Source organism: Nicotiana sylvestris, chromosome 7, assembly GCF_000393655.2.
Source record: "Nicotiana sylvestris chromosome 7, ASM39365v2, whole genome shotgun sequence".
Lineage (NCBI taxonomy): Eukaryota > Viridiplantae > Streptophyta > Magnoliopsida > Solanales > Solanaceae > Nicotiana > Nicotiana sylvestris.
Genome location: NC_091063.1, coordinates 172,391,844 through 172,534,635, shown reverse-complemented (window position 1 = coordinate 172,534,635; position 142,792 = coordinate 172,391,844). Strand labels below are relative to the sequence as shown.

Below are 142,792 nucleotides of genomic sequence, written 5' to 3'. Positions count from 1 at the left end.
ACTTGAAAAGGGTTTTCAATTCGAAAAGTGACAAAGTTGTGTGTTCAAAAGGATTAACTCAGAGTCGCCACCTGACATTTGATTTCGGTTTGTAGGTCACCATTTTTTCTAAAAATAATTCTTTTCCTTTCAAAACACTCTAGACTCTAAAACTAAGTTTATACCAGAGATTCAGATAAGGGGGTTCATTTGACTCGGAGAGAAGGTATTAGGCATACCTCAAGTCCCATGAAAATCACGATTGCATTCTCGATCTAGTTGGCTTTTAAAATATTCAAATTAAGGTAAAATCACAGAAAAACAAAGTAAACACACATGAGGCTCGAGGCCGTCCCCACTTAATAAAAGAAAAATAAAACAAAATGAAATAAGTCCTGCTAGCCTATACTACGCCTCCATTGATGTTGCCACGACCTCCAAAACTTGAATTGTATTCCCTCTTTATCTAGGTGGGCGCCTGATTACCAAAACTTGAATCGTATTCCCTCGTTATCCAGGTGGGTGCCTGATTACCAAAACTTGAATCGTATTCCCTCGTTATCCAGGTGGGCGCCTGATTACCAAAAACTTGAATCGTATTCTCTCGTTATCCAGGTGGGCGCCTGATTACCAAAACTTGAATGGTATTCCCTCGTTATCCAGGTGGGCGCCTGATTACCAAAACTTGAATTGTATTCCCTTGTTATCCAGGTGGGCGCCTGATTTCCAAAACTTGAATCGTATTCTCTCGTTATCCAAGTGGGCGCCTGATTACCAAAAACTTGAATTGTATTCCCTCGTTATCCAGATTGGCGCCTGATTACCAAAACTTGAATTGTATTCCCTTATTATCCAGGTGGGCGCCTGATTACCAAAACTTGAATTGTATTCCCTCGTTATCCAAGTGGGCGCCTGATTTCCAAAACTTGAATTGTATTCCCTCGTTATCCAGGTGGGTGCCTGATTACCAAAAACTTGAATTGTATTCCATCTTTATCCAGGTGGGTGCCTGATTACCAAAATTTGAAATGTATTCTCTCATTATCCAGGTGGGCGCCTGCCATCACAACAAAACAGACAAAACAAAAGAAATTTTCTGCCCCAGTTAGGAATCTGGGCACATCTATGAGTGTTAATCGAATCATGTTACCTAAAGAGCTCTAAGAATTTAAAAGCTAAATCTCATTATCCAGGAGGGCCCTGAAAACTTCAAATTAAATCTCGTCTTAAGAGTGACAACTTTAAATCTAAATTATATTTCCTAATGGTAAAACTTACGCTAAATCTTGTTATCTATAAAGGTCTTGAAATTTAACTAGATCCCATTATCCATGGGGGCCTTGAAAACTTAAAATTAAGTCCTATTATCCAGGAGGGTCCTGAAAACTTAAAACTAAATCCCATTATTTAGGTGGGTCCTAAAAATTTAAAATTAAATCTCATTATCCAGGAAGGTCCTGAAAATACGAGAATGAACTTACCTGAGTCATGCTCTTTTTTTTGGAGGATTCTTAACCGAATTTCTTGCCCTTGAGCCATGCCTTCTTCATGGGAGGGTCCCTGTGGATTAACAAATTTTCTTGCCCCTGTTTTAGACGAATAAAATTTTGTTAGTTTGAAAATGTGGTTGTTAGTTTGTGGCATCATTGCTGAGTGTCTGTCTCTGCCACTGCTAAGATAACTTTGATTTCAACCTAGACAACCTCGACTGTTATCGACTGCCCATTTTCTTTCAACCCTTATCACAGAAAACACCTCTGCTCCATTCGATCCCAATATCCTCTATCTGTTGCATTTTGTTCATGAATTGACATTTACCGAACCCTTGCATTTCACATGAATCCCAAAGCATGTTGATTATTACCAACTCAATGCGCATACCACTTTTGCCTGACTTATGCCACTTTGATGTGCTATCCAAATTTGTTTTGTGCGATTGGAAAGCTGATAGTAAATTTGAAGTCATTTCTCACTTGTTCTGATCAAACAGGCTCAAGAAGGGACTCAAACAAAACGAGAGGAACAAAATAAGGGACAAGGGAAAGAGATGATACCTAACAAGAAAATGACGAAGTAGAAACTTATCAGATATGGATACCAACTCTAATGACCATGACATGCACCTTTGGATTAAGTGGCATAATCTCTCGAGCAAGTCTAATGTTCAAATCTTGTTGTACCTCTGAGCCGTGAAACTGGGCTTCAGCGCTTCAATTGTCCCATCTGATCCACAATCCTCAGTCGACTTGTAGTGCCCTGAAGGGTTTTCACCATCAAGCCTTTCTCATTTTGCTCTTTTTCTCAACTCACGTTGCCTTACGATACCCATGAGGGTTTTCACCTATAAGACTCTCTCATTTATCATTTTCTCTCTTTTGCAATGAGAACAAGGTATTACCCATGATGCAGGAAGATCATACTTTCACCACACACTTGATTTGGCATCCTCAAATATTGGTCGAAAGGTCTTTCTTTGGACCGTAATGTAGGTTTTTGGACAGGGTTGGAAAGAAAGGGTGTCATGAAGGCTCAAGATAATTTAAGATGAAAGGGTTCAAAATTACAACTTTTGGAATCATATCTTTTGGCAAAATTAAAACTTCTGCCCTAGTTTCTGGAGTATGGGGATTTTCTTTCTTTCTTTCTTTCTTTGGATTTTTATTTTGAGGGGACTTCTAAGAAAATCTACCCCACTCTTGACTTCGGGGAATTATGACATATTTTATTTTGTGTGACCGAACCATAAGGCTACCTACGTATCTTGTGGTGACAAGAATCAGGTCGAATGTAGTTCAAAAGACAAAGTTGTTGTTTTTTTCTTCTTTTCCTTTTCTCTTTTTTTTCTTTTTCTTTTTTCTTCTTTTTCTCTTTTTCTTTTCTTTTTCTAGTTCTTAACTCTATTTCTGATTCCAAAAGAGGGGTATGAAACAAAATATTAGGGCTCAAAATGGGTAGCGAAGGATAAAAGTGTTTGTGTAGCAGAATAAAATGTCTTCGTCATACCAAACTTAAAAATGCAATTGAAGATAAGCAAACAAATCACACATAGTATCTATTGATGGCATCAACACAAATAAAAAGTGTCAATGGGCAATACCTTTGTCCCAATGAATGACCCTTTCCAGTTCGAAGCAGACTTGGCTCAACCTTATCTTGATGTGGAAGAATGCATTTCAGCACCAACTGATTTACCTCAAACTGCTTGAGAGACATTTCCTTATTGTATGCTCTTATCAACCTCTTGATTTCCCAAACTTACTGCCTCAGTCTCACTTAATTCAAAGTTCATGTCATCTTAGAATGCGTGAATCCTTAATTGTTTCCTCAAACGCATCCTTTCAGCATATTCAAAATTGTGCCATTGCTTCATTATTAGACTAACTTTCAAGATCAGGCTGAGAATTATGTGTGCATGTCACGTCACTAGGGTCGGCATGAAAAGAACTATAAGAGGAAAAGTAACCTAAAAAACTGACTAGAATTAACAGAAAACAGGAGATTGCATTAGACAGATGGTGAAAAGGGCTTGAACAAGATAAGCAAAATAGACATGGGTTACAACCTTGGAACAATCCTAAATAACACTAGACGAGTTACTAAAATAAAGCGAACTAGGAAAAAGAAGAAGAAGAGTTTGAGCCACAAGACAATGTCCGAATTACAACCCTAAAATAATCCGGACAAACAGAAATGACAACAAAATAAACCACCAAAACTCCTCCCTGGGTAGCCAAGAAAGGAGTGTCTTTTAATTACCAAGCTCGACATCTTAGCCACTGGGTTGCACATCAAGATTACTGGGACCTTCACCAACCTTAATATCATTAACTTCAGTCAGCAAGTTCCCAAGAGGATTCTCATACTCCCTGTCACCACGCATCTTCCCCACAAAGTGTGCATCATCACGTGCAGGTAAAGAATTCTGTGCAATGTTTTGGGTGTCACTGTCCTGGACCACAATTATCCCTAATTGAATCTTTCTTTCTATCTCCCTTTTCAAATCCTGACAACTTTCGACATTGTTCCCCTGGGCATTGGAATGGTATTCACACCTTTTAGAAGGGTCAAAGCTTCTTGCACGCAGGTCCACATGATTCGGAGGAATAGGTGCAATCAGGTCATAATGCTTTAATTTCTCAAACAAGCTTGCATAGGACTCTCCTTTCAGTGTAAAATTATCTTTCAACTTTTGTTTACCTCTATACCCCTATCTTGGATGTGGGTTGTTGGGTGCCCGAAAAAGTTATGAAGGTGAAAAAGTATTTTGGGATGCTGATGCTCGCCTTAGGGAGTGACCCAGTGGTTGGACAAATGGCCAAACATTGTTCAGATGATAATACTGGGGTGGATTTTATGGGGCTCGGGGATATTCACGAAGTCGGTATTGAGGCTGAAAGCATTTAGAAGGGTTTCCTATTGGATCGTGCTGTTAGCAGGGCCCAATAACATCTTTTCTATCAATCAGAGAACTGACCCGAGCAAGTTGTTCGTTCCATCTAAACCAAAATGCCCTAAAACTTTCCTTGGGTCTCTTTCCTTGGGCATCGGGGACTTTGAACACAGTCTCGCTAAAGGATCGAGGAAGAGTAGCTAGTGGAGGAGCTACAAAAATAGGAGAAGATGTCGGAGCAGGGTATGAGGTTGTTTTGGCTGGTGAAGCGTGGAAAATTTGGGACGAAGTGCTGGGGTAGGAGTTGTAAGGGGTGAAGCCGGGGGCGTGTTGAAGAGAAAGATCAATGGTATTGGGAATCTGGGCTTGGGACAGCAGTGGAATGGAGGCATGGTTTTCTGTATATTTGGTAGGGAATGAAGGGGGAGGATGTCCCTTAATCCAGGCCTGATACATTTTCGCCATCTGTTGTTTCAACCTTTGGACCTTCACTTTCAATTCAGACTCCGACTCCACAAACTCCCTTGGTGGGTCTACAACCCTAGTGTCTGTTTCTTTTCTAGCCATGGCCACTTGCTCTTTGACCTTGTGTTGTATGGACGAATCGCCAAAGTGCCACAAACTAACCACCCTCTGTTATGATATCAATGAAAGTAACAAAGAGGAGCAAAACAAAGCCAACATATTAGCATTAGAGCATTTATCAGATAGAAATATCACATTGCATGCAATGCCCCTAGTCACAGTTAACGGTTCTAGAATGGCTTCGAGGGTACGAAGGTCATATGGCATCATCCCAATTTTACTCTTTTTACCCCATTTCCTTCTTTATCTTCCTTTCTAACACCGCTTGGTTTTTCATTTCTTTCCCCCTCTTTTCTTTATGATTATCGCTCTTTTTTCTCATTTCTCATGTCCCGCAATTTCATTCTCGCTTTTTTTTGGTTTTTAAAAAAAAATTATTCGATCGAACCCTATGTAGGTTGCCTACGTATCATGTCCCTCATGAATCAGATCAAGCGTAGTTCTGAAAAAGTAATGAACAAAATAAACTAAGAAACAAAAATCTTTTTGGGATTTTTCATTTATAATTTTTTTGGATTTTCAAATACAAAATTGGAAGTACTATAACAAAACACTCGACAATATTAACTAGACTGACAGACTCGATACTACGTAACAAGACTAAAAATTAAAAGACAACCTAAGATAGACTAAAAAAAATAAAAAGTTTCCTCAAGCAGCTCGTGCATGCAATGGTTTTGACTAGAATGGTCCTGGAGTATTTTTCGTGCTCAAACTCTAGCAAATTGATCCATACCTGAATGAGAAAAATAAGACCAAATAGATCTCGAGACACTATGTGAGACCACCCTTCCTATTAGACACACACAAGACAAGGTTGGGCTATTTTTGAAAATTAACCTGCATGGCCAAGAGTGGCTATTAATGCAAACTCAACAAGATTGACCTCATGGAAAAGAAATATGCCTCACTAAGGCTTTTATGGATTCAAACTCTGAACATCATGGCCCAAAATTAATTTGCAGAAGTGACCCATTTTGCAAAAACAACCGATATGGCCAGAAGTGGCTAAAGATGCAAACTTGAAAAGGACGGACCTTAAAATAATATGACACCTAGTTGTGGACTCAAGATTCAAAGACACGGGTTATTGAACCACTTTTGCGAAAATGACCCCATTTTGCAAGAATGGCCGATATGGCCGAAAGTGGCTAAACATGCAAGATATGGATAAGACCCCGCAAAGCCAAGAACCTAATGTCACACCTCCTTTTTATTCGCGTAGCCGCAAAGGGGCACAGAGGGAGTTTTTCCAATTAAGGGACAATCGAAACGGAATTTTATTTAAAGATTCAGAGTCGCCACTTGGGAGATTTATGGTGTCCCAAGTCACCGGTTGAATCCCGAATCGAGGAAAATATTGACTCTGTATTACAGTCCGTGAACCAGAAATCTGAGTAAGGAATTCTGTTAACCCGGGAGAAGGTGTTAGGCATTCCCCAGTTCCGTGGTTCTAGCACGGTCGCTCAACTGTCATATTCGGCTCATTTATCTGATTTTTAATACATGTCGAATCTATGTGCAGATTTTAACTGTGTATCGCTTTTATTATTATTATTATTATTATTTTTTACCGAGAATTGCAACATCGTGAAAATACATCTCGAACCACGTCACATCATGCACCCGTGGTTATTGACACATTTCAACTCTGTTGAGATTTAGATTTGGGTCACATAAATGTGCACCCAAGTTTAAGAAGATAACATTATTAAATACGCGCCTAAAGAGACTAGCGTATCATTATTAAGGGTAGGGCCGCTAAATTTTGCTAAACGACCCATCCCGAAGTCTAAGTAATTTTACCAACACGCATAGAGGGTCCCGCAGGTTGTGTATTTTTGTTTGTCGGGGCTCGTCTCATTCATTATTTTTTAAAAAAAAATTGCAACGTCGTGGAAATACATCTCGAACCATGTCACAATCAATGTACCCATGATTAGCGACACATTTCGACTTCGTTGAGATTTGGATTTGTGTCACATAAATGTGCACCCAAGTTTATGAAAATAACTTTATTAAAATATCGCCCTTAAAAGCCACTACGCGTTTTTAACTTTGTGCAGCCATGGAAAATTCACTAAATGGTACACCTTGATTTCTAAAGGATTAAAGTTAATTAAGGGAGGGCCATAATTGTTGGTCTGGCTAATATGGCACATCTCAAACCAATTGAAAGAGTCTGATTAATTAAGGTGAGCTTAAATGAATTCTAATTATTTTTAGGCTAATGTTCAAACTAACTTAATAACTATTGGGTTTGTGTTAAATTGAAGCTAAGCGTTAAGCTAAAATGGCATTGGGCTGGCAGCTGGCCCAAATGAGTTGCAAGGCTATACATTCCTTATTTCATAATGGCCTTATGGCTTAAACAATTATCGAAACGGCTCATTAACAGAATAATTCAGAACCAATATCAGCACAACCAAACAAATATTATATGACATCATTCAAAATCTCAAGTTCGTTCGCCTCTGTTTTCGTTGCTTTAGACATAAGTTTTTTGGTAACAATAATCAACTAGTATTCAAGCATGAAGAAATGAGTTGTTATATTTCCTTTTAATGGATTTTGTTGCCTGGACTCCTGGAAAGAACATGGTATAGACATAAAAAATAATAGAGTGTACCCTTTGTCAATTAGCAGTAAACAATAAATCACAAACATACTTCAATCAGTCACCAAGATGGAGCCATAATAGGAATCAAACTTCCAACTAATCCAGAAGTCCAACAAAACCTTATAACAATTGAGTTCTACCTTAAGATCACTAACAAACAGATATGCTAACCAATGGATGAATACGTTCTAATGCCAACAATCACAAAATCATCCTTTAAGTTAGCTCACTCCTAAAATACTGGTGCAGCAGTTATAACCACAAACTCTAACTCAAATCATTTTTAGGTAAGGCACACTGACAACCTAGCAGCTCAAAGTTGTAAACTAATAGCATGTCAACATGAGCCTAGCAATTCAAATTTGTAAATTAAAAGCATGTCAACATGAACATAGCAGTTTAGTTAGCTCTTAATTACAATCTGTATGTATCCACTGTTCACATAATACAAAACACATAGCCAATATTGACTAGGTATAACTGACTAACAATTCATCCAATTATAAACAACAGACAGCCTACTAATGAACACAAATCTGTGAATATTTCCATTTTTTTGTGAACTTCAAGGAACTACATCAAAGGAGTTCGAAATATACACATGGTATTGACAATACAAGAAGAAGAAGAAGAAGAGAGTCAGCAACAGCAGTAGTAGCAAACAGAAGTGGCAACAGCAGTGCAACAACAAATAACCAGCAACTATAAACTTCCCCAAGTATAGAGCAGAAGTAAAAGGAAGAAGGTTCTAGCTATTTCAAATTCTAAACCAGGCAATAGCTATTCTTTTTCAACTTTTCAGCTTTCAGAATCCAATTTTCCTTTTTTCTACAGACCTCATTCTGTTGTCTTATACAGACCTGCCCTCCTTTCCACTTACTACCTTACCCCCTTTTTTCACTAAAAATCTGAATTATTCCACTTTAAATCCCACTAAGGAAAATTTTTCCTTATTTTCAGCCCCCCATTCCCTTTTGTTCCCCATTAGTGTATTAATTTAAAGACATTAATATCCCCCTAACAAAACACTAACATTAAAATATTATCCTAACTGTTTCATTTCCAAATCACCCCTGAAACCCCTTAATATTACTGCCCCTAATACAATTATTCATCTGTATTAAAACTTTTAATTCTGAAATCTGTTCAAGCTAACAAAGATTTAAAAACTAAATCTGACTAACAGCTATAACCAAATTTATTGACAGCTAAATGACTAAGGTCGAATCCCAATTGAAACAAAATGAACTGAATTTAAATTACCACACAGAACTCAAGAGAATCATTTAAACTGAAATTGAAAATTAAATCAATATGCACATGAATGTAGGTAACATGAATGCAGGTTCATTGTCAGCCTATTGACAATGCCCTGAAGCTAAGTGTCCATAGATCAAGCATACACAACAACCATTTGACGAGCTTATTGGTTTACAAACAAGAACGAACTAATCGACAAAACTATTTATAACCTATGTTATTAATCGACAGAATATAAACTGATGGAGAAGAGAGAAAATAACGGACAATAGATGAATTACAATGAACCTAATCTAGGTAAACCAAGAGTTGATTGAACTACTCAAACAACATTGGAATATTTAATTTAACCAAAATCAGAAAAGAAAAAAAAACAGAATATATATACTGGATTAACTTAAACTAAAAACCCTAAAGAAACGACTAATCACACAAACAAACAAACACATAGAAAAAGAAAAAGAAAAAGAAGTTAAGAAGGACTCACTGTTCTTTTCTCGGATTTCAACCATATGCCCTTTCGAACTTGATTTCCAGTTAGTATTACACGTCTATTTCATCAGAAATAGACTTATAATACTAACCAGAAACCGTTCGACCCTAACAGCTTCGAAACAATCTCGAACTGTCGAGCCCTAGATCCGCCATTCGATGCATTTTTACTCGGATTTGAACCAATCTGGTTAGGTATTAGCGACGAGGAGGTCAATGGGATTATTGGGTGTGATTTTGGGGTTAAGTGGACAAGGTAGGGTTTGGGACGGGGTCTTTGATCGAAGATTCGAGAAGCTGGGATATGATTCGAGGACAACAGAGTGGGGATTCAGGTTGAGGGTGGTTAGAAGGCTCAGGGGTGTTAATTTCATGGCCATCGGAGCCGGTGCCGCCGGGTTTACGGTGAAGAGATGGGGTGGCGGCTACTAGGGTTCCTCGTCTCTGAAAGAGACGAGGTTTGGGAGAGAATGAGAGGGGGGCTTGGTTTGGGGGCGGGGTTCGTTTGGTGGTCTTATATACGTATGTGGGGATTGGATCCAAGCCGTTCAATCTGATGAGATCAACGACCTGGATTGCTTCATTTAATAGGAACGGTGTCGCTTCGTCTACCCTTGAGACCGGATCGGTCTTGGATGGGAATGGCTCGGGTGACGGAAGGATTGATCTGGACCGTTGATCAGCTGAGATCAACGGCCCCAATTTTCCATTCCCAAACGGCGTCGTTCCATTCGTTCCCCAGGCTGGCTGGGTTGGACCGGACAAGAGGGTGTTTGGACTGGGCCTGGACTCTTTTTTACAATTGGCCCAGTCCGATTTTCTCTTGTTTTCCTCTTTTTCTTCTATTTGCTTAATTCAAAATTCCTAAATTAAATAGAAAAACCAAGATTATTTAAAAAGATATTAATTAACCTTTAATAACAATTAACACATAAGATCGAAAAAATAAAATCCCACAATTAAACAATAAAATGACAAACTACCGCAATTCATATTTTTTCGTTATTTTCATTCTTTAAAATAGGACGTGGTTTAATTAATTCTGAAATGCATAATTAAACCCTAAATGCACATGCAACACATATTTTTGTACTTTTCTCATTTAAAGTAGAAACAAACATGCGCAGATAAAATACAAATAAATCACAAACAACACAAAACCATTTTATTTTGAATTTTAGGGAGTAGTTCTCATAGAGCAAAAATCACGTGTTCACAACTGCCCCTCTTTGTCCAAAAACACAAAGGGTTTTCGTGCAAAGATGAAGTGAGCGGACACGAGTGATTTTTGCCCGTTGGAATACTCCGTGTGAAGCATTTTTTGAAAGTATTTAACCGAACCTTCGCTTCAAAGGTTTCCTACATATCCCTGGCTAGAAGGGAATCAGGTTAATGTAGTTCGGAAAATTTTGGTAGTTGGGGCTACCATGGGACTGCAATTTTGTTGTTACTATTGTTCCTGCTGATGTTACCGCTTACTAACCTCCTTATTACACCTTGATGAAAGATAAAGAAGTTATACCAAGCTATGATCTATGAATTACAAAGATTAATTCTCGAGCTTGGTCATGTGACTGTTGCTGCCTTGTTGCCTTGTGTTTCCTCTGGTATTTCTTTACTTCTAGTTTAACTTGTATTCTCCCTTGATCGCCGATCTTGAACTGTTTATTTCCTTCTGGCGAGCTTCGCATTATTTTCCCTTCGAATCTTGCACTGCCTTCCTCTGCTGGGGATTTTTGTTGTTTCCCATTGGGAATGTTTTGTTGTATTCCTCCGCTTTACTGACTTCAACACCAATTACTTCTTAAAATATAACACCTCCATTCTCCAGGCGGGCTCCTGACTTCAACAACTTTCTTAAAATGTAACACCTCCATTCTCCAGGCGGGCTCCTGACTTCAACAACTTTCTTAAAATGTAACACCTCCATTCTCCAGGCGGGCTCCTGACTTCAACAACTTCTTAAAATTTTAACACCTCCATTCTCCAGGCGGGCTCCTGACTTCAACAACTTCTTAAAATTTTAACACCTCCATTCTCCAGGCGGGCTCCTGACTTTAAGAAGTCGCTCTTGACTTCAACAACTTCTTAAAATTTTAACACCTCCATTCTCCAGGCGGGCTCCTGACTTCAATAACTTCTTAAACGTAACACCTCCATTCTCCAGGCGGGCTCCTGACTTCAACAACTTCTTAAAATTTTAACACCTCCATTCTCCAGGCGGGCTCCTGACTTCAACAACTTCTTAAAATTTTAACACCTCCATTCTCCAGGCGGGCTCCTGACTTCAATAACTTCTTAAACGTAACACCTCCATTCTCCAGGCGGGCTCTTGACTTCAACAACTTCTTAAAATTTTAACACCTCCATTCTCCAGGCGGGCTCCTGACTTTAAGAAGTCGCTCCTAACTTCAACAACTTCTTAAAATTTTAACACCTCCATTCTCCAGGCGGGCTCCTGACTTCAATAACTTCTTAAACGTAACACCTCCATTCTCCAAGCGGGCTCCTGACTTCAACAACTTCTTAAAATTTTAACACCTCCATTCTCCAGGCGGGCTCCTGACTTCAACAACTTCTTAAAATTTTAACACCTCCATTCTCCAGGCGGGCTCCTGACTTCAATAACTTCTTAAATGTAACACCTCCATTCTCCAGGCGGGCTCCTGACTTCAACAACTTCTTAAAATTTTAACACCTCCATTCTCCAGGCGGGCTCCTGACTTCAACAACTTCTTAAAATTTTAACACCTCCATTCTCCAGGCGGGCTCCTGACTTTAAGAAGTCACTCCTGACTTCAACAACTTCTTAAAATTTTAACACCTCCATTCTCCAGGCGGGCTCCTGACTTCAATAACTTCTTAAACGTAACACCTCCATTCTCCAGGCGGGCTCCTGACTTCAATAACTTCTTAAACTTTTAACACCTCCATTCTCCAGGCGGGCTCCTGACTTCAACAACTTCTTAAAATTTTAACACCTCTAATCTCTAGGCGGGCTCCTGACTTCAATAACTTCTTAAACGTAACACATCCATTCTCCAGGCGGGCTCCTGACTTCAACAACTTCTTAAAATTTTAACACCTCCATTCTCCAGGCGGGCTCCTGACTTCAACAACTTCTTAAAATTTTAACACCTCCATTCTCTAGGCGGGCTCCTGACTTCAACAACTTCTTAAAATTTTAACACATCCATTCTCCAGGCGAGCTCCTGACTTCAACAACTTCTTAAATGTAACACCTCCATTCTCCAAGCGGGCTTCTGACTTCAACAACTTTTTAAATGTAACACCTCCATTCTCCAGGCGGGCTCCTGACTTCAACAGCATAACACCTTCTTTCAACTGCTTCCCTCAAAACTGGTGTCTTATTTCTCCGAAAACTGCTGGGGACAACACCGGTGTTTTATTCACGACTATGTTATTTTCCTTCTTCAAAGATTACTTCCTTTAAAGCTGGCGCTTTCTTTCCACTGGAACTAACTTCCCTCAAACTGGTGTTTTCACTTCTCTGAAACCTGACGGGGATAACACTGCTGGAGAATTATCTTCCCTCTTTAAGACTAGTTACTTTACTCCTTTCTATAATGGTGGGGATGACACTGATTCATATACCACTACCCTTAAAACTCGGGTTATCTTGCTTCTTCCAAGATTGATTTCTTTAAACTTGTATTGCCTTCTCCCGTATACTGCTGGGGATTTCACTTCCTTCAAACTTGTGTTATCTTCCATCCTCCCCAAGTGGGTATCTGATTTCAAGAAAATTTTTGCAATGAGAGAAAATTTTCTGCCCTAGCTTGATAATCTTCTTTGTGGACATGTCTTCCCGCTGTCAATAACATTTCGTTTCCCTGCTTCAAATCAAAGTAAAATTTGTTAGTTTAAAACGTGGTGAGTGGTCGTGCCACTCCTGTCGGGGATGGTTTTTCCCTCTCCCTTCTGTGCCTTGTGTTTTATTACAAAACTTGCTGGGGATGATATTATTTGCTGAGGATGATTTTCCTGCTGGGGATGGTTTTTTCTTTTCTCTTCCTTCCCTGCTATGTGTTGTCCGACCATTGCGGAACTTGGTCGAGAATCTGTCGGAGTTGTTCCTGTATCTCACAAATCTGCTGGGGATCCTCATAACCTTTTAACTGTTGCTTCTCCGTTTTTCTCCAACTTCCCTTAGAAATTTGGTCCTCTTGGGATCTAGACCCATTCATCATTTGGTCTTACGGCAAACTTCTTTTCGCTTTTTGCCTTATTTTTGGCCTGTCCTATTTGCCTTTTTGCTTTACACCGTTTTGGCAACTGGTAGTAAGCTCTGAAAATCCTTTTCAAAAACAAACTGATGGGGAGGTAAAGTCTTTAAACCAAGAAATGAAAAGGTGATGATTTCAAAAATAGAAAAAGAAGAAGTCTTTCCGAACAAATGCCGGGGAGAAAGAGAGAAAAGAACTTATCTGAATGATACAACCGATTCCAACGATCATGTCATGTATTCCGGATTAATCAACCCAGTCTATTTGTATCAATCAATCTTTCGGACGACCTCATCTTGCTGGGGATAAACAAGCACTCAACTCTTTGCCAAATGTGGACCCTTTCCGCCAATCTTGCCTTGCCGCCTCATAGTGCCCTTCGAGGGGTTTTCACTAATAAGACTCTCTTATTTCTCTCAACTCCCGTCGCCTTATGGTGCCTGTGAAGGTTTTTACCGATAAGACTCTCTCGTTTTATTTTATTTTTCAGCTGGGGATTGGAGTGCTACCGATATGACTCTCTCTGCTGGGGATTCTTTCCGTCTATCAATTCATTTCCAGTCCATGATCCTCTTCTCTGCTGGGAATCGGGGTGCTATCCCCAACTTCCATTTGCATGACTTGTCACTTCTCGGATACTGATCGGGAGGTCTTTTTTGGATATCAATATGGGTATTCGCGTATGGCTAAAAGGAAAAAAAGTTCAAAATAATTTTGATGGGTAAAACAGTACAACTCTTGGAATCAAACTTTCTTTCCAAAATTACAAACACAAACTTCTGCCCCAGTTTTCTTGCTTGGGGATTTTTATTTTTTTATTACATTATGACCGAGCCGTGAGGCGCCTACGTATCCTTCTTTGAGGAATCAGGTCAAACGTAGTTCCCAATTCCTTTATTTTTCTTGTGACTTCCTTTTGTCTTTATTATCATTATTTTTCTCATCTCTTTTTCTTTCATTTTCATCACTGATTCCAAAAGAGGGGTATGAAAGAATAGATAAGGCTCAAAGGAGGAAGCAAAGGTTAAAGTGTTTGGATAGAAGAAAGAATTGCCTTCATCATTTCATTCTTTGATAAATGCCAAGTACAAACAAACAACAATTACAATTAAAATAAATCATACATAATATCTCTTAACTGCATCAGAATTGATAGCCATGTCGACGCATTTCCTTTCGATGTTTGTTAAACATAAAGCGCCATTGGACAACACTCTGGTTACAATGAATGGCCCTTGTCAATTCGGGGCGAACTTGCCCTTTGCCTCAGCCTGATGTGGAAGGATGCGCTTCAGCACTTGCTGGCCCACTTCAAACTTCCGGGGACGCACCTTCTTGTTGTATGTTCTTGCCATTCTCTTTTGATACAACTGGCCATGACACACAGCTGCCAACCTCTTTTCATCAATCTGGTTCAACTATTCCAACCGGGCTTTTACCCACTCGTCATCACCAATTTCAGCTTCAGCGATAATTCGAATGGATGGAATTTCAACCTCCACTGGTATTACTGCTTCAGTTCCGTATACCAATAAATAAGGAGTTGCACCTACTGAAGTACGAACAGTAGTGCGATAACCCAACAATGCAAATGGTAATTTCTCATGCCATTGCCTCGAACCTTCTACCATTTTCTGAAGTATCTTCTTTATGTTTTTGTTGGCTGCTTCAACTACTTCATTCGCCTTGGGACGATATGGGGTGGAATTTCTGTGTGTAATCTTGAACTGCTGACATACTTCATTCATCAATCCGCTATTAAGATTAGCACCATTGTCCGTGATGATCACTTTCGGGACCCCAAATCTACAAATGATATGGGAATGAACAAAATCTACCACTACCTTCTTGGTTACCGACTTGAAAGTTTTAGCTTCAACCCACTTAGTGAAATAGTCGATGGTCACCAGAATGAACCTATGACCGTTGATAGCTGCCGGCTCAATAGGTCCAATGACATCCATGCCCCATGCAACAAATGGCCATGGTTCTGATATTGTATGCAATTCTGTCGGCGGAGAATGAATCAAATCTCCGTGTATCTGACACTGATGGCATTTTCGCACGAAATTGATACAATCATGCTCCATAGTGAGCCAACAGTACCCTGCTCGAAGAATCTTCTTCGCCAACACATATCCGCTCATATGTGGCCCACAAACTCCAGCATGTACCTTTGTCATAACTGTCGTGGCTTGACTAGCATCTATACATCTCAGCAATCCCAAGTCTGGTGTTCTTTTGTATAACACTCCCCCACTGAGGAAAAATCCATTTTCCAATCGCCGAATTGCTCTCCTTTGATCTCCGGTGGCCTGCTCCGGGTATATCCTCATCCTGAGGTACTCCTTGACATCATAAAACCATGGCTCTCCATCCATTTCTTCCTCTATTATGTTGCAATAAGCATGCTGATCACGAACCTGGATATGCAATGGGTCGACATGAATTTTGTCTGGGTGGTGCAACATCGATGCTAAAGTGGCCAAAGCATCGGCAACCTTATTGTGAACTCTTGGGATGTGTCTGAACTACACTGATCGAAATCGCTTGCTCAGATCATGCAAACATTGTCGATATGGTATGAGCTTCAAATCCCTTATTTCCCATTCACCCTGAATCTGATGCACCAGGAGGTACGAGTCTCCCAAGACCAAGACGTCCTGGACATCCATGTCTGCAGCTAGTCGTAGACCCAAAATTCATGCCTCATACTCAACCATATTGTTGGTACAATAGAAACGCAGCTGAGCCGTAACAGGATAATGACGTCCTATTTCAGAAATAAGTACCGCTCCTATTCTAACTCCCTTCACATTTGCGGCTCCATCAAAGAAGAGCTTCCAACCTGGTTCCTTGGTCATTTCCAACTCATCTATATACATCACTTCTTCATCAGGAAAATACGTCGTCAATGGCTCGTATTCTTCATCAACAGGATTCTCAGCCAAGTGATCGGCCAGTGCTTGGGCTTTCATGGCCGTCATCGTCACATAGACGATGTAGAACTCCGTGAGTAATATTTTCCATTTCGCTAACCTCCCTGTGGGCATAGGCTTCTGGAAAATATACTTCAGTGGATCCAAGCGTGAAATGAGATAAGTAGTATATGATGACAGATAATGCTTCAATTTCTGGGCCACCCAAGTTAGGGCGCAACATGTCTTCTCGAGTTGAGTGTACTTAACCTCATATACTGTAAACTTCTTGCTGAGATAATAGATGGCTTGCTCCTTCCTTCCTGTAATGTCGTGTTGTCCTAATAAGCAGCCAAACGAATTCTCCAGGACCGAATTAACGGTCTCCCCGGCTCAGGGGGAACTAACACAGGTGGATTTGATAAATATCCTTTGATTTGGTCAAATGCCTCCTGACATTCTGCCGTCCATTCTATCGCAGCATCTTTCTTCAGTAGCCGAAAATGGGTTCACAAGTTGCTGTGAGTTGAGCAATAAACTTGCTGATGTAATTCAACCTTCCCAACAGACTCATTACTTCTGTCTTGTTCTTCGGCGGTGGCAAATCTTGGATGGATTTGATCTTTGATGGGTCCAGTTCAATACCTCGCCGACTGACGATGAATCCCAATAGCTTTCCAGATGGAACACCAAATGCACATTTGGCCGGGTTGAGCTTAATATCATACCTTCGAAGTCTTTGGAAAAACTTCCTTAGGTCTGCTACGTGGTCTTCCTGATGCTTGGACTTTATGATCACATCGTCCACGTACACCTCAATCTCTTTGTGGATCATGTCATGAAACACAGTAGTCATTGCTCTCATGTATGTTGCCCCAGCATTCTTCAAACCAAATGGCATTACCCGGTAGCAATAAGTCCCCCACGGCGTAATGAATGTCGTCTTTTCCGCATCTTCTTCATCCATCAGAATCTGATGATACCCAGCATAGCAATCCACAAAAGATCTGATCTCACGTTCGGCACAATTATCGATCAAGATATGGATGTTGGGTAATGGAAAGTTATCCTTTGGGCTTGCCCTGTTCAGGTTGCGGTAATCGACACACACCCTGATCTTCCCATCTTTCTTTGGCACTGGCACCACATTATCGGGATATCAAGTTACCCGAATAACCTTTGCTTGCAGCTGCTTGGTTACTTCTTCTTTAATATTCACACTTATATATGTCTTGAACTTCCTCAATTTCTGCTTGACGGGGGGGCATGCCGGGTCAATGGGCAATTTGTGAACCACTAAATTTGTGTTTAACCCCGGCATGTCATCATACGACCATGCAAAAAGATCTTTGAACTCAATAAGTGCTTTGATTAGTTCTTCCCTGATATTTGGTGCAATGTGGATGCTTACTTTAGTTTCTCGGATATCATCTGCATCCCCTAATTGATAGCTTCTGTGTCATTTAAGTTGGGCTTGGATTTCTCTTCAAACTGGCTTAACTCTCTGTTTATCTCTTCGAAAGCTTCATCCTCATCATATTCCGATTCATCATTATAATCGACCTCTTGTACAATTAGTTCGGAATTAGATTGATTTTTTAGACTGAGTTAAAGATCTGCTGTGCACGCCATGTCATTAGAACCAATATAAAGAGAATTTTTCAGAAAAAGAAAAGAAGAAAATAAAATAAAAATAAAAAGGAATCTGGATTACAACCCTGGAATAATCCAGAAAATAGGAAGGAAAATCAGGGCCAACTACCAGGAATCCCTCCGAGTAGGAAGAGGAGTAGCTGTCCAATTGTTGACATTGGCCCTAGGCTCCACAAACCGTATGTCTGCCTTGCTGGAACCTTCTCCAGCTTCTATCATGTTGACATCGGCGAACAGCCTTTCAAAGCCTTCATTCAAATCTCCATCTGGCCCGATTAGTGGTCCAAGAACCTTCGGGACTGACAACTCTCTGATACTTGCTCCGACAAATGATCTGGATAGGCGCGGGATTGGCTTAGGGAGGACCCAGACTCTTTTCTTCAACTTGCGGGCCCACTTTACATCTGCTTCCGTAGTCTTGAATCCCAGCCCAAAAGTATCCAGGTTCTTGGGCAAAGAAACTGGCTGGACAATTCCCTGCAGATCAATCCCCAAACCTTTTCCTGGTATAAACCCGCTGTTTAACATCTCCGAGGCTATCATGAAGGTCGCAGCTTCGATTCTGGGAAGTGGAAGGCCCCCGGCCTCAGGAATTTTGTCCACTAAGACTGCGTCAAAAACCTGATAAACCCATGGGCCCTTGTCATCGTCGGTTTCTATGAAGGGCACAATGTCATCACTAACGGCGTGTGTACCGTCATCCCAGTGTACCACAATCTCTTGTCTATCCCATTCAAATTTGACCATCTGATGCAGTGTAGAGGGCACTGCTTTGGCTGCGTGGATCTAGGGTCGTCCCAACAGAAGATTATACGACACCGCCATGTCTACCACTTGAAATTCCATGGTGAACTTGACTGGACCAATTGTCAATTCCAGTATGATATCACCCACTGTGTTAGTGCCGCCCCCATCAAAACCTCGGACGCAGACGCTGTTCTTGTGAATCCTATCATCATCAACCTTCAGTTTGTTCAGAGTGGCCAAAGGACAGATATTGGCACTAGACCCATTATCAATCAGTACTCGAGTGACCACCGAGTCTTCGCATTTCACAGTCAGGTAGAGTGCTATGTTGTGTTCTGTACCTTCTACTGGCCACTCATCGTCAGAAAATGTCACTCGGTTTACCTCGAAGATTTTGTGCACTATTTTCTTTAAATGGTTCACTGAGAGCTTGTCCGGAACATGGGCTTCGTTCAGAATCTTCATTAATGCCCGACAATGATCGCTTGAATGGATCAACAAGGATAGCAACGAAATTTGGGTCGGGGTCTTCCTCAACTGCTCCATAATGGAATAGTCCTGTGCCTTCATCTTCTTCAAAAACTCCTCTGCTTCTTCCTCCGTCACTGACTTTTTTATTGTTATAGTATTGGCCCTTCTCAATTCTGCGGGAACAAAACACCTTCCCGAATGAGTTAACCCCTGGGCCTCGCATACTTCTTCTACAACCTCCTTCCCCTTATGCATCACTGTCACTTGACTGTAGCTCCAGGACATAGCTTTCTCACTTGTTATCGGCAACTGCATTACTGGCATGATAACAACTGGTTCTACGCGGCCCCTTTCACAACTAACATTGGTGTGCTTGATACTCCCTGCAGCACTACCTTGACCGGCTCCGGCTTCTTCGCAACAACAAACGAACCTTTCCTCATTACCACAACTGGCTTGTCATCAACCCTTCCCAACTGTACCACTGCCTTTCCACTGGTCGGCTTCTCGCTTGGACTGGCATGAATCATCATTACCGTTTGTGAGGGTTTCTTGGGCTTCCCTCCTTCGTGTACTAGTTCGATCATGTGGGCCTCATGGTGCACCGGTAACGGGTTCTCATTGATGTTGGGTGCCTCTGGTGCGTGAACCTCGATCTTATTTGTGTCAATAAGATCTTGTACGGTAGTCTTCAACTTTCAACACTTCTTAGTATCATGTCCGGGAGCCCCCGAACAATATTCACAGCTTACTGAGTGGTCCAGATTTTTGGGAAGGGGATTTGGCAATTTGGGCTCAACAGGACTTAATAGGCCTAACTGCCTCAACTTGTGGAACAGAGTAGTATAGGTTTCTCCCAGTGGAGTGAATGTCCTCGGCCTTTACACCCTTTCATTCCTGAAAGCCTGATTTCCGTGGAAGCTTGGTCCCAAAGGATTCCTGTAGGCCCTCGGTGGTGGTTATGTGTTTTGTGGAGGTGGATATGTGTTTTGTGGAGGTGGATATGTATGTTGGGGAGCCAGCGTACGCCATTGCGGGCGAGTCGGAGGCTGGGTGTAAGTTTGAGCGTGATGGACGGAGAAATGTGGCTCTTGTGGTGGATAATAGGGTTGTGGAGGGTTGTATAGAGTGTGTGGATAATTTGGGTAATGGGGTCTGGGTTGGTAGAGAGGGGAAGGACCTCTGGATCTGGACCAAGTACCTGTTTTGACTGTTGCGACCTCATCTCTCTTCTTTTTCCCGAGCGCACCTCCCGTGCCGCTTTGGATAGCCTGAGTTGTGGCCTTGATTGCCGAATAACTCATTATCTTGTTGGACCTGAGTCCCTCTTCAACCATACCGCCCATTTTTACTACTTCATTGAAAGATTTACCAACTGACGTCACCAGGTGACCAAAGTAAGTCGGCTCCAAAGTTTGTAAGAAGTAGTCCACCATTTCACCTTCTCTCATTGGTGGATCGACTCTTGCTGCTTGTTCTCTCCAACGGAATCTGAATTCCCTGAAGCTCTCTCCAGGCTTTTTCTCAAGTTTCAACAGTGTGAGACGGTCAGGGACGATCTCAAGGTTATACTGGAAGTGACCTGCAAATGCTTGTGCTAGATCGTCCCAGGTATACCACCTACTAGGATCCTGCCTCGTGTACCATTCCAACGCAGACCCGCTTAAGCTTTGACCAAAATAAGCTATCAGCAGCTCATCCTTTCCACTTGCCTCTCTCATCTTACTACAGAAACCTCGTAGATGTGCCATGAGATCACCATGTTCCTCATATAGATCAAACTTTGGCATCTTAAAACCTTCCGGCAACTGAACATCGGGGAAGGGACACAGATCTTTATAGGCTACACTAACTTGGCTGCCCAATCCATGCATATTCCTGAAGGATTGCTCCAGGCTTTTCACTTTACGAAGTACTTCGTCCTGCTCTGTATTCTTAGCCGGCCTCTCAGTTTCTACCGGGAGCTGAAGGTGAGGGGTGTAAGTGTATGGCTCGGGTGCTTTAAAGGTGAGTTCGGGAGGATAGTATTGGTTGTCGTGAACCTGAAACACTGGTTCATCGGATGATTTTTGCAATGTGGCGGGTGGAGGTGCCACGAAAACAGGAACAGTTGGTGGAGGAGGGTTTTGTTTGGATGGTGGAGCTTGGGGAGTATAGGAAGTTTCCCCCTGATAGTATTGGGCAATGGGGAAGCTCGTTGATGGACCAGTGGGAGGGTGTTCCGGAGTCTGATCCGGTGAGAGGGTAGGAGTAGGGGGAGGTATTGGTGATGTTTGTCCCCTAGCCCAGGCTAGGTGCATCCCAGCTATCTCTTGTCTCAACCTGTCTACTTCCTCCTTCATCATTTGTATCTCCATTTTTTCCTCCTCAACACTTTTGTCTGAACCAGACATACTTTTCAGAATGGACCCTTTAGATCTTGTGTGGTAATGGTAATCTTCCAGAACGTTCTAACGAGCTAACTGTTTCAAAATCTCTGGATCAACAACAAACTTGTTAGCGTTAGAGTTTAACACATATTGCAATTTCACGTTGGGGATGCAATGTTCCTAAGCAGTATAACCATTTCTATCATGTCTTTGCTTTGACCGCATGCGTCATTCCGACTTCTTTTAAGTGCCTCCAAACTTTCCTTTTTTAGTAGTGGTCGAATCTTATGTGGATTGCCTACGTATCATGCCCCTGCATGAATCAGACAGGGCGTAGTTCTGCCACATAAATGTGAAAGCAAATTATGGGAATTTTCCATTTTCTTTACGGATCATTATAATACAAACTAAACATTTTTTGGAAAGGAGAACAAACCCGAAGTAAAACCAATTATGGACTAAAAAAAAACTACTGACACATTTTGATGCAAAAGAGAATATACAGACAGACAGCCGACTCTAAAAACAAAAACACTGACTCGAACTATGAATACATTAAAGCTCCAAGAGTTGGTGCCCGCGAGGCATCGTTCGGCCTTGCCGCGGGTTTAGGTGCGAGATCCCTTTCAAGTTGCTCCAGTTCGTACATTGTCCGCTTGACAAAAATCATTACTGCTGACATGAAGGTAGTGCGGGTCATATCTTCACACATTCGGCATCTTCTAATGATGGCATGGGCAATAGTCCCAATCTTGTTCCTGGTTCTACCTTTTTCTATGAGCAAGCGTCTTATCTGATCCCTACAGCTCCCCAAAACCTGAGAATCCTGGAGATGCTGCCTTTGCAGCTGCCGTATTTCATCTTCCATTCGAGTCAGTAAATCGTAACAGTGTCCCCTTTTGATTTCCTAAGCTTCAGCTTGCTTAGCTGCCTTGTCTTTGAGGGTGGTCATTTTCCTTTTTAGACTGACAATGGTCTTTTCATAATCTTTCCTTGCCTGCTGTAGGTATTGTGTGCGCTCTTTCGTTCTTTTTGCCCATTGTACCTGGACTTGTGCTATGGTACCCTCAGATTTCTTCAAATCATCCCGGCACTCACCGATTTCCTTTTTTAGTCCGTTAATCAATCTTTCATCCGACCGACTCCTTTGTTGATTGTCATCATCTATCCTCATTTGTCGGACCTGAGCCTTGAGAGCCTCATTTGCTTGGGCTAACTTGTTCTTCTCTCCTTCATCGACAGTAACTTGCACCTTGTTCTCAAATTTCAAATCCTTGATTTGTTGTTTCAGCTTGCCTACTTCGGCCTGGTATTCGCGCTCTTTGGCCAACCAGTCCCACGGTTCTTGTGACGCCTCAACGAACTCTTAAATGTGAGGTTTTTTGGTTGGCCGTTCTGGCTCGTCCCTTACAACGTCTCTCTTTCTGTACCAGGCGATATAAGCAGGTGAGACTTCGCCTCTAGATAAATCGCGCACTCGAGTGTTTATCGTTAAATACTGGCATTCATTCTATATAGAACGAACGGTTTCTTCATGAAATTGGTCGTTGGTGCTAACCTCGATTGCATAAACACTGAGATCTTCATCTAGGTGTACCACCTGACACCTCCCTAACTGTCTCATCACCCGGTAAGGCGCATAAGGCTGAATGCCTCGGAGTCCCATTAAGAGGAAGTAAGGATCCGTGGCGGGCATGTACACAATTTCTTCAACAGGAAGCCAACCCAATGTCCACCCTATTTGTGCTGCTGTGATGGTGCGAAGGCAAGATACCCATTCTTCAGACCCTTCTGGCAATTTGAGCCCTAAAACCCTCGTGTTATATCCTTCAATGCAACCTTCGTTTGTAGATCTATAGCTCATATACTGAGGATGATGACACAAGTGCTCGATCATCCACATTTGCAATAACAAATTACATCCTTCGAAAAAATCTGCCCCGGCTTTACAGGCTGTGAGAGCTCGGTATATCTCAGACATTATCATAGGGGCCAGCATGATTTCGTTGTTGGTAATTAGGACCTTGACGACTCTAGCCACCTTTAAATCAATATTTCTGTCTTTCCGAGGAAACACCACAATGCCCAAGAATGCTACCATGAAGGCGAACCACCTATGTTCATCCCATTTTGTCCGATTCCCTCTGCTGCAAACCCCGCTTTCCAGATCGTCGAACCCTCCTATATGCCCATACCTCTGGTATATGAACTGCAAATTAGAAAAAACCCTATCCAATTCAGAGTACGGGATTCCCTTGCTTATCTTCAGCAGATCCATGAACTTGTGCGAATTGACGGCTCTTGGAGCAATCAGATATTTGTGCCTTAGCCCCTCAGTAATGTCCATATAACCTGCTACCTCTTCTAAGGTTGGGGTGAGTTCAAAATCCGAGAAGTGGAATACGTTGTGGGCCGGGTCCCAAAATGTAACCAAAGCCTTTATGATGTCACATCTGGGTCTGACGTTCAACAAACTGGTGAGACCTCCCAGATGTAGTTTGATCTTATCTCGCTCTGACTTTTCCAAATCCTCCCACCACAAGCGCAACTCCAAAGGGATCTTGCTCCTAACTGTTACCGACAAACTTGGACCCGGGCTCATTCTGTATGTTCGTTTGGGGTGATTAACACTCATTGGACTCAAAGAAAGAATAAACTAAAATTGACACACCTTTAAATAAAACTCCGGTCTTGTCAATACGGCCTTTCAGCACTTCGAAGAAGATTTAAAGGCTGTATTTTACCAAATGGACAAAACCTTGAAAATGACCAAAAGTGGCTATTTTTGCAAAAACTGCCTTCCGGCGTCCCTTTCGGGAATATTCGGCTATTCTTTGCAGGAAAAAAAACGGCATCACCCAACTTATTTATGTTGACAATTAAAATTTGACATTTGTTTTTTGGCTATTTTTGCAAAAGGGGAAGTTGGACCCGACGAGGGCTGCCTACGTATCTCACATCCTGTGAGAATCAAACCGGTGTAGTTCGGGCCACGACAATAAACTAATTCTGACAACAAGACTTGTTTAAACAAATTGTACTAAAAAACATTTTTTTTTTCATTTTCACAAAATTTTGGCAGAGTTTGCCGGTAACTTAGAATTATCTCTCTACACCGCCATTTTCTTTTCTTTTTTTTCTTCAATATTCCAGTATTTTCAGAAGGCGGTCAGCATGCAAGTCTGCGGCAAATAAATGCATAAAACAAACAGGATGCAGCAGGATGGTCTTTTCATTTCAGGTTGCTTGTCCTAGAAGGACCCAACCCCTGTGTTGAGTCCCCTAAGTTAAGTGCACATGATGCAAATAAGGGTTCCTACTAGGGATCCGGCATGAGGTTTTGTTATACTAGGTTTATCCTGGGTGTTTGTTCTAGACCTGGCTTACCCGAGCGGACAACTCGAGCCAAGGATGGGAACTGCGTACCGGTAACCAAAAGATCATCCGGTTTTGCAACTCCTCCGAATCCTCGTTCTATTTTGGGATATGACACTAACAGAAAGAAGTCACGACCAGCGTGCACTCCTCAAGAAAGAGAAGAGAGGGATTTCGTAGCAGTTTATATATACAGTTCAAATAATATCAAAGCGATAAGAGCAACATTTTGCACATTTAGGCTAAAACATGTAATAAAATCAGATAATAAATAAAGCCAAATAATAACAATTATTCTAAGCTTGAATTTTTGAACCTTGAACCAGAGATTCTGGGTTACGTCCCCAGCAGAGTCGCCAGAGCTGTCACACCTCCTTTTTACCCGCGCAGCCGCAAAGGGGCGCAGAGGGAGTTTTTCCAATTAAGGGACAATCGAAACGGAATTTTATTTAAAGATTCAGAGTCGCCACTTGGGAGATTTATGGTGTCCCAAGTCACCGGTTGAATCCCGAATCGAGGAAAATATTAAGTCTGTATTACAGTCCACGAACCAGAAATCCGAGTAAGGAATTCTGTTAACCCGTGAGAAGGTGTTAGGCATTCTCGAGTTCCGTGGTTCTAGCATGGTCGCTCAACTGTCATATTCGGCTCATTTATCTGATTTTTAATACATGTCGAATCTATGTGCAAATTTTAACTGTGTATCGCTTTTATTATTATTATTATTATTATTATTATATTTACCGAGAATTGCAACATCGTGAAAATACATCTCGAACCACGTCACATCAATGCACCCGTGGTTATTGACACATTTCAACTATGTTGAGATTTAGATTTGGGTCACATAAATGTGCACCCAAGTTTAAGAAGATAACATTATTAAATACGCGCCTAAAGAGACTAGCGTATCATTATTAAGGGTAGGGCCGCTAAATTTTGCTAAACGACCCATCCCGAAGTCTAAGTAATTTTACCAACACGCATAGAGGGTCCCGCAGGTTGTGTATTTTTGTTTGTCGGGGCTCGTCTCATTCATTATTTTTTAAAAAAAAATTGCAACGTCGTGGAAATACATCTCGAACCACATCACAATCAATGTACCCGTGATTGGCGACACATTTCGACTTCGCTGAGATTTGGATTTGGGTCACATAAATGTGCACCCAAGTTTATGAAAATAACTTTATTAAAATATCGCCCTTAAAAGCCACTACGCGTTAGCCATGGAAAATTCACTAAATGGTACACCTTGATTTCTAAAGGATTAAAGTTAATTAAGGGAGGGCCATAATTGTTGGTCCGGCTAATATGGCATATCTCAAACCAATTGAAAGAGTCTGATTAATTAAGGTGAGCTTAAAGGAATTCTAATTATTTTTAGGCTAATGTTCAAACTAACTTAATAACTATTGGGTTTGTGTTAAATTGAAGCTAAGCGTTCAGCTGAAATGGCATTGGGCTGGCAGCTGGCCCAAATGAGTTGCAAGGCTATACATCCTTATTTCATAATGGCCTTATGGCTTAAACAATTATCGAAACGGCTCATTAACAGAATAATTCAGAACCAATATCAGCACAACCAAACAAATATTATATGACATCATTCAAAATATCAAGTTCGTTCGCATCTGTTTTCGTTGCTTTAGACATAAGCTTTTTGGTAACAATAATCAACTAGTATTCAAGCATGAGGAAATGGGTTGTTATATTTCCTTTTAATGGATTTTGTTGCCTGGACTCCTGGAAAGAACATGGTATAGACATAAAAAAAAATAATAGAGTGTACCCTTTGTCAATTAGCAGTAAACAATAAATCACAAACATATTTCAATCAGTCACCAAGGTGGAGCCATAATAGGAATCAAACTTCCAACTAATCCAGAAGGCCAACAAAACCTTATAACAATTGAATTCTACCTTAAGATCACCAAAAAAATAGATACGCTAACCAATGGCTGAATACGTTCTAATGCCAACAATCACAAAATCATCCTTTAAGTAAGCTCACTCCTAAAATACCGGTGCAGCAGTTATAACCACAAACTCTAACTCAAATCATTTTTAGGTAAGGGACACTGACAACCTAGCAACTCAAAGTTGTAAACTAATAGCATGTCAACATGAGCCTAGCAGTTCAAATTTGTAAATTAAAAGCATGTCAACATGAACATAGCAGTTTAGTTAGCTCTTAATTACAATCCGTATGTCTCCGCTGTTCACATAATACAAAACACATAGCCAATATTGACTAGGTATAACTGACTAACAATTTATCCAATTATAAACAACAGACAGCCTACTAATGAACACAAATCTGTGAATATTTCCATTTTTTGTGAACTTCAAGGAACTACATCAAAGGAGTTCGAAATATGCACCTGGTATTGACAACACAAGAAGAAGAAGAAGAGAGTCAGCAGCAGCAGTAGTAGCAAACATAAGTGGCAACATTAGTGCAGCAACAAATAACCAGCAACTATAAACTTCCCAAGTATAGAGCAGAAGTAAAAGGAAGAAGGTTCTAGCTATTTCAGATTCTAAACCAGGCAATAGCTATTCTTTTTCAACTTTTCAGCTTTCAGAATCCAATTTTCCTTTTTTCTACAGACCTCATTCTACCCTCTTATACAGACCTGCCCTCCTTTCCACTTACTGCCTTACCCCCTTTTTTCACTAAAAATCTGAATTATTCCACTTTAAATCCCACTAAGGAAAATTTTTCCTTATTTTCAGCCCCCATTCCCTTTTGTTCCCCATTAGTGTGTTAATTTAAAGACACTAATATCCCAATAACAAAATACTAACATTAAAATATTATCCTAACTGTTTCATTCCCAAATCACCCCTGAAACCCCTTAATATTACTGCCCCTAATACAATTATTCAACTGTATTAAAACTTTTAATTCTGAAATATGTTCAAGCTAACAAAGATTTAAAAACTAAATCTGACTAACAGCTATAACCAAATTTATTGACAGCTAAATGACTAAGGTCGAATCCCAATTGAAACAAAATGAACTGAATTTAAATCACCGCACAGAACTCAACAGAATCATTTAAACTGAAATTGAAAATTAAATCAATATGCACATGAATGCAGGTAACATGAATGCAGGTTCATTGTCAGCCTATTGACAATGCCCTGAAGCTAAGTGTCCATAGATCAAGCATACGCAACAACCATTTGACGAGCTTATTGGTTTACAAATAAGAACGAACTAATCGACAAAACTATTTATAACCTATGTTATTAATCGACAGAACATAAACTGATGGAGAAGAGAGAAAACAACGGACAATAGACGAATTACAATAAACCTAATCTAGGTAAACCAAGAGTTGATTGAACTACTCAAAGAGCATTGGAATATTTAATTTAACCAAAATCAGAAGAAAAAAAAAAGAAACAGAATATATATACTGGATTAACTTAAACTAAAAACCCTAAAGAAGCGACTAATCACACAGACAAACAAACACATAGAAAAAGAAAAAGAAGTTAAGAAGAACTCACTATTCTTTTCTCGAATTTCAACCATATGCCCTTTCGAACTTGATTTCCAGTTAGTATTATACGTCTATTTCATCAGAAATAGACTTATAATACTAACCAGAAACCGTTCGACCCTGATAGCTTCGAAACAATCTCGAACTGTCGAGCCCTAGATCCGCCATTCGATGCGTTTTTACTCAGATTTGAACCAATATGGTTAGGGATTAGCGACGAGGAGGTCAAGGGGATTATTGGGTGTGATTTTGGGGTTAAGTGGACAAGCTAGGGTTTGGGACGGGGTCTTTGATCGAAGATTCGAGAAGCTGGGATATGATTCGAGGACAACGGAGTAGGGATTCAGGTTGAGGGTGGTTAGAAGGCTCAGGGGTGTTAATTTCATGGCCATCGGAGCCGGAGCCGCCGGGTTTACGGTGAAGGGATGGGGTGACGGCTACTAGGGTTCCTTGTCTCTAAAAGAGACGAGGTTTAGGAGAGAATGAGAGGGGGGCTTGGTTTGGGGGCGGGGTTCGTTTGGTGGTCTTATATACGTACGTGGGGATTGGATCCAAGCCGTTCGATCTGATGAGATCAACGACCTGGATTGCTTCATTTAAGAGGAACGACGTCGCTTCGTCTACCCTTGAGACCGGATCGGTCTTGGATGGGAATGGGTCGGGTGACGGAGGGATTGATCTGGACCGTTGATCAGCTAAGATCAACGGCCCCAATTTCCATGCCCAAACGGCGTCGTTCCATTCATTCCCCATGCTGGCTGGGTTGGACCGGACAAGAGGGTGTTTGGAGTGGGCCTGGACTCTTTTTTACAATTGGCCCAGTCCGATTTTCTCTTGTTTTCCTCTTTTTCTTCTATTTTTTTCTTCTTCTATTTGCTTAATTCAAATTCCTAAATTAAATAGAAAAACCAAGATTATTTAAAAAGATATTAATTAACCTTTAATAACAATTAACACACAAGATCGAAAAAATAAAATCGCACAATTTAACAATAAAATGACAAACTACCGGAATTCATATTTTTTCGCGATTTTCATTCTTTAAAATAGGATGTGGTTTAATTAATTCCGAAATGCATAATTAAACCTTAAATGCACATGCAACACATATTTTTGTACTTTTCTCATTTAAAGTAGAAACAAACATGCGCAGAGAAAATACAAATAAATCACAAACAATACAAAACTATTTTATTTTGAATTTTAGGGAGTAGTTCTCATAGAGCAAAAATCACGTGCTCACACCTAAGACTTACTAGGAAGACCGGACCCTATGTGGGTTACCTACGTATCACATCTAGAAAGACGAGAATCAGGTTCGCGTAGTTCGGGAAGATCGGACATAGGAGAAAGCCTTTTAAAAAATGCAACTAATTTGAAAAAATTATTTTTTTTGTCTTTTTGAGAAATGACGGAAAATGTAAAATCTTTTTGGATTTTCTTTTTCTCTTTTTTTTTTTTGAATTTTTTGGAAAATGATAAAATATGTAAAATCTTTTTGGATTTTCTTTTTCTCTTTTTTTTTGAATTTTTTTGGAAAATGATGGAAAAGTGTTAAATCTTTTTGGATTTTCTTTTTCATTTTTTTTTTTGAATTTTGAAAAATTATGAAAGAAAAAATGCAAGTAGGTCCTACTTGCTTCATTATATATGTCACCCTCAAATATCATTGGTCTGCCAAATAACCCTTTTACCCCTAAAGAAATGCAGCATGTAGCACATAAGGATGATTAAATGTCTTTTGGGCCATAAACCCATTTTGACATAATTTGGATAGGCCTCCTACAACGGAACACCGTGCCTGGTACCGAACCCTGCTATATTTAAATGATATGATGCAAATAAACATGACCTAAAGGTTGACCTACGGTTGGGGTTCACTGGACAAGGCAATTCGGGGCGGCACGTGGTTGATGGCGGCTGCTCTAGCTGTCCGCCCACTCCACGCTCCCACGCCACCCTCCTAAAGACATGGGTGACTCACAAAAAGGTCGTGTACGCTCAAACGTACTCTAGAAGACTTGTTGCAGAAAGAAGACTCGGGATTATGCAAATGATGACAGTTTATGAAGCAGTAACACATAAAGGAAAAACTATAAACAAATAAGCAACTAGAAAATAATAAAACGAAATAAACAAAAATCAAATAAAGCAAACAAAACACATAAAAACCTCAACCGAACATCCTAAAAAGCCAACAAGATCAGGTATTAGCTCAAACCTGCAACTCCCCAGCGGAGTCGCCAGAGATGTCACACCCCTTTTTAAACAAAAACTCTCACTAAACCCTCTTAAAATAATAAAAAGATTTAGTAAAACTTGAAAAGGGTTTTCAATTCGAAAAGTGACAAAGTTGTGTGTTCAAAAGGATTAACTCAGAGTCGCCACCTGACATTTGTTATAGGTGTGTCACGTCACCGTTTTTTCTAAAAATAATTCTTTTCCTTTCAAAACACTCTAGACTTTAAAACTAAGTCTACACCAGAGATTCGGATAAGGGAGTTCATTTGACTCGGGGAGAGGGTGTTAGGCACTCCCCAAGTCCCGTGAAAATCACGATTGCGTACTTGATCTAGTTGTCTTTTAAAATATTCAGATTGAGGTAAAATCACAGAAAAGCAAAGTAAAAACACATGAGGCTCGAGGTCGTCCCCACTTAATAAAAGAAAAATAAAACAAAATGAAATAAGTCCTGCTAGCCTATACTACGCCTCCATTGATGTTACCACGGCCTCCATTTACATTTACTTCGGTACATTCCCCTATTTAAAATATATACAAATACTTCGGGGCATTCCCCGGATAAATTTAACTATGGGAACGACCTTTCGCCTCAAACGAACGAAAATCCTAAAGTTTGCCTGCCCAAGTGTGGTCAGCCTAAGCATGCTCCTAGCGATAAGCGATAAATAAAAGTCCCTGGAGTCTTTCTTCCTCGGGCACCAAGGAATATTCTTTTAATTTCCTCGGGCACCAAGGAAGATTGCCTCCACGATAAGTGCATGTTGCTCCTAGCATCGTCCCTGGAGTCTTTCTTCTAGTTCTCGAATTCTTTGATGGCATGCTTCCATTCGGGCTTCAATAGCAGTCGGGTTCACGGAGCGAAGATGCCTCAAGAATCATTTAACAGTATTCGAGTCTTTCAAAGATAATTTTATACATTTTATATTTCAACGTTAATTTCAGCAAGTCGCTGGAGAATGTCGAGAATTTGAGCAGGGAGGTCCATGGCTTCTCGATATACATTGGTAGAAAATTTCTACTTTTTTTAGAGATATAGCGGATAATAGAAAATGGTGGCGGATAATAGAAAAAAACCAACTAATAAATAAGATCTTGCTCATCTGTGAAGTGTTAAATTTTCAGAAACGATCAAGTTGTCTCTGTGTAGATCTATAGGTTAGGGGTTCGAACTTTGAACCATGGAATCAGTCATTGATACTTGTATCCGGGTATACTACCTAAATAAATTTTTCGGGGGTACGTTTATTTTCTGAACCCTACATGAACGCATGATGCTTTGTGCATCAGACTGTCTGTTAGATCTGATTTTAATGATGAAAATAATATATTTATTCTTTGTATAGGAACTCATGGATAACATTCAAGATTGAAGGAATCAATCAGAGAAAATCAAAAAAAGCATCCAAGATTGAAGGAATCAATGATAGTGTCCAATACTGACGGAATCAATTAAGGCTAGACTGACGGAACCAATCAATCAAGAGTATCGAAGATCTTGCAAGATAATCAATCAAGTATACTAAATCTAGAAGGACCAAGATTCAAGGAAGGATATCCGGCGCTATCAAGTCATGTATAAGGGAAGTCATTAAAGCCCTCTTGTCAAGTCAAAGTCATTGCTGAATAACCTTATTCTTGGAAAGAACCAATCTTTTTCTAAGGATCAAATCTCTTGGGTTGGCAAATATCTTCAGAAATCAAGCCTCTCTCAAAGTATTTAAACCCGTCTCTGTACTTTCGCACATATACTTTGATCGAACCAAATACCCTCTCTTTGTTCTACTAAACAAACATTGTAGCTCTACTAGATATGATGTGTAACAAGTTAGAGAGGAAGAGAACAACACTGGTGAGGCATTGTATCAAAGAGAAACGAGTGATATAGGAACTGAGCTATCGGTGTAGATCACACCATTCACTATGTACTCGAAAAACTTATTCACTGAAAGAGAACTCCCTTGCAACCAACGGGGACTAGACTAGGATTCATATTGAATCCGAACCAGTATAAAAATTTTGGTGTCTTTAATTCCTGCATTAATTTCTGCATCTTAAATTCAGTCCTTACTTTTATCAAGTTATTATATCTAGTCGACTAATTAGAAAACTAGTCAACTGGTAGCGTTTAATATTTAAAAATAAATAATTCACCCCTCCCTTCCCCCCTCTTGTACTTTCAATTGGTATCAGAGCGAAGCTCACACTTTTCTTTTGCTTAACAGCTTGTGAGAAAAGATCATGGCAAATCAAGTTATTATAGGAGCACTCTTCCAAGAAGGAACTTCGCAAGTGAGGCCACCTGTCACGACCCGGGTTTCCCACCCTCGGGAGTCATGATGACGCCTACTAGTGAAAGCTAGGCAATCCAACCATTTAAAATATTTATCTTTTTCCCATTTTTAATCCTTTAATAATTAAGAGCCAACATTATATAAACAGCGAAAATTTTAAAAGTGGAAGACTGAAACGTAATTTATTAATAAAGATGTCAATACCAATCCATACATAAACTACCCAAGACTGGTGTCACAATTCCACATACTGTCTAAGAATACTACAATAAAGGTCCGAAAGAGTTATTATAACACTGTCTCTGAAGTACATAAAAGAAACCGGATAAAAGGATTGAAAGAGACGCCAAGGCCTGCGAACGCCTGCAAGACTACCTCGGATCTTTGAATGGACTGAAGGAAGCAACCCCAAAGCTAAGGTCCGAAAGCTGTTGCACCGGGATCTACACACAGTGCAGAGTGTAGTATCAGCCCACCTCCACCCCATGTGCTGGTAAGTGCCTAGCCTAACCTCGGCGAAATAGTGACAAGGCTAGGACTAGACTACCAAATAAACCTGTGCAGTTAAATCATATACATCGAAAAATAAAAGCAGGAATGTACAGTTAAGGATGGGAGGGGAAACCATGCTGCGGGAAAACATCAAATAATAACAGAAGGACAGCAGGTAAATATAAGGAACACCATAACTCAATTATCAACAAGAATCAGAAATCAAACAAATGCACGGCATCACCCTTCGTGTTTTTAATCTCGTCCTCACCATAAGAATCAACATAATCTGCATGGCATCACCCTTCGTGCTTTTACTCTCGTCCTCACCATAAAAATCAATATAATCGGCATGGAATTGTACATCGTGCGGCACGGCATCACCCTTCGTGCTTTTACACTCTTCATCACAAAATCATACACGGCATCAACCTTCGTGCTTTAACACTCTCTTACCAAACAATGCACGGCATCACCCTTCGTGCTTTAACACTCTTCCTCACCCAAACAATAATCACAAAGCAATAAGGGCAAGGGAATCAACAAATTTACAATTAAATCCCGGCAAGGGAACAATAGTACAACAGTCATATCCCGGCAAGGGAAAACAATATCAACAATAGCATCCCGACAATGGAGACAACATTAAACAACAATCATCCCGGAAAGGGAGACAATTTCATAATCCTCTTTTCTCTTTCACATTTACTTCACAACTCAATTCACAATTTGAGCCAATGCTTTATAAGGTTCAATTGCCAATTATACTTCCGCAACTCACTTTACAACTAGAGCCAACACTTTTCAATGTTCAAATACCAATATTACTTCCATAAGCCTTGCTCAACAATAGAAATCTTCACATAAAGCATGAACAATACAAACAGAGTCACATTAATCATAATATAAGATTAACGGGCATGCTTGACACCAACGTATAGATACGCATCACCATGCCTATACGTCGTACTCAACAATTAACACGTAGAAAATAGGACACGACTCCTAATCTCTCAAGTTAAGGTTAGACCAAACACTTACCTCGATGTCACGAACACAATTCAAGCCTCAACTACCGTTTTACCTCTTGATTCCACCACTAATTCGCTCGTATCTAGCCACAAGTTACTTAACTATATCAATAAATGCTAAATAAATGAATTCTAATGCATAAAAATAGGTTTTCTAAAGTTTTTCCCAAAAAGTCAAAAATCACCCCCGGACCCACATGGTCAAAACCCGAGGTTTGAACCAAAACCTGATTACCCATTCCCCCACGAACCCAAATATATAATTTATTTTGAAATCGGATCTCAAATCAAGGTCCAAATCCCCAAAAATTGAAAAACCTAGGTTCTACCCAAAACACCCAATTTCCCTTATTAAAACCCTTGATTTTGAGTTGAAATCATGTGAAAAGATGTTAAAGATTGAAGAAAATGAGTTAGAAATGACTTACAATCGATTTGGAGAAGAACTTTTCTTTGGAAAATCGCCCAAGAGAGTTTATGTTTTAAAAGAGTTTGAAAAATGAAAGATTTTCGGCTAAGTCATGAATTTGTGGGTCGCAGATGTCGCAATTGCGACCAGGGTTCGCAATTGCGAACCCCTTCAAAACCTGCTAACTTCGCAAATGCGAAGATTTTGTCGCATTTGCGACATAATGCAATTTCGGTCCTCTTCGCATTTGCGAGGGGCCCTTCGCATTTGCGATGAATACGTCGCATTTGCGAGCTAAGGCAGCCCAAGTCATCTTCGCATTTGCGAGCCAGGCTTCGCATTTGTGAAGCCTGCAGACGTGCAACATACCAGCAATTCCTAAGTCCAAATTTCTCTCCGTGGCCTATCCAAAACTCACCCGAGCTCTCGGGGCTCCAAACCAAATATGCACACTAACCTAAAAACATCTTACAGACTTGCTCGTGCAATCAAATCAACAAAATAACATCAACAACTATGAATTTAGCATCAAAATCAAATAAAATCTCAAGAACTTTCAAAGTTTCAAATTTTTCAACTAATGTTCTAAATCACGTCATATAACCTCCGTTTCTAACCAAATTTTACAGGCTTAACTTAAATCACATATAAGACTTGTGTCGGGCTCCAGAACCAAAATACGGGCCCGATACCATCAAATGAAAACATATTTCATTTCCAAAAACTCATATATATTCCAAAAAATAATTTTCTTTAAAAATTCATTTCTCGGGCTTGGGACCTTGGAATTCGATTCTGGACATACACCCAAGTCCCATTTTTTCCTACGGACCCTCCAGGATCGTCAAATCACGGGTCCGGGTACGTTTACCCAAAATGTTGACTGAAGTCAACTTTAATTCATTTTAAAAGCAAAATTTATCATTTTTCACAGATTTTTACATAATGGCTTTTCGGATACGTGCTCGGACTGTGCACGCTAATCGACGTAAGACAGAAGGAGGTTTTTAAGGCCTCAAAACACAGAATTTATTTTTAAAACAAGTGATGACCTAAAAGGTCATCACATTCTCCACCTTTAAAATAACCGTTCGTCCTCGAACGGACAAAAGAAGAAAGTACCTGAGTCGGAGAAAAGATGGGGGTAACGGCTCTGTATATCGAACTCGGATTCCCAGGTCGATGCCTCAGCAGGCTGACCTCTCCACTGAACACGAACAGAAGGGAAACTCTTCGATCTCAACTGACAAACCTGCCAGTCTAGAATAGCTACCGGCTCCTCTTCATAAGACAAGTCCTTGTCCAACTGGACAATTCTGAAATCTAACATGTGGGATGGATTGTCGTGATACTTCCGAAGCATAGACACATGAATCACTGGATGCAAGGCTGATAAGCTCAATGGCAACGCAAGTCTGTAAGCCACCTCTCCCATTCAATCAAAAATCTCAAACGGGCCAATGAGCCTAGGGCTAAGCTTGCCCCTCTTCCCAAATCTCATCACGCCCTTCATAGGCGACACCCCAAGCAATACCCGCCCACCGACCATGAATGCCAAATCACGAACCTTATGGTCGGCATAATGCTTTTGCCTGGACTGAGATGTACAAAGCCTATCTTGAATGATCATGACCTTATCCAAGGAATCATGTACTAGATCCGTACCCCAACAACCGAGCCTTTCCCGGCTAAAACCATCCAACCGGCGACCGACATCGCCTACCATATAAAGCCTTATACGGAGCCATCTGGATGCTCGACTGGTAGCTGTTGTTGTAGGCAAACTCTGCTAAAGGCATACATTGATCCCACGAGCCTTCAAAGTCAATGACACAGGTTCGGAGCATATCCTCCAAAATCTGAATAGTACGCTCAGACTACCCGTCCATCTGAGGATGAAATGCTATGCTCAACTCGACCCTGCCCAACTCACGCTAAACTGCTCTCCAGAAATACGAGGTAAACTGCGTAGCTCGATCTGAAATGATAGACAAAGGCACACCATGAAGACAAACAATCTCTCGAATATAGATCTCCGCTAACCTCTCGGAAGAATAGGAGACTGCCACAGGAATGAAATGTGCTGACTTGGTCAGCCTATCAACAAAAACCCACACTGCATCGAACTTCCTCTGAGTTTGTGGGAGTCCAACAACGAAGTCCATAGTGATATGTTCCCACTTCTACTCAGGAATCTCAATCTTCTAGAATAGACCACCAGGTCTCTGACGCTCATACTTAACCTGCTGACAATGCAAACACCGAGTCACATATGCAATAATGTACTTTTTCATTCTCCTCCACCAATAATGCTACCGTAAATCCTGATACATCTTAGCGGCTCCCAGATGAATAGAGTACCAGGAACTATGGGCCTCCTCTAAAATCGACTCTCATAGCCCATCCACATTAGGCACATAATCTCAACCCTGCAGCCTCAAAACTCCATCATCTCCTAATGTAACCTGCTTGGCACCTCTGTGATGCACCGTGTCTCTAAGGACACATAAATGAGTTCATCATACTGCCGATATTGGATACGCTCCAATAAAGAAGAAGGAGCGACTGTGCAAGCTAACACACAGCTGGGCTCAGAAACATCCAACCTCACGAACTGATTGGCCAAAGCCTAAACATCTAAAGCAAGCGGTCTCTCACCGACCGGAATATAAGCAAAACTACCCATACTGGCTGACTTCCTACTCAAAGCATCGGTCACCACATTGGCCTTTCTCGGATGATATAAGATGGTGATATCATAGTCTTTCAATAGCTCCAACCACCTTCTCTGCCTCAAATTTAGCTCCTTCTGCTTGAACAAGTACTGCAAACTCTTATGATCCGTAAACACCGCACATGCCACGCTATACAGATAATGCCTCCAAATCTTCAACGCGTGAATAATGGCTGCTAACTCCAAATCATGAACCAGATAGTTCTTCTCATGAATCTTCAACTGACGCAAAGCATAAAAAATGACCTTGTCATCCTGCATCAATACCGCACTAAGTCCAATACGAGATGCATCACAATAAACTTTTTATGGCCCTGAACCTGTGGGCAAAACCAACACCGGTGCCATAGTCAAAGCTGTCTTGAGCTTCTAAAAGCTCGCCTTGCACTCGTCCGACCACCTGAACTGGGCACCCTTCTGGGTCAACCTGGTCATCGGGGCTGCAATAGATGAAAACCCCTCCACAAAGTGACGATAATAGCCTACCAAACCCAAGAAACTCCGGATCTCTGTAGCTGATGCGGGTCTAGGCCAGTTCTTGACTGCCTCTATCTTCTTCGGATCTACCTGAATACCCTCTACTGAAACAAGATGACCCAAGAAAGCAACTGAACTCAACCAGAATCACACTTCGAAAACTTAGCATACAACTGACTATCTCTCAAAGTCTGGAGGACCATTCTCAAATGCTGCTCATGCTCCTCCCGACTGCGGGAATAGATCAAAATATCATCAATGAAGACTATCACGAATGAATCCAAGTAAGGCCTGAACACTCGGTTAATCAAATCCATAAAAGTTGCTAGGGCATTTGTCAACCCAAATGACATCACCAAGAACTCATAATGCTCGTACTAAGTGCGGAAAGCTGTCTTAGGGACATCAGATGCCCTAATCCTCAACTGATGGTAGCCAGATCTCAAGTCAATCTTCGAAAATACCTTGGCATCCTGAAGTTGATCAAATAAATCATTAATCCTCGGCAATAGATACTTATTATTGATTGTAACCTTGTTTAACTACCGGTAATCTATACACATCCTCATCGATCCGTCCTTCTTCTTAACAAACAACATCAGCACACCCCAAGGCGAGACACTAGGTCTAATGAAGCCTTTATCAAGCAAGTCTTGCAACTGCTCTTTCAATTCTTTCAACTCAGGTGGGGCCATACGATACGGTAGAATAGAAATGGGCTGAGTGCCCGGAGCCAAATCAATGCAGAAGTCAATATCCCTGTCGGGTGGCATACCCCGTAGGTCTGAAGGAAATACCTCAAGAAACTCACGAACAATAGGCGCAGAATCAATAGAAGTAACCTCGGCACTAGAATCACGAACATATGCCAAATAAGCCAAATATCCCTTCTCGACCATACGCTGAGCCTTCATATATGAGATACCACCACTACGGGTAGAATGACCAGGAGTCCCTCTCCACTCTAAACGAGGTAAGTCCGGCAAGGCTAAGGTCACGGTCTTGGCATGACAGTCCAAGATAGCGTGGTATGGTAATAACCAGTCCATCCCAATATGACATCAAAATCAACCATGTCCAAAAGTAACAAATCTACACGAGTCTCAAGACCCCCGATCACAACTATACATGAACGATGAACACGATATACCATAATAGAATCACCCACCGGTGTAAACACATATACATGAGCACTCAAGGAATCACTAGGCATGACCAGATACGATGCAAAATAAGATGACACATAGGAGTACGTAGATCCTGGATCAAATATAACTGAAGCATCTCTACTACAAACCAGAATAGTACCTGTGATAACTGCATTGGAAGCCTCAACCTCAGGCCTGGCTGGAAGAGCATAACATCAGAGTTGGGCCCCACCACTCTGAACTACATCTCTGGGACGGCCTACTACTGTCTGGCCTCCACCTCTAGCGGCCTAACCTCCACCTCCAATACCTCTACCTCCACCTCTAGCACCTCTACCTCCACCTATAGCTGGCTGAGTGGGCTGTAGAACACTCGGTGCCTAAACTATGGCACGGGAACCCTGATGCTGAGAACTGCTCGATGCTCGAGGGAAAAATCTAGCAATATGCCCCATATCTCCACAAGTATAACAAGCCCTCAGCTGCTGAGACTGCTGACTCTGACGGCCTGAATGACCACCCCGAAAACTCTGGAGCGGTGGTGCACTGATAGGAGCTGGTGGTGCACTGTAGGACTACTGATCAGAATACTGCATATGAGAACCACGGCCACCTGAAGCACTGTGAGAAACCTGAAGTGCTGACTGAAAAGGCCTAGGAAGATGGCCTCTACCATACGAATCCTTGCCTCCAGACGAGGCGCCACTGAATCTGCCTGAATGACGAGGCCTGTTGTTAGACCCCTGACTACCTCCCTGTTATAGAACCATCTCAACTCTCCTGGCCACATTGGCCGCCTCCTGAAAAGAAATCTCACGCCCCGTCTCCTTAGCCATCTAAAGTCAAATAGGCTGAATGAGTCTCTCAATGAACCTCCTCTCTCTCTCTCTCTCTCTCTCTCTCTCTCTCTCTCTCAGTAAGAAGTATAAGTAGAGCATGACGGGCCAAATCAACAAACATGGTCTCGTACTGAGTAACAGTCATAGAACCCTGTTGGAGACGCTCAAACTGCCTCTGATAGATCTCCCTCTGCGTGATAGGAAGAAACTTCTCCAAAAACAGGTGAGAAAACTGATCCCAAGTCAAAGCTGGTGACCCAACTGGTCTAGCCAAACAATAATCCCTCCACCAAGTCTTGGCGGATCCAGATAAGCAAAAAGTAGCAAAGTCGATCCCATTGGTCTCCACTATCCCTATGTTCCTGAGAACCTCATGACAACTATCTAAATAATCCTGGAGATCCTCAAAAGACGCACCGCTGAAAGTGGTAGTGAAGAGCTTGGTGAACCTGTCCAATCTCCACAAGGCATCAACAGGCATAGTTGCTCCATCACCGGTCTGAGCTACCACATCCGGCTAAACTGCTCCAACTGGCTGAGCTGCTGGAGTCTGAAACTAGGGAGCCATCTACTCCGGAGTGCGGGTAGCATGAGTTTGGGCTCCTCCTCCAGCCTGAGAAATGGCTGGTGCTACAGGAAGCAAGCCTGCCCGGGTGACACTATCCATAAGGCCCACTAGACGTACCAGAGCATCCTAGAGTACTGGGGTAGTAATGAATCCCTCTAGGACCTGAGCTGGGCCCACCGGAGCTGCCTGGGCCGGAACCTCATCATCAAACTCAACCTGAGGCTCCGCCGCTGGTGCTGCTGCTTTGGCTAAGCTCTGTCCCTACCTCGCCCTCTAGCACAGCCTCGCCTTCTGCCCCTCGTGAGAGCTGCAGCTGGGGGCTCGGGTTGTTGATCAGTGGATGAGGAAGCGCGTGTTCTCGCCATCTGCGAATGAACAGAGTAGAAATTCAATTAGCATTAAGAAACCAAACCGCACGACACGAAAGAATAGATGTGAAGTTTTTCCTAACACTGTAGCCTCTAGGGATAAATACAAACGTCTCCGTACCGTTCCCTCAGAATCTACTGTGAATTGTGAGACCTAAGCAACATAGAGCTCTAATACCAACTTTTCACGACCCGGGTTTTCCACCCTCGGGAGTCGTGATGGCGCCTACTAGTGAAAGCTAGGCAAGCCAACCATTTGAAATATTTATCTTTTTCCATTTTTAATCCTTTAACAATTAAGAGCCAACATTGTATAAACAACAGAAATTTTAAAAGCGGAAGACTAAAACGTAATATATTAATAAAGATGTCAATACCAATCCAACATAAACTACCCAAGACTTGTGTCACAATTCCACAGAATGGTTAGGAATACAAGAAATAAAGGTCCGAAAGAGTTATTACAACACTGTCTCTGAAGTACATAAAAGAAACAGGATAAAGGGATAGAAGGAGACGCCAAGGCCTGCGGACGCCTGCAGGACTACCTCGGATCTCCGAATGGACTGAAGGCAGCAACCCCAAAGCTAAGGTCCGAAAGCTTCTGCACCGGGATCTGCACACAGTGCAAAGTGTAGTATCAGCACAATCGACCCCATGTGCTGGTAAGTGCCTAGCCTATCCTCAGCAAAATAGTGACGAGGCTAGAACCAGACTACCAAATAAACCTGTGCAGTTAAATCATATACAACGGAAAGTAAAAGAAGGAACGTACAGTTAAGGATGGGAGGGGGAAACATGCTGCGGGAAAACATCAAATGATAACAGAAGGACAACAGGTAAATATAAGGAGCACCATAACTCAATTATCAACAAGAATCAGAAATCAAAAAAGTGCACGACATCACCCTACGTGCTTTTACTCTCGTCTTCACCATAAGAATCAACATAATCTACATGGAATCACCCTTCATGCTTTTACTTTCGTCCTCGCCATAAAAATTAATATAATCGGTACAGAATTGTACATCGTGCGGCACGGCATCACCCTTCGTTCTTTTACACTCTTCCTCACAAAAACAACAATCACAAAGAAATAAGGGCAAGGGAATCAAAAATTTTACAATTAAATCCCGGTAAGGGAGACAATTTTATAATCCTCTTTTCTTTTTCACATTTACTTCACAATTCAATTCATAATTTGAGCCAATGCTCTATAAGGTTCAACTGCCAATTATACTTCCACAACTCACTTTACAACTTGAGCCAACGTTTTTCAATGTTCAAATACCAATATTACTTCAACAAGCCTTGCTCAACAATAGAAATCATTACATAAAGCATGAACAATACAAACAGAGTCACATTAATCATAATATAAGACTCACGGGCATGCTTGACACCAACATATAGATACTTGTCACCATGCCTATACGTCGTACTCAACAATTAACACATAGCAAATAGGAAATGACTCCTAATCCTTCAAGCTAAGGTTAGACCAAACATTTACCTCGATGTCACGAACACAATTCAAGCCTCAACTACTGCTTTACCTCTTGATTCCACAACCAATTCACTCGTATCTAGCCACAAGTTACTTAACTATTTCAATAAATGCTATATGAATGAATTCTAATGCATGAAAATAAGTTTTCTAAAGTTTTTCACAAAAAAAGTCAAAAATTGCACCCGGGCCCATATGGTCAAAACCCGAGGTTCGAACCAAACCCGATCATCCATTCCCCCACGAACCCAAGTATAAAGTTTATTTTGAAATTGGACCTCAAATCGAGGTTCAAATTCCCAAAATTTGAAAAACCTAGGTTCTACCCAAAACACCCAATTCCTCCCATAAAAATCCTTGATTTTGAGTTGAAATCATGTGAAAAGATGTTAAAGATTGAAGAAAACGAGTTAGAAATGACTTATAATCGATTTGCAGAAGAACTTTTCTTTGGAAAATCGCCAAGAGAGTTTATGTTTTGAAAGAGTTAGAAAAATGAAAGATTTTCGACTAAGTCATGAATTTGCAGGTCGGAGATGTCGCAATTACGACCAGGGTTCGCAATTGTGAAATTTCGGTACTCTTCGCATTTGCGAGGGGCCCTTCGCATTTGCGATGAATACGTCGCATTTGTGACCCAAGGCAGCCCAGGTCATCTTTGCATTTGCGAGCGAGGATTCGCATTTACAAGCCTGCAGACCTGCAACATACCCGCAATTTCTAAATCCAAATTTCACTCTGTTGCCTATCCAAAACTCACCCAAGGCTTCGGGGCTCCAAACCAAACATGCACACCAACCTAAAAATATTTTACAGACTTGATCGTGCAATCAAATCATCAAAATAACATCAACAACTATGAATTAAGCATCAAAATCAAAGAAAATCTCAAGAACTTTCAAAGTTTCAAAATTTTCAACTAATGTTCCGAATCACGTCATATGACCTCCGTTTCTTACCAAATTTTACAAGCTCAACTTAAATCACATATATGACCTGTATCGGTCTCCGGAACAAAAAATACGGGTCTGATACAATCAAATTCAAACATATTTCATTTTCAAAAACTCATATATATTCAAGAAAATAATTTTCAAAAAATTAATTTATTTCTCGGGCTTGGGACCTCGGAATTCGATTCTGGGCATACGCCCAAGTCCCATAATTTCCTACGAACCCTCTGGGACCGTCAAATCCCGGGTCCGGGTCCGTTTACCCAAAATATTGACCGAAGTCAACTTTAATTCATTTTAAAAGCAAAATTTATCATTTTTCACAGATTTTCACATAATGTCTTTCCAGATACGCGCTTGGACTACGCACGCAAATCGAGGTGAGATAGAAGGAGGTTTTTAAGCCCTTGGATCATAGAATTTATTTCTAAAAAAAGTGATGACCTTTTAGGTCATCACACCACCATACTTCAATTGTCAATATTTCTTTCACTGGAAAGTGCATATGGAAATATACGCAAAGGCTTATGATGTTAAAGTCTAGAGAGTTATCAAAAAGGGGAACTATCCTCTGCCGCTCAACCACTTGCTAATCTCGAAGATATAGATTCATATACAGATGAGCAAATGGAAGTTGTACAAGTCAACAATAAGGCAAGAAATTTGCTCTAAAATGCTATAAGTGGTGAAGAGTATAAGAAAATCTCCACTTGTGATACAGCCAAAGAGATGTGGGATAAACTTGAAGTTACATACGAAAGAACCATCAAAGTAAAGGAAACACATATCAACATGTTGGTTCATGATTATGAACTCTTTCAGATGAAAGAGGGAGAATCTATTGAAGAGATGTTTACCAGATTCAACAAAATCATTAGCGATCTAAAAGCTTTTGGCAAACCATACTCAAGTGGTGATCAAGTTAGAAAGATTCTTATAAGCCTACCCACTACTTGGTAGACCAAAGTGGTCACACTTGAATCACAGGATCTGAATAAGCTATCATATGATGAATTTCGAGGAGAACTCATAGCTTTCCAGAAAACACATCTCAAGAAAACAAATCAAGAAGAAAAGAAGAAAACAGTTGCATTCAAGGCCACAACTGAAATAATAGAAAATGATATCGATGATGATCCTGAATCTCTTCAAGAAGAAATTGCCATGATATCAAGAAACATGGATGGTTTAAGGAGAAGATTCTGGAATGTGAAAAGAGGAAGGATGCCACCTAGGCAATCCAGGCAATATAATGTACAAGAAAAAAATGATGGAAAATGCTATGAGTGTGAAAGATTTGGACACGTTCAAGCTGAGTGTCCAGATCTAAAAAGAAAAATCTCCAGAGGCTTCAACAAGAACAAATCATTTGGAAGCTGGAGTAATGAAGACAGTTCAGAACACGAAGAAATAGCAAATCTTTGCTTCATGACAATTCTGGAAAACGACATGAACAAACCTTCAGGATGCTGGACAGATGAGGACACCTCAGACGATGAATGCAAAGATGATAATGAGAACTATTTCATGGCACGAGCTTAAACAAGCGAGGTAAGATCTTATAACTATGAAAGGTGTAATGAATTGCAGGATATTCTTGATCTTACTTTGAAAGAGTCTCAAAAAATGATGAATGAAATAAAGAGACTCAACAAAGAAGTAAAATACTGGGGTGTTGATGATAGGCTATAATTACGTATTTTAGTCGATTATTACACACTAATTTACTGCACTTTAGTTGAGTTGGCGCTTTAATCGCTAGTGTTTTGCACTAACGGTGTGTTTTATGCCTTGTAGGAGTGATTTTGAGCTATATAGATGTTATGGAATGAATTTAAGTGGTTTTGAGCTTTGAAGTCTGAGTAAGAGCTCAAGGAATTAAGCCGGAATCGCATTCGGGGATCAACGGATGATAAAACAACAAAACGAAAACTTGAAGAGGCATATTGAGCATTGTCTAGTAAAATAGACATAACTTTTTTCTCAGAACTCCATTTGGGCTCCATAATATATGGTTGGAAAGATAACTCAAACGGCTACAACGTTTATGTTTTACGGTTTTTGAAATTCCAATGGAACAGGGTGAAAAACCGCGGTTACGGTAGGACTGCAGCAGAACTGCGGCAGAAGGCAGTCGCGGACAAATGAAGAATCTGAGAGGGTGTTTGGCCGCGGTTCCGACGTAACCGCGGTGGAACCGCGGCAGGATGCGTAAATTTCAGGGACCAAAGTGCAAAACATGGGATTTTAAGCCCTAAACCCTATATTAAACCAAGGAAGCTGGCCAAGAAAAGAATTGAACATATTTTTGACATAGATTTGACCTAAGGAGGCAGAGACACAATAGGAGCAAGGCTTGGGAATTCTTCTACAAGTTTTTTCTTTCCTCTTCCTATTTTTCATTGTTGGTTATGACTTTTAGTATTGTAGTTTTACATACTATTATGAATAGCTAAATTGTTATCTAGAGTTTTGATAGAACCTTTTGTAGGATAAATTCTTGTTATGTTTTTATATAATTGAGCCATAGCTTTTCTCTATTTGTTCAACTACGTTTATATTTTGGTTGATTGAAGAGCTCTCAATTAGTTGTGCCTATTTAGTATGCATAACTCGGGAAAGAGTGCATATTTAGGTAAGTGTTGAACAACATCACTCCCAAAGTATAAGAGGGATCTATAACTGCGGGTTTAAAGGCGGGATTAGGAATAACGAAGCCTTGGGTGCGATCTGAAGTGAGCTGTATTAAAATCCAGCTAGCGTAGCTCGGGAGAGTGCGTTTAGTAAATTGTTGTGATTACTCGGGAGAGAATTACAACACGCAAAGTGCTCATGATCGGTAGAGAATACTTAGGGGAAATTATAGAAGACATAGCGAGAAGGATTCCGACAATTGGGGAAATCATAACTCTAGACCTCCTTAATCTTGTCTCTAACTCTTAGTATATTTAGTTGTTAATTTAGTGTTTTAATTTGTTAGTTAATTAGTTAAACACAAGAATTTAAATATCTATAAGTTAGGAATTGTTCAAGCTTGTCTTCTTGGTGATAGTGAACAACTGTAGCTAAACCTTAGTTCTCTGTGGGATTCGACTCCGGACTTGTAAATCGGATTATATTTGTAACGACCGCATTGTCCTTTTTATAAGGCATAGTTGGGCGTGATCAGAAAACCAATCATCACATCTGATCAACTGACGCCCTTTCCTTTTCTGTACTCAACTGTCAGAAATCTTCTTTTTAATGCTCAAACTTCTTTTCAATCTCCATCGTCCCCATTGCCTAGAAACCCTTCTCAGAAGCTTTCCCAAACCAAAAACTCTTCAATGGCCAAACACCCAAAAAATCCCTCTGCCTCCACCAGGAAGAGTACTCGCTCCAGAGCAAAACCCCCTTCTCAGCCCCCAGAACAAGTAGACCTAGGGTCCGATTATTCTGAAGGTTTTGCCTCTTCTCAAGCTAATTTGTCTGATCATTCTCACACATGAGGAAAAAAAGCTTTGGAAAAACAACCTATGGAAGAACCCCCTATTTCCTTCACTCCAAAGAAGTCAAAAATATATTTTTCTAGTTCCTTAGAGTCAGACCTAAATTTCTGGGATTCTCCAAATAGGGACTTTTTCATCGCTTTGAAAGACAAGACTATTGCTTATGGGAGGGTAGTTGACCTTGATGATATGGAAGACCTAAATTGTAAGGTAAAAGATCTTTTCGTTTATCAGGAGTGGTCAAAGTTCCTTTCTGTTCCTCCACCTAAAGTCTATGAACCCCTAGTGAGAATGTTTTATGCAAATCTTCGCTCTAGTAAGTCTGATAAGTTAGAGTCCTTAGTGTTAGGAAAGCGTATTGTTCTTGATTGTGTCATGTTTGATTCAATCTTTTAGTGTAAGTGTTCTGGTTTCCCCATGCTCTTCAAAAATTCATGGCCCGATGATTTTGAAATTTCCTTTGATCAAGCTAAAAGGTGTATTGCTGAGTGTCCATCTGAATCTCTCCCAAACCAGTTAGGACCTAGTGATGTTAGTTTCGAAACTCGTGTTCTGGCCCACATTGTTGCAACCACTCTGCTTCCTCGTACTGGCCTTTTCTCTACATTCTCTCAAAGAGACACCTTAATGGTTTATTACCTTGAGACTAAACTCAAGATCAAGCTGTCCTCATGGGTCATCAATTTTATGATTGAAAGTGACGATGATCCCACTAGTCTACCCTATAGCATGGCTATCACTCACATTTTGGAAGCTCATAATATTTCCATATCTGAATATCCCTTTTTCTTTATTTCGAAATCTTACAATTCCAGAGCTTTTGTGAGTATGGGGTATATGTGTGTGAAGGGCTCATGGGTTAAGAAACAAGAAGGAGAAGTCAAGCATGCTCAAACCGATTCCAAATCCAAACCTTCTGCTTCCCATCCTAACCACAATGATCCTGACCTTGCTGGAAAGCTTAGTGCCATTGACAATAAGCTATCTGCAATCAAAGATCTTTTCACTGCCACTCAGTCCATTGTTGGTGACATTCATGACATCTCCAAAGAAATAGGGTCTAATGTTTCCAAGATAAGAGTTGCAGTTCTCTGAGTAAGGAAAAACGATGTCAAGGCATTCAAGGAGGTTCATGACAGGCTTGATGGAGTGAGTGTTTCAGCCAATGCTAGCTTTGATCGACTGAAGGAGGCAATTTGCAATACTCTTACCTATTTTATGTGTCGTTAATATGGAAGTTTAAGACAATTTTTTTGCTGTGCTATTTTTAGACTGGATAATCAGTCGGTAGGGGTTTTTCTATTTTCTTTTGTTTTGCTATAACTTTGCAAGCATATCATGCTATAAATCCTGTTTTAGTATGTAGTCTGTTTTGCTATTCCCTCTTTGCTGATGTCAAAAAAGGGGACAAAGGATATATGTATTTGTACAGGTACATACAAGGATAAGTCGACTGAAGGGTAAGTGCAGGTAGCAGCTCATGACACTTCTTGAGAGGGAGTCATAGATCCTGCAGAAGAAGTCGACTACAAGAGCCTCAACAACTATAACCAGAGAAGGCACCTCGTGAGGGGGAGTCATAGATCCTGCAGAAGAAGTCGACTACAAGAGTCTCAACAGCTATAACCAGAGAAAGTCAACTGCTCTCATTGAGAGGGAGTAAAATACAGGGAAGTAAACTAATGTTTATACATACATATATACATATATACATACATACATACATACATATATACATACATACATACATACATACATACACACACACACACACACACACACATATATATATATATATATATATATATATGTATGTATAATTTTGTCATCATCAAAAAGGGGGAGATTGTTAGATCTGATTTTAATGATGAAAATAATATATTTGTTCTTTGTATAGGAACTCATGGATAGCATTCAAGATTGAAGGAATCAATCAGAGGAGATCAAGGAAAGCATCCAAGATTAAAGGAATCAATAATAATGTCCAATACTGATGGGGTCAATTAAGGCTAGACTGAAGGAATCAATCAATCAAGAGTATCGAAGATCTTGCAAGATAATCAATCAATTATACTAAATCTGGAAGGACCAAGATTCAAGGAGGGATATCCGGCGCTATCAAGTCAAGTATAAGGGAAGTCATTAAAGCCCTCTTGTCAAGTCAAAGCCGTTGTTGAATAACCTTATTCTTGGAAAGAATCAATCTCTTTCTAAGGATCAAATCTCTTGAGTTGACAAATCTCTTCAGAAATCAAGCCTCTCTCAAAGTATTTAAACCCGTCTCTGTACCTTCGCACATATACTTTGATCGAACAAAATACCCTCTCTTTATTCTACTGCAAACAAACATTATAGCTCTACTAGATCTATTGTGTAACAATTTAAAGAAGAAAGAGAGAACAATACTGGTGAGACATTGTATCAAAAAGAAACGAGTGATATAGGAACTGAGCTATCGGTGTAGATCACACCATTCACTGTGTACTCGAGAAACTTACTCACTGAAAGAGAACTCCCTTGCAACCCAAGCGGACTGGACTAGGTTCGGTGTCTTTAATTCCTGCATCTAATTTCTACATCTTAAATTCAGTCCTTACTGTTATCAAATTATTACATCTAGTCGACTAATTAGAAAATTAGTCAACTGGTAGCGTCTAATATTTAAAAATAAACAATTTACCCCCTCCCCCTCTCTTGTACTTTCACTGTCCTTAGTTTTTATGCTATTATAATTCTTGATTCAAATACCATCAAGTGGTATGAGATGAATGCGGTGCATTCATCCTTATTTAGAGATCTTGAGTTCGAATGTTAGAAATGGAGAACACTTACACGTAATGAACATTTCTTCTCTTAATGAACCCTACACAGTTTAATCTAGATTAATTGGATCAATAAATTTCAAATACCGAAGGCATAAAAGAAGTTTGGTTTTTTCATTTTTAGCCCGCGCTAGAAACTATATATATATATATATATATATATATATATATATATATATATATATATATATATTCGACTATTATTTTAAAAGCAACTATACAATATTGTTTTCCCAGAAAAGTTTTGAATCACTCCAAAGACAACTTACCTCACCCTTCCACCCAACACTTACCAAAAAAATGAAAAAGAAACAAAAGAAAAATAAATTGTGGTGAAAACAAATTAATGCCAACTGAGTCATTGATGTGTAATCAAAAGCTGGTATAATTAGGAAAAAGGACAGAGGTAATTATATATTTTGAGGAAAGCCATTTGCAAAAAATGGATTGGGAATCTTTTAGCTCTTTGGACCACAAAACTCTGATTGCTTTTCTCTCTCAAAAAATCAAATATTAGTGCAGTTTAAATGATTCATCAAGTTGACTTTACTTTTAAGTTTTGCATGTGAAATTATTATAAATTTTCTAAGAGGTTGTTTGGTCGAGAATTATCTCATGATTAATTTTCGAGGGATTAGTTATTCCGGGATTATTTATCACATCCTTCTATAGGGATTAAAAAACATAACAATTCCGAGATAACTAATATCGGAATTAGTTATACTACGATTTAAATTGGCAGTCTTCTAATTAAATTAAATCCTTAATTAATTTAGTCTTTCTAGATCATACTGCCACATCCTTGATTACTAATCTTCTATGATACGAAAGCTACCGTGTTATTTTATTTTATTTTATTTTTTGTTTCTATGTTTCTTTATAATGTCAACTTCAATTTGTATATTCAAATTAAAAAAACAGAACTTGATTTTTGTGTTGCATACATTTGAAATATATGAAAACAACCAACTTGTATTACTTGTGCTACCAACTCAATCCATCTTTTCTTTTTGCAGTATATTTTAACCAAGAGGAACATAAAAAAGAAAATTAAAAAAAAAAAAAAAAGATATAAGAGGTAACCAGTAAATTATGTACCATAACCAAATTGTTCCTGTAAAAAATATATACGTCCAGTAATTAATTTGTGTATTAACGTATAGAATTTTTCATACTATCAAGTGAAATATACCTACAAGTAGTAATTTTTCATAACAAAATCGCCTAACATGGTTACCAGAAGAACAGAGTATACAATCTTTTATAACTGGTTAAATTATATTAATATAGATATATATTCCGTGTCAAAAATACATGACCTAATTGCAAATGTTTAATCAAACTCAAATTGCGAATGCTAGATTCTTCTTTCTGATATGTACAATCATGACCTAATGTTGGTTCCCCACAGAATTTAGTGAAGTTGGACTATTTTTATTTTAGAAAAAATCCCCTTTAAATTCATGTGTTATGTAACATAAGAATAAAAGACTATAACTTTACATCATAATGTTCCCCTCAAAAGATTAATTATAAGATATTCCTATTAATTTCTTGGCATTCATCAACTTACATCATGCTTTCTTAGGAAAATCAAATAGGAAAAACAAAAAAGTTCTCGCTCATATCTCTTGTATTGTTGTTATTGTATTATGCATTTTTATGGTACTAATATATCGACTCCTGTTGCTTTTTTTGAGCCGAGGGTCTCCTGGAAACAGCCTTTCTACCCTTCGGGGTAAGGGTAAGGTCTGCGTACATATTATCCTCCTCAGACCCCACTTATGGGATTATACTGGATCGTCGTCGTTGTTGTAAAAAAGTTCCCACTCAACAAATTGAGAGAGAATAAATCATGATGGAATGATGAAAGTAATAGCCATATTGCAAGTCCTACTATATAAGTTCATATTTTAATAAAAGAAACGCATAAACTGGTCAAGATTAATAGGAATCACCACTAGTATTTGATTAACAATTCTTTCTTAGCTAGCACATGCTATATCCTCATCTAAAGAGAAAAGTTAGCTTTTAAGGTCAAAAGTTAAAAGTATTATTCATGGGTAGGGGTGACAAACAGGAGGGTCGGGTTGGATATAAGCGGTCCGAAAATGGATAATGCAAAAAACGAATAAATTATTTGACCGGATTCATATTTAGTACGGATAAAAAATGGGTTAACCCGTCCATATTATTTATGGCTTCTTGAATATGATCATTTTTGGGAGAATTCCTAGTCTCCAAAACTTGAGGAACCCACAATTTGAGGTTTTACAAATGTAAAAGTTAAACCATTAGTTATCCATTGACTAAGTGGATAATATGATTTTTATCCATATTTGACTCGTTTTTAAAAAGTTCATTATTCAACCCATTTTTTAATAAATAATATGTTGGATAACTGTTTTCTTTTAACTATTTTGCCGCCACTACCCATGAGGCAAGCAAGGGGGCTTGAAGTTTTGCCCATAGAACAAACAACGATAAAAATTTAAAATCATCCACTTTAAAGACTATTTTGCTCTTCAAGCACCTATTTTCCTACTTTGAAATACTTGTTAAACTTAAAGTTCTGCTCATGAAACAAACGGAGATAAAAATTTAAGACTATCCACTTTGAGAGCTATTTGTATACTTCACCCTCTATTTTGCTCTTCAAGTTCCTACTTTGAAATCTAGCCACACCACGTTGTTGTACTTCATCTCAAATAGAATGACAGGATTTGGAGTACAAGAGTCAATCTATCTAATTTTCGACGTGAACTCAAACAACTAAGATTTTGAAATAAAATTACTTATTTATTGGGACAGTCATATAAATCTCCTATATTGTTGTACTCATAATGGCACAAATGATATAAAGGAGTTCCTTTCGACAAGCTTTTAGAGGGAGAAATTCAAAAATAGCCAAATTTACAAGTGGTCATTCAAAAGTAGCCATATTTTCAAAAGTAATTGAAATTTTGCCACTTTTTATGTAAAGATAAATCTGAACGAAAACACTATTCAAAATCCGGAAAATACTCCAGTATATTATACTAGAGTTCCAGCATAAGTATACTGGAACTCCAGCAAAGTATACTGGCCTGGTATAATAAGCTGGAAGTTCATACACAGGTGCTCGAATCTTCAGTATATTATGCTGGAACTTTCTGCGTGTTGGAATTCCAGCATAATATGCTGGAAGTTCATACACAGATGCACCGAACTCCAATATATTATGCTGGATCGATCTCTGTTGCGGCAAAATAGAGACTATTTTTTAATGACTTGACAAACGTTGGCTATTTTTGAATGACCAGTTCGAAAACTGGCTAGCCCGTGCTATTTATACGCTTTTAGAGGGAGTGCCACCAAAATAGACAGAAGAGAGAAGATAAGATCGCGGCCGACTGGTTGGCATCTGAAGCTCTGAAGCAGCCGCCAGGTTATCAACAGCTTTTGGCCTGTCTGCCTGGACATAAGATACCTAAAGAAGAAGAAAGAAAAGGAAAACATTATTGTAAATGGCACGATGTCAGCAGGTTAGGCAGCTCTAAGGTTTTTTATATTCGGTGGAAGGCAGGCTGAACTCTGCCCCAACCAAGTGAAACTAAGGGTCTGAAAGAGTTCACGATCTGATCTATGGGGTGTTAACCCTCGGAGGACGGCTGAGCCAACGAACCAATTTCTCTGGATGCTTGGGCTGTGTAGGGTACCTAAAAGAGCCCATTACATTCTAGTGGGTAAGTGCACAAATAACCATATTTTGGACTACTTTTTAAAAAATAGCCAAAGCTTTTAAAGTTTAACCATCTCACAATCAACTTCAGACTTGCAAGACTGAAATTGAGAATCGCTTGTCTGAAGATTGGAACTTCAAACATACAGGTTTTAAGTTGGAGATTGCCAAGTTCAAACTTAAAGACATAATGGATATTCGAAAAAAGAACATAAGATATATTAACGTTAAGACAAGAATTAAGTTTGATTAAAACTAAGTAAATTCACTGATCCGACTAATCAAAATTTATGTTGCGCAAGGTACATTAAAGGAAATGCACTTGCTACCAATAGTTTTTTCATTTCTTGTACTCAATTCAAGACCGTTGATTACGGGTGGAAAGATCTCATCAGTCCCACTATACTCTTGGTGGTATTTATTTTATATGTTAAACCTTAATATTATTCTTGAAAAGGATAGTAGTAAAACTTAAGACCGGATCGGACAAAAATTTAGAACAGCAAAGTGGTAGAAGCCTTTATTTTGTTCGACTCCCAAGTACAAAAAGAGACTCTAGGCCTAATAAAACATAACAACAAACATATAAAACAAACTTTCAAACCTATAAATTACATAGAACACAGCACAACAAAACCCTAAACGAAAGGTAAAAAAAGTTTGTGAGTAAGAGTTGATTCTAAAGCAGTATAAACAGCACGCCATCCTGCTTCTGTAGGGTGAACTCTGTCCCAGAAAAATGCAGATTTTGGATCATTACACACTGTGTACATCTTCTCACCTTTCTCATTCATATTTCCACATGAATATTGATTGCTTATTCCCATACAACATGGTTTTAATGGTGTCTCAAACCTTGTACTTCCTGCTCAAGAATATTTAGTTTATCAGTATGGAGTCGTTTGGCACGGTGTATAAGAATAATACTGATCGAATAGGGTGTATTAGTAATAATGTGATTAGTTTTTATCGATTGTTTGCTTTGGTGTATTAAGGGTTTTAAAAGGGTAGTTATGTCTTTATATATGCTTATCCATGTATTAAAACTCATGGTATTACTACTATAAATATTACTGAATAGGTGCCTACAAAATATGTCGTATAACTAATACAATTATTAGTTGCAAGAGTTTCTAAGTTTCACTTTTATCAGAATTAAAAAAAAAAAAAAAAAGGATCCTTTTTGGGCTAGTGTGCATACAGAGGCGGACCAGGATTTTAATGTAACGGGGGCACCAATATTCGGTTCAATCAGTGCCCCTAAAGACTCTTAATGTTCAGGGTTTCAAGTGATTTAAATTAACCATTTTCAAAATATATACATATACATATACATGATTTCTGCCGAAATTTAGAGGTCTAATAACTATCAAGGTTACACATGGGTCCGCATCTGTATGCATATGCAATATGGGCTTACATGTGTGCAACGTACCAATTTGTAATTTCCTTAAGAAGAGAAAGAGTAGAACAATAACGGCTCAATCCTAAGTAAGTTAGGATTAATTTTATGAACTATCACATCACTACTAAAAAAACAAGAATTAGCGACGGACGAATACTATAGCTAAATAGAAAATCCGTCGCCAATCCTATTTAGTAACGGATTAGCAACAAAGTATCAACAAATTCTGTTAGCTGGGAGCAATTTAGCGACACTTCAGTGACGAAGTTCGAGTCTTCTAGAAAAATTCATAGAATTAGAGGAACTCCTCTTCTTGGATGAAATGATCAAGGAATAGTCGGAAGCATATCTCGAAGAGTAGCTAATTCTATTTTTTTTAGTGCATAGTGCTCCATTTTAGCTCATATCATGAAAAAAGCTAAAGAGAGTAAATAGCTAGAGAAAAATAGTTCAATACCTGGCACTCCTTTGCGTTCCAACACAGTAGTAAATGAGGTAAAAAGATCAAGAATGACAAAAGTAGAATCCTTTGTCTCATTATTCAACTTTGCCACAGCTTGTTGCAATAATACATTGTGGAAATCCACAGCTGTGTTCTCAGTTGCATTGCATTGTTGAAATGAACTCAAAACTGTGCTTTGTGGAAGACATCCTAAGGGCTCCAATGCTGTTACTGCTATCTTCTTTGCACCAAGCTCATGAACTCTTCTCATGTTTACAACTAGTTGATTTACCACACTAGTTATAAAGGCAGGAAAATCCTACACACAAAAGGCATATGTATATATAAGAGCTTAATTTTTTATATTATCAGATTACCTAAAAGATAAGTAACAACAAGCCCAGTGAAATCCTATAAGTGGGGTTTGGGGAAGGTAAAGTGTACGCAGAACTTACCCCAGGGGCAGATTTAGGAGGGCGGAACCCTTTGCCGAAAAATTATACTGTATATATAAGGCAAAAATCTATTTTTTACCTCTATATATTATATTTTGAATCCCCTTGATACATCCTAAAAGCATAACTTAGTGATCAAGGGGGTTCAAAATCTATGTAAGGTCGTTGGTTCAATTCCCACTAGCTACAATCCTTTTAACTTTTTTTCTTTTTTGAATCACATTAGCGAAAATTCCGTCCGCCACTGCTTACCCCTACCTAATGAAGATAGAGACACTGTTTCCAAAAGACTCTCGACTCTACCTAAAAGATAAGTACGAGTAACTTTTCATAATAAACGGAACTAGTTACCTAAAAGATAAAGTTGATAACTTGTTCTGACAGGTTAAATTATATTAATACCGTTAAAATTCTTACATTGTAAGTATACATAAGTTAAAAGTTCTCGACGCGCACATAGATATGTGTGAGTTCAATTCTCATTGTCCTCTATTAATTTTCCCCTATTTCGAACATAGGGAAAGGAAAAAATTGACATATTAAAGGGTCATCAATCAATGTGAGTAATCTTGAATCAGTTTAAGAGTAATATGCTAAGGGATCGTTTGGTTGGAAACAAGTTATCTCATGATTAATTATACTGAAATTAGTTATTTCGGGATTATTATCTCAACCTTCCATAGGGATAAAATAACACTACAATCACATGATAACTCATCCAAGGTTACTTATACCATGATTTTATCCCAACTAAACGTAGAATTAACTCGTCTCAAATTTAATCACGGAATTAATTATCCCTCGTACCAAACGAGTCCTAAGGGTCTTGAGATCTAAGATTGCCACTTTAATATGTTGACCACAAAGTAAACATTTTTCTAAATTTTGTTATTGTTAAACATTTTTCTAAATTTTGTTATTGTTGTTTTCTTGGTCTAACACGAGAGGCAGAATCAAGATTTAAAGCTTATGGGTTCGAAAATACTAGTCTTTCTAAGTTAGTGAATTCTAAATTAATAATTTTATACATATTGAACGAGTTTCGTAAGACAAATATAAAATTTAAATCTAAATTAATATGTTCGATCGAACCCGTAACTATACATTGACTCCTTGTCTGTCACATAACTGGAGCCTAGAGTGTACCACTCCCTCCGGTTCACAATAACTGACCAGTTTCCTTTTAGCACGCCCATTAAGAAAATGCTAAACCCTATACAAAAATAACTACTATGACTAAACTACCTTTATTAAATATTGGTCACATATTTATAAGGAGGAGTGAGAAAACTTTTTAGAAATATGCATGTAAAGGTAAAAGAGTAAAAATAAATTGAATTTTTTCTTGATTACGTAACTAGACACTTTTTGAACCAAAATAAAAAAGTAAACTGGTCACTTATTATGAACCGGAGGGAGTAATTTTTATCCAAGAAAAGGGTGACACGTGAGCCAATTAAGAATAAAGTCGAGTGAAAAAAAAACTGGTTTTTAAGTAATTTTATGGTTAGTAATGATCCACCAAAACAACAACAACAACAACAACCCAGTATAATCCCACTTAGTGGGGTCTGGGGAGGGTAGTGTCTACGCAGACCTTACCCCTACCCTAGGGTAGAGAGACTGTTTCCAAATAGAACCCCGACATCCTTCCCTCCAAGAACTTCCCACTTTGCTCTTGGGGAGACTCGAACTCACAACTTCTCGATTGGAAATGGGGGTTGCTTATCAACAGAGCAACCCCTCTTGTCTAGATGAATTCACCAAAACCAGTAGATGAATTCAGCTAGTTTAGAGTGTAGTAGGTGTAGGTCCAGTATAATTTGTTCCAAATGAAATTATACATAAAAATCCAAGAGAAGCAGGTTGGTCAAACATCTAAAGTTTTCTTCTAGTGGTGTCAGCATTCATTAATTTATAAGATGTCCTTCTATTGCAGATATCAACAGTTTACTGAACATTTCAGTTCTAAGGACAATAATACTTGACACCTTATCTCGATTCAAGTTTTATTTTGTGTCTCGTACAACTTACACTAATTGTATGAGGCTTCTTTTTGTCTCACAAATTTGTGGACCCCAATCTTACACTTTTAGGTCCATAGAAATCTGGGTCCACAAAATTATGAGACAAAAAAATTGTCTCATACAATTAGTGTCAGTTGTATGAGACACAAAATATTTTCCATTGGTGTTACCAAATGAATGAGATTTCTCTACCCTTAAATAGAGATTACAAAGTCGCTCCTGGAAATAGAGATACCCTTAGAAACAGTTTCGACATAAGAATTTTTTCACTTTTTTTCGAAATCAGTGTTTGGCCATAAATTTTTTAATTTTTACTTGAAATGAATTTTAGAATTTTTGGAAAATTTGAAAAACTACAAAAACTGTTTTTCAAAATTTTCGGTCAGATCACTCACATAACTTCAAAAACAACCCAAAATTATATTCATGTCCAAAACACAATTCTATTTTCAAATAGTACGATTTTCACTTGAAATTTTTTCACTTTTTTTTGAAATTTTACAATTCTTATGTCCAAACGCCCACTTAGTAGAGAAGCTTCTCCTTTAATTGGCTCAAACCAATAAATACCAAATAGCAGATGATTAAAGGAAAAACATATTTACGTAATTGGTGATTAGAGGTGGAAAATGGGTGATTTGGGCTAAACTTGGGCGAGTCAAAATCGGTTGACCCAATAAATGAGAGCCAAGGATGACAAAAAAGGAAAGAACCAATTTTTTTTTAATGTATTTTTATGGTTAGCGATGATCCACCACCAACAACAAACTCAATGTAATTTCACAAGTGAAGATTGGAAAGGATACCGTGTACACAGATCCTACCCCTACCTTCAAGAAAGCAGAAAGACTATTTTCGAAAGACGCTCGACTTAAGATTAGCGATGATCCACCAATCTAGCAAATGAATTCAGCTATTTTAGTGTTACTGTAGTACATTCACTGTATTCGCGATGTTGTATTCATGAATACAGCAGCAAAAAGCGCCTAAAATCAAGGGAGTCCAGCTGTACGCGCATGTATTCACATGTATTCACACTGGTGTATTCATGAATACATCAATAATTAAAAAGTGCCTAAAATCAGAGCAGTCCAGCTGTGAGCGCATGTATTCACATGTATTAGCGCAATGTGTTCATGAATACAGCAACGACAATCACCTTAAAAATAGGTATGTCCAGCTGCTTAGGAGAGAGGAAAAACATAAATAGCATATTTTATGCCTTATTTCATGCCTCAATGGTAGTATATACCATAAATACTTATTTTGCAATAAAATATAAAAGATAGCTATAGAAAATAATATTTTAAAATAATTTTGATTTATAATAAATAGGTGTATACCTTTGTTGTAGTATGTAAAATTTTCAATTATTAATGTATAACCCAATAACTTAAAAGGATTAGAATCTTAAACTCATAAGCCTCAAATTCTGGCCCATTATTACCTTTTGTTTTGAAGCTGACTATATCAAATTTCGAGTCCTATTTTTAAGCACTTTTTAATTTTTGGATATATTCCAATTTGACATCTAGGTATTTAAAGTAATTTAATTATATACCTCTAAATATTATACCTGTAGTATTAATATTATTGTCGTACTTTTTTCTACTTAGATTTCTAGCATTTTTTAATTTCTGTAGTATTAATCTTGTTGTTGTTGCTGTTCTTTTTTAAATTACTTTTTTTTTCATTATTGTATTTTTTTCACAATGTATGACTATAAGGTGGGACCAAAATCTACAATCATCCTGTATGATTTTGAATGATGAAAGAAGCCAAATCCTTGAGGGATCCAAAGTTTGGCCTATGGTCTCCACTCTCCATCATTGGGTTTTCTCTGGTATTATTACTTCGAAATAATATATATCATAAATAATCTGATTGTAAAAATATTTTATACATTATTAATGTATAGAACTTACCGCAGAAAGAAGGGTTTTCTACTACTATTATTAATATTTCAAAGTCTTAGTCAATATATTGGTATATTCTAGGGCTAATACACTAAATTGGTATATTCTAGGGCAAAGATAACTTTTAGCCCCGGCCGAAATATATTCGGTAGCTGCAAAAGTATATAAAATTTATATATTTTTATATATAATATACAGAAGTGTATATATATACAAAAATATATATTTTTCGGCTATTATTATAAGAGCGGCTATGCAGTGTTATTTTTGTATTGTGTGCATACACATTAAATTATTTACTATTTATTAACTATATAATAAAAAATAATATTAAAGTACCTGAGGAGTACCACCATTAGCAAGGAAAGCACCATAATCATTTCCAGCAAGAGAGAGCAAGAACAATGAAGATTGCACATCTGCCTTTGTATAGACTGAATTAGCCATCAATTTTTGGAAAAAATCGATTTGAGTTGTCATATTTGGCTCAGGGACTAAAGTATCAAATACACCAGTTCCTCCATATGCAAAATTTACCCCATATCTTAATCGATTTGTTGCATATTTCATCCATCTGTACGGCACTGGTGACTTCACTCCCAAGAATTTTGCTGTTTACACATGTTAATTAAATCAGTAATGAACATAAAAAAGCTAAAAGATTAATTAAAACCCTATCTTTATAATTTATCCAGAGTTTAATTTCTATATATGATCAGGTCACTTAAAAAATAACAACTATTCGTGATATATAAAAATAACCTTCTAAGCAGAGGCGGATTCAACAATTAAACTTTATGGGTTCAGCTTTTAAAATTTTTAGTATTAAACCCATTTATATTTTTTAAGTTATGGGTTTATGTCTACAATTTATTACAATTTCAATGACATTTTATACCTAAATTTATGATCCGCGCCGAAAATTATGATTTTAATTGTACTCGCGCCTACTATGGTACTTCCACCCCTGCTTCCAAAATAAGGTTGGCAAACTGCTATAATAGGTTAAATTACACGTATAGTATCAATGTATATTATTAGATAGACAAATAGCATAAGTGGACCCGTTATCTAGCGCACGTAAATTCAAAATATTTTTCTAAAGGATGGTGGAAATTTTGGTTATGAAAAGTCTATAATATTAATTAATATCTATAATTAAATATGGAATAAATATAATTTAAATTTTATATTGGGATTAGTATCCTTGTCCCTAACAGAAGTGGTAGAGTAATCATAGAAGTGGGCTAACAAAATGCAATGAACAAGTTACAAGTGACCACTAGTGATAATGATATATAGAACCAAAAGAAACTTGGTTTAGCACTAATTCTTTCATAATGTCGCACTTTCTATTATAAAGCCACACGTTTATTAATTAGCCAAAGATAACACTTAGAAAAAAGGTGGTACGGTGCACAGAATATCTCGTGTTCACATAGAGTCCGAAAAAAAGTCATATCCTAAGGGGACATGATATAGACAACTTACTCTGATGCAAGCACCAGCAGTCGTCGCAGATGTAGCACAATATTGGCGGGTTCCATTGAACCCATAACTTTGACACGAAACAACAATTTATGTGTAAAAATTTATTAAAATTGCAACAACGAGTAAATATGAACCCATAACTTTAAAAATATAATGTCTCAACACTCAGAATCTTAAAAGCTGAACCAATAAAATTTACATTCTAAATCCGCCTCAACCCTCAGGGGTTGGCCTGGTGGCAATTGACTTGAGCCTTGGGGTTTGCTCCCTTTCAAGGTCTCAAGTCCGAACCCCACTGGGTGCAAACAATTTCTGAGGGTCATCGGACTGGGTAAAACCTAAATTAACTGGGGTGCACTTGTAGGAAACTCCTTGCCAAGGGCCTGTGCACCCCCGGGATTAGTCAGGACTCTTAAATACTCGGACACCCGATACAAATAAAAAAAACATTCTAAATCCGCCTCTAATTATGGTGGGTTGATACCCGTGATTCATAAATATCATATAAAAATAATTTTACGTTGTTCCAAGATTCCCTTACTAAAATTATTTTTATTTAATATATTGAGAGAAAAGTAATGGAAGTAATTATGGGATCTCAAGAAAGAAAAAGATAGGAGTGTGGTGGTCTGACAAGATGATGAAGAAAAAGAGAAAAAGAAACAAAAGTATGAATAATGCAAAGATGTCCAGCCCCAGTGCAGAAAAGCAGTACAAGAAAAAATTTAAGTCATTGGTAAGTAGCAACCCACTATGAAAAAAGAGAAGAAAAGATTACTCAAAAATTAATTGTTTATATAAACACAAAAGATAAAGTGAACATAATGATGAAAAGAATAGCATGGGAAGAAACAAAAAGGCTGCTAGGCTGGAACTACACCACACAATAAACAAAGTAAAATACAGATATTTGATTACAGCAATAATAACAAATTCAGTATAATTCTACGGGTAAGATCTATCTAACAAAAGTAATGAGCACCCAAATCTTACTCCTATTTTGTACCGATAAAAAGTTTATTTTCAGTAAATCCTTGACCCAAAAAAGCATAAATAAAATATAAATATTTGATTGATATGAAAATTTAAAAAATATGTAATTTAAAAATCTTGATTAGAACGTTCTACTAATTAAGTATTTTTTCTATTATATTTATTTCATGTGACACATTCTTTTCTTTTTAATATATTCTATATAAAATATGACATATTTCAATATTTACCTTCTATCATTAAATTTTTATCATTAAAGATACTTTTTAAAGCTGCACAAATTTTATAAAACACTTAACTTAAATAGTCATCCACTTATAATACATGTATTAATCTATATATATATAAGTATCAACTAGAAAAACATAAATGGTGAATTCAATCCTCCAGCTATTTGTGTAAAATATTTCAAAAAATAAAGACTAGTTTAATTAAATTAAATTTCGAACTCAGTGGAGCAGTATCACAATAAAATGAAAAGGAAGGAGAAATATATACCAAGATAGTCAGTGAGGACACGGCCATCGGAAAACCTGCCGGAGGGCTTGCCGGGGAAAGTGACACCATATGGCTGTTTCCAAGAATTAGCCACAGATTTTCTATTATTCCCTGTATCTGCATATGAATCTCCAAATACAAACATCTTTGTGGGTTTAAAACCATTTATTTGATGCTTCTTTTGCTCATTAATGGCACTTTGCTGCTGGTTATGGCTATGGTGATGATGGTTATGGTGGTGATGACTTGAACCTTGAACTTGAATACTCCATAAAAAACCTATAAATTTTATAGAAAGCACTTGTTAGCAGGGGTGGAGGCACAAGCCGACCTACTGATTCGATCGAATTCATTAACTTTTATTTAAACAGTGTATTTGATGTTTTGAATTCATGAGACATGTATAATATTAAACCTAGAATTCAGTCATTAATATTTGAAGTCGTTGTTCTAAAATTCAGAACCGAATCCGGGTTCCACCTCTGCTTGTTAGACTATAGAACAAGAACTAATCATAAGGGTGTGTTTGATACGAAAGAAAATATTTTTTTCCTATCTAATAATACTATTTAGAAAATGCATACCTGTGATGAAGAAGGAGAAAATGAAGAAGTGTGAGAACTTCATGGCTTGATAATAGGAAGGAAAGTTTTAGTTTGAATGGAGAAGAGTTGTATGGAAATATGAAAAGGAAAATTTGGGGAAGAAGAATAGTGAGATTCTATTGTACTAATACTAAAGCTATTTATATATTAAATACATGAAAAAGAATAGGAGGGGGACATTGATTGGTGGAGTATAATTTAGTCATTGGACCTTTAATTTACCAAATAAATTCAAGACCATTTGGTTAGTGCCACAAGTTCATTGGAAGTAAAGAGGTCTGCCAAATTTATTATAATTTTCTATTCGAATTGGTGGTGTCCTTTAAGAAATTAACCATATTGCAAAAGATGGGATATATTCTTTTCTACAAGGTTTTTTTTTTAAATATCTACTCATGTAGGGAATTTTCTATATTTTGAAATAAGGGCAAAATACAAAATTGACTTGTCGGTTCAAACTAATTACATTCGTTAGCCAAAAAATGTATAAAATATGTATTATATGTGTCACACCTCCTTTTTCATCCGCGCCACCGCAAAGGGGTGCAGAGGGGAGTTTTTCCAATTAAAGGACAATCGAAACGGGATTTTATTTAAAGATTCAGAGTCGCCACTTGGGAGATTTGTGGTGTCCCAAGTCACCGGTAGAATCCCGAATCGAGGAAAAGAATGACTCTGTTTAACAGTCTGCGCACCAGAAATCCGGATAAGGAATTTTGTTAATCCGGGAGAAGGTGTTAGGCATTCCCGAGTTCCGTGGTTCTAGCATGGTCGCTCAATTGACATATTCGGCTTGATTATCTGATTTTATACAATTATGAACCTATGTGCAAATTTTAACTGTTTACCGCTTTTGTTATTATTTATTCAAAGAATTGCAACGTCGTGAGAATGCATCTCGAATTGCGCCACATAAATGTACCCGCAATTTTTGATACGTTCTAACTTCGTTGAAATTTGGATTTGGGTCACATAAATGTGCACCCGAGTTTAGGAAGATAACATTATTAAATACGCGCCTAAAAATATTAACGCGTTGTTATTTTGAGAAAAGCCGTAAAGCTCGCTATGCGGCCTGTCTCGAAATCTAAGCATTTGAAATAACTGTCCGTTGAGGGCCCCGCAGTTTGTGTATTCTTGTTTGTCGAGGCTCGTCACATTCATTATTTTTTAAAGGAATTTGCAACGTCATGGAAATGCATCTCAAACCACGTCACAACCAATGTACTCGTGGTTAACGACACATTTCGACTTCGTTGAGATTTGGATTTGGGTCACATAAATGTGCACCCGAGTTTAAGAGAGTAAATTATTTAAAGCGCGCCGGAAGTGACTTGCGCGTTGTTATCTTTTGGGAAGGGCCGTGAAATTTTGCTAAACGGCCCGTCTCTAAGTCTAAGTATTTTAAAACAAATATTTATTGAGGGCCCGCAATTTTGTATTTTTTATTCGGCGAGGCTCATCTCATTTTTTATTCAAGGATATCCTAAAGCGACTATGATTTTTTATTTATTGGTCTCTAAAAATAAAGAAAAATCATAATCAATTAGCATTAAAAGTTCGGGCTTCAAATTCAAGTCCGGGTCCAAACAAAAGGAAACACCCTCTAGTTTGAACCCACTACCTAACTTAAGGTCCGTCGCCTGTCGTTGTAAATATTAACAAACCCGCTACCATTTCGATTCAGTTCAACTTTAGCTTTATTATATGAATTGGATTATTGGAGTTAATCTATATGGAATACAAAGCAATTTTTTTAGCTCTTTTTACGGTTTGTTGAAAAATGCATCAATGCTTAAAAGTGACATCAAGTTAGAATTAATCACTAACATTCGAGAACTAACATTAGTTACTAACATTATTTACATTGCTATTTAAAATGATGTTATTTACTCAAGTGAACTCGCGATTTCAGAATTAGACCTATTAAATCAACATGCTGATTTTCATAAACTATTTGAATCTGTTTTGTGACATAAACTATTTGAAGCTGTTTCACGACTAATGAACAAAAGAATTAAATACAGTATATTCCATAACTAGTAATCACCAACTAAGATTAATTATAATTGATATTCCATGTTTGTAGAAATAGATTCAATCAGTCCGGTTTATGCATTTCAAAATCATTCCAATACATACTATGAAATATCAAATGAACTACTGCTTATACATCAAATTAAACACAAAGAAACAGTTATTTTCAGAAATCTATTCCAACAACTCTTTACTTTCTTTCCTGTAAATTTGAGAGCTGTAGAACATGTACCTGGATAACGGAAATACAAGAAGATGAAGGAGCGGCCAGCAACAGTAATAACACGGCAAGACAACAACAACCCAATCGCAACAATTCAAACCAGATTCGAAGCCCGGAAAAATTTGAAGAAAACCAAACTGGAAAATTTGAGTCCGTCACTGGTTGCACTTATACTAATACTATGGATACTCTCCAGGCACTTTTTTAAAAAAATGGAATGTTATTTTATGGCTTAATTTATGTATATTGTAGAATATCAATAGATCAGATCACAAAGTTTTCTTTATTTCTTTGTAAGTTGAAATAAATCATGCTCTTGAATAATGATGTGCTAAAAATTTCACAGACGTAATGTAGGCTCAATGGTCTTATGTCTTTAAGTAAGAAAGTAAATTCAAACGATAATTATAATTATAATTAATTTGATTTTGATATCAAAGGATCGATGAAGCAAGAAATATTGTAAAAAGGATACTTTTGAAGAATGTTAGTGATGTTATGATAAAAATCAAAATATGGTGGATGTCTACTCTTCCTCCATGATCTTTCTCTTAAATGGTTAATGACATATTCAATGACATATTTTCTATGTTCAATGACATATTCCATGACATATTTTCTTCACTTTTCATGCATATATAAAGGCCTTGTAATAGATAGGAAAATACACACAATTGAAGAAGAAAATCTCTTCCTTCTCTCTATCTCTATTTCTTGTTCATGTTTTACTAAATTACTTTTATTTCTTGTTCATATTTTACTAAATTGCTTTTATTTCATAACACGTTATCAGCACGATGCTCTAACCAACTGAGTATATATCTACAAAAAATTTCCTACATCCGAAAAAATTACAATTAGAAGCTATACACATCATCACATGGTTAAATGTAAAGAGAAACTACATATGGTAAGTAATGAAATGTAAGAAGGTATGATTATCTTATACTTGTCATTCCTTTAAAATCTCATATGCACACAACTTCGTACTACACTTGTATTGCATAAGCACATATTAATATTACATCTTTTATATCACATGAATGGAATAAAATTTTCGAAGTTCTATATGTGAAAATCATAGTAGCAGTTAATTGTTGATATGATGCATGTCATGGTAACCAAGGATATTTTATATAAATTGTCTTATGCATATTTATGTGTTAACTATCTTCAATCTGTCCTGCCGCTTTTAATATTTTCTTTTGCTTGGATGAATATTTTTTTTTTTCCTTTTGGATTTTTACACTTGCATATAGTACCAAAAAAAATGAATAAAATATAATAATAAAATTGGTCACACTGATTAAAAGCATAAATCATCTTGAAGAAAACAAGAAATACTTCACATCTTTATCTAGGTTGATTAATTACTTCTTTGAAGTTTGGAAAACAAACCAGCTATTGAGAAAGTATACTTCATAATTTATGGTCGTATCATTTGAAAGCAAACAATGATTAGTATGATTACTAGAAGAGGTATTTTTGAGTATCCATAACCTACTTGATGTTTGCTACTAACTTACCATTTTTAAGTATTTTATATGAATGATGCACAAGCTACAACTGGTAAGTTGTTACCTATAATGTCACTTTTCAGGTAATATAAATGCTGAATTTATGTATTAGTACTATATATGTGTGTTGTTATCTATATGGTGTACTTTTGATAAATTTATTCACTAATTTCTTGGTTGAATTGAGTGAAGGAAAGTCATGGCGTTTAATCAAATCCAATAGGTAGGGTATACCCCGAAAACAACAATATTTTTTAGAGAGACTCAATAAATATTATGACAATGATTTTATGACCCTTTTAAACTCTAATAGAATTTAGAAGAAATATTCTGACTACAAACGGTTGTATTTCATATAGATGCTACAAATGATTAATAAAGCTTTACGCTGATTTGAGATTTGTACACTTATTTAACAAAGCAAATTTGATTTGCTAAGATGCAAATTAGTTGTGTATAACTTTCTTGGCATGTGATTGAAATTAAGTCTTGAGAATGAATCTCAATATTGTTTAGCCTATTATGCCATTGATTGAGGGTAAGACAACGGGATCAAGCCCTGATGCTCCATAATGATAAGAGTTGGGTTTGAGTCCCAATTTATTATGGTCTAACATGCTTTTATATTGGTAAGATATTAGGTTTGAGTCCCAATGTACCATATTTATGATATAATGATGACTAAAGAAAAATAATATATTTTTCATGAAAAGGCATGAAAATTGTCCCACTTGATTTGCTACATTCTTGAAGTGAATGTGATAGCAGTGCATAATAAGTTTCAATGAAGACAAGTGGTTAAACAATGAACGTGGGCGTTCCAAATATCAAAATAATAATAATCATCACTATGATTATAAAAGGAGAACAATAAGAGTTCTCAAAATAGTCCTTCAAAATGTGAAGGCAATGCTTACCATTAAATTGGTATGAAAATAATAAAGCACGTCGCTGATTATGATCCATTCCTTGAAGAGAATGTGACTTGTGATAAGCATTGAGAATGCAAACCCATTCCTAAAGTTGAATGTGGCAATATGTGATAAAAGCAATGAATAAAGACATGCAATTCATGATTATATGAATACCACACAACTCACCTCTAAGGGAGGTTTGAGTAAAATAAAGAGAATAAATATTATTGTGTGGTTACATGAATATGTCATTGGTCGCGTACATGTGATATGCCAAATATTATTTTGTCATGCCTTATAAAAGTTATTAAAGGCAAAATTAAAGCAAGAAATGATTTTGCTTATGATGATTTTGACCATGATAATTTATTATGATATAATTTTATCCGTGAAGGAGACATTTACCATATGAATGGTATGATAAAAGATCTTGTAGTACAAAAGTTGTTAAGAACTCCAGAAAAACTAATTTGTTACTACCCAGATGAATAAAGTTATTCATGACATTGATATTATAAAGTCTCAAAAGAAACTTTTTGAGTTTCAAATATATAAGTCAAAGTGATTGGCATATTGAGACTATAAATGAAAGGAAGATTGAATATCTTCATATTTCTATAATCATACCGGGTAAATATGAAAGGTGACCCGATCTTCTTTTAATTTATACTACACAAATATAAGCATGATGCTGAAATCATATGCCACAAGTTAACTAGAGATTTACTAAAACAAATATTAATTGGCATGACCGGTTGATCATCTCAGTTCGATTATGATGCGAAAAATTAATTAAGAATTGCATTGACATATATTGAAGAATAGAAAATTCTTCAAGAATTCTCTTGTGCTGCTTATTCTCATGATATACCAGTTAAAGGTTGGGATTGAATCCCTTGATTTCTGGAAGGAATAAAAGGTGATATATATATGGGCCCAGTCACCTGCCATGTGGACCGCTTACTATTATATGATTTTAATAGATGCATCTATTTTATGGTCACATGTGCATTTGTTATCAACTTGCAGATTGGTTTTTGCAAGATTGCTTGCTCAAATTATTAGAGCACAATTCCAGAATATAAATTATGACAATTTATCTTGATAATACTGGTTTAAATCCAAGTTGGTTTAGCGGAAATTGTATGCCTCCAATTATAGCTAAATCATTGGTTATGAGAACAAAACTCCCAAAAATGAAATCTGGTATGAGATGTATTATTTAATATACACCAGCACTTGTACGCATCTAGCCAAGTTATGAAAAATTCTCCCTATCACAATCGGTTCAGGGTCTGGAACCAAATAATTTCTATATAAAAATATGAATGTGCTATATGATTTAATTATGTCACCACAATGCACAAAGATGGATTCCCAAAGAAGGTTGGGAAATGTGTTGGTGATCCCAACATTAGGGGGAGAAAATGGATAGCTGAGAAAGTGATACGTGAAATGAATTATTATGAATACATGTAGATCCTCGTACAAGAAAATATGAACTTGAAATTCAAGTGATAATTAATTTATAAATTATTGTCAGACGCATTTGCTGACCCAAAGCTAAATGTCATATTTCAGCTGTTAATGCTCCAACAAGAATAAAGTCTACGAGAGACAAAGTCTATGGCATGCATGAAGCGTAACAGGCCAATCGGTTCCAAAGATAAAACTACTTGAAGAAGGAGAGGGGCAAAATGGTCATAATAAGGAGGCAAATGCTCTAGAAGAGTACCACGACATAACACTTCGTAAGACCTCGTGTGAGAGGCTCATGTACCTGAAAATAATGAGATAAAGAGATCTCAATAAGTTATGTCTTTATTGTGTAATAATTGAACCGATATAAAATGATCGTCGACGATACTGTTAACATAATGTAGCGCTCAATATTATTAATTGGAAAGTATATTGAGCTCAAATCTATCATGAAATTTGGACAGATAAATGATTGGCCAAATGAAAAATACGCAATGAAAATTGACTTCACTTGAAAAAATGTGAAGTTGGGCGGATAGTCCCAACACCTGAAAGTATAAAGTCAATTGAGGTATAAATGTGTTATTGTGCGAAAGGTTCAAGTCGATAGACATAAAGACGACTTGTGGCACAAGAAAATTAGTAAATATCCTCACACTGAATATATGGAGACATGTTCTCTTATAGTGGATATAGTCACTTCAGGTTTTAATCTAGCAATATATGAAAAACTTGATATGTGTATAGTGGATATCATTGAAAGATTTAAATTGTCTTGGAGCATATTAAGGTTTCCAAAAAATTTATTAAATAAAGATTCAAAAATCCTTATACGGATTGAAACAATCAGGGCGCATGTGGTATAATCGCCTGAGAGAGTACTTGTTGAAAGAAGAGTATAAGAATAATTCAATTTGTCCTTGTGTCCTTATAAAAGGATATGGATTTGAATTTGTTATAATCGCCATGTATGTTGATGATTCAAATATCATTAGAACTCCCGGAGAGCTTCCTAAAGCAGTAGACTGTTTAAAGAAAGAATTTGAAATGAAAGATCTTGGAAAGACAAAATTTTGTCTTGGTCTACAAATTGAATATATGAAAGATAGAATTTTTGTCCTTCAATCAGCATACACTAAAAAGATTTTAAAGAGCTTCTATGTGGATAAAGCACATCCATTAAGTACCCCGATGGTTGTGAGATTACTCGATATAAATAAAGATCCACTCCGACCTCATAAAAATAATGAAGAGCTTCTTGGTCCTAAAGTACCATATCTTAATACAATTGGTGCGCTAATATATCTTGCTAACACTACAAGGCATGACATAACTTTTTCAGTTAATGTCTTAACAAGATATAGCTCTGCTCAAGGAGAAATTGGAATAAAATCAAGCACATATTGCTTTATCTAAGGGGGATTACCGATGTGAGCTTATTTTATGGCAATGATTGTAATACCGATCTTGTTGGTTATGTAGATGTGGAGTATTTATCTGACACACACAAAGCTTGATCTCAAACATGTTATGTGTTTACATGTGTGGTACTGTCATATCTTGACGATCGACTAAGCAATCAATCGTGGCTACTTCTTCTAATCATGCTGAGATAATTGCAATTCATGAAGCAAGTCGAGAATGTGTATGGTTGAGGTTTACTATACATATTATTCGAGACAAATGTGGTTTGAAGTGTGATAAACTACCCACAATTTTGTATGAAAAAAATACAACATGCATAACTCAATTAAAGGGAGGATTCATAAAGGAGTTAGGACAAAGTACATTTCACCTAAATTATTGTTCACACGTGATCTTCAAAAGAATGGTGATATTAATGTGCAACGGATCCGTTCAAGTGATAATATGGCTGATTTGTTCAGCAAATATCTACCGGCGTCAACCTTCAAGAAACTAGGGTACAAGATTGGGATATGAAGGCTCAACGATGTGAACTGATGATCTCATCAGGGGGAGTTAATACACGTTGTACTCTTTTTTCCTTACAAGGTTTTGTCCCATTAGGTTTTCCTTGCAAGATTTTTAACGAGGCAACCAAAAGGCGTATTTCTAAATATGTGTACTCTTTTTCTTTCATTAGGATTTTTTTTCCCATAGGGTTTTTTCCTAATAAGGTTTTAACGAGGCACATTATTTATGGACATCCAATGGGGAGTGTTATGATAAAAATCAAAATATGGTGGATGTCTACTCTTCCTCCATGATCTTTCTCTCAAATGGTTAATGACATATTCAATGACATATTTTCTATGTTCAATGACATATTCCATGACATATTTTCTTCACTTTTCATGCCTATATAAAGGCCTTGTAATAGATAGGAAAATACACACAATTGAAGAAGAAAATCTCTTCCTTCTCTCTATCTCTATTTCTTGTTCATGTTTTACTAAATTGCTTTTATTTCTTGTTCATATTTTACTAAATTGCTTTTATTTCATAACAAGTGATGATTTATTACTCGCATATAATAAGGAATTCCACATTCCTGTTTTTACTTCAACGTTGTCTGCACTAGCAAATAGTAGAGCCGTTAATATTGGGAGAAATTCAAATATAGCTAGATTTATAAGTGCTCACTCAAAAATAACCACAGTTTTAAAAGTAATCGAAATTTAGTCACTTTTTATGTAAAAAAAAATTGAACAAAAACACTGTTCAAAATCCGGAAAAATACTCCAGCATAATATACCGGTCCAACATAATATAATGGAGTTTGGAGCACCGGTGCTCCAGTCTCCAGTATATTATACTGGATCCAGCAAAGTATACCGGTCCAGCATAATATGCTAGAAATTCATACATAGGTGCACCGAACTCCAGTATATTATGCTGGATCGGTCTCTGTTGCAGTAAAATAGTGGTTATTTTTCAATGACTTAGCAAACGCTGACTATTTCTAAATGACCAGTCCAAAAACTGGCTAGACCATATTATTTTAACTACTAATTTTACGGTACGCGCATTGCGCGTGTACTTATCTAAATGAGTATAAAACTTTTAAAAAATTATACAAAAATTATTTTTAAATTAAAATAAATGTGTAAATTTATTTCAACAAAGAATATTGATTTTGTATAGCTAATTCAATGAGGAATATCAATTTATACCTTTCGCTCACTATGTTTTCTTTTAGCTATTTTAATTACTACCTTAAATTACTTATGAATAAATGTATATAATTTATTTTAATTAATTTCAATCTATAAATTTATCTTATATATGTTTTACTTTTCGAGTATTGTAATTGGTTTGTAATTTAATATGTGTATAAATTTACAATATGTATTCAACTAATTCAAATAATTAACTTAAAGTACATTATAGTACTTATTACTTCAAATTAAAAATACTACTATTATTTTGAAAACGTAAGCATGTCGTATTAAATTTATTTATATATATTTTCATACACGACCTAGTATGTTTAAGTTTGGTTTACATATTATTATTAATATTTAATTTAACCTAAAATTAGATCTAAAATTTTATTAGTAGATTTCTAACACGTTTATACACATTTTGTCTAATGCATCTGTGAAAATGTCATAATTACTTTACATAATTTATTTAAGCAAAGGATTTATAAGTAAATTTTTATTTGGTATTAAATTCCTAAAATTGAGTTTCTATATATGTAGTCCGAATAAGGGAAGATTTAATGACCAAAATTTAGTTGATTTTTAAGTTCTAAATATTAGTAGAATAATTAAATTATAATTATAATCAATATAAAATCTATATTAAAGGGTAAAAAAAGCGAACGACATTTCGCTAAGGGCCTTCATGCTAGGATATGCGCGATGCACGTGTACCTTCTATCGATCCATATAAAATTATGAAAAATATAAACCCTTAACAATAAGATTTTTAAAAATATAAGCTCTTGAATATGATAAATATTGAGTCTACTTAGTAACAAAAAATAGTGGATGTTCTATCTAAGCACGACAATAACCAAGATAATTGAAAGTTTAATTAGTATTATTATGTATCTCGTTCTTTTATATTAATTTCGTATCAAAGTAGTCATCTAGGTACAATGTATTCTAAGACAAGTTAACTACAAAGAGAAGAAAAATTAACGATAGATAAATTATGTAGTTAAATAATAAATTTTATCGCTAATCCTACTTAGTGACAGAATCAACTATATATTATAAAAAATCCTATTAGCTACAAGATGAATTTACTAATTAATTCTTGTTTTGTAAAGTTAAATTATGTAGCAAAATTTCTCAGTAATAGTATTAGTTTTTGTTTGACCAAAAAATAAAAGTCCTTTTCCATCTATTTTATGTTAACATATGCATTGAGGTAATTTAGGTACTTTTGTAAATTAAATTATGATAATTAGTTTCTTATCACAAATTAATAATTACTATTTTTTTCAACAATAATTACTATTTCAAAACTTAATGCCATAGTAAATTTTAACGAATTTAACAACCAAGCTTCTAATAAAATACTTATGATTTAAATTTTTAAAACAACAAATAAATCATATGAAAAGAAAAATTGGTCTTTTTGATTAAACAGGGACAAAGAAAAAAAAATACCACATAAAACGTGAAGTTTCCTTGTTGGAAACCAACAAAAATCTTTCCTCCTACCTTTTTTTATTCTTTTATGTCTTAATATATTGTATCCTTATTAGGAGAAGATATCAAACACTAAATTATATTAGATTTTTTTATTTATTTAGAACTCCTAAATATAAGGAAATTTTTTTGATTTTACAATTTTATCCAATGTAAACTTTATTTTTAAAGGATAAAAAAGACGAACGACATTTCGATAAGAGTTTCGTACTTTTAATATAATATAGATTATATGTTGTAGTGGCAAAAATTCGCTTGGGCTAGGCCCACCAAATTTTGTCCAACTAGCTGGTACGACGGGCGACAACCCCATCTCTGATATGATTGCACAAAATTTTGTGTGCGCCACTATTGATGATTAGGCACGTCTAACTACTACTTACTCCGATCCAAAATAAGTGATTTTTTGGTTGTTTTCACACATTAAGAAATTCACCTTTTAATATTAATTAGCAATGAAATTGATCATATTAACCTTTACTATCTCTTCACATAAACACTCATAATACATACTCCAACATTAATTACTCCAAGGGTAATGTAGGAAAAAAATAATTAATTCGTTCTTGAAATCTGAAAAAATCACTTATTTTGGACCACAGGAAAAAAGCAAAAAAATCACTTATTTTGGACCGGAGGGAGCATAAGAGAGGTCAAAGCCATCTTCATAAACAAGAATAAGATCAAAGAATACAACTCGTCTTCAATTACCTTCGAAGTATTTACGTTTGAAGGTAATTGAAATATCAGTTATGTTTTCAAATAACTTCACTTTTTCTTAAATCACTTAATCAACAACATAGTTGAACAAGGCTTCCCTATATTTATGGTTCTTACAGCTGAACCATATATGAGTAAAATTTCTTGGATACTCATGAACAAGAATTTAAATTACAAGCTCATATGCAAATTAAAATAAATTTCAATATATAGCAGAAGAAGTTTCGGGTTCGAACCCAGAAAATGGAGAAATTTTTGGAAGCCAGTCCTTCCTTCTTTGGTGTACGTCCTATGTAACGTAAATCTGGATTAATCAGATCAGTAGGATCTGGATACCAAAAAGTAAAGAAAAAATATATATAGCAATAGAATTTACAACTTTCTACCTATTATTCTTGAAAGGAGTAATCTTGATAACCAAACCAGGGTAAACATCATCAGGATCATGAATATGTGGATTCTCTTCAACAATAAAAGGATCTCCACATTTTTCACTAATTGTTTGCAAAGTTTCCCCTTCTCTTACCACATAAATCTCATCACATGGCATTTTCTCCCTAACCATCTTTTGCTTTTGCATTTGAACTATGAATTCACTCTCATTGTATTGATCAAACCAGCTCAAAACCAACATTATGGCCAAGAACAAGCCACAATACCATGAAACTTTCTCGGCTAACGCTATCGACGAATTAAATTGGGACATGGCTAGCTAACTGCAGTACCCGACTTGTGAAAATTCACTGAGTTTGTTGTTGTTATTGTTGCTAGCTGACTGCAAGATTAATATTGTTTTTTTTATGGGGATTTTTTTAGGGTATTTATAGGAATTTGTAAGAGGATTAGGAGGGGAATTGCTTTTAGTTGTAGTTGGAGTGGCTATATTGAAAGAAGGGAAGTTGCAAGGGTTACTTCAAGGAGGAGTTGATAGGTAACTATCAAAGGAAGAAATTGAAATGAAATAAGATTAGAGGGAAAGTTTGTTCAACTGCTTTTTTCAATATAAGCTACAATTTCAAGTCCTTATCAAATTAAACTAAAGAAAGCTAAAACAAACAAAAAAATACTATAGTTTTGATTTGTCTCTTTCTTCTTTTTCTTTTCTTTTATTAAATATTTCCCTTTTTCAAGAAACAAGTGAAAGATAGTGCTATCATTAGTGCAGAAAGAAAATTTCAGCTTCTTAGAATTAAGGTAGTGTGAAATTTGAACAATTGATCATGTCCAAGAATACCAATAATGGCAACGATGGGATGGATGTGATCTTTCACCCTTAATTAGATGTCTCAGGTTCGAGCACCCGGAATGAAAAAATTCTGCTACAGAGCACTTTTTTGTTTAGTAGGCCATGCGTAGGGTGAATTAGGATTAATCAAAACCTCAACGGATACCATTCACCGGCAGAAACCAAACATGCACACACAAAAAAAAAGGAGGAGAAGAAGAACACATCCACAAATAAAAAGTGAGCATACAAGCAGTGACAAATAGATATGAATAAGATATGTATATAATATTTATATAATAAAAACATATCTAGCAAATTTATATTTTTTTCAGCTATTATTTCTTAGAGTGATTAAAAAGATAAGTTTCTCAATAATTTATTGTTGCTTGGAAGTTTTAGTTATTGAAAATTGCTAGAGTAATATGCAACTCTACAATTTTGTTCAACTGCTTTTTTCGATATAAGCTACAATTTCAAGTCCTTGTCAAATTAAACTAAACAAAGCTAAAACAAACAACAAAATACTATAGGTTTGATTGGTCTCTTTCTTCTTTTCCCATTTCTTCTTTTTCTTTTCTTTTATTAAATATTTCATTTCTTCAAGAAACAAGTGAAAGTGTGCTATCATTGGTGTAGAAGGAAAATTTGAGCTCCATAGAATTAAGACAGTGTAAAATTTGAGTATATTCATGAAAATAACTACGTAGCTAACATTGATCATGTCTATAAATACCACTAAGAATTGTGATGGGATCGATAAATAGGAACTTTCGCCCTTAATTAAATGTCTCCGGTTCGAGCTTTAGGGATAAAACCTTTTTGTAGTAAGGAGCAATTTTCTGTTTAATGGGCTATGTGCAATGCGAATTCGAAGTACGTAGCCTCAATTGAAATTCAAAAATAGCCAGATTTACAACTGATCGTTCAAAAATAGCCTAGCTTCAAAAGTAATCGAAATTTAGTCGCTTTTAATGTAAAGATAAATCTGAACGAAAACATTGTTCAAAACCCGAAAAATACGCCAGTTTATTATGCTTCCAGCATAAGTATACTTGAACTCCAACATATTATACTGGAGTTCCAAGATAAGTATGCTGGAACTCCAGCATAATATGATGGAGTTCCATCATAAGTACACTAGAACTCCAGCATAATATACTGGAGTTCCAGCATGTATACCGGTCTAGCATAATATACTGGAGGTTGGAGCACCGGTGCTCCAGCCTCCAGTATATTATACTGGAGCAAGCAAAGTATACCGGTCCAGCATAATATGTTGGAGTTCATACACATGGGCACCAAACTCCAGTATATTATGCTGGACCGGTCTCTGCTGGAGCAAAATAGTGGATATTTTTCATTGACTTAGTAAATGCTGACTATTTTTGAATGACCAATCCAAAAACTGGCCATACCGTGCTATTTTTACGATACCGTTCACCAGGTAAAAACAAACAAAAAAAACATGTCCACGAATAAAAAGTGAGCATACAAGAAGTGAGAAAAGATAATTATATACATGTTTACAAGCATCATTTGAAATAAATTTAAGATAATGGTCGAAATAAATTGTAATATGAAATGCATTTTGAATCTAGATATTTCTAGGTATATAAAGCTTTATCAACTGTTAATTGAACCTAGTAAAGTTATATTTCTTTTATTTATTATAAAAAAGTCACTTAATTATTTTTATATTACTCATAAAGTTTGCTAGATTTCTAAAAATTTCGGTGACTAAATACTGACTTTACACTCTAAATTATCAACCTTTATTGTTAATACTTTTTAAATATTATGATTTTTTCTTTTTTTGCTCTGTACTTTGGACTTACCTATAGAATTAGTAAAAAAAAAGAAAAGTTCAGGCATGTATAATATTGGAACAAAAGAATTGAGTGAGAGGGGTGGAAGGAGCTCTTGAATTCCCAACCCCCCCCCCCCCCCAACTCCCCACGTTTTTATTACTATGTGAAATTTATAAAAGAACCAATAAAGGTTGTGGTGGAATGGTAAGTACTCCATCATCCTTAACCAGATGTCTCGGGTTCGAGCCCTGAGTATGAAGTTGGCTTTGTTAGGGAGCGCTTTACCCCCTAATGTGGGATTTCCAGGCGCGAATTCGAATTTAGTCGGACTCCAATGCAGATACCGGACACCGGGTGGGAATCCAAAAAAAAAAAAAATTAAAAAGAAAAATAAACATATAATTTATGGTTGCTTGGAAGTTTTAGTTACTGAAAATTAGTAGAGTAATATGCAACTGTATGCTGAAACTTTGCTTATTAAATGGAAAACAAAATTTAAGTTTGCACGTAAATAATCCCAATTCCGACGGAGGTGAACATGGAAAATAAAAAAGAAAACTTGTATGCATCAAATAAGTCTTCCCTTTTGTTTACAAATATTTACTTTTCCCAATTCAATGAAAGTTTCATACTTTTACCAAAACTTTTTACTGTTTTTTAACAACAAAAAAACTCTAACATATTTGCATTTGATTGTGATCCAAAATTTAATTACATTTATTAACAACGAAAAAATGAGAGGGCTTTTAATTAATTTGTCTGATGGAACAAAATAACAAAATACGTTTGTTTCTTTAAAGCTACTTTCAGATACAATTATACCAACATTTAGATTTGTCACACTCAACATGCATGTTTAAGCTAATTGTTGTGAATACTTATGAAATTATGAAATACGAAAACCTTTCGGTAATTAATAATATTGTTTGGATAAGCAAAATAATTTTGGGATAAAAATTTAGTATCGCCTTATCTTTTGTTTATTAATCCTAGAATAAGTTATCCCACGACAAAATAGTACTGAATAACTTATACCTGCCAGATGGTGGAAATTGGAATAGTAATCCCGAGATAAGTTATCACAGGATAAAATAGTACCAGAATAACTTATACCTGTCAGAGGGTGAAATACTAATTCCGGAATAAGTTATCCCAGAAAGAAACAATAAAATTGGCAAAATCAAGGTTAATGCAACATACCAAACAATCAATAATAATACCAGGATAACTAATCTCAGTATAAATAATCCAACATAACTTGTCTTCAAACCAAACGATACTAGCCTCGACTCTTTTTTCTTAATCATATAAAAAAGGATTAAATGTGTAAAACTGAATATTTTTTTAAGGGGCTAGATTGATTTAAGCCTTCGTTCTTGGATTTCCATTATTAGTATCTGAAGAGCATCAAATCAATCACTTTCATTTGCCTTAGGACTGATTCTGTGTTACGTAGTATAAACATGAATTACTCTAGAGAGATGTACATCATTTCAAGTATACCGACGTTAATAAAAAGGTAGCCCGATGCACAAAGCATCCCGTATTCACGCAGGATCTAGGAAAAGATTACACTGTAAACAGTCTACCCTATGCAAGCATTAATGACTGCTTAAACGGCTCAAACCCGTGACCTATAAGTCACACATAAACAGTTTTACCGTTGCTACAAGCTTCCCCTTCAAGTATACAAATGTCACCTTTGGCTAGTGAAAAACAGTTGTAAGGTACGCCACAAATCTTTAAAAACAGTATAAAGACATGATCATTTACTATGAATAAGCCATTGCGCCAATAAGACGAGGCGAAAATACAGTAATACAGACCTGAAAAGAATGATGAAAATGCATTGCCCACCCTCCATTTATAAGCCCTTTACATTTCCCAGAACTGGGATTTATTTAGTAGCAAGGAAGGGAGGGAAAGAAGAGTAAAAACAATTGCTGTAATGGATGTTGTTAGAAAACACCGTTCCTCGATTTCCAGAGAAAGATTTACGCGAGGCAGAGACCCGAGAGATCTGCTGATGGTATTCAAGGTTTCATCAACATTTTCTTTATGTAATTCACAACTTCATCAACATCAACTGTCCATGCAACTGAAACCGGGGAATAATCCGTCCAAGGGTTGCTTGTATTCCACCTAATACAACGATTCGTTAGTTTTAATCCATAGGATGGAGATAGAGGCTAAGATTTGCGGAGAGAAAAAGGGATTTTTACACTGTATAACTGCCCCCCCAAAAAAAAAAACTAGTAGATGTATGATACAAGTATACAACGACAACAAACCCAGTGTAATCCCACAAGTGGGGTCCGGGGATGGTAGTGTATATGCTGACCTTACCCCTACCTTGAAGGTAGAGATGTGGTTTCCGATATACCCTCGGGTCTCGAAAGTATAATATTAGTATAGTTAGTGTATAATTTATGTCTATTGGGGAAACCAAATGTAAATATTTTTGGTCGAGCGGCCCAATGCTATGTTGCTCGGACTCTCCGATAATGTCGCCGGGTGCGTGTCGGATACACCAAAAGTAGTGTATTTTTGAAGAATCCGACACAGGTGCGGCAACATTTTGGAGAGTCCGCGCAACATAGGCCCAATGTGAAACTTTCCCGAACAAAAATCAGTTCAAATACTTACTTTTTTAGCCCTTGGTCCATCAAGGTATGCCCGACGCAAATGCCCTGTGTCTCAACCCTCACGACCCCCTTCTTGAACGTGAAGAGTTCGGGTCGAACTAGTGCCACAAAACTAACAGGATCATGTAGGAAAATTCCTAAAAAGAGGACGAGCGAATAATTATCAGTAAAGTGGTGTAAGAAGCAATGCAGCTCATACGAAAACGATATAAGACCAGAAGTTACCATAGACACCGTCTGATTTCACATGCCAATCACGGTAAAATTTGCACATGTTGCACAAAAATTTAGCATGTCTTCCTTCAGATTGCCTTAGTTCTTCAAGATCAGCATCTAAAACCAGGGAAACATACAATTTATTGAGAAGTGAACAATATCTATACAATTAAAGGTTCAAAAAGTAGAAGCCTTCGACATATTTGAGACATGAACAAACCACCTGTCAATTTGACTTGTGTTGTAATGTTGATGCCTACAATATCAATATTTGCCCCCGAAGTAAATACAATATCTGCAGCCTCTGGGTCCCCATATATCTGCATCATCGGAATAACTATGTAAATGAAATAATAGTAACAAATTGAAGACTGGATACTACATGCAAAAAGCATTGATCTTATAAACTTGACAAAAGTTGACAGGGAAAAGCGACTGTGACAACATTTGAAATGATGTATAATACACTAAAGAAGAAAGCATCAATAATCCACAACACGAACAATTTATAGTATTTCCGCAAAGGTAAAGCCAAAAGGGACCCATACTGTACTCAAATTACAAGGAGAACGTGTCTACAATACTATGCTAAGGCAATGAGCTTATGACAAGCTATTAGAGTTCAAATACCAGAGTCGGAGCCAGGATTTCAACTTTATGGTTCTACATTATAGAATGACGATTTCAAGTACCAATAACTGGGTTTCTTAGTATGACTTCAAGTACTAATAACCGTTTATTATTTGACACAAATAAACTATTTGAGTAAAAGCTACTGGATTCGGCTGAACCCGTACTCGAGCATCTAGCCCCGCCCCTGCAAATAACTACAAAACATTTCCATTGCATTGTGGATATCAAAGTAAGAAGTTTTAGGCAGACATTACAGGGTCAAACAACTATTCTAACATGCTTCCACATTGTAAAACATTGTGAATATTCTAGGAATACAAATGGATGGAAAAACTTTACTCACATTTGCTTCCGCAGCAGGATTAACATTTCCTAAAGCAAAGAAGGAACCACCAAGTACGACCACTCTCTTCACCTTGCTTGCAAAGGTTGAGTCCCTCTTGACAGCCTAACCAACAGATAACGATGAATTTTTTTGTAAATGAAAGGTAAAATCAGAAACTTGAAAATTGAAATTTTTGAGATACAACGTACCAATGCCAAATTTGTCAATGGTCCTAGTGCAAGTATAGACACTTCGCCAGGATATTCAGAAACTTTTTCCACCAAGAATTCAGATGCAGATTTGTCATTTTTCTTAGAATTTGGAGAAGGTAAGAATAAGTTGCCTAATCCATCTGAACCATGAACAAAGTCTGCAACACGTGGCTCCCCTCCCTATAGCGAAAAATAACATCAAGTTAGGTTACAGTATGTTGAGATGCTACAACGAAGAAAGAAAATTAAGCATAATTTCCTAAGTTACAATTAAAGAAAGAAAATTAAGCCTAATTTCCTAAGTTACTATTAAAAAAAATTACCTTCAGAGGTTCAGGGCTTCCCTCGGCGACGGGAACATCCGGATATCCTGCAGCTTCACACTATCCTTTTGCAAATTAAATTAAAGAAGTAATTGATCAAGAACTTGATACAAAAACGTCTAATAGATGGAAATTGTAAACACAATAAAAGGAAAGAAATTTACAATAAAGGTATAAAAATACCAACAAAAAAAAAAAGACATACCAAAAGTAATGCATTACGTGTAGCGTCTTTTGTAGTAACATTGCCAAAGATCGTAGTCAAGCCTATGATCTCAACTTCCGGTGTCTGAAATGCCATTAGTATTGCCATACTGTCATCTAAATATCAACAAAAGCTAAAATTAGCTCCAACATGACAAATGGGAACCACACGGAATTTGAAGCTCATTATAAAACACAACTCAGCCTGTTAAAAACTTGTTATGAGAGAGATAGGAATTTCAGTAAGGGGGTTGAAGTTATAAAAAAGTAAACATCTACCATATATTCAAAAAAAATAAGTTTGACTTAGTATATAGTGTAACTTTCAGGCGACCCCTTTCTGCCCCTAGCTCCGCCCATGATTTGAAAGGATAGAAAAGGAAAGAGTTTTTTGAAAATATTTCAGGCATAACTAAGTATTATATTATCTTTTTTGCGGTTGATGTGTCACTAAGTATTATATTACTAAGAGCACAATGGCTTCTACTTGAATGAAGTACAACTACGCCAAGGCGTGTTGTTCGCCTCAACAAGAAAAGCTTCTCACCACAAGATGTGCTCTTTAAAAACTTCCTCTTTCATTAAGAAAATTGTTTTCCCGAAGAAATGATAAACAGAATTAAAGAAATCACAAATGTCAGCTTGTGAAATTTGTCAGAATCTTAGGTGCCTATGTGATAGCAATATCCCCATCCCCCCCCTTCTTATAGGGAAAGTCTATGTGGTGCGGACTCTCCAAAATGATGCCGCACCCATGTCGGATCCTCCAAAAATATACTACTTTTGGCGGATCCGACGCGCATCAGACCATATTTTCGGAGAGTCCGAGCAACATAGTTGAAAGTAACACACATTCCTTCCCTAAAATAAGTCTCAGAATTAATGAAGGATTAGAAAAGATCATAGATGAAGTTAATTGCCTACTTTCATAAATAAAAGTACAGCTAATTTAGGATGACAAAAAGAAGCTTTATCTCCAGATTCTCTTCACTTAAACAAACTGAAAGAATCCTAAAATTCACAAATTCCAGAAAGAAAGAGATCTTCCATCTGAATATTCTAATGAAAAAGCTTAATTATAAAGTGACACAATAAAGTAACTTGGATCCTTTTTCCATATAAGAATCTTCCCTTCCTTTAGCACTTTTAACAAAATTTCCCAAAAAGTCATCTATTTGTCAAAGAAAATCAAAACCCAATTACAATCAAATAAAAATTCAGCTGAAAAATTACTAAAAATCCCAACTTCAAACTCATTCATGAACAAAAAAATTAGCAATACCCAAATTCAAGAAACTAAAAAAAAATGCTGAAATTTGCTAAAGTTTCCAACTTTAAACAAAAGGGTAGAAAATTTCACCAATAAGACATCTATTTGTCTAAGAAAATCAAAACCCAATTACAATCAAATAAAAATCTAGCTGAAACATTAATAAAAAAAATTAGCAAAACCCAAATTCAAGAAACTGAAAAGAATGCTGAAATTTGCTAAAGATCACAACTTTAAACAAAAGGCTACAAAATTTTAACAAAAAGTCATCTATTTGTCTCAGAAAATCAAAACCCAATTACAACCTAATAAAAAAATTTAGCTGAAAATTACTAAAAATCTCAACTTTAAACTCATTCATAACACCCAAATTCAAGAAACTAAAAAAAAGGCTGAAATTTTTACCAATGCCAGGATCAGTGTCAATGATGATCTTTTCACGTTGCTTAGCAAAAGAATTATTGTTAGGATTCTCCAATCCATCAACCAAATCACCATCACAATTTGACATCTTCTTGAAATATTCAACAATTCAAAAGGGAAAACTTTGGGAGAAAAAAAAGGGAATTTTTGGGACCTAAGAAAGATAATGAAAGTGCCAATATAATAACAAAATCTAATTAGAATTAAAAAATAATGTGTGAGGGATTAAGTGAAAAGGATAGAGTTTTTGTGGAGTCAGCTCTGACGATGAGCTGAATTTTCTAAACTCTACTCCTTTTTCTTGTTCCTGTTTTCCAACTATTCTTTTCTTCTTTTGGTGTGAAAACTTGTCTTTAATAAGGTATGGGACTATGTGTGTGTATATTTATGGGTTTCGGAAAATAATGGATAAGATATGTGGCTTAGTCTAAGTGGTAAATATTCGTATCCTAATTTGATTCGCTTGGTTATGAACGGATCTCTTGCTTTCCCTTGCACAGTAATTGAAACAAATTAATAAGAATTCACAATTAGTCCGAAAGGTCGGCTGACTTACCATACGGAGACTTGGAATTGATTCCCCTCACCAATTCAGTCAGAACTTGTTACCCCGGACTTATCTGGTATCATCGTCCCGGACTTGCCTAGTACGATTTTACCGCGGACTTTTCTGGGAATTTTCCAAAAAAAAAAAAAATCAGAATAAGTGGTGGACTAGGAATTTCATTAAGGGGTTAAAAATATAAAAAGTTAAACATATGAAGAAGTTAAGGATTTAAGTTGCTTTCTCAAATTTTGGATACTGCTTTCAATTTCGTCGATCCATATAAGTTTCTTATCCTGTTGAAGGCTTATGAATCATTTTTTCCGAAAGAATGAATTGTATCGAATTGAATCGTAACAATACAACATAATATATATATATATATATATATATATATATATATATATATATATATATATATATATATATATATATATACACATAAAAAATTAACCTATTTATACAATATAATTTTTCAATAAACGAGTGGCAATTAACTCTGCGCGGACAAGGATATTGCCCATGTTTACAAATTACAATCACTTCTAGCTCCTTGGTTGAGTTATGAGCATGTTTGGCCACACTTTCAAAATCTGAAAGGTATTTGTTATTTGTGGCTTGAATTATTTCCTTGTATTTTTAGGAAATTCATAGTCCCTATAGGTTTAGGAAAACTCATTGTCCTAATAGATTTGGGAAAGGAAAACCTATAGTCCTTGTCAAATTGGAAAACCTTTCTCATATATGTTTGGGACCTTTTGAGATCTATATATAGGGGTTGTAATTGGGGATTCTATAGATTGTATTGTGCTTTTCTTCTCATTCATAGTGAAAAACTCTCTCTGCTTTTGCCCCGAGGATTAGGCTTAGCCGAACCTCGTTAAATACTTGTGTTGATTTTTCTTCTCTATTTGCTTTGTGTATGATTGTGTGCTAGTTAACCCACGATAATTCGCAATAATTGGTATCAGAGCAAGGTTCGGCTTTCTACATATAATCTAGGGTTAAAATGTCTTCATCATCTTCAACAAAGTACGAAGTAGAGAAATTTGAAGGAGGTTCTAGTTTCAGTCTATGGAAGATTAGGATGAAATCGTCCCTAGTGTTACAAGGATTATGGAAAGCAATTGGTGAGGATTTTCCTGAAGATATGAAAGAGACAAATAAGGATGACCTGAAGGAGATGGCTTTGAGTGCGATCTTCATGAGCGTTATAGATAGCGTTCTTCGGGAAATTGCTGAAGAAACTTCTGCAGCAACGACATGGAAGAAGCTGGAAGATCTGTATTCTAAGAAATCGCTGACAAACCACCTCTACGTGAAAAAGAGGTTATACAATCTCCGTGTGAACGAAGGTACACCTGTTAAAACTCACTTTGATGAGTTTAATTCAATTATAATGGAACTGAAGAATGTGAATATCAAAATTGAGAGTGAGGATCAGGCCTTGATTTACCATAGTCTTATAATATTTTTGTTGATACACTGCTATATGGGAAAGACAACATTTCACTAGAAGATGTTAGTAATGCACTAAAATCTAAAGAGTTGAAAAAGAGCTTTCCAGACAGCAGAATTGAGGGTGAGGGTCTTGTGATTAAAGGAAGAATACAACAAAAGGACTTTAACAGGAAAACGTCAACCGCAAGATCAAAGTCTAGAGTAATGAAGCAACATTGTTATGAGTGCGGGGAGCAAGGTCACGACAAGAGAGATTGTCCTAAGCTGAAGAAGAAAAGAGGGAAGCAGAAAATAGATAATTCGGCAAATATTGTTGATACTGGCAATAATTCTGATGATAGTGACTATGCAGGGGAAGTTTGTGCTGTGAGTTCTAGTCATGAGCAAAATTCTTGGGTTCTTGATTCTGGTGCTACTTTCCATATGTGTCCAACACAAGAATTGGTTTGCAACTTACAAACAAATGAGTAGAACTATCTATATGGGAGATGATAATCCATTACCAGTAGAGGGGGTTGATAACATCAAATTGAGAATATTCGACGGAATTATCAGAAACATTGAGTGTTGGCATGTTCCTCGCATTAAGAGAAATTTGATTTCTCTTTCGACTTTGGATGATCAAGTGTATAAATTTCACTCCGAGAATGGAATACTTAAAGTGTGTAAAAGCTCCATAGTACTCATGAAAGGTAAACTACATTCTAAATTGTATCATCTTCAGGCCAGTGTAGTTGAAGAGGAAGCTGCTGTAGCTTCTGGGAAAAGTTATCTAAATCAGTCTCAGTTGTGGTACTTGCGACTTGGCCACATGAGTGATAATGGATTGTCTTTGTTGAGTAAGCAGAATTTGCTGAATGGGTATAAAAATTAAATTTTGAATTTTTGTGAGCATTGTGTGTTTGGTAAACAGACAAGGGTAAAGTTCATAAAGAAGGCCGAGCACAAGACCAGAGACAAGTTAGATTATATACATTGTGACTTGTGGGGTCCAAACAGAGTTCCCTCCAAGAGTGGTACTAGGTATTTTATGACTTTGATTGATGATTACTCAAGGATGGTGTGGGTGTATTTTCTGAAAACAAAAGATGAGGCATTTTCGACATTTGTTAAATGAAAGACGATGGTTGAGCGGCAGGCGGAAAGAAAAGTTAAGCGTCTTCGAACTGACAATGGGTTGGAATTTTCCAATTCTGAGTTCAATAATTTCTGCAGCAGGGAGGGCATAGTGAGACACTGTACTTGTGTCAGAACACCACAATAAAATGGTGTTGCAGAACGCATGAATAGAACACTTTATGATAGGGCACGAAACATGCTTTCATGCTCATGTGTTAGCAAAAATTTTTGGGCTGAAGCAATCAATACAGCTTGTTATTTGGTCAATAGATCTCCATCCACAGCTACTAAGTTCAAAACTCCTTCTGAGGTATGGTCCAGTTCGCCTGCTGATTATTCAAATTTAAGGATATTTGGTTGTCCTGCTTATGCTCATGTGAGGGATGGAAAACTTGAGCCGAGGGCAAAGAAGTGCATATTTCTAGGGTATACAACTGGAGTGAAAGGTTATAGGTTGTGGTGCACAGATCAAAAGACGCCAGGGCTAATTATCAGTAGGGATGTAACATTCAATGAATCTTCCTCACTGGACAATCAGAGGGAGAAGGCAATAGTAGAAACAGATCGTGGTGTCAGTGACCGCATAAAGCTAGAAATTGAATCTCTACTAGCTCAGCCCAGTAGTTCTAAAGTAGAGGAAGTGGAGGAGGTGCAAAATATTAATCAAGATAATAATGTTGATGTACATGTGTAACAACAACCATAAAGCATTGCAACAGGCAGAGAGAAGAGAGCGATCAACCGACCGCAAAGGTTTGCAAACGTAGTTGATGGGGATCTTCTTGGATATACGCATCCTGTGGGATTTGCTTTGGCAGTTGCAGAAACTGTTGATGCGTTTGAGTGTTATAGCTATCCAGAAGCTATTTCGAGTACAAAACCAAATCGACGGATTAGTGTTATGGCTGAAGAGATTAAGTCTCTTAACAAGTTTAGGCGTTGCCTAGACTTGGTTGATGCATGCAGCAATCAATAGAGCCCTTGCGAGGGTTGAGGGCAAGGTAGAGAGACGTTGTTCCTGTTGATGAAGAGAATTCAAGCCAATGGGAAGATTTGTTATTTGTGGCTTAAATTATTTCTTTGTATTTTTAGGAAACCCATAGTCCCTATAGGTTTAGGAAAACCTATTATCCTAATAGATTTGGGAAATGAAAACCTATAGTCCTTGTCAAATTGGGAAACCTTTCTCATATATGTTTGGACCTTTTGAGATTTATATATAGGGGTTATAGTTGGGGATTCTATAGATTCTATTGTGCTTTTCTTATCATTCATAGTGGAAGACTCTCTCTGCTTTTTCCCCGAGGATTAGGCTTAGCCGAACCTCGTTAAATCCTTGTGTTGATTTTTCTTCTATATTTGCTTTGTGTGTGATTGTATGCTAGTTAATCCACGATATTTCACAATAGTATTTCTTGTCAAATGGAGTTTAAGATAAAGTACTTTTGGATGGCATTAATTTGTGTTTGGTCAAATTGTTAGATAAGATTTTCATTAATTTGTGTTTGGTCAAATTTATTGTTACTCTCTTGATTGGGAGCTTTGGAGTAACGGTAAATTATTTGCATGTAACCTATATATTATGGGTTCGAGCCGTAAAATCAGCCACTGAAATGATACTTGCATTAGGGTAGATTGGGATGCGGCCCTTTCCCCGAACCCTTGATGAACGTGGGATGCTTTGTGCACCGGAAGACCCTTTTTATTACTCGCTTAATCCAGTATTTTCAAAGGTATAATTAACCTAGGCCAGTACTATCAAGCCACGTTGATTTCTATCAAACTACCTCGTAATACTTAATTTTAATATTTTCTTTTCTCTCCTCATTTCCTATATATTACATCTAGAGTTTTATGCCACAGCATATGTTCTTTGGTTAAATCGTTTTGAAGGTGAAATTTCATTCCTTATTTTTTTCACTAAATAACTCTCACTATTTGACAATTTCACACTAAATTACTTGTAAATATCGATTAAGAAATCTCTAGATTCAATTTAGTTTAATATAATTTAACAAAATTGGATTTGATTTTGATTTAATTTTCTTTGATAAAATATATTGTTCCAAAAGAAAAACATATTAAATCCTCCACATGTTAAGTTGAATCAAACTCAAGAGGAATGTAAACCGTGTTATATCGGTCTTAACTCAAGTTAATTAAACGACTCGTGATTATTTTACTAATAAAAAGTCGTTAGAGGAGATGGACTTAAATTATTGCACGTTATAGCACATGGATTTGACCTGGAATTAAAAGTTCAATAATCCATGCAATAATTTCTCATGCACATGGATCGATGCAAGTTAAACAAATGAGAAGTAACCCTCTCGTATTTTTGTTTCTATTATGATTTAATTATTTAAACCCTGATTAGCTCATCATTCACATTAGAAAACTTCATCCTTGATTTAGGTGTCCAAGTTTGAAATCCACCAATATGCATGCACCACTTTGCACACCATGATATTTTCTTGGCCAGTGTTTATTCGACACGGTAGAAGGTTAGCAGGTAGTCAAGTTTGGAATTTTTGTATTATTATTATTATTATTATTATTATTATTATTCTTCTCATATATTTTATTTTTCAATTTTAATTACTACGTATCATTCCCCTTGCTTCGGATTTCTTATTGCTTTGTTATTTTAATGTTGTTACGGTTCTTGTCTTTTCGATACTTTCAACATAACTTCGTCATTATTGTTCTTTTTTTGCTTGTTCAAACCTATTGAGAAATAATTTTCTTGAACCGAGGATATATCGAAAACTCTCTACTTCCACAGGTTAAGGGTAACGTTAGCATACACGCCACCCTCCCCAAACCCACTCCCCAAATCCCACACAATAGGAATACACGTGGTATGTTGTTTGTTTATCCTATAATTTAAGCTATATTCATGAATTAATTTAACTGGTAGCCAGTGATGGCAAATTTCAAACAAAACCTTGTCTCCTCCTCCTTAATGTTGTTATTTTAAGAGGAAGCTTCCCTGATTCTAAAGTATAACACACGCACAAACAAAAGTTTTAGCGATGGCAGTCTACGAGTGAGCTATGCAAGGGTGTTCAAAGTACTTTTTTATCAATAAGAATTTTACCCTATACAAAGTATAATTTTCCGCGGAAGTGTGACCAGTTGACCACCCTTGGCCACACATAACTACCACCCTGGCTGCTTATAATCAGATTCAAGGTCAACAAAAACGGTGAATCTCATTGCTTATATGTACACGATTGAAAGTTCTCACAAATACAGGATTTCCAAGAAAGAGAGAAGAGACTCAAAAGATAAAAATGAGGACTAAGTATTTAACAAGGACATGTTCTTCTTAACATAAGAGTATTCCACAAAAGTAAACTCTCGTCGAAACACTAGTCGCTGCTCAAAAGTGCTAATTAGTAAATTCTCTTTAGGCTGATTTTCAAAGTTTAAATATTGATCCTCTGATATACCACCACTACATTTTGAGTACACATCAATTAGCCAATTCCAAACAGTCATTTAAGTCTCACATTTGCTTCCTCATATTGCCAACCTTGTGTCTTGCAATGTGAAATTTCCCAAGTTAACATAACATACACCACCTCTTGGAAATCTGGTATTTTCCTTAGAAGTATGATATACAATCTCTCAAAAATGTGATAAACATAAAAGTAACTGAAGTTTGTCCCTCTCCCTATCTTAATTTAGATTTTGCTAAACTCAACCAAACATTGAGGTGTGACCCACAATCACCCAAGGCTGCATGCAGAGTATCACGTATTCACGCAAGGTCCGAATAAGGACCGCACCCCAAAAAGTATAATATAGTCATGCTATCCTAATGCAAGCATCAATGGCTTCTTCCACAGCTCGCAACCATGACCTATATGAGTCTAAGCTAGCACAGCTTTAAAACACGACTCAAGACTTACTTTCTTATATATCCAACATTTTTTCTGTATTTTGCGAATGTGAGATTTGCCTAAGGTACTACTACTCCCCTCCCCAACTTTTGGTAAACCCTACTCTCCAAAACACCAATCCATGAGTCAAGCGGTGGTTCTTTCTGGCAATGCCCCCATGCTGACTTGAACCTCTGACCACAAGGGTTATTACCGGTAGACTATCCCCTTGTCTTTTCCTCTGTAAACTTCTTTTCTAATCAAATCCTAGAAAATCTCAGTGAGTTATCAGTCCCACATGTTCCCCATTCCAAGCTCAAAAGTAAATACTCCATTTTCAGACTTTTCTCAGTACCCATACTAAGGATTTTAATTTGAGATGGCAGTAAAAAGATTTAGTCCAAGTTTTACTATGGAGTCAGTAATATATTCATTAGATCAATTCTCCTGGTTTTGGTTTTCAACATAGCTCTCTTCAAGGCAGTACCTAAGGCAGTTCTCATGTCTTGGCATCAGGGGAACCCAAAATATTAGCTGCACCCTTTGCCAAATGGCCTTTCATACCCCCACCAGCTTGTGCTGAGCCCTTTGCATTTGTCATCTCGGCAGCTAGAGCAGATTTCTTTATCTGCCAAAAGGACAACGACCAGTCAGCAAACAATAGCAACCGGAAACCACACGATTTAACAAGTTGACCTATATATGTCACATTAACTTCTCACAAAACCAATTAAAGATAACACCCAAACACCTCACTTCTGTTTGGGGATATGGACATACTTCGGAACTTTTTGTGGGACAAACAGGGGGAAGTAAAAAAATTCGACTTACCGCTGCAATTCTCTCCTTGTGGATGTCACTTATAAACTGAGAAACCACAATTGAAACAATCAAATAACAATAACAGATCCGATTAAAGATAACATCACAAGAATGTACCTTCTCGGAAAAATCTAATCTTGAAGTTATGCTTTCAGAATAAAGCAGTTATTAACTTACCGGCTTCTTGTAGGTCCTGATCTCATCCCCACTAAAGCCTGGGAGGGTCATGTTCCAATTCCTTTCTGAACCAAAGATTCTATAATAGGTTAGGTCCTGCATATTGCTGGATCAGTCAGGAATAGAAGGTAACTTACCAAGATGCAGAAGGATGTCCTTTGCTTCCAAAGTATTGGATTTTCGATGCTTGGCCAACGAACAGCCAAATGTGGTAATCTGGTCAAGCACAAAGTAGTTAAAAACCAGTGAATAAATGAGGAGCACACTGTTAAAACAGATTTCTCATTTTCCTGGAGGTTATACAGGTCCGAAGTGATTTTGATATTAACAACTTAATCACCCAAAAAATATCTAAAACTTTGATGTAAACATACTGTGACTTAGAATGAGCGGCAGCTCATTGTAGAGCTCCTACTTTGAATCTTAGAAACCCGTGGATAGATCGGCCTTCCCTTTTCTTCTACCCTAGGCCATCCCACGCTCAAAGATGGGGTTAAGGTTCTCTTCGGTTTACAAAACTCCGCTGTTCAATAATGAGTCTGAATACACATAACCTACTTGAGCTGAGATTGCCACTCCCGTACTTGCTCTGCATCCTTAGCTACACTCACCCCGCGAGCAAATACTCCCTCCCTTATTCCCTCCCTTATTCCAGTGTATTTTTTATCTTTCTTACACTCACCCCCCACCTCTCTTTAAATTCCTGCCACAACCTTTTAGGATAACCGTAGAATACTAGATACTGATATCCATTACTCACTCTGTCCCAATTTTTGTGTCATGTTTTTCTTTTTAGTCTGTCCTCAGGTGGGGCAAAGAGTGGGCCCGGGGTCAGGGGTGGGTCGGGAGGCAGGGGAGGTAGAGGGGGCAAGGGAGCCTATAGATTGAGAATCGGGTCATGGAACATAGGATCGCTAACGAGTAAGTCTATAGAGTTGGCGAAGATCCTTCAGAAGAGGAAGATTAATATAGCGTGTGTCCAGGAGACTAGGTGGGTCGGATCGAGGGCGAGAAACGCGGATGGGTATAAGTTGTGGTACTCTGGAGTCGTGAGGGGTAAGAATGGAGTGGGTATCCTAGTAGATAGCCATCTTAGGGAGTCGGTGGTAGAGGTCAGGCGTGTGAATGATAGACTAATGACTATTAAATTGGTGGTGGGTGAGTGTACTTTAAACGTCGTTAGCGCGTACGCACCGCAAGTAGGTTGTGATGAGGAGATTAAAAGGCGTTTTTGGGAAGGGTTGGATGACATTGTTCGTAGTATTCCACCTTCCGAGAGGTTATTCATAGGAGGGGATTTCAATGGCCATATTGGGTCGTCTGCAGGTGGTTATACTGGGGTGCATGACAGCTTTGGTTTCGGGGAACGGAACGGAGGGGGCATCTCACTGCTGGATTTTGCCAAGGCATTCGATCTAGTGATTGCAAACTCGAGTTTTCCGAAGCGAGAGGAGCATTTGGTTACTTACCAAAGTTCGGTGGCGAAGACTCAAATTGACTATCTCCTCCTCAGGAGATGCGACAGAAGGTTGTGCGAGGATTGCAAAGTTATCCCAGGTGAGACCCTTGCAACGCAACATAGGCTCTTGGTGATGGACGTTAGTATTATGATAAGAAGGAAACAGAGGTCAGTACGAGGCCGCTCGAGGATTAGGTGGGGCGCCTTGACTAAGGTTAAAGCCCAGGAGTTGGAAGGAAGGTTGTCGGCAATGGGAGCTTGGAGAAGTAGTGGGGACGCAAACACTATGTGGTCGACAACAGCGGACTATATAAGGAAGGCGGCGAGAGAGGTGTTAGGGGTATCTTCTGGCCGCACCGGTGGCCACAAAGGAGACTGGTGGTGGAATGCAGTTGTACAAGGTAAAGTGGAAGCGAAGAAGGTGGCTTATCTGCGGTTAGTGGGGAGCACTGGAGAGGAGGAGAAGAGAGCGAACATTGCGAGATATAAGGTAGCTAGGAAGGGGGCAAAGATGGCAGTGACAGAGGCAAAGACGACAGCTTTTGCTCGTTTGTATGAGGAACTAGGGAACAAAGGCGGGGAGAAGAAGTTACTCCGACTCGCTAAGGTGAGAGAGAGGACGGCTCGGGATTTGGACCAAGTGAGGTGCATAAAAGATGAGGACGGCAAAGTTTTGTTGGGGGATGACCAGATAAAGAGGAGATGGCAGACCTACTTTCATAAACTTCTAAGTGAGGAAGGGGATCAGGATATTGTACTAGATGAATTGAGGAACGCCGAAAGCCCCCATGTACTAAGTGATTGTCGGGACATTGAGGTCGATGAGGTCGTGGAGGCAATGCGTAAGATGAGAAGGGGCAGAGCTACCGGACCAGATGAAATTCCGGTTGAGCTTTGAAGGTGTGTGGGTAGAGCAGGCTTGGAATAGCTTACTAAGTTGCTTAATGTTATATCCAAGACTAATAGGATGCCCGAAGAGTGGAGGTGGAGTACAATGGTCCCGTTGTATAAGAACAAAGGCGATATCCAGATCTGTAACAACTATAGGGGTATTAAATTACTAAGTCATACCATGAAAGTCTGGGAGAGAGTGGTAGAAATGAGAGTGCGAAGGACGGTGTCTATTTCAGACAACCAGTTCGGGTTCATGCCGGGGCGATCTACCACAGAAGCTATCCACCTTATTAGGAGGATGGTGGAACAATACAGGGATAAGAAGAAGGATCTCCACATGGTGTTTATCGATCTAGAGAAAGCGTACGACAGGGTTCCTAGGGAGGTCTTATGGAGATGCTTAGAGGCTAAAGGGGTCCCGGTTGCCTACATTAGGGCGATTAAGGACATGTATGATGGAGCTAAGACTCGGGTTAGGACAGCAGGAGGCGATTCAGATTATTTTCCGGTTATTACGGGGTTGCACCAAGGGTCTGCATTCAGCCCTTTCCTATTTGCCCTGGTGATGGATGTTATAACGCATCGTATTCAGGGGGAGGTGCCATGGTGCATGCTATTTGCTGATGACATAGTCCTAATCGACGAGACACGACGCGGCGTCAGCGAGAGGTTAGAGGTTTGGAGACATACCCTTGAGTCCAAAGGTTTCAGGTTGAGCAGGACGAAGACGGAATACCTTGAGTGCAAATTTGGGGCAGAGTCGACGGAAGCGGGAGTGGAAGTGAGGCTTGATTCTCAAGTCATCCCTAAGAGGGGTAGTTTCAAGTACCTGGGGTCGTTTATTCAGGGGTCCGGGGAGATCGACGAGGATGTCACACACCGTATAGGGGTGGGGTGGATGAAATGGAGGTTAGCGACGGGAGTCCTGTGTGACAAGAAAGTGCCACTGTTACTGAAAGGTAAATTTTATAGGGCAGTGGTTAGGCCTGCTATGTTGTATGGGACCGAGTGTTGGCCGGTGAAGATCTCACACATCCAGAGGATGAAAGTTGCAGAGATGAGGATGTTGAGGTGGATGTGCGGGCATACAAGGAAGGATAAGATTAGAAATGAAGATATTCGAGAGAAGGTGGGTGTGGCCCCCATGGAGGACAAGATGCGGGAAGCAAGACTCAGATGGTTCGGGCACATTCAGAGGAGGAACACTGATGCACTGGTGAGAAGGTGTGAACGACTGGCGGTGACGGGTACGAGGAGAGGTAGAGGGAGACCTAAGAAGTATTGGGGAGAGGTGATCAGGCAGGATATGACGCGACTTAGGGTTACTGAGGACATGGCCCTAAACAGGGAATTGTGGAGATCGAGCATTAAGGTTGTAGGTTAGGGGAAATTGTGATGTCTTTTTTACAGCGCACTAGAGTGAGACTAGCCAGTTAGGAATTAGTCTTAGAATGCTATTGATCAACTACTGATGATGGGCTTTATCTTCTGTGTATTAATACCTTACATCTTTTTCGTATTTCCTATATCTCTTATATTGCTGTTACTTTGTTTTTTATGGTATTTATGTTATGTTATGGATTTTATGGTATTTTATGTTGTTTTATTATGAGTATATTGATAGTACTAATATAGTGTCTCTTGTTGCCTCTTAGAGCCGAGAGTCTCCTGGAAACAGCCTCTCTGCCCCTCGGGGTAGAGGTAAGGTCTGCGTACATATTACCCTCCCCAGACCCCACTTGTGGGATTACACTGGGTTGTTGTTGTTGTTGTTGTTTTTCTTTTTAGTCTGTCCCAAAAAGAATTTCATGCTTCCTTATTTAAAAAACAATTTAGCTTTAATCTTCCTATTTTACCATTAATGAGATGATTTATAGTTGCACAAATATCTATAACTTGTTTTAGAGCATAAGTTTTAAAAGTCTTCCTTTCTTAGACTCCGTGCCGAGTCAAACACAACCACATAAATTGGAACAGAGGGAGTATGTCACATGAATCCCTTTTCTCCAGAAGAGATTCAAGCATAAATTAACCCGAAACTGACAAATACGGGAGGGGCTTTTTTTGAAGAAAGACTACACCCATTTTCCCCAGCCCCTCCTCTGTACCCTCTTTAGGTTTATAGAACTACATATAATATAGCCAAATGAAATTTGCTTCTAAATCGCTTGACATTTACAAAAAGTTACACTTCAAACAAAGCAAAGTATCCAACTGGAAGAGATAAAAAGCCACTGATCTGCATGGGAAGAGACATATCATAAATAAAATAAGAACTTAAATGAAAATTGGACCATGATTTGAAATTCTCCTTAAAATTAAGAACAAACTAAGAACATCGGTTTCATTGTAGGAAACAACTTTATGTAGAATAGTAAGATCTAAAAGCAAATTCTATTTCCTGCTTCCTAGAATTCATTGAGTTAATCTAGGAAGAAAATAGTACTAGTATTACAAATTCAAGTAGCAATTTCAACCTTTCCTGTACTTACCAGGAAGTAAGCTATAAATGAAACCACCATACCCCTGAGCTTACCCTACTACTCTTTTATTTTTTAGATAAATAACCCTGAGCTTACCACATTAAGCTGCACAGAATAGTAAAACTGAAAAGTAATGGCTTATCTACGACAATGAAAAAGCTAGCTTTATCCTATCAAAGCAAGGCCAAACCTCGACCCCACCTGAGTTCTTCTGAGAATAAGCTACAATATAGCACCTCCTAACCTATCAGATTGTCAGGTGAGATATCAAATTGAAAGTGATGTTTCAGCGTGAAACAAGTAGAACACGAACTTACAGATTCCACAAATTCCTCTGCTATATCAACAAGGACGTCTTCAACTTCAGCATCCAATTTCTCTGATGGATCAATCTGTCAAGGACAAATGCAGGTCAAGCAATTGCATCATAAAGGCAAAGAGAATACACAGATACTCGATACCAAAATCGAAGACCAGGAGAGACAAAGAGGACACAATGCTAAGAGAGGTTTTGTTCACTTTCCAAGATGACTATGAATGACAAGGCTGCTATTATTATATTTATACACCTCAAAATTCAATAAGATTGCCCTCCTTTTCTTCCCTACCTTATACCTTTAAGAGGTTATTTTGGCAAAAATGAGGCCAAAACAGGACCTCGTACCAAAACCTTCACCTGTGGCAAAAGCCCCTAGTGGTTTCTCCACCTCCATATCTACCTAAAATGATAAAAGTAAACTAAACCATATTTTTTTTAACTATAAAGATAAGACTTAATTTTAAACTAAAGGATAAGATGAAGAAAAAGTAACTGTAAGTGCAATCCTTTTTTATCGGGAGCTACATCATCTAGTTAATAATAATAACTTCCCAATCACTGACCATCTAGTACTGCTGCATTCTCAACACAATGCACCTCATCCTATCAACTGACATGGACTTTTAACAATCTATCTTCAACACAAATTTCAAAACCATTAATCTCACGGGACTCCAAGACCAGAACTAACTAATTAGAAGAAAACCAAGCAAGAAAAATGCAAAGTAATTTGCGGTGCAAGGTCCTCATCCTTTGCAGGAATTATAACATTGTGAAGTGATCCAGCTATGAGCTACATGCCAATATAGTGAAGACTAGTGGTGGCAAAATGGTTAAAAGAAAACAGTTAATCACCCATATTATCCACTAAAAAATGGGTTGGATAATGAACTTTTAAAAACGGGTCACATTAGATTAAGAACCATATTATCCATTTAGAAAATGGATGACTAATGGGTTTAACTTTTACATTTGTAAAACCTCAAATTGAGGTTTCTCAAGTTTGGGAGACAAGAAATTCTCCCAAAAGTGATCATATTCAAGAAGTCATACCATATTATCCGCCAATTAATCCGTTTTTTATTCGTATTAAATATGGGTCGGATAATGTATCCATTTTTTTACCCGCTTTCGACCGTCCCATATCTAACGCGACCCGCCCATTTGCCACCCCTCGTGAAGACATTAAAGCTTTGAACATATATATTCTCCTTCAAATTAAATCAATATATACAGGAATAACTTCAAGAAAGAAGGACTCTTTAAATCAGGTGGATCATGGAAAATGCACAAAAATGTAGAAATAGTGAGTTTAGCATGTCCACAGTAACCTGGGTCAGAATCTCCTGGATGCTTCTCTTGCTTAGAATCCTAGTACAAGGTTCCTCCATCTCTAAAGTGGTAGCCTTACTAGGAGGTCCTGGCTTGACCGTAGCGGATTGCATCAATGCATAAGATGAAGGTCTCTGTACTCCCAATCCCTGCCCCCTGGCAAGTGGCTGATTAGATAATGATTGTGGGATCCTCAATGGGGGCATCTGTTGTCCCAAATGATCTTGGGATTGACTTGAGGTTGAAAGCTGTGACTGTTGGGCAGAGGATGAGGTAGTAACAGTATGCTGATGCTGCGAAAGAATATGGGACCTTTGATGCAAAGTCTGAGGGCTAATTTGAGGCCTTAGTGATGGTGTTGGCAAAGGGGGTTTTCCTTGTGCTCCTGAAGATAACCACGGCTGATTCTGGGCCCTTGGACTTTGAGACATAGTATGCAATTGGGAAGAAGGTAATCCCACTGACTGAACTCTTAGCATGCCATGGCCTTGAAAATTCTGCAAGGGTAAATAAAAAAGAAACAGAAAACCTCAATATTTTACAGCCAAAAACCATGTGAATAATGATCTACAAGCACAATCTGAACATAAACATCCAAATTATAGAAAAGGGCATACAAAGATATGTTTCTATCTTGCAAGGAAATACTAACCTGTGTAGTAGCAGACTGACTACCGATGCTCGTCTGAGGTCTAAGAGAAGAGGCGACAGGTCTCAGCTGCTGAGGAACCCCTGCTGGCCGCATTGGCGAAGTTGAACCAAGCGATCCCATCATTCCCATCATTCCTTGTATTGGCTGCCTCACCTACAGACAATAAGAATCATTTAATATCCAATACAGAATGTAAAGCAAGAACACAGGGGCGTAATTGCACACAAAAGTATGAAGTACCGAAGCACCCAACTCAACAACAACAACAATAAACCCAGTAATTTTCCACGAGTGGGGTTTGGGGAGGATAAAATGTACGCAACCTTACCCCTACCCTGGAAGGGCATAGCCTTTGAAAGACGGTATATATCAACATTCCAACCTATTCCTTTGTGGCTAGCCCGTTTTCGATAGACCCTCGGCCAGAGAACGGATGAAAAAAATAATGGCAACAAGTAGGAATAACAACAAGATAAAAACAAGACCGAAGCCAAGAAAGCAGCTACACTCTAGGTACTAATATCAATTAATGAATAAAAGGATATCATACTAACACTAGCGAACTAAGACAAAGAGAAACATTCGACTACCTACTAGCCTTCTACCCTAATCTTTGACATCCATACCCTTCTATCTAGGGCCATGTCCTCAGTCAGCTCCAGCTGCGCCATGTCCTGCCTGATCACCTCTCCCCAAGACTTCTTAGGGCTACCTCTACCCCGCCTGATCACCTCTCCCCGAGAATTCTTAGGCCTGCCTCTACCCCGCATGATACCCACTAAGGCTAACCTCTCGCACCTTCTAACTGGACTTTTATGCTTCTCCTTTTAACATGCCCGAACCATCTCAACCTCGCCTCTCGGCTCTCGCATCTTATCCTCCACATGGGCCACTCCCACCTTATTCCGAATAACTTCATTCCTAATCTTATCTAACCTGGTATGCTCACGCATCCACCTTAACATCCTCATCTCAGTTACTTTCATCTTCTGGACATTAGAGTTCTTGACAAACCAACACTCTGCTCCATACAACATAGTTGGTCTAATTACTACCTTGTAGAACTTACCTTTAAGTCTCAGCGGCACATTCTTATCACACAAGACACCGGAAGCGAGCCTCCACTTCATCCATCTTGCTCTGATACGGTGCATGACATCCTCATCAATCTCCTCGTTACCTTGTACTATAGATCCAAGGTACTTGAAACTCTGTCTCCTGGGGATGACCTGTGTATCAAGCCTTACACCCATGTCCGCTTCCTCAGTAACTTCGCTAAACTTGCACTCCAAGTACTCCGTCTTGGTCTTGCTCAGCTTGAAATCTTTAGACTCAAAAGTCTGTCTCCAGTCCGTCATCAACACCTCCTTGAGTCTCGTCAATCCGAACTATATCATCCGCAAATAACATACACCACGACACTTCCCATTGAATATGTCATGTTAGTGCATCCGTTGCCAACGAAAACAAAAACAGGCTAAGGGTTGGTCTCTGATGCAACCCCATCACAACCGAAACACCCAACTCAAATAACCATATTCATAATTCAATTAAGTAGACCCAACCACATAAACCAAAATAACCAGGATCGAAAAATCACCTAACAATTCATGAATTATGTTCCGGTGTTCTAACAACGATTCAGAATACTTAATCATGCATCCTGAATTGTTATCTATTTGTCTTACTATTTAGTACCCCAGTCATTTTTGTTTATCATTTAAATTTTTCACATACCCATTAAAAAATTGTTTAATAACATTAATCATTTGGGGTATTCAATTAAATTAGCATGATTTCTTCGTTAAAAGAATAAGTAATTATGATTGTATGCCTTCTTGGTGTAGCAAGGGTAGAATTGGAAAAAATATGTTAATGTTTTCTTGGTTATCTTAAAGCATTAAACAGCATGGAACAATTTTTTTTGGCTAAAGTGACGTATAAAAAGGTCAGGAGGGACAACAGAGTAACAATTTTTTTCTTGAAACCCAACTCCATATAAATAATGTGTATATATACAACCCAAACATCATGGCATGGTCAATTATCTCTTAACTTAGTAATGTTTAGGCTCTTTCCAATGCAACTAATGATAGTACTTTATATTGTCTCCACAATAAAAAGTGGACGAACGGCTAAGACTGGACCCTGCATGGTGGATTCACAATCCAATGCCTTGATCCATTTGACTACATCAGCCCTTACACCTTCACATGTTAAAGTCTCAAATTTGATTCTCTATTACCCAATAATGTGAATTTAATATGGTTATAGCAAATTGTTTGAACTCTAGACGTAGCACACCAGTTTGCACGCATCTCATCGGGTAACCTTGTGCAACTTTTTTGCCTTTGATTGATGTGATTTAAACTTTGATCTTTCATGGTCTTCATTTCTCTTTATCTACCCCTAAGCCACATGCTTGGATGCTCCTCTAATCTTTTTTCAGTAATTTTACTACTTAGCTTCTCTTGTTTAAATATCACAAATGATCTTCAGGACCTACTCCTAGTGGATTAGTTTATAATTAGGCTGCAATTGCAAACTTGTTGCTTTTCCGGGAACTAAAACGATCTAGTACGCAAAAAAATTAATTGAAATTGCATACACATAGGAAAAGGATGCATCAAATTTACATGACACTATTTTTTATTAGTCCGTTCCAGAAAGCATGACACGTTTCTATACTAACTAACAATTTAAGTTTAAACTTTCCATTTGACCCTAAATGAGAAGCTTTTATAGCTGTATAAATGTTGTGACCTGTTTATGCTAACAAATTTCAAATTTTTTAGTAATTTCTTTCTTAAAGTCCATTTTGAGTCAAACTCAATCACATAAATTGAAACTAAGGGAATAATAAGAAGGTGAAGAATTAAATAATACCTGTGAGGTAGTTGAGGTGGGAGCAGAAGAATCAGGCAAATTGCGACCAAATTGCTGCCCAAAAGAAGGCGGGGGCGGAGTCAATGAGGAGAAAGAGGTAGGAGGGTGATGAGCAGGTACTCCCATGGCCATTCCTCCAACTCCTCTAGGGTTTTGCATAGAAACCGACGAAGACGAAGAAGTAATCGAAGATGATGATGGTGATGATGAGTGAGGTGGCGGCGGTGGTGGCGGAGGAGGTAAAGAGAAGTGTTGAAAAGGTGAAGGCTGTTGCCATGGCCGATTAAAGGGTTGTCTTGTTTGAGCATTTTGTAAAGTGGGTGTTAAAGGGTTTTGCTGTTGAGTAGATGTGGCGGCTGCAGCTGCGGCGGCGGTAGTGGTGATAGTGGTGGTGGTAGGGTTCAGGTTTTGTGGTGGTTGTGATTGTACTACTGAGGTAGTGGTTGTTGTAGTAGACGGGAGTTGACTGGTTGCGGCGGTGGCGGCGGCGGACGAAGGTGGTGGAGATGGTGGTGGAAGCTGTTGTTGTTGTTCAGCTGGCTGTGAAGTGGACGTCGACGGCGACGGAGTTGGCGGCGGCGGAGTCGGCGGTGGTTGAGTTTGCTCCATTGGAGTAAATATTTTCTTGATTTCCTATGATTAATAGACGGGGAATGATTATATATAAATGATTAGGCTGATAATATAAGGTTTTCAATTTAATCTCACTTATTTAAGCTGAGATGAGAATTGGCTTAGGAATTAGGACTTGAAGCTGAGTACTCGTGCCAAATGTTGGTAGTAGTTGTGATTTCAATTTAAACCTCGAGATTTTTATAATTATGTTTTAATTACTAGAAAAAATAGTATAATTGTTGTCAAGTTTTGACTTATTTACTTTTTCTATAGCCATATCAATGCTCGAGTGAGCAACTATTACAGTTAAAGAATCGGAAAAATTGAATATTGTTACTTTCCATTAACACAAATATCTCGATTATTTCATCGGATTTTGTTATCTATTGCCAGCACATCGTTTAATCCATAAACACACGCAATTTCATTTCCAACTAATACCACTCGACTGATCTCATCCACTTGAAAATTGATGTAAGAGTTGCTAATTCGATTTCTAATAAACTCTTGAGTTTTGTAGCTCCGTGAGAAAGTTCCATAATTCAATTAAAGATAAAGCTCTATAACTCAATTAAAAATAGATAAGGGAGAATGCCGCTTTAAAAAATTCAACGTACTTAGTAAGTTAAGACACCCTTTGCACGGCGAATAATGTAATATAATAATATAATCTATTGCCAGCAAGCATCAAATAGTAGTACAGCTAAATAAATGAGAAGAAATCACTAATACTTTTATTTCTCTTAAAATTTGAACTTTGATCTATAAAAATTGCACTTACTTCATTGACAATTAGATCAGTAATAACAACATAGGAAAGAAACTATACTAGTAAAGAAGTCATGAAAAAAGTAGAAATAACAACAAGATACAAAAATTAAAGCAGAAAAAATATTATGTAGCAATAGAGATCTAGGAATAAAAAAATATGAGAATAATACTAGCGTTATTGGTCAGAAGCAAGCAGAGTAAAAGGCGGGTAAAACTCAAATAAGCAGAGGGGGAGACACATTCATGAAAAGCAAGAATCCCTGCCGTGGGACGCCTACCCCAGCTCGGTCGGTCAGTTAGCCCACCTAACAAATGATGAGATTCTCGATCGATATGATCGAATTTCAAAAAGTCTTTCTCACTATTCAGAACAGTGGAGCTTTCGAAGGAAAAATCTCGACAAAGATGATCTCAATGAAAGACAAAGTAGAAACTAAATCCAAAGTTGGAATTAATCAGAAATAGTGTGTAAAGTAGGGGTGTACATGGACCGGGTTGGTTCAGTTTTTATCAAAACCAAACCAAACCAACTATATTGGTTTGGATTGGTTCGGTTTTGTCGAGTTTTTCGGGTTTTCAGGTGTTTTTTGTTACATGAATATTATTTCAATCTTACTTTGTTAAAATTATAGATAAAACTTTGATAAGTGAATATATGTTTCGTAAATATGGAAAAAAATGACAAACATATGATCTATTAAAATATTCTAATGGGAGAAATTTTTTAGTAACACATGATAGTTATTTTCTTAGTCGTCTAACAATAATTTTTCGTTAATTTACGCTTTCAAAGTTAATACATGAGAGGATCCCAAATATTTCTACATTTTCTAAAGAAAATTCACTATAAAGTCTTAAAAATATAAATAAAATTTATATATTTATATGTCGGTTTGGTTCGGATTATTTTACTCAATACCAAACCAAGTCAAACCAAACCTAGTCAAATTTTTTAATCGGTTTGGTTTGGTTTTTCGGTTTGGTGCGATTTTCCGGTTCGATTTGAACACCCCTGGTGTAAAGTATTCTAAACTACATTCTAGATATGGTATACTAAGAACCAAGACTATAATCCTATTAACCCTAAACTGCTAAAAACTAAAGTTTTCAGAAGTATGTACTTTGAGCTTGTACAGCAACAGGACTTCTAACCCTATGAACATTATTAAACCAAGTATAGCTTCCAAAAACATCCTTGTTTAATGGTTGCAAAGGAGTGATGTCCACTCGGAACGTTGCTTTACTTCCATCGCGTTGAAAGCTTACGGTACTCGGCTTCACTTGTATTGAAATTCCTTCAGGATTTTCTATCTCGACTTGAAAATCAATAGGATCGTCATATTTTCTTCGATAAGTGACTGTACGATAAACCGATATCGTCTGATTTCTCAAATTTGAAACTTCGATCGAGGGGTAGTTAAGATCATAATGTGCAAGGTGATTATTATTAGAGCACTCAATTTGATATCCCAATAAACCTTGTAATGTTCTTTGAGTGATTCCAACTGTCCAACAGCACTAGAACATAGATAGGAAACTATATCTTCCATGTTGAAATCATAAACCAGGCCTGGATTTAGTGCAGCATTTGGGTTCAATAAACCTGAACCAATGTCATAAGGTGTTGCAATAACATTCCCTGAATCTGTTTGTATTGGATTCTTAGCATTGTCCAAGTTATAAGCTGCATAAGACAAATCATATTGTTAAAGATCAAATATGAGACACCAACCTTAGAATTTCAAAATCATGAAAAAGAATTTTCAAAGGAATTGTTTAAGTTAATAAACAAGTTTCGCACTATGAAAGGGTGCGATAGAATGGTCGGAATCCCTCTACCCTTAACAAAAGCTCGCTGGCCTGATGATATGGTGTCCATCTCATTCAAATGATTTGATAGCCAATTTTGTTACTTGGTTTGGTTTGGTAGCCAACCTTGTTGAATTTGTATAATTTGGTAGCCAATTTTATTGACTTGGTTTGGTTTGGTAGCCAACTTTGTTGAAATTATGAAAAGGGTGTGTAAATTGTCAAATATTGTAGGCTTTAGAGAGTGAGGTTTTAGCTATAAAAGGAGAGCTTTAACTCTTATTTCTACACACCAACAAAGAGAGAAAAGAGAGAGCAAGGTATTCCATAAACTATAAGAAAATAGTTTGTGAAGAAAAATAGAGTGTGAGAGATATTGTAGTGAAGTGGAAAAAGCAAAAGAGTGTTTATTTCTTTTGAGGGTGTAGTGGTCTTAGGAGTATTTTATACTCGTTACTACACAGTGTAAAATTCCTCGCTATAGTGATATCAGTTGCTCTTCTTGGCCGTGGTTTTTTCCCTTATTCAGAAGGGTTTCCACGTAAAATCTTGGTGTCATTATTGCTGCATTTCTATTCTTACTGATTTAACCATAACTTAGTGTTCTGCGTTTATCACTAATACCGTGAATACTATTTTTACGGGGTTTATTCCCAACACCTGATGCATGCCATAGTGGGCCTATATGGCATGCATCAGGCCAGTGAGCTTCAAATTTCGAGTGGTTACAAAAATAATAACAACAAGGGCTTTTAATACATTTGGCCAGATGGCTAAAAATAATTACAACCGCTATCCAGACAAGAAAGGTTGCTCTGATGGTAAGCAATCTTCACTTCCAACCAAGAGGTTGTGAGTTCGAGTCTTCCAAATAGCAAGGTGGGAAGTTCTTGGAGGGAAGGATGTCGGGGGTCTATTTGGAAACAGCCTCTCTACCCCAGGGTAGGGGTAAGGTTTGCGTACACATTACACTTCCCAGACCCCACTAAGTGGGATTATACTGGGTTGTTGTTGTTGTTGTTGTTGTTGTTGTTGTATCCAGATTTAGGAAAAATATATACTTATTCTATATAAAATACATACATTATATATTAATATATGCAAAATATACATTTTGTGGAGCCGGCTATACCGTGTATATTTCCGTAATAACTACTCCTTAATCCCAAAATAATTGGAATCGGCCATATGAATCCTTTTTGACTCGCCCATTTAAACTCGTCTCATGCCAATAGCAATATCGGATAGTTAAACTTAAAAAGTCAAGTTTAGTCTATCATATCCATTTTTTTTTTGCTTCAAGTATTAGGAATCCGAAACTTACGAGCCCGACTAATTTTGATTCGAGCCGTGCCGAGTAAGAGCTTGTCAACTACTTGAAACTTGTTTTTTAACATTAGTAAAGAATACATACCTGTTGTCATCAATGCAGATTTTATTTCAGCTGGACTCCAATGAGGATAAAGAGCTTTTAGAAGTGCAGCCACACCAGTAACATGAGGAGTTGCCATTGAAGTTCCTGACATTATATCATAGAATATCGAGTCTGCTCTCGCCTTTTCAAAAGGAGGCCAAGCTGCTAAAATGTTTCTTCCTGGTGCTGCTAAATCAGGCTATAACAAAACTAGTGTCAGCACTTCGATTTAACAGAGGCGGAGCCAGAATTTGAAGTTTATGAGTTTTGAACTTGCTGCAAATCCATCGAACACATTAAAGTAACTCGATTCGTAATTAAATATTTATTCATATATAGTCGGACCTCTATATAATGTCATCTTCTATAACAACCAGGGGCAAAGCCACCTTTGTATAAGGGTGGTCACCGGAATATAACGAAAAATTACACTGTGTATATAAGTAAAATATTTATTTTAGATGTGTAAAAATATATTGAACACCCTTTGTCGGGAATTGTTTTTAGTTCTTTCAAGTCTGAACACCCTTGGAAATATTTCTAGCTTCGCCACTGATAACAACACTTCACTATAACTCCGAAAATACAGAAACAAAGAAATTCCATGATCGAACACCAAAAGAAAATAGAATGGACTAGAAATTGGAGCTCTAAATGATTCATTTTGGACTCAAAAGCTTTGCGGTTCTTATAGATCTAATTCATTGAATTCCATTCAGTAAAATGGAAAAACGTCGCGTGGAAAGTCTTGCTTACTATCTCCTCCATCTAAGTTATGTAAGAGAAAAAGAGCGAAAAGCACGGCCAAGTTTTCTTTGGAACCAATTTTTCATATTATGTTATAATATATATTTTCTATAACAACATTTCACTATAGTAGCTAAAAAATATCGGAACAAAAGAGACTGTTATAGAGAGATTTGACGGTATGGTTAATTTTCTAGTACAAATATATTGTCTGATCCTGTAGTATTGGTACGCAGTACCGTAACTCCGCCCCTAGATACAAAATATTTTTATAAAAAAGAAATGAATATTTTAAAAGGAAAAAAAAAGTACCTTAATGATCCCAGGGGCACTACCAGGTCCTCTTGAAGAGAAATATGCCACAGTTGGCTCATGTTGTGTAGGCTGTTGAACTGATGTTCTTAAAATGATAGCAAAAGGTCGACTGTGTATACATTCAAAAACATATCATAAATTCAAACCATTAATAAGTTAGTAGTGTGATAATTCTTAGCGACTCTAAAATAATGACGAAGTCAGAAATTTCGCTAAGGATGCTTAATTTAAGAAGTACTCAAAATTTTAATATATACATATATAACAACTAATATTGACCTATGTCTAATCATGGTGTTCAACTAATTACCCTTGAGCCTATGCAGAGTCGGACCAGGATTTGAAAGTGGCGGGGGTACCACTATCGAATAAAATTTGAGCAAATGCTGGAATGGGAATCAAACACAGACAATGCACTAAAAGTCAAGTTGTCTCCCCTTCCCTCTCCCAAATCGGCCAATGCAGCTACCTAAGCTTTGAGGCTCGAGTGTCAATAAAAATATATACATATTATTTAAGATATATATACATAGATACACACATTTTTGTAAAATTGCCCAAGGCTGGTGACCCCCTACCCTAAGGTAAGTCCACCTCTTAGCCTATGTGGCCACATCGGCAAAGGATGTTCAAGATTTTAATATATGTTCAAAAAGCAAAGACTAATGTAAATTAAAATGAAAGATTTTAGTGTTATATGACTTACTTTGATGATTTCATGTATGCAAAAAGCTTTTCACCTTCTGAGGGAGTAATTGTAGCCAAAGGAATATCATAAGACAAACCAATTTCCTTAGTACCACCTCCATCAATAACTATAACACCAACTCCCCCTTTTTGGCGTACATTTACGCTTTATCATCCTTTGAACTGCCCCAAATATCATGAATATCCGTTGTTGTGCAAACCACAATCTTTCCATAAATCAAATTATAATCCAATGCATCTGCATCATTGCAAGAGCTAGAAAAAAAAATATTAGTTATTAGAAAGAATACCACACGGTGTAAATATTTAACACAAAAAGGAGCAGTTTGATTCATGAGGTATTCCGTGTTCACATAGGATCAAGAAAAGGGTTGCGCTCACGGTGTAAATATTTAACATAAAAAGGCCAGTCCGGTACACAAAGTATTACGCGTTCACCGCAGGGTCATGAGAAGGACTGCTTTCACAGTGTAAGTATTTAACATAAAAAGGGTAATCGGTGCACGAACCATCCCGCGTTTCACGCAGAGTCAGAAGAAGGGCCGCATTCATGGTGTAAATATTTAACATAAAAAAGACAGCCCGGTGCACAAAGCATCTCGCATTCACCGCAGGGTCAGGAGAAGGGCCGCATTCACGGTGTAAATATTTAATATAAAAGGACAAACCAATACACAAAACATTCTGCGTTCACGCAGGGATAGGAGAATGGTTGTGTTCTCGGTGTAAATATTTAACATAACAAAAAAAAATAAAGTTAATTACCTTGCTTTGTCAATATAGGCATTACCAATTGCTGCATCTTTTGCAACAACAAGGTTTGCATAACCAGTCATCTAATTAATATTGCGTGCATAACCCTAAAATTAAAGTCGGCAAAAAAAAAATCAAAATGAAGAAAAGAAAAATCCAAAGGAGAAAAAATTTAATTTCCATCACCTATGGCATAAGTTAACATTGATATGTCTGTTAAAGTCAGAAGATGTCCCACAAATATTATGACACGTTTAGGACTACAAGTCTCATAAGTATTATAGGAACACAAATATTATACCAATATATTTACGATCACAAGCTTTAAAAGTCCATGTCTTTCTTAAACTCCATTTTGAGGTATGACTACATGACATTAATTGAAAACGAGGGAATATATTTTATAACCCCATCTATGTGTGGGGTGGGGTGGGGTGGGGGTAGGGGTTGATATTGGAAAGGTCAAAATAGGTTGAGTTGGCATGGGGCTGAGACGGGTTGAGTCAAAAAGGGATAAAATTTGGCATAGCCTAATCCCTCCAACTCTAAACAAGCTTTAATTAATATGTTTGTTTTCTTATTGTTATATATAACCTATCAAATAAAACAAATGTTTTTTAAGATATTCTAGCAAAGTTACTCATGGATCAATTTGAGCTAAAAATCAGCCTAACTTTAAATGCATTGAGATGAGCTGTGTTCAGAGACGGAGTCAGAATTTAAAGTTTATGGGTTTCTGAACTTGTAACCGTACTCATAACTCATTAGTTACAGGGTTCGCAATTAAGTATTTATACATTAAATTTTCTAATGCAAATACATGATCTCAGCAAAAAGTTACTGGGTTCGTCAGAACAATTGCACCAATAGAGTCAACATGCTTTGTAAGTAGCTAATCTTGCTTTTGGGGCTCCCCCTCTCATAATGTCGCCGGTGCCGTCGTTTAACGACACCGGTGCTCCCACGGCGGTAGACGCCGTGTGTGTACCGTGACCAAAATCATCACGGGCAGACATGTAATATCGATGATTTAATGAACTTATAGGCGGCCTTGCGCCTTCTCAAATCCTTGATAATAATAACGAGCACCAATAATTTTACTGCATACACAAATGAAATAGGAATATAAGTTCTTTTGGTGTAGTATAAAATGTGAGGATTAAATTTCTTAGTCAAAATTTTGGATGAATCACATATACTAGGGAAGCCATAAAATTCAATATTTTGATAATAAGGGTGTTGAAAATCTATTTTTTGATTAATAATAAGTAACATTTTAGCCTATACACAATATAATTTTTCGGCGAAGCTTGTTCGATCACTTGACCAAGCATAGCTTCGCCCCTAATCACACATGCATACCCACACTATGTATATAATATTATTAAACATCTTTCACTTTTTAAAGACACGTGAAAATGGTACTTTTATCATGTCTTAACATTAGTCGTTTTGGCAAATTAAAATTAATTTAAAAATATGACATTTTAGAAAAATAATACTCCCATATAGGAGCATTTTAGGTTTTTTTTTGTGTGTGTATTTGTGTGTGTGGAGGGGGGGGGGGGAATTCACACATATTGCTCCAATTGGTATATAAATATTAAGTTAGATGTTTAAGAGAGATAAAGGATAGTTTAGACAAATACTCCTATCAGTGGAGTACACAGGATTTTTCATAAGTGGTGTCACTATTTTTGGTAAAAAAGCCGTAACAGTCAAAAAATATTTTGTGGAGCCAAAGGAGTTTGAACCCAAGACCTCTCACAAGTTAACAACCACTACACTACTAAGATATTTTGTTGCAAGCGGTGTCACTTTTAATAGTTTTATCTTGTATTTCTGTTTTACTTATTATTTTTATATATATAAATAGTAAAAATTTTCGACGAAGCGGTGTCACCATGTAAATCCGTCCGACTCCTATATTACTAAAGGTATCAAATACTTACAAGATATATAGTGCATGAAAATCTTAAAAGACAAATAATATTAAACGATGATTGTGTGCGGAAATTTCAAAAGACAGATAATATGAACCGAAGACAGTATTAATTTCTTACCGAGTGCATTGAACATCGTCATCCCAACATCCACCCCTCCATCATGATGGCACGGGTCCAAGTCCTTCCGCGCTAAAACTAGGTGCCTCGGGCCAAATTCCTGTTAAAAGATGAAAATAATCATGTTATGACATAGTTCTTTAAAATTCTATGAAAACAGCCACTAATGCTTTCATTAGGATAAGTTGTCTATATCACGTCCCAAGGGTGTGGTTCTTCCCTCGACCTTGCGTGAACGTAAAATACCTTGTGCATAGGGTTGTCCTTTATAGTTCTTTAAAACGATGAACATTATAATTTAGACAAATTAAGCAGAACAAATTAAATATGGCATATATAAATACATACCAGAATCAATATCACCAACAATTACTTCGTAGTCTCCTTGAATAGCAGTAGCACCAAATATACTATTGGCTGGGGCACCCAAAAAGTCCCAAGATCTCGTATTTTGAAGGTAATACGTTTTACTCTCGAAAACAGCAGCAACAGACTCTTTTCCTTTAATTATAAAAACATATAGTAATAAATATATTATTTAACTTCTAGTACAAAACTATAGATAATGTGTCGTTTTATGACGTCATGCATATAATTTAAATTCATTAATTATATTTTTTTATAAATAAAAGACATGCTAAAGAAACTTACTTGAGATTTCAGCTGCCTGCTTAGGTGTAAGCATTGCAGAAAATCCTCTAAAAGTTTTGTGATAGTGGTGAATAATAGCATTACGAGCATGATGTATATTTGAAAAATAAAAAAATACAATTTGTTAATTATATTTTAACTAAGAAAAAAATTAAAAATAAAACAGAAAATTAATATGAAATTTACCTTCCAATTACAGAGGCTAATATATCATGGTTAGAATCAATTACTGATTGCTCGTTCAGAAATGAGTGCTTGCCCATGTAGACAATGTATTGCTACAAAATTAAGAAGAAGAAAAAACAACAACATAATTAGAAAACCTATTTATGATTAGATCCAAGAGTTGAATTTGGTGGCTTCAATATTTAAAGTTTTTAATCAACACTAAATTTGTTATACTTTTTGAAATTATAGGTAACAAATTTAATAATTTTAGAAAGAAAAAAAAAAAAATATATATATATATATATATATATATATATATATATATATATATATATATATATATATATATATATACCGTGTCTAATATATTGAATTGCTTTATGTCTCATATCTCTTTTATGAGGCCTAAAAAATATACAATTTAGAGAAAGGGTTTAAACTTTTAAGTTTTACGTACTAACTTTATAACAATTATCTACACTATCAATATAGTTTATAACACTACTAAAAAAGGCCCATTTCGGGCCGAAATATTCCGACCGAAAAAAGTAGTCGGAAATTCTGACGGAATCGGTCAAAAAATGCATAAAAATATATTTTTCAATTTTTAATAATAATTACGACTGATATTCCGTCCATATCTGTCGTAAATTTTGGCGAAAAATTCCGCATACCTTTTAGCAACCAATTCTGTAACTGGTTACAGAAAAAGAAAACACAACAAGAAAAGGGAAAAAACTAGTTTAGCTTTTATTCTTTTTTCTAACGTGCCGATTGTTTTTGAACTGTTGTTGTTTAACGTGCATCAACCAATGATGTTTGTATCTAGGTAGGTTGTCTACATGACACCCTTTGGGTTGCGACCCTTCTTCGAACCGAGAGTGAACACAGAATATTTTATGCACCGGTTGCCCTTTTGTTATTTAACGTGCATGAAAATTTCATAAGAAAGAAGAAGGTAATAACCTTGTGATGATCCACCCCTCCATTAGTAGCAAGAAAAGAAGAAACCAATTGAATGCAGAAAAGAAGACCCAAGATAGAAAGCGTCTTCATTTTACCGTAAAAATTGAAATATGCGAATGAATATGGTGGAAGAAGTAAGCTTTTATTATTAGAGTTTAAGTTATATATATCGTCAAATTTTTACACTATCAGGTCATTTTTACATGTTATATCAGTAATATGGTATGAAGTAATCGCAATTTGACTATAACTTAAACTCCATTATTAGTCATAATTATCAAAAACATAGTTTATGAATTATACTTAAACAGAAAATAGAGCGTTTGACCATTATTTTTATATTAACATTGATAATTTTAAAATCTTAAAATATAGTATATCTTGTGTTATTTTTTATACAGTTGTTAGAACTATTATTCCATATGTCCTAATCTATATATATATATATATGAGGGATATGAAAGAGTGATGTGGGATGTCTCAATAGTTAGGAATCATATTTATCTTTTTTCTCCTTTTCTTGAATTTTTCTCCTATTTTAATTTTTACCTCATTAATTAATTGAAAATGCACCTCCCCACTAATTAAGGTTAAGGAAATAACTGTTACACACCAAGTCCTTTAATAACAAAACGTTCACGAATGCAAAACGTCATTAGAGATCGGAAACAAATCGTTCATTTCTACATATAAAAAAAGTCCTTAAATTCACTTGCTATTAAGAAAAAGAAAATTCCCAACCGCCTTCCAATTTTGCATTCTACTTCAAAGTCCTACGGAATCTTTCACAACTTGTTGGAATTACGTGTTAATTTTTTATATTCTTATTTCAATTGTTTTCATTTAACTTTGTGTTGTTTCTTTTGTAAGTAATACTTTCTTCATTTTCAGTGAAATACTTTCTTCGTGATGTCACCGGACATCAATTGTGTGTCTTGAACTTCTCTACAATGAAGTGCTGCTTCGACATGATTTTGGTACATATCTCTTTAAATCTTTCAACTTTTCTAATTTCGCGTTACTTTTGGAGAATACTTGAAGAAATTAGCATATGTAATTTTTCTTTTTATGATGCACATAATGACTGTGATCATATATATAATGGCTGTTAATCTTTTTATGATGCAGAGGAAGGATTTTGAAATTATTGATACCTATTGTTATGTTTCCATTGTTTTTTATATTGTTTTTTGCTATGTGTATATATATATATATTCCTCATTTTTTCATATATTTGCTTTTAAGGATCTGTTTGGAAAGCCACCAGGTAATTGGAATTGGTGTAATTACTAGGGTAGTAATTACACAGCTGTGTAATTACGACGATCTATTTGTTTGTCATAGTGTAATTACAGTGCAATTACAAGTTTACTGTTTGGTTGCACAAATGTAATTACACAGTTAAATTAAATTTTAAATGAAGTAATTATTAAAATTTAAAAATTAATATAATAAATATATGCATAAATTTTTATAAGTATAAATGATAGTATTATATTTGGTATTTAAGATATATATTTTTTTCGTGAATATACATTAATAGTAATCATATATTTATAACTAATATTGTAAAAATATATTGTATATATTTTCCAAATTAACAATATTTAGTTTAGATACTTACAAAATGTAAAAAAACATATGTTTTGTAAGAACATCATGGAATTCATGTTTGATAAAATAAATTAATATTTATAAATATAATGTCATAACATTATTCAAATATTTGGCAAAACTAATCTATCAATTTTAACTAAAAAATGAAATAACATGCAATGTGAGTCAATTCTATTAAAACAAGAAAATTGGAACCATGAAATAATACAATTTCAAAATCCAAAAAAAATAATAATTTAACATATGTCAAATTCCAACATAATAATAGTAAGTTCCACTACAACTTAAGATTAGAGAACATAATAAGTTTATAACTACATTCAACAAGGAAATTTCACTTTAATTGCATCACTCATTATATGCCAAGTTTTTTAGTGACTCATTATTTCTAATATTATGAGGCGTAGTTTCAAAAAATAGAATAATAAAAAAAATAAATAATAAAATATAAGCAATTATACGGAATCACAAGAAATAAAGGTAGATAAATAAAAGATAAATGTACAAAGAAAAATATATTTTAAAATAAAGAAATTAAAAAGTAAACTAAAACTAAAATTAAAAAGTAAAATAATAGAAATAAAAATTTATAAATAAAATAAATTAAAATAAAAACAAAAAGGCAAGAAACTAAAAAGCAACCTTGCAATTACACGGTGTAATTACCACTAATTCTCCCCTCCCCCTTGAGAATTGGAGAGTATAATTACAATCCTCCAATTACACTCAATTCCATGCTGACCAGGTAATTACTTGGCCAAACAAACATGACAAACTGTATAATTACACCCAATTACACTCAAATCCAATTCCTAGGTGACTTTCCAAACATGCTCTAAAAAACCAATAATTATATCTTTTAATCTTATTTAGCCTCACTGTCTTTCTCTTAAGAGTCATGTCTTCTAATCTTCATAATTAGTCTCGCCCTCTCTTGCCGTTCCTTTTCTCACCTGTCCTTCACCAAAAGAAATCTCCCTTTTCGTTCATAAAATCTTCTGTTATTACTACCACCGATTTAATATATAGAGGAGATAAAATCCGATTGAAATCTTTTTCCCCTTTGTGTTGTTTATCTTTTTATAATTTGTTTGACCTAGAACATTGTATTTTTATTTTTTGATTTTTCATTGATGTACTATTTTTACTTGATAATAATTGTTTTTAAAAGGTTATTTGTTCTCTTCTATTTCTCTAATTTGGTGGATGTGTTTTTATTTCAACGATCCATTCATGTATTTTTTTTTGCTACTCACTACCGTTTTCAATTGTGTTCTCTTCTTCTTCGGTTCATTTTTTTGGGACCTAGAAGTGGTTAGATCATCTAAATCACTAGACCATATTTTCTCAAAGTTGATTATTCTTTTTCAAATATTTAAAATTCTTTTTTAATTGCAATGTCTAATATCAAGTATAAACCTTTCATAATCTAATATATATCGGTAATTAAGTAATATGTCTTTATTTTACCCAAAAAAATATATATTTATTATGCTTTTTAGAAGATATATGCATGAACTAAGCAAATCATCGAATTTGAAGTTATTTTATCCAATTTATACATCTTGTATCACAGCTAAAAAGTTCTAAAGTATTAAAGTGTTCCAAACACTCTGTGTAACTTTCGTGTCAATTGAGTTGCAATAGGGGGAAAAAGTGTCACACCCCAACCTTGTGAGGTGTGGCTGGCACCCGATGCCCGAAGGCCCGAGCGAACCAACCATGAGATATTATCCGAAATATAATAACCTGCAGGTAGAAGAGCCCAACACGACATATATATAAACTAGGCCAACAAGGCTGTAACAACAGTATAACAGCTATCCAGAAGGCCGATAGGGCGATACGAAAAATATATATATATACAATGACCGCTAGTCTGCAAGCCTCTAAGAGTGTAAGACAATCTCAACAGGGTGGGACAAAGCCCCCGACATGCCCAAAACCACACATATACATCTGTAATAGTACCTATGGACTCAAAGTCAGCAACTCCGAAGAAGTGGAGTGCGAAACCCAACGCTGATCCTGGGGGTCCTACTGAGGAGGCACACCACTCTGTCTATTCGAACCTGTGGGCATGAACACAGCGCATAAAAATGCGTCAGTACGAAATATGTACTGAATATGTAGGGCGACAAGTGTAACATGAAAAATGTAATTAACAAGAGAAGAGACATAGAGATAATTTAAATTCTGAAACTAGCCTCGGTAGGAAACTAAAATTCAACATGGATATAAATGTATGCTCGTGACACCGTCGTTCACTATCGCTACTTATAATATATCACATTATATAATAATAAATCCCTCTGTGGGGCTATAATATCCATAACATACCCGGCCATAATAAAGGCTCGGTAGAATCGTACCCGGCCACGTGAAGCTCGGTAATCCCAACTGATCAGTGGTTACACAATATGTGTCATACCCGGCCGTCTATAATGCGGCTCGGTAATGAAAGTAAATACATACATATACTAGATCATAAATTATATAGGTGCAATGCGAAACCAACCTTAAAAGACGTATTCTAAGAAGAGTCGAAGTGGCCTATCATCATTCTTCCCCGACTATCATGGTTGTGGCTAAAAATATTTAATTTTCAACTACGAGCCAACAAGTACTAAGAACATGAGAGTTGTGTATTATGAGTACCTTTGAAGTAAATGTTACTTATTCATGATTTATATGAACGTCGAAAGGAGAACGAGTAAAAGGCTCTAGTTCTTTTTAAGCAAGGAACAAGGAAATCCGAGAATTCATAGATATCCTCTAGAGTAAGCAATCTATGAGAAAAGATCAGGTCTAAGCATCTTTATAAGTTGAAGGTGAAATAACTCGAATCCGACGAGACAATTCGATAAACGTTTATTCGAATTCTAGTCATGCCGAAAAGTATAGCGAAAGCCCTACATACCTTGTCGATGGAGTTATATACTGTTTCCAAGACCTCAAAAGCCTTAGGAATGATTTCCTACATAATACAAACCATTCAAAATCAAATTCAAGCTCATAGCTTAAATAATTCTTCATTTAGACATTTACGCGAACAACTTGTGGCCATGAATTTGTAGACTCTTTTGTAGATTAATTTCCCCCCAACACACCACCAAATTTTACTTTACTACATCTCCTCATCAACAGAATTCCATCCATGTCTTCACAGATCCAAACAACACAATAAAATCATATAGAACAGCCCCAACAATCAAGCCATATTAAGAGAGGTTTCTAAAAAAAATCAAGAATATTTCTATAGAGGTTTCAACTATTTCTTAAGAATTCTTACGGTAGAAGTTTACAAAGATCAAAGAGGAAGTTAAATCATACCTTATGTGACCAGAATTACTCAAAATTCGAAATTACAAGACGGAGTCTTGCTATGAAAAGTGAAACACCGAAGAATTCACGATTCCGAAGCTACCATGGTGTTCTCCATCTTGAGGATGACTAAATTGTTGTTATGCTTGGCTAGATGGATGGGAGAAGTTTGAGAGGAAATCCCTAGGTTTTTGGTTCTGTTTTGGAGAGGATAAAACGCAGGGGTTCTGTTTTAAAAATTGACTTAAATAAAGAAATTTTGACTAAACCCGACTAGGCACACTGTTCCCGTAACAGTGTGCACCCCTGTACGAAAATGTTAATATCTCTCTACTTAGAAGTCGTATTAACGAACGGTTTGTTGCGTTGGAAACTAGACTCATAGACCTTCGATTAGGTAGGTAGAACACACCATAACTCCCAGTATATTGAGAGAAAAAGTCATCAACATTTTATCCAAATTCCAGTGAAATTTAAACCCGTAACTTGCGCGCGATCTTTGTCGAATTTTTAATCACAACTCAAATGACTTCCAATCTTAACGTATAACTATCGCATCATTTAAATATCTCATAGAAATTATCTTCCTACCGAATTATCCCATTTACAGCATGATAACGCCAAATACACAAGGTGTAACATTCTCCCCTCCTTAAGAACATTCGTCCTCGAATGTTAACGGTTAACCTAACTTCTGAATTATTATTTTTTTAAAAAAAATTCGCCAGAGTTTCCCCTATAAATATGAATATCAAAAACCTGCCATCAGCCCAAACATACATATCTAAGGCCACGCAGGGCTACACATCATAATAATAACATCAACTTGGCCTCACCCGACCATTTACTTATACAATAATGATAATAAGAAGGTTAGCCATAACTTAAGTACCTTAACTGTCACTGGTTGATATATGTGCAACACCTGCCATGTTTGTCTCAGGCATATCACCTGAAGACTCAAATAAATGAGGGTATCTGGACTTCATGTCCTCCTCGGCCTCCCATGTCATTTCCTCTACATTATTGCTCCTCCAAAGTACTTTTACTGAGGCTACCTCTTTAGTCCGTAGCTTACGGATTTGACGGTCAAGAATGGCAATAGGTATTTCTTCATATGACAAGTTCTCGGAAACTTCAATATCCTCGATAGGGCTGATGCAAGAAGGATCACCTAAGAATTTCCGAAGCATGGAAATGTGAAATACCGGATGGATTGCTTCTAATTCTGGTGGCAGGTCAAGTTTGTAGGCTACTCGCCCAATTCTCTGAACAATCTGATATGGCCCAACATATCTAGGGCTGAGTTTTCCTTTCTTACCAAATCTCATTACACCCTTCATAGGCGACACTTTCAAGAATACCCAGTCTCCCACAGCAAATTCCAAGTCTCGACGTCGGTTATCTGAATATGATTTCTGTCGACTTTGAGCTGTACGCAACCTTTCCTGGATCAACTTTACCTTTTCTACAGCTTGCTGTACCAATTCAGGTCCTAGCAACTTTGTCTCACCAACATCAAACCAGCCAATAGGAGATCTGCATTTCCTCCCATATAGTGCCTCATAAGGTGCCATCTGAATACCGGCATGATAACTATTATTGTAGGCAAACTCAATAAGCGGTAAATGATCTTCCCAACTTCCCTTGAAGTCTAAGACACAAGCTCGCAACATATCTTCAAGTGTCTGAATAGTGCGTTCGGCTTGTCCGTCGGTCTGCGGATGAAATGCTGTACTAAGGTTAACAAGAGTACCCAAACATTCTTGAAAAGACCTCCAGAAATTAGTTGTAAATTGGGCACCTCTGTCAGATATAATAGAAAATGGAACTCCATGTAGCCGAACTATTTCCTTGATGTACAGGCTCGCATAGTCTTCAGCTGAATAGGTGGTCCTAACTGGGAAAAAGTGAGCTGATTTCGTCAGCCTATCCACAATGACCCAAATAGAATTGAACTTACGGCGAGAATTGGGCAATCCTGTAATGAAATCCATATTAATCGATTCCCATTTCCAAGCTGGAATCTCAATATTTTGAAGTAGCCCTCCAGGTTTCTGGTGTTCAGCTTTAACCTGCTGGCAGTTGGGACACTGAGCCACAAATGTGGCTATATCTTTCTTCATGTCGTTCCACCAGTATAGCTGACGAAGATCATGATACATTTTGGTTGAACCAGGATGAACTGAGTACCGAGACTGGTGCATCTCTGTCATAATTTGCTTACGAAGCTCCCCAACATTAGGTACACACCATCGGCCTTTATATTTTAGAATTCCATCATCAGATTGCTCGAACAACTGCTTCTTCTGAAAAGGGATACTCTCTTTAATTTTGACTAACTCCGGATCCTCAAATTGACGCATTTCTACCTCAGCTACTAGTGATGACCCCGCAATATTTTGGACTACTACACCCTGGTCACCTGTATCATGTAGCTGTACACTCAGGTTAGCCAATTGATATATCTCTTTAGTCATTTCTAATTTCCCAGCTTCTACATGCTTCAAGCTGCCCATGGATTTACGACTCAATGCATCAGCTACCACATTCGCTTTGCCCGGATGGTACAAAATATCCACATCATAGTCCTTCAGCAATTCAAGCCATCTTCTTTGTCTCAAGTTCAAGTCTTTCTGCTTAAATATATATTGTAAACTTTTGTGATCTGTATAGATATCCACATGAACACCATAAAGATAATGACGCCATATTTTTAAGGCAAATATAACGGCTGCTAACTCAATATCGTGAGTCGGATAATTGTATTCGTGCTTCCGCAACTGCCTCGAAGCATATGCAATAACTTTTCCATGCTGCATTAGAACACATCCCAATCCAACCCTGGATGCATCACAATATACCACATAACCTTCCGGAAGTGCTAGAACAGGTGCTGATGTTAAGCGTTTCTTCAACTCATGAAAGCTCCTTTCACATGCATCAGACCATTGGAACTTAACGACTTTGTGTGACAATTTTGTCATGGGAGCAGCAATAGAAGATAAGTTCTCAACAAATCTCCGATAATAACCAGCTAAGCCCAAGAAACTACGAACTTCCGTAGGAGTTGTAGGTCTAGGCCAGTTTTGTACTGCTTCAATTTTCTGACCATCTACCTTAATACCTTTTATCGGAAACGATATGCCCAAGGAAAGCCACTGAATTCAACCAAAATTCACATTTGGAGAATTTAGCATATAATTTCTGATTTTTCAAAGTCTGCAACACCACACGCAAATGATCCTCATGTTCTGCTTCTGATTGAGAATATACCAGAATATCATCAATGAAAACAATTACAAATATATCTAGAAATGGCTTGAAAACCCGATTCATTAAATCCATAAAAGCTGCTGGCGCATTAGTAAGACCGAAAGACATCACAAGAAATTCATAATGGCCATATCTAGTCCGGAAAGCCGTTTTCGGAATATCTCTCTCCTTAACTCGCAATTGGTGATAGCCGGATCGAAGGTCAATCTTTGAGAAATATTTGGCACCTTGCAACTGATCAAACAAATCATCAATTCTGGGTAAAGGGTACTTGTTCTTGATAGTCACTTTGTTGAGCTGGCGATAGTCAATACACATTCTTAACGAACCATCCTTCTTACGAACAAACAACACTGGTGCACCCCAGGGAGATGTGCTGGGCCTGATAAAGCCCTTATTCAAAAGATCCTTCAACTGGGCTTTCAATTCTTTTAACTCAGCAGGAGCCATTCTGTATGGAGGAATAGATATTGGTTGAGTATCTGGAAGCATATCAATAGCAAAGTCGATTTCTCTTTCTGGAGGAAGACCAGGAAGTTCATCAGGAAATACATCAGGAAATTCATTCACGACGGGAACCGATTGAAGGGTTGGAGATTTCACCTCCATATCATGCACTCGTACCAAATGATAGATGTACCCTTTCAAAATCATCCTTCGAGCTTTAAGGTAAGAAATAAACTTTCCCTTAGGCGCTGCAGCATCACCTTTCCATTCAATAATAGGCTCACTTGGAAAATTAAAACGAACAATCTTTGTCCAGCAATCTACATTGGCATAACAAGAAGCCAACCAATCCATACCCATAATGATATCAAAATCGACCATTTCTAGCTCATGCAAATCTGCTAACGTATGGCGGTCATGAATCTTCACATCACAACTTCGATATACCCGTCTAACTACAACAGACTCACCCATTGGCGTAGATACCTCAAAGGAGTGTTGCAACAATTCAGGCTCTCTATCCCATTTACTAGCAACGAAGGGGGAGATATACGACAATGTAGAACCAGGATCTATCAAGGCATACATATCGATATAAAAGACAGATAGTATACCTGTAACCACGTCCGGAGATGACTCTAAATCCTGACGACTCGATAAAGCATATATGCGATTTTGCTGACCTCCTGAACCAGAAGCTCCAAATCTTCCCCTACCCCTGCCAGCTGATGTCTGCATACTCTGTCTAGGAGGACGTACCGAAGAAGAAGAAGCCCCTGCAGATGCCGTCGGCTGAGCCATACCCCCTCCACCTGTCATCGGACAATGTCTCATAATATGACCTGGCTGTCCACATGTATAACATGTATCAGAACCCTGGCGACATGGTCCAAAATGATTTCGGCCACATCGATCACATCTAGGAAACTGAGGCCTAATCTGACTGAACTCGCCTCTAAACTGTGGACCTGGGGTCCGTGAACTCTGACCTGGACCAGAATAAGTGGTCCGATCCTGGCGCTGTCCCTCAAACTGTGGCGGTGCACTGGCTGTCGGATAAGACTGACGTCGGGGAAACTGTGGCCTAAATCCACCTCGAAACTCCCCTATGTTACCTGCGAACTGCGCCCTCTTCTGCTGCCCTCTATCATGCTCTCGATTGGCTCGTGGTTGCCTCTTGCGATCCTCTAGACCCTGTGCATATGCTTGAATACGGGAAATATCCATTCCTTGGTTTAGAGAAGCTGTAGTGCACTCATTTATCAAGTGTGCCCCCAAACCACTAACAAACTGGTGTACCCGATCACTCATATCAGCAACAATCGTAGGAGCATACCTAGCCAAAGAGTTGAACTGCATGCTATATTCCCGAACGCTCATATTACCCTGTTCTAAGTGTAAGAACCTATCTCGTCGGGCTCTTCGAAGCTCGATTGGCAAATATTGCTGTAAAAATGCCTCAGAGAACTCCTTCCATGTCACTGGTGGCACATTAGGCCCCCGAGTTTGCTTCCAAGTCTCATACCATGTCACAGCAACATCACGTAGTCTATAAGAAGTAAACTCCACTGACTCAACATCCGTGGCATGTATAATTTGTAAGGTCCGTTGCATAAGATCCAGAAAATCCTGTGGGTCAGCATTAGGATTCAACCCCTGTAAATACTGGAGGATCCAAGTTGATAAAGTCTCGAACTCTCGCACTCACGGACCTATCAGCAATACCGAAGGTCTGGTGTTGGGCCTGGGAGGCCACTATTCGAGTCAGCAATTGTACAGCACTTCGCATGTCTAGGTCCTGATCAGGAACAACTGGGAGAGGGACTGGAGGTATGTTAGCTCCTCTACGCCCTTCCGGGGTGGTGGGGGTACTGCCCCGGAAGCCTGAGAATCAGCCTCATTCTGTGGCTCATGTTGATCTACATTAGCAGGTGGCACCTGACTTGTGCCCTCTCCCGCCTCCTCGTCCAACCTCTGAATAAATTTCATAGCTACTTGTCGTCTCCTAGTGTTAGGCATCACTGAGAAGGTAAACAAAAAAAAGAGAATTAGGAATGAACACTTATGATTAGGCTCTATTGCACGATCTAGATCAAGAAGAAAGTAATAATCCTAAATGCCCAATAGCCTCATGTTTATAAGTGTGGTGCACAACACACCATAAACAAGACTCTACTAGACACGGCTTGTAGACTCCCTAGGACTGACCTGCTCTGATACCAAGTTTGTCACACCCCAACCTTTTGAGGTGTGGCTGGCACCCGATGCCCGAAGGCCCGAGCGAACCAACAATGAGATATGATCCGAAATATAATAACCTGCAGGTAGAAGAGCCCAACACGATATATATATATATATATATATATATATATATATATAAACTAGGCCAACAAGGCTGTAACAACAGTATAACAGCTATCCAGAAGGCCGATAGGGCGATACGAAAAATATATATATACAATGACCGCTAGTCTGCAAGCCTCTAAGAGTGTAAGACAATCTCAACAGGGCGGGACAAAGCCCCCGACATGCCCAAAACCACACATATACATCTGTAATAGTACCTATGGACTCAAAGTCAGCAACTCCGAAGAAGTGGAGTGCGAAACCCAACGCTGATCCTGGGGGTCCTACTGAGGAGGCACACCACTCTGTCTATTCGAACCTGTGGGCATGAACACAGCGCATAAAAATGCGTCAGTACGAAATATGTACTGAATATGTAGGGCGACAAGTGTAACATGAAAAATGTAATTAACAAGAGAAGAGACATAGAGATAATTTAAATTCTGAAACTAGCCTCGGTAGGAAACTAAAATTCAACATGGATATAAATGTATGCTCGTGACACCGTCGTTCACTATCGCTACTTATAATATATCACATTATATAATAATAAATCCCTCTGTGGGGCTATAATATCCATAACATACCCGGCCATAATAAAGGCTCGGTAGAATCGTACCCGGCCACGTGGAGCTCGGTAATCCCAACTTATCAGTGGTTACACAATATGTGTCATACCCGGCCGTCTATAATGCGGCTCGGTAATGAAAGTAAATACATACATATACTAGATCATAAATTATATAGGTGCAATGCGAAACCAACCTTAAAAGACGTATTCTAAGAAGAGTCGAAGTGGCCTATCATCATTCTTCCCCGACTATCATGGTTGTGGCTAAAAATATTTAATTTTCAACTACGAGCCAACAAGTACTAAGAACATGAGAGTTGTGTATTATGAGTACCTTTGAAGTAAATGTTACTTATTCAAGATTTATATGAACGTCGAAAGGAGAACGAGTAAAAGGCTCTAGTTCTTTTTAAGCAAGGAACAAGGAAATCCGAAAAATCATAGATATCCTCTAGAGTAAGCAATCTATGAGAAAAGATCAGGTCTAAGCATCTTTATAAGTTGAAGGTGAAATAACTCGAATCCGACGAGACAATTCGATAAACGTTTATTCGAATTCTAGTCATGCCGAAAAGTATAGCGAAAGCCCTACATACCTTGTCGATGGAGTTATATACTGTTTCCAAGACCTCAAAAGCCTTAGGAATGATTTCCTACATAATACAAACCATTCAAAATCAAATTCAAGCTCATAGCTTAAATAATTCTTCATTTAGACATTTACGCGAACAACTTGTGGCCATGAATTTGTAGACTCTTTTGTAGATTAATTTCCCCCCCAACACACCACCAAATTTTACTTTACTACATCTCCTCATCAACAGAATTCCATCCATGTCTTCACAGATCCAAACAACACAATAAAATCATATAGAACAGCCCCAACAATCAAGCCATATTAAGAGAGGTTTCTAAAAAAATCAAGAATATTTCTATAGAGGTTTCAACTATTTCTTAAGAATTCTTACGGTAGAAGTTTACAAAGATCAAAGAGGAAGTTAAATCATACCTTATGTGACCAGAATTACTCAAAATTCGAAATTACAAGACGGAGTCTTGCTATGAAAAGTGAAACACCGAAGAATTCACGATTCCGAAGCTACCATGGTGTTCTCCATCTTGAGGATGACTAAATTGTTGTTATGCTTGGCTAGATGGATGGGAGAAGTTTGAGAGGAAATCCCTAGGTTTTTGGTTCTGTTTTGGAGAGGATAAAACGCAGGGGTTCTGTTTTAAAAATTGACTTAAATAAAGAAATTTTGACTAAACCCGACTAGGCACACTGTTCCCGTAACAGTGTGCACCCCTGTACGAAAATGTTAATATCTCTCTACTTCGAAGTCGTATTAACGAACGGTTTGTTGCGTTGGAAACTAGACTCATAGACCTTCGATTAGGTAGGTAGAACACACCATAACTCCCAGTATATTGAGAGAAAAAGTCATCAACATTTTATCCAAATTCCAGTGAAATTTAAACCCGTAACTTGCGCGCGATCTTTGTCGAATTTTTAATCACAACTCAAATGACTTCCAATCTTAACGTATAACTATCGCATCATTTAAATATCTCATAAAAATTATCTTCCTACCGAATTATCCCATTTACAGCATGATAACGCCGAATACACAAGGTGTAACAAAAAGCAAAAGAAAGGAAGGGAAAAAAATTTATAGGGAAAAATATTACAAAAGAGATACGGTAGGGGAAAAAGAAAATATAGGAAGAGAAGAAAAGAAAAAATAAGAACAATATATTAAAGTTTAATGTAAAAGAGTAGGAAAAGAAAATTTTAATGAAAGACATGCCGTAAAAAATAAATTTTTAACTTTTTTCTGTAGAAAGCAAATACACTTCCTACATGGCATCATGAGATGTCTACTTTTATAAGCGCTCGAATATGTCTTGCTCAAAGTTTAATACTTGAAACGTGTTGCCAAGTTGAGGTGTTATTTATGTAGTATTCCTTCTGTTTACATTTAAGACAACGAGAATGTTATGAAAGTATTAAGTATTTAACTCGAATAAAAAGAAATTGAATACTTAAAAGGAAAAAAGTTAGATACTTAAAATAAATTTATAGCAGAAATTAAAAAAAATAATGCTTAAATTTGTTATACATTGACATAAAGAGATTAATATTTCTTTTTATCTTAGAAAACTAAAAAGACTTAAGTGATGTTAAGTCTTAATAATAAAATAGATTACAACTTAAAATCTAATCTGTTAAGATTTCAAGACTAAAATATTTGTATGGCAGAAAATATTATTTAGGTTTCTAATTACCATATCTACTAGTTTATAATATGAGTCTTTCATGAATAATTCAACTAAACTTTTGAGATTTTAGACTTCGATACTATGACTTTTTAACTTTTATCCCACTATCACTTTTATAAAGTAGATTCAAGGAATATCTTAATCTATTTCTCCAATGAAAAACATCATAAAAAATGGGACGTGGACAATAGTTAGAACCAAATGATATATCTTAATTAATAGTTAAAATTTAGGCCAAATATATCGACAATCCCTTAAAGTTGTCCACACTTTTCAATCCTCGCCTGCAACAAAAATAAATCGGGCCCCTGCCCATTGAAAAATGCATTGGGAAGTCCACATTCCAGGTGAAAACTCCATCCTGGTGGAAGATCCATCCAGTCTTCCATGTCAGCCGCATGAAATCATTGCGTCGCTACAACATCAAGCTCACAGAACAGAGGGGCGCAGACCTCCCATCCAACAACCATCAGAAACATCATCATCATCATCATCATCATAAGGCTCCGAGGACGGCGCCAACTCAGGTGGGGGAGAATGTCATGGGTTGCTTTCCAGACACGCCCCATGACCCCTTGGCCGCGCCCCATGGCGGCCTAGCAAGCCTCACAATGCCTAGCGCCATGGTCGTCCCCGTGGTCTTGGCTGCGCCAAGGGACAAGCGCGCATGCGCTTCTGTCGCCCCACCGATGCCTCTCGCCAGCGCCCAAGGGCTGGCCAATGACAACAGCGTCGCGCGCCCTGATAATGCCGCGCGCGCAGATCCTGATGTCTCGCCAACGCCCAGCTGCAGGCCCATTCCAGCAGCGCCTCGCGCACAGACCCTGATGCCAAGCACCAACGCCCAACCTCAGGCCAACACAGCAAATGTCGCGCGCGCCCACAGCAACGTGCGCGCAGACCCTGACCCGCAAGACAAAGTTGCTGCCATCGGACTTAGTTCTACCTTGTAATAAACTAAGTCATTTTCATTGTAATTATAAGCTAGTTTAAATCATTTCCATTTCAGTGTGCTTCTACAGCTTTATTAGGACTAGTCATGTAATGTTGGTTTATTCTTTTTAAGCATTATTAAGGGGGACCAAACAATCAAACATTTTCAAGCAAGCATTTTTCTGGTGTCTCTCCCCCTCGGCACCGCATCTTTGTAATCAGCATTTCAGTCATGCACTTTATCTTAAGTCCATTCTATTTAAACACTCTAATCACAGCTCAAATGTGTCATTTGAACACAAAATTCTTAGGCAGGCAAACACAAAAGGAGCGTATAATTCACATGCCAGATTGATGAATAAGACAAAGACACGTATATTTTACGTTAACCCCACCCGTCTGTCATCTTCCCCAATGACCCCTGACCATTTTTTCCCCTTCAAAATGCAGCAGCAAACGACCAATAAAATCATTGGCAAACAAATAGAATATAATGCAATAGTTGAGGATAGTGAAATCAAACTCAATCTAAATGTACCAAAGATGAGACTCAATCATAAAAATCAACGAACATAAGCATGATGGTTGTCGGAAAAACGAAAATCTGACCAAACCACAAAGTTGCCAGAAATAAAAATCTTATCGAATTAAAAGATGGTGGAGTCTCACCATATGTTTTTAGATCTATAATCTGTAGATAAAAATAAAAAGAAACACGAGGAGAAGACCAATGCAAAAAGGTCGCCAAAAACTTGTTATTTCCGGTCAGATCCGCTCGAATCTAGCCAGATCTGATTCAAGTCACATTTAACTGTTGAGAAAAAAAAAACTTCGTCGGAAAAAATAAAATTTTACCGGACGAGTGAAAATGAGAGGGCTCCTATCACAATTCTTGTTCGTGCCATCCCATAGTGGAAGATAATGGAGAAGATGAGGTAGGCAGGTAGGGGCGCTGCTACTTTTAAGGCCAGAATTGCAGCGACCAACCAGATCTTCAAAATGAGAGGAAAAATGAGAACTTTAAGATGGTGGCCAGATTTAAAGGTGGTGATAGTGTGCCCATATCTAAGAAAGGATACAATTGTATTGTTGTGAACGATCTCAAAGAAATTGGGCTAAGAAGATGACCGGAAAATTTTCCGGCAGAAGCTGTACATTTTCCGACAAGAAGTATGTGGAGTTTGTTTTTTGGAATGATTTCACGCGCTTGAAAAATGAGAGAAACACTTATCTTGCCATGTCAGCATATTGCGCCTAAATGACATGGTAAAGACTTGGTTGAAATGTTCAAATGGAACGGACTTAAGATAGAGTGTTTAAGTGAAAAGTACGGATAACTTTAAGGGGTTGTCGATGTATTTGACCTAAATTTTACTATTCCCCTATTTAAAAGGGGTCTAAAAGGCGAGATCAAATTGAATATATTTCAAGGGAAATTTTCGTTCCTATACCATATAGGAAACTATATTACTAAATATATTCATAGTTTGCATATTACCCTTCATGCTAATAGCATTTCTACATAGTATATACAATGCATTAAATAAGGAATCATTATAGCTGTAAGATTCCTTATTTAGGCGCGCTAAAAAAGAGGAATTAAATATTTTCCAGATCTTCCAATGCAGATCACGCACAGTGTCACACCTCCTTTTTGCGCGCCCGCCCCGAAGGGTAGATGCGCGAGCGGAGTTTTTCCAATTTAAGTGACAATATTCGAAATGGGATTATTTATTTAATTCAGAGTCGCCACTTGGGAAAGGTTTGGCTTTTGGTGTCCCAAGTCACCGGTTTATCTTGAATCCCAAATCGAGGAAATTTTCGACTTTTCCAAATGAAGTCTGCGAACCAGAAATTCTAAGTAAGGAATTCTGTTGACCCGAGGGAAGGTGTTAAGCACCCTCGAATCCCGTGGTTCTAGCACGGTCGCTTAAATTGTTATAATGGCTAAATATCTGATTTAAATACATGTTGTGACTTATGTGCTTTTATTAAGTTTTAACCGCTTTTATTATTATCATTTATTTTTATAGAATTGCAACGTCGTGAAAATGTATCTCGAACCACGTCACAATCAATGCACCCGTAATTGTTAACACATTTCGACTCCATTGAGATTTGAAATTGGGTCACATAAATGCGCACCCGAATTTAGGAATGTAATTTGATTAAGTCGCGCCTAAAGAATCTAACGCGTTATTGTCTTCGGGGAGGGGAGTGGAATTCACTAAACAGCCCGTCCCAAATTCTAAGTATTTATTATGACCAATTATTGAGGGCCCCGCAATTTGCCTTTTGATTCGGCGAGGCTCGTCTCATTATTTTAGAAGGGTACCCTACAAGGACTACATTTTTACTATATTTATCTTTAAAGGAAAGGATGATGCCGAATTTTGCTGGTTTAAGACAAATACGGACTGAATCCTTATTATGTTTGTCGAACCTAAACTTGTTTGATTACCTGATTGATTGTTCATGAGGTGAAAGCTACGGCATTCTTTGTCTTCAACAAGTGAATATGCTTATTAATTCGCTAAGTGAGATTGCAAACAAACTAACAACATATATTGAGTTATGTTTTAACGACCTCCAAGTTCTATTCTTAACACTCTAAACCTATTTGAGATTGATAAAGAAATCGGCTGTTTTATTAGGAAAAATTACTACTAATTGAACTCAAAAATGATTATTAGTTTTTCTCAACAATCATTACATCATTTCGAAACGAAGAATCTGTACCGAAACCTGATATCAAACCGGCATTGGAACAAATAAACTGACAAGCGAAACTGGCATTCATAGCCAGACTTTTAATATGACTGCATGAGAGTTTGTTTGGGATACATCTATCCCAGACCTAATACCACAGATTTGTCGATTCAGTGGTCTAGGCAGAAATACATACAAGTGTTTGCCCTGACTCTATGTTATACAGTCGTAACTAAACCAAACAGTATTATACTGAACTGAACGTATCCCAAATCAAACATGCTGTCTATCATATTGTTATTGCTATTGAACAGCGCTATCTAACAGTCCATCTCAGCAGAATATATGCTAGTTTTATACAAAGTGTTTGCAGTTTGCAGTAAAATACAATCCCACTAACATTCGACCTATTTTTAACACCAATGTTATAACATGAACAACTGTTCTTTTCTTTATTTCAACTTCAAACTTTCAACAATACAAAGTTTCAGAGGTTGTGTACCTGGAAATATTTGACAATTGAAGGAAAGGGGGAGTCAGCAGAATATAATGACAACAAAATGCAGCAGCAATCACAGCACTATCAGTAGCAGCAGGGCAGAAATAGCAGCAGACAAAGCAATACAGCAAGAACCCAGCTCGAGTGCAGAGATGCAAATATAGCCAATAGAAAGCAATAGCCAAATAACAGCAACACCCAGTGGAGTAGAATCAGAACTCCAGATAGTAGTAGACCAATGAAAGCACTCAACTAATAGACACAACTGAGATTTCAAAGGATCAGAATTGGCTTGAACAAATTGAAACAACTGAAAACCCAATAACAATAGGAGGAAGAAGGTTTCTGATTGTTGGTTGTATAGCTTCTATCCCTTAACCTCTCTCTATCTCTGTTTGTGTTTTTCCTATTCAGCTCTTAAGGTTCAATGTCTATCCTTTTGTGTGTGTGTGTATGTATTTCTATCTCTCAATCCTGTCTCTAATTCTGTCTGTATCTCCAGAACTTCAACTCTCCTCTATCTATGCTCTCTCTGACCTCTATTATCCGATGGTATCCTCTCCCTCTTTCTATCTCTGTATGTCCTCCCTTTTATAAGCTTTCACATTACCCCTTTTACAGCCTGTTTAGACCAACAGAAACCCCCTCATGTGCTGCCCTCTTTTCAGTTCCACTTAGTCATTTAAGTATTAACCAAAACCCCATCATATTCCCTTGGCAGGCTTACTTTTGTAATGTTTATTATTTCTGAAACTAAAGTAGGGTGTGGGCAGCAGGATGTATCTGACAGCATATGCTGTCAAAACATTTTTAAATCAAACAAAAGCCTTTATGCACATGTTGTGCACAAGTGCACAAATGCACATGTTGTGCACAAGTGCACATGCCCTCCAATTCTGACTGCAACTTAAACAAAATCAAACCCTTTACACTTCTGATTCAGATTAACAACTATAAGTAGCTAAATTCAATTCCCAACTGATTCATACAATGCTAAACAGGAGCAAATCAATTTGTATATTGTTCAAACATCTGAAACTAATTGACGACATATGTCGACTCGACTATACTAGTTATAACTCGTACAATCGAGACCAAAGTCAGACATTTAACAGTATCGAACACATGATTCGAATTGTACTGACTACGCAAAATTACATGGGAAGAATCAGTTGGTCAGTTCACATTTGAAACCCAATTAATTGCACAACAAATACATACATACAAATTATCAGAACAATTAGAAGAAAGACTCAATCAAACAACAAAGGTTCAGGCGAGATGGACAGGAACAGTTGATAAAACTCAAAACACAGATTAAAAACAAAACCAGAACAAATCTTTTAAACGAACATGGACTAACATAAATAAGCAAAGAGAATCAAAACTCACCTCAAATCTTGAAAAATCAAAAGCCTTAACTCGGATTCGGACAGACCTTTCTTAAGGCTGAACGGGCTTTAATCGAAGTGTTTCTCAGATGAGAAACACTTCGATTAAGGTCCATTAGACCTTAATCTTTTAGTTTGAACAAAACACGGACCATCGACGAAGACCTTCAAAGTTCCAAAAATTAGATCCGGGATTCGTGCTTCCCTGGTCAGATTCGGACCAAACCAAGCATGGTTTGGTCACGAGGGGGGTCTGGGGACTGTCTGGTGCGAAGTTGAGGTCGATTGGTGTAACTCGGGTTCCGACTCGAATCTTCAAATGAAGATTCGAGAAGGTGGGAAGGGATTCGAACTAAACGGCCAACAGATCGATGTTCAGGGCGGTGAGGGGGTTCTATGGTGTTCAGGCGGAGGTCATCGGCGTTCATGCCGCCGGGATTAATGGCGAGGGATAAGGGGGCGGCTAGGGTTTCGTGGGGAAGGAGGTGAAGACGGAAGCTGGGGTATTGGATAGGGGGCAGGGTGTGGTAGGAGGCTTATATATGGAATGGGGGGATTGATTTCAACCGTTGGATGAGACGAGATGGACGGCTTGGATCTGAAGGTTTAAACGAAACGTCGTCGTTTGGCTTAGTAGGGGTCAGAATTGGTTCGGGTAACGGGTCGGGTAGTGGGGTTACGGGTGAAAGATCCGGACCGTTGGATCGGCTTGGTTTAAACGGTTGTGATGGGTTGGCATCGAAACGACGTAGTTTTGGTGTTAAACTACGTCGTTTTATGGCCTGGGGGTGGGCTGTTTGGACTGGTGGCTTGGGCTGTCCGTTTGGGCATTATTTGTTTGGGCCAATTTTAATAAATTGGCCCAAATCCGGAAAGGCAAGGCCCCCCCCTTTTTTTTTTTTATTATTATTATTATATAAAAAGAAATACAAAACTAAATAAAATCAAACACCCAATACAATTATTCACACACACGTTAAAATAATTCAAAAATGGGTAAAATTAAACAAAATAAAATCACGGACGAAGATGCCTATTTATGATTTTCTATTTAACGACCGGATTACGGTTTGAATTATGCAGGACACATATATTTTCGAATTTTATTTTTTTAATAAAGTAAATAAATAAAAATGGGCCGAAGTCACAAATAAATCAACAAGGTGCCGCACAGAAATTCAAAATTGTACAGCAGGGCCAATTATTATATATATATTTTTTTATTTCTTTTTGAAGCGATTGTCGTGCGAAACAAAAATCACGTGCTCACAGCTGCCCCTCTTTGTTCGGAAACACGAAGGGTTTTCGTGCAAAGACAAAGTGAGCGTGTATGAGCGATTTTTTGCCTGTAGACCACTCCGCATGAAGCATTTTTGAAAAATCCGACCGAATCTTGCTTCAAAGATTTCCTACATATCCTGGGCTAAACAGGAATCAGGTCAATGTAGTTCGGGAAGTTTTGGTAGCTGGGATTACCATGGGATTGCAATGCTTGCTGCTACTGCTGCTGCTGTTGTCACTGTTACGTTACTAACCGCCTTATTACAACCAAAGAAAAATCGAAACTGAACTAAATACTTATATGCATGTCAACTGCTAGTTACAAGATCCCTATTTATGATTCTTTGGCGACTTGATCTTGAGTCTTGGTTGATTGGGCTTGGAGACTTCGATCTGAATCTTGATGCTTGCGAGTTGTGGCGACTTGCTTAATCTCCGGGATACTCAGTGAGACGCGACTGGCAGAGTTCTGGACCTTAACCAAATCTTGGAGCGATCCGCCTTCCATTTTCTCCAGTATCTCGGGACATATTCTTTTCTTCTTTGATTTTGAGTTGAGACTCATCTCGCGGGTCATTTCGATCCGTGTGGCTCGAGGTTAGACCTGCGGGAAAAAACAAACAAACGAACGAAATTTTCTGCCCCAGTTTCACTAGGAAAATTTCGTTAATTATTCACCAGGAAGTTCATAAAATTGATGAAAGAGGATATGAATGCCCAGTTCAGGGTTGGAGCCCCAACATCGGCTAGCTGGGGAGAGGTTCGGTTTAGGGTTTAAAACCCTAATGCTGACTAAAGGAAAATTCAGTTTAGGGTTTAAAACCCTAATGCTGATTGCATGGAAAAGCTCAGTTTAGAGTTTAAAACTCTAATGCTGGCTAAAAGGAAAAAGTTCAGTTTAGGGTTTAAAACCCTAATGCTGACTAAAGGAAAATTCAGTTTAGGGTTTAAAACCCTAATGCTGATTGCATGGAAAAGCTCAGTTTAGAGTTTAAAACTCTAATGCTGGCTAAAAGGAAAAGTTCAGTTTAGAGTTTAAAACTCTAATGCTGGCTGAAAGGAAAAAGTTCAGTTTAGGGTTTAAAACCCTAATGTTGACTAAAAGGAAAATTCAGTTTAGGGTTTAAAACCCTAATGCTGATTGCATGGAAAAGCTCAGTTTAGAGTTTAAAACTCTAATGCTGGCTGAAAGGAAAAAGTTCAGTTTAGGGTTTAAAACCCTAATGCTGACTAAAAGGAAAATTCAGTTTAGGGTTTAAAACCCTAATGCTGATTGCATGGAAAAGCTCAGTTTAGAGTTTAAAACTCTAATGCTGGCTGAAAGGAAAAAGTTCAGTTTAGGGTTTAAAACCCTAATGCTGACTAAAAGGAAAATTCAGTTTAGGGTTTAAAACCCTAATGCTGATTGCATGGAAAAGCTCAGTTTAGAGTTTAAAACTCTAATGCTGGCTGAAAGGAAAAAGTTCAGTTTAGGGTTTAAAACCCTAATGCTGACTAAAAGGAAAATTCAGTTTAGGGTTTAAAACCCTAATGCTGATTGCATGGAAAAGCTCAGTTTAGAGTTTAAAACTCTAATGCTGGCTGAAAGGAAAAAGTTCAGTTTAAGGTTTAAAACCCTAATGCTGACTAAAAGGAAAATTCAGTTTAGGGTTTAAAACCCCAATGCTGATTGCATGGAAAAGCTCAGTTTAGAGTTTAAAACTCTAATGCTGGCTGAAAGGAAAAAGTTCAGTTTAGGGTTTAAAACCCTAATGCTGACTAAAAGGAAAATTCAGTTTAGGGTTTAAAACCCTGATGCTGATTGCATGGAAAAGCTCAGTTTAGAGTTTAAAACTCTAATGCTGTCTGAAAGGAAAAAGTTCAGTTTAGGGTTTAAAACCCTAATGCTGACTAAAAGGAAAATTCAGTTTAGGGTTTAAAACCCTAATGCTGATTGCATGGAAAAGCTCAGTTTAGAGTTTAAAACTCTAATGCTGGCTGAAAGGAAAAAGTTCAGTTTAGGGTTTAAAACCCTAATGCTGACTAAAAGGAAAATTCAGTTTAGGGTTTAAAACCCTAATGCTGATTGCATGGAAAAACTCAGTTTAGAGTTTAAAACTCTAATGCTGGCTGAAAGGAAAAAGTTCAGTTTAGGGTTTAAAACCCTAATGCTGACTAAAAGGAAAATTCAGTTTAGGGTTTAAAACCCTAATGCTGATTGGCTGGGGATAGAGCTCTAGAATGCTATACGATCATCTTTCTGAGTTTTCTTGTTTTAATAGAAAAATAAGAGGGAGTTTTGCGGGAACTTACCTTTTGAGTGAATTCCTTATTGCCAAAATGTTTCTTGTACCCGTGTACCTTCTTCTTTGGGCGACACCTGATTCTTGCACGGTTGTCTTGGATTAATACCTGTTTCGACTTAAAGAACAGTTGTTAGTTCGAAAATGACGGTCGGTTCGGTGACCTTGATCGTTCCCGGTTGCTTTGTTGCGTCTTCATTTCTGTTGTGAAGCCCCGCCATTGATTTGATTCATATGCCGAAACCCTTTAGACCGCTCAGGCTTGTATTTCCAGATTCTGTGATGATTTGCCTCGTAAGGCTCTTTTTTCTTTTCTCTTTTTTTGTGTCCCATTTTGCTTGGAGGTTCTCAACGGGGATTTTATTGGAGGTATTTTGTGGGGATTTGTACAAAAGGGAAGCTCTGTGGGGAATATTTACAAAGTGGATTCTTTGTGTGGATTTTTGTACAATGGGCATGCTGGGGATTTATTTCAAAGTGGGATTTCTAGGATTTGTTGGGGTAAGCTTGTTGGGGAATGTTTACAAAAGGACTCGCTGGGATGTGCTGGGGAGATTCCATTTTTTTTTATTTTTTATTATTGAGGAGATTCTGTGGGAGATTGTACAAGACTCTGTTGGGATTTGTACAGGGGGAGACTCTGTGGGGATTTGTCCGAAGGTGGACTTGCTGGGGAAGATTTCAAGATTTCTCTCTTTTTCCTTTACTCCGGAACACCATCAAACGTCATGATTCATCATGCTTGGGTAATCATATCAACGAGATGAGGTGCTTTCCTTCATGAGACGGGATTCCGTGCAAACAAACCATGCCACCTACTCTTTCCGGTGTGTCCTGAACTCGGGGTTAAAATGCAAAAGGGATTCGAAAAGAAACAAAGCAGGGGAAAACAAATCAGAAAAGGAATACCCTTTTCGGGACGAGAAAGACTTATCTGAGGAAGATAACGCTGGCTTTAAATGACATGACATGCTCTTTGGACTGGACGTCCGACCTTCCATGAACTTGCGTTTTCCTGAACCAGAACAGATCTGTGATTCCAAAACCGGTGGAACTTTGCCGAGACCTTCTTGGGGTGGCGTCATTCCTTTTCGGCCAACAGCGCCCTTTGCGGGTTTTCACTGGCTGACCTCTCTCATTTCTCTTCCTGTCATCGCTTGATAGCACTCTTTGCGAGTTTTTACTAAACAAGCTCTCTCATTTTGGTTTCTCTACTCCCGTCGCCTCGTGGTGCCCGAAGGTTTTCACCGCCGAGACTCTCTCATTTTATTTCTCTCAACTCAGGGTGTGCCGGTTTCCATTTGTGATGCTTATTGGTTTCCCACTATCTTTGGTAATTGATTTGAAGGCTTGTACTTGGTAAAGAGAGGTAGCTGATACTAAACTTCTCAAGTGTCCGACATGCCCCGGTTTTCAATTTCAGGGTGGATGGGATTTTGTTGTTGGTGTGACTGAACCTCAGGGAGAGGCTGCCTACGTATCCTTTCGGAATCAAGTCAAACGTAGTTCAGGCCTCAATCAATGTTTTGTTTTCTCTCTTTTTTTTTTTTTTTTTTAAGCGGCTCAAAAGTTGGTAGAGAGAATTGGGTAGTGTTTGGGGAGCAGTGGGGAATAAACACCTTCGCCATTTTCAACGTGTCAGGACCACTTGGAGTATGATCTAGACGTAGTACCTCTTGACTGCATCTGCATTCACCGCTGTGTCAGGGTCATTTCCTTCGATATCACCTAAATACAATGCTCCTCTTGGCAATATTTTCCTTACGATGTATGGGCCTTTCCAATTTGGGGCAAACTTTCCTTTTGCTTCTTCATGATGCGGCAGAATACGCCTCAGTACCAATTGTCCTACTTCGAAATTCCGAGGTCGGACTTTCTTGTTGTAAGCACGGGCCATCCTTCGTTGGTATAACTGTCCGTGACAAACTGCAGCCATCCGCTTTTCATCAATCAACGTCAATTGCTCCAGTCGAGTCTTAACCCACTCGCTGTCCTCGATTTCTGCTTCGACAATGATTCGAAGTGAAGGAATCTCTACCTCTGCCGGTATTACGGCCTCGGTCCCATAAACCAAAAGATAAGGAGTCGCTCCCACCGATGTGCGTACCGTAGTGCGGTACCCCAATAATGCAAAAGGTAACTGCTCATGCCACTGTCGGGAACTTTGTATTGTTTTCCTCAAAATCTTCTTGATGTTTTTATTTGCAGCTTCCACAGCACCATTGGCTTTTGGCCGATAAGGAGTGGAATTCCTGTGTGTTATCTTGAATTGCTCGCACACATCTCCCATCAAGTGACTGTTCAAGTTTGCTGCATTATCTGTAATGATAGTCGCAGGAATACCGAAGCGACAGATAAGATTTGAGTGTACAAAATCCACTACAGCTTTCTTGGTGACCGACTTGAGAGTGACAGCCTCTACCCATTTTGTGAAGTAATCGATGGCAACCAGTATAAACCTGTGTCCATTCGAAGCCTTTGGTTCAATTGGTCCAATGACGTCCATGCCCCAAGCGACAAATGGCCAAGGTGCGGACATGGGATGCAGTTCCGTGGGAGGTGCATGAATCAAATTACCGTGCACCTGACACTGATGACACTTCCGAACGAAACTAAAGCAATCCTTTTCCATGGTCATCCAGTAATAACCTGCTCGAAGGATTTTCTTTGCCAAGACATACCCGTTCATGTGAGGTCCACACACACCTGCGTGTACTTCGTGCATGATCTTTCTCGCTTCCTCGATATCGACACATCTTAAGAGATTGAGGTCCGGAGTCCTCTTATATAACAATTCACTGCTCAAAAAGAAACCACTTGCATGTCGCCTAATGGTCCTCTTTTGATCTCCAGTTGCATGCTCGGGGTATTCTTGTGTCTTCAGGAATTTCTTGATGTCATGGTACCAAGGCTGCGTATTTGATCCCGCCTCGATTACACTGCAGTAACCGTGTCTTTCCTTGATTTGGATTTCCAAAGGATCGACGTGGGCGTCGCCCGGGTAGGGTAGCATAGAAGCCAGAGTAGCAAGTGCATCTGCCAGTTCATTGTGACACCTCGGAATATACCTGAATTCTATTGAGGTAAAGCGCTTGCTGAGGTCCTCCACATGTTGTCGGTATGGGATAAGTTTGACATCCCGAGTTTCCCATTCGCCTTGAACTTGCCGGATGATCAGGTCAGAATCTCCCATAATCAGTAAGTCTTTGACATCCTGATCGATTGCCATATGTATGCCCATAATGCAGGCTTCATATTCAGCTGTATTATTTGTGCAGAAGAAACGAAGTCTAGCTGTGGCGGGATAATGCTGACCGGCAGGTGAGATCAAAATTGCCCCAATCCCTATACCCTTGGCGTTCACGGCTCCGTCAAAGAACATCTTCCAAACATGAGCTTCCTCTGAGATCACTTCTACGGTGTTTACCTCTTCATCTGGAAAGTAGGTATCCAATGGCTGGTATTCCTCATCGACCGGGTTTTCGGCCAAATGATCTGCTAACGCCTGGGCTTTCATTGCCGTGCGAGTGACATAAACTATGTCGAATTCCGTAAGCAAGATTTGCCATTTAGCCAGTCTCCCAGTAGGCATTGGTTTCTGAAATATATATTTCAAGGGATCCAACCTGCTTATGAGGAATGTAGTGTGGGCTTGGAGATAATGCCTCAGCTTTTGAGCAACCCACGTGAGAGCGCAGCATGTCTTTTCCAACAGAGTGTATTTGGCCTCGTAGCTGGTGAATTTCTTGCTCAGGTAGTAGATCGCCTGCTCCCTTTTCCCGGTCACATCGTGTTGCCCGAGGACGCAGCCAAAAGAGTTCTCCAAGACTGTCAGATACAAGAAAAGTGGCCTCCCTGGTTCGGGAGGGACCAAGACTGGGGGATTCGAAAGGTACTCTTTGACTTTATCAAAGGCTTCTTGACACTCCGTTGTCCACTTAATCGCCGCATCTTTTCTTAACAACTTGAATATGGGCTCACACGTGCTTGTCAGCTGGGCAATAAACCGACTGATGTAGTTCAGCCTGCCCAAAAGACTCATCACGTCTTTCTTCGTTCTTGGGGGAGGTAGATCTTTGATAGATTTTATCTTAGTCGGATCTAGCTCGATACCTCTCCTGCTTACGATGAAACCCAAAAGTTTACCTGACGGAACTCCGAAAGCGCATTTGGCTGGATTTAGCTTCAAGTCATACTTCCTTAGCCTCTCGAAGAATTTCCTCAAGTCTTGGATGTGATTATCCTGTGTCCTGGACTTGACTATTACATCGTCCACGTACACCTCTATTTCCTGATGCATCATGTCATGGAAAATGGCGGTCATGGCCCTCATGTAAGTAGCCCCAGCATTCTTTAGACCAAATGGCATGACCCGATAACAGTAGGTGCCCCAAGGCGTGGTGAAAGCGGTTTTCTCGGCGTCCTCTTCATCCATCAGCACCTGATGATATCCAGCGTAACAATCTACGAAGGATTGTATCTCGTGTTTGGCGCAATTATCAACGAGGATGTGGATGTTGGGCAGCGGGAAATTATCTTTGGGACTTGCTCTGTTCAGATCTCGGTAATCTACACATACCCGAGTTTTCCCGTCCTTTTTCGGTACTGGAACCACATTCGCCAACCATGTTGTATATTGGACTACCCGGATCACTCCTGTTTTCAGTTGCTTGGTGATCTCCTCTTTAATTTTGTCACTGACCTCGGTTTTGAACTTTCGTTGCTTTTGTTGAACCGGAGGACAATCAGGATGAATCGGCAATTTGTGAACCACTAGATCGACACCTAGTCCCGGCATGTCATCATATGACCAAGCAAACACGTCTTTAAATTCAAGAAGAAGTTGAATTATCGCCTCTCGCGTTTTCTTGTCCGTGTGAATGCTTATCTTGGTCTCCCGGATTTCTTCCGGGGTTCCTAAATTTACCGGTTCAGTGTCATTCAGATTTGGCTTAGGTTTATTCTCGAAATATTCCAACTCTCGGTTTATCTCCCTAAAAGCCTCTTCCGCATCATATTCTGGTTCTGGGTTCATTAATTCGCAGTTAAATAGCTCATTGTGATCTGGGCGTGAAGTCCGCAAGCATGTCATATTTAAAGCCGCATTATTAGGACTGAAAAGGAAGATAAGAGGAAAAGTAATAAAATCAGAACAAAAGAAAGAATAGGAAAGCAATGATGATTTTTTTTTATTTTCTTTGGAAAATTGGAAGACAACAACGTTTACAACTAGGAATTCGGAACAACAATTGAAAAGAAGAAAACGTTCAAGTTATGTCCCGGAGATAACTTGTGATACAGGAAAGGTGGCAGGACAGGTCTACCCGGACTTCCGTCTAGTTGGGAATGGCGTGATCTCCCAATTTTGGAGCTTGGCGTTTGGCCCCATGTACATTATCTCAGCAGTGCTCGTGCCTTCGCCTGGTAGAACCATGTGGACCTCGTAGAGCATTTCCCTCATTGCCCCACATATTTCCTCGATTTCCTCAACTGTGAAGACCTCATCTTCTTCTTCTTCAGTGTACCTTGGCCTGACAAAAGTCGCATGTAAATCCGGCAGTGGTTGAGGCAACTTCCAGCCCTCATTTCTCCTTTTCTTTGCCCATTTTTCGTCTGCTGGAGTAGGTTTGAAACCTAGTCCAAAAGGTTTCTTGATGACTGGTAAAGTAATGGGTTCCGTCATTCCCTGAAGGGTTCGTCCAAGCCCCTTCCCTGGCCTAAATCCGTGTCGGATCATCTCTTTGGCCACCATAACCGAAGCGTTAGACAAGAAAGGCTGGGGGCAAGGTACTCCCTCTTCGTGCTGCTCTGCCAATACCACCTCGAAAGCTTGATAGACCGTATGCTCGCTCCCTTCTCTTGGTTCAAGATACGGGATAGATGGGTCCCGATAAATGGCATGTTCATCTTCTCCATGGACCACGATCTCTTGGTCTTCATACTCGAACTTCACCATCTGGTGAAGAGTAGAAGGCACGGCTCCTGCCGCATGGATCCAAGGCCTGCCAAGGAGGAAATTGTAAGATGTGTCCATGTCGATCACTTGGAAAGTGACTCGAAATTCGACTGGTCCTATGACCAGCAGCAGGTCTATTTCTCCCATGGTGTCTCTCTTGATACCATCGAAAGCTCTTACGCAGACGTTGTTGGGTCGGATTCTTCCGGTCTCAATTTCCATTCTTTGCAGCGTGGAGAGCGGGCAAATGTCAACACCTGATCCCCCATCCAGCATCACCCGCTTGACATAGTAGTCCTCACATTTGACTGTTAAATGCAATGCCTTGTTGTGTGCTGCTCCTTCCGGGGGTAGATCGTTCTTGCTGAAGGAGATTTGGTTGACGGCGAAGAATCTTTCTGTCATCCGCTCTAATTGCTCCACCGAGGTTTCAACCGGCACATATGCCTCATTCAGGGTCTTCAGTAAGATCTTTTGATGCTCGGCCGATCTTGTCAATAATGATAGCATGGACACCTGCT

At 37.8% G+C, this 142,792-nt stretch overlaps 7 protein-coding genes across 7 annotated transcripts; 1 reads left to right on the top strand and 6 right to left on the bottom strand.

Moving 5' to 3' along the window:
* Positions 1-44,408: 44,408 nt before the first annotated feature.
* On the top strand, positions 44,409-45,221 carry LOC104224231 (uncharacterized). Its single transcript, XM_009775835.1, has 2 exons — positions 44,409-44,600; positions 44,667-45,221. Exons 1-2 carry the CDS (start codon positions 44,409-44,411, stop codon positions 45,219-45,221), a joined length of 747 nt encoding a protein of 248 aa, XP_009774137.1.
* An 8,982-nt stretch (positions 45,222-54,203) lies between these two features.
* Positions 54,204-63,665, bottom strand: LOC104224226 (GDSL esterase/lipase At5g03610-like). The gene is made up of 5 exons (XM_009775829.2): positions 63,522-63,665; positions 62,938-63,216; positions 60,295-60,566; positions 55,573-55,876; positions 54,204-54,575 (listed from the first exon to the last, which is right to left on the bottom strand). The coding sequence occupies exons 1-5, from the start codon at positions 63,562-63,564 to the stop codon at positions 54,349-54,351; spliced, it is 1,125 nt and encodes a 374-aa protein (XP_009774131.1). The 5' UTR covers positions 63,565-63,665; the 3' UTR covers positions 54,204-54,348.
* An 11,774-nt stretch (positions 63,666-75,439) lies between these two features.
* On the bottom strand, positions 75,440-75,763 carry LOC138874153 (uncharacterized). Its single transcript, XM_070152660.1, has one exon. It carries the CDS (start codon positions 75,761-75,763, stop codon positions 75,440-75,442), a length of 324 nt encoding a protein of 107 aa, XP_070008761.1.
* Positions 75,764-79,834: 4,071 nt separating this feature from the next.
* On the bottom strand, positions 79,835-84,702 carry LOC104243116 (probable uridine nucleosidase 1). The gene is made up of 9 exons (XM_009798265.2): positions 84,327-84,702; positions 82,653-82,768; positions 82,448-82,507; positions 82,122-82,304; positions 81,931-82,035; positions 81,178-81,274; positions 80,964-81,071; positions 80,740-80,875; positions 79,835-80,235 (listed from the first exon to the last, which is right to left on the bottom strand). The coding sequence occupies exons 1-9, from the start codon at positions 84,430-84,432 to the stop codon at positions 80,127-80,129; spliced, it is 1,020 nt and encodes a 339-aa protein (XP_009796567.1). The 5' UTR covers positions 84,433-84,702; the 3' UTR covers positions 79,835-80,126.
* A 7,058-nt stretch (positions 84,703-91,760) lies between these two features.
* LOC104243115 (transcription initiation factor TFIID subunit 12) lies at positions 91,761-103,075 on the bottom strand. Its single transcript, XM_009798264.2, has 8 exons — positions 102,380-103,075; positions 99,494-99,646; positions 98,841-99,338; positions 97,508-97,582; positions 92,492-92,570; positions 92,355-92,419; positions 92,187-92,222; positions 91,761-91,983 (listed from the first exon to the last, which is right to left on the bottom strand). The coding sequence occupies exons 1-8, from the start codon at positions 102,986-102,988 to the stop codon at positions 91,855-91,857; spliced, it is 1,644 nt and encodes a 547-aa protein (XP_009796566.1). The 5' UTR covers positions 102,989-103,075; the 3' UTR covers positions 91,761-91,854.
* A 1,652-nt stretch (positions 103,076-104,727) lies between these two features.
* On the bottom strand, positions 104,728-109,644 carry LOC104243114 (subtilisin-like serine-protease S). Its single transcript, XM_009798263.2, has 5 exons — positions 109,524-109,644; positions 108,757-109,013; positions 108,048-108,159; positions 106,989-107,187; positions 104,728-105,449 (listed from the first exon to the last, which is right to left on the bottom strand). The coding sequence occupies exons 2-5, from the start codon at positions 108,768-108,770 to the stop codon at positions 105,154-105,156; spliced, it is 621 nt and encodes a 206-aa protein (XP_009796565.1). The 5' UTR covers positions 108,771-109,013; positions 109,524-109,644; the 3' UTR covers positions 104,728-105,153.
* Positions 109,645-109,683: 39 nt separating this feature from the next.
* Positions 109,684-113,449, bottom strand: LOC138874152 (subtilisin-like serine-protease S). Its single transcript, XM_070152659.1, has 5 exons — positions 113,360-113,449; positions 112,412-112,503; positions 112,226-112,272; positions 111,923-112,075; positions 109,684-109,724 (listed from the first exon to the last, which is right to left on the bottom strand). The coding sequence occupies exons 1-5, from the start codon at positions 113,447-113,449 to the stop codon at positions 109,684-109,686; spliced, it is 423 nt and encodes a 140-aa protein (XP_070008760.1).
* Positions 113,450-142,792: the final 29,343 nt, after the last annotated feature.

Excerpts from the sequence above, each read along its gene's own strand:
- LOC104224231 (XM_009775835.1), top strand. The coding sequence starts at position 44,409 with ATGTGGGATAAACTTGAAGTTACATACGAAAGAACCATCAAAGTAAAG. Across the intron at positions 44,601-44,666 it reads CATACTCAAGTGGTGATCAA|GATCTGAATAAGCTATCATA; the intron begins GTTAGAAAGATT and ends CTTGAATCACAG.
- LOC104224226 (XM_009775829.2), bottom strand. The coding sequence starts at position 63,564 with ATGAAGTTCTCACACTTCTTCATTTTCTCCTTCTTCATCACAG. Across the intron at positions 63,217-63,521 it reads TTTCTCCTTCTTCATCACAG|GTTTTTTATGGAGTATTCAA; the intron begins GTATGCATTTTC and ends TAAAATTTATAG. Across the intron at positions 54,576-55,572 it reads GGAACGCAAAGGAGTGCCAG|GAAGTACAAGGTTTGAGACA; the intron begins GTATTGAACTAT and ends ATTCTTGAGCAG.
- LOC138874153 (XM_070152660.1), bottom strand. The coding sequence starts at position 75,763 with ATGTCCCAATTTAATTCGTCGATAGCGTTAGCCGAGAAAGTTTCATGG.
- LOC104243116 (XM_009798265.2), bottom strand. The coding sequence starts at position 84,432 with ATGTCAAATTGTGATGGTGATTTGGTTGATGGATTGGAGAATCCTAAC. Across the intron at positions 81,072-81,177 it reads AACACAAGTCAAATTGACAG|ATGCTGATCTTGAAGAACTA; the intron begins GTGGTTTGTTCA and ends CCCTGGTTTTAG. Across the intron at positions 80,876-80,963 it reads GAAATCAGACGGTGTCTATG|GAATTTTCCTACATGATCCT; the intron begins GTAACTTCTGGT and ends TCCTCTTTTTAG.
- LOC104243115 (XM_009798264.2), bottom strand. The coding sequence starts at position 102,988 with ATGGAGCAAACTCAACCACCGCCGACTCCGCCGCCGCCAACTCCGTCG. Across the intron at positions 92,571-97,507 it reads CAGAGGAATTTGTGGAATCT|ATTACCACATTTGGCTGTTC; the intron begins GTAAGTTCGTGT and ends GTGCTTGACCAG. Across the intron at positions 92,223-92,354 it reads TCAGGACCTACAAGAAGCCG|TTTATAAGTGACATCCACAA; the intron begins GTAAGTTAATAA and ends GTGGTTTCTCAG.
- LOC104243114 (XM_009798263.2), bottom strand. Across the intron at positions 107,188-108,047 it reads GTGCCCCTGGGATCATTAAG|CCTGATTTAGCAGCACCAGG; the intron begins GTACTTTTTTTT and ends GTTTTGTTATAG. Across the intron at positions 105,450-106,988 it reads ATCTGCATTGATGACAACAG|CTTATAACTTGGACAATGCT; the intron begins GTATGTATTCTT and ends TGTCTTATGCAG.
- LOC138874152 (XM_070152659.1), bottom strand. The coding sequence starts at position 113,449 with ATGAAGACGCTTTCTATCTTGGGTCTTCTTTTCTGCATTCAATTGGTT. Across the intron at positions 112,076-112,225 it reads GCAGGCAGCTGAAATCTCAA|GAAAAGAGTCTGTTGCTGCT; the intron begins GTAAGTTTCTTT and ends TTATAATTAAAG. Across the intron at positions 109,725-111,922 it reads TGTTGGTGATATTGATTCTG|ACATATCAATGTTAACTTAT; the intron begins GTATGTATTTAT and ends TGACTTTAACAG.